The following is a 144179-nucleotide window of genomic DNA, read 5'->3' as shown; positions in this document are numbered from 1 at the left end:
GGTTAGCCATGACTCTTCGGACAAGCCTGGCCTCGGCACGGGAGGAAACTTTCAAAGGCTGTCCAGGCCGTGGAAGGCTAACAGTAGTTCCATAAGCCTTCCACTTCCGGATGATGCTCCCAACAGTGGAGACAGGTAGGCCCAACTCCTTGGAAAGGGTTTTGTACCCCTTGCCAGCCTTGTGACCCTCCACGATCTTGTCTCTGATGGCCTTGGAATGCTCCTTTGTCTTTCCCATGTTGACCATGTATGAGTGCTGTTCACAAGTTTGGGGAGGGTCTTAAATAGTCAGAAAAGGCTGGAAAAAGAGATAATTAATCCAAACATGTGAAGCTCATTGTTCTTTGTGCCTGAACTACTTCTTAATACTTAAGGGGAACCAAACAGAATTCTGGTGGGTCGAGGGGTTGAATAATAAATGACCCTCTGAAAAAACTTTTCACAATTTAAAAAAAAAATAAACAGAGAAATAACATTCTTTTTCGCTGCAGTGCATTTCACACTTCCAGGCTGATCTACAGTCCAAATGTCACAATGCCAAGTTAATTCCAAATGTGTAAACCTGCTAAGTCTGCAGGGGGTTGAATACTACTTGTAGGCATTGTGTATATATATATATATTATATATATATATATATATATATATATATATATATATATATATATATATATATATATATATATATATATATATATATATATATATATATATATATACTGGTAGTCTGTAGGGAAAGATAGAATGTTCCAGACAGTAGTCCGAGGTGGACAGAGGGTCCAAGGAGCTGTGCATGCCCTCAGAGCTGCAGCTCACAGTAAGAGACATTCAGAAGGCAGAACTGTATTGCAGCGAGCGTGAAGGAAGTCAGAGCAAAGGAGAGGATACCAGAAGGGGACCAGCCCTGCACAGGCTGCCTCCTTCTGAGGTGCAGAATCCCGGTGGCCGGAACACCGAGGGAGTAAGGACCTTTATGCTTTACTTCAGAGACCAGCAGGACAGCTAATTGCAAGTTACCTGTCCGCACCTACACCCAGGAGGCACGGTGGCACACCTCAGAGGCCGGGGTGTGCTAGAGTCCCTATAAACAGCCTCAAGCCACTAGTCATACGGGTTTTGTCCTATCCGACTACGGGGGACAGAGAGAGAAACACCACATCTGTGAGACCCTTATGTGAAGCCATAGGCAGTAAGGGACTACACCACTGCAGCGCCAGGGAAGGCTACTGATTTCCACCTGGAGAAGGGGACTCTGGACTTGCCTCCAAACCGGCCGGCTCTTCCTGCCCTGTGATCTGGTGCCCTGAACTGTGGATGCTGAAATCTTCAGTAAAGGTAAAGAGACTGCAACCTTGTTGTGTCCTCCTTCTTCCCTGTGCCTCTCACCATCCACCATCTACACACCGGGAAGCCCTGGGGACATACTTCACCTGTGGGAAGGTATACCATCTAGCTGCCATAACATCACCCCAGCTTACTACTTAAAGCAGCGTCGGTCACCCTGACCGAATACCACAGGTGGCGTCACGAACACAAATTTTATCCCTTTAAAGACCTTTCCCTTTTACACAGATGTCCCAGGGCCACGGACCGGGTCAGCCACCGTAACATCCCCCTGTAAAGTACTGGACCCTGTACCGAGTACCCCACGGCCCTGACGGGGCGATCCACAGTCCTCTATGGTCCAATCCTTATGGTCTTTGGCAAACTTCAGCCTGGCTCTCCTTTGCTTCTCTTTGATGAAAGGCTTTTTTCTAGCTTTACATGACTTGAGTCCTGCCTCTAGGAGCCTTTTACAAACTGTTCTTACCGTGCACTTCACCCCAGCTGCCATCTGCCATTCCTTTTGTATGTCACTTGATGTCTTCCTGCAGTTCCTGATTGACATTTGAATAAGATGATGGTCATCCCGGTCAGTGGAGAGTGGTTTTTGCCCTCTGCCGGTCTGTAGCTTTGTTGTCCCCAATGTCTGCTGCTTGACCTTGTTGTAATGGACTGCCGTCTTAGAAATTTCAAGTGTAGAGGCAACATGACACTCACTGTGTCCCTCTGCTAGTAAAGCTAGAACTGAGCCCTTTTCCTCACTCAAGACTTTTCTTTTCAACTCCTTTGGCATAGTTAAAAGTTATTTTTTCATTCCTATTACTTTTGGGCTATTCCTAGCACTTGTTTTGCTATCCAGCTGGTCCTATTGCAAGAGGATTGTGAACACCACAGCAGTGTTTTTTATACTTTCCTTCATTAAATAAGATTTGGTTCAGGTGATCACCTAATCAGAAGCACATTAAGTAGAATGAGGTGTACTCTGGTTGGAATTCAACTGACGCTGGAATGGAATGGTTGTCAGACAAAACTGTGCAGTGGTCTCTTAATTTGTGCCAGAGCTGTATTATAATGTATGTATCATATATATACTGTATATTATATATATATATATATATATATATATATATATATATATATATATACAGTACAGACCAAAAGTTTGTAAAAATTCACACAGAAGGAATCAAAACTATGAATTAACACATGTGGAATTATATACTTAACAAAAAAGTGTTAAACAACTGAAAATATGTCTTATATTCTAGGTTCTTCAAAGTAGCCACCTTTTGCTTTGATGACTGCTTTGCACACTCTTGGCATTCTCTTGTTGAGCTTCAAGAGGTAACACTGGAAATGGTCTTCCAACAATCTTGAAGGAGTTCCCAGAGATTCTTAGCACTTGTTGGCCCTTTTGCCTTCACTCTGCGGTCCAGCTCACCCCAAACCATCTCGATTGGGTTCAGGTCTGGTGACTGTGGAGAACAGGTCATCTGGCGTAGCACCCCATCACTCTCATTCTTGGTCAAATAGCCCTTACACAGCCTGGAGGTGTGTTTGGGGTCATTGTCCTGTTGAAAAATAAATGATGGTCCAACTAAACGCAAACCGGATGGAATAGCATGCCACTGCTAGATGCTGTGGTAGCCATGCTGGTTCAGTATGCCTTCAATTTTGAATAAATCCCCAACAGTGTCACCAGCAAAGCACCCCCACACCATCACACTTCCTCCTCCATGCTTCACGTTGGGAACCAGGCATGTAGAGTCCATCCGCTCACCTTTTCTGCATTGCACAAAGACACGGTGGTTGGAACCAAAGATCTCAAATTCAAATTTGGACTTATCAGACAAAAGCACAGATTTCCACTGGTCTAATGTCCATTCCTTGTGTTCTTTAGCCCAAACAAGTCTCTTCTGCTTGTTGCCTGTCCTTAGCAGTGGTTTCCTAGCTGCTATTTTACCATGAAGGCCTTCTGCACAAAGTCTCCTCTTAACAGTTGTTGTGGAGATGTGTCTGCTGCTAGAACTCTGTGTGGCGTTGACCTGGTCTCTAATCTGAGCTGCTGTTAACCTGCGATTTCTGAGGCTGGTGATTCGGATAAACTTATCCTCAGAAGCAGAGGTGACTCTTGGTCTTCCTTTCCTGGGGCGGTCCTCATGTGAGCCAGTTTCTTTGTAGCTCTTGATGGTTTTTGCAACTGCACTTGGGGACACAATGAAAGTTTTCCCAATTTTCCGGACTGACTGACCTTCATTTCTTAAAGTAATGATGGCCACTCGTTTTTCTTTACTTAGCTGCTTTTTTCTTACTATAACACAAATTCTAACAATCTATTCAGTAGGACTATCAGCTGTGTATCCACCAGACTTCTGCTCAACACAACTGATGGTCCCAACCCCATTTATAAGGCAAGAAATCCCACTTATTAAACCTGACAGGGCACACCTGTGAAGTGAAAACCTTCCCGGTGACTACCTCTTGAAGCTCATCAAGAGAATGCCAAGAGTGTGCAAAGCAGTCATCAAAGCAAGAGGTGGCTACTTGGAAGAACCTAGAATATAAGACATATTTTCAGTTGTTTCACACTTTTTTGTTAAAGGGAACCTGTCACCCTCAAAATCGAAGATGAGCTAAGCCCACCGGCATCAGTGGCTTATCTACAGCATTCTGTAATGCTGTAGATAAGCCCCTGATGTATCCTGAAAGATGAGAAAAAGAGGTTAAATTATACTCACCCAGGGGCGGTCCCGCTGCGGTCCGGTCCGATAGGTGTCGTGGTCCAGTCCGGGGCCTCCCACCTTCTTACTATGCAAAGTACTGCAGTGCGCAGGCGCCGAGAAAGGTCAGAGAGGTCCACTGTAGTACTTTGCTCTGCCCTCAACAGGGCAGACAAAGTACACCTGCGCCGGAGCCGCAGCGTGAAGACAAGAAGAGGACGTTATCCTATGAAGATGGGAGGCCCCGGACCAGACCGCGACGCCCATCTGAGCGGACCAAGGTGAGTATAATCTAACCTCTTCTCATCTTTCAGGATACATCAGGGGCTTATTTACAGCATTACATAATGCTGTAGATAAGCCCCTGATGCCGGTAGGCTTAGCTCATCTTCGATTTTGGGGGTGACAGGTTCCCTTTAAGTATATAATTCCACGTGTTAATGCATAGTTTTGATGCCTTCAGTGTGAATTTACAATTTTCATAGTCATGAAAATACAGAAAAATCTTTAAATGAGAAGGTGTGTCCAAACTTTTGGTCTGTACTGTAAAACCTAAATAAAATATTCAATATATATATATATACAGTTAGGTCCATATATATTTGGACAGAGACAACATTTTTCAAATTTTGGTTATAGACATTACCACGATGAATTTTAAACAAAACAATTCAGATGCAGTTGAAGTTCAGACTTTCAGCTTTCATTTGAGGGAATCCACATTAAAATTGGATGAAGGGTTTAGGAGTTTCAGCTCCTTAACATGTGCCACCCTGTTGTTAAAGGGACCAAAAGTAATTGGACAGATTCATTAATTTTAACTATAATGTTCATTTTCAGTACTTGGTTGAAAACCCTTTGTTGGCAATGACTTCCTGAAGTCTTGAACTCATGGACATCACCAGACGTTGTGTTTCCTCCTTTTTGATTCTCTGCCAGGCCTTCACTGCGGTGGTTTTCAGTTGCTGTTTGTTTGTGGGCCTTTCTGTCTGAAGTTTAGACTTTAACAAGTGAAATGCATGCTCAATTGGGTTGAGATCAGGTGACTGACTTGGCCATTCGAGAATATTCCACTTCATTGCTTTAATAAACTCCTGGGTTGCTTTGGCTTTTTGTTTTGGGTCATTGTCCATCTGTAGTATGAAACGATGACCAATCAGTTTGGCTGCATTTGGCTGGATCTGAGCACACAGTAGGTCTCTGAATACCTCAGAATTAATTTGGCTGCTTCTGTCCTGTGTCACATCATCAATAAACACTAGTGACCCAGTGCCACTGGCAGCCATGCATGCCCAAGCCATCACACTGCCTCCACCATGTTTTACAGATGATGTGGTATGCTTTGGATCATGAGCTGTACCACGCCTTCGCCATACTTTTCTCTTTCCATCATTCTGGTAGAGGTTGATCTTGGTTACATCTGTCCAAAGAATGTTCTTCCAGAACTGTGCTGGCTTTTTTAGATGTTTTTTAGCAAAGTCCAGTCTAGCCTTTTTATTCTTGATGCTTATGAGTGGCTTGCACCGTGCAGTGAACCCTCTCTGTAGTTACTTTCATGCAGTCTTCTCTTTATGGTAGATTTGGATATTGATACGCCGACCTCCTGGAGAGTGTTGTTCACTTGGTTGGCTGTTGTGAAGGGGTTTCTCTTCACCATGGAGATTATTCTGCGATCATCCACCACTGTTGTCTTCCGTGGGCGTCCAGGTCTTTTTGCATTGATGAGTTCACCAGTGCTTTCTTTCTTTCTCAGGATGTACCAAACTGTAGATTTTGCCACTCCTAATATTGTAGCAATTTCTCGGATGTTTTTTTTTCTGTTTTCGCAGCTTAAGGATGGCTTGTTTCACCTGCATGGAGAGCTCCTTTGACCGCATGTTTACTTCACAGCAAAATCTTCCAAATGCAAGCACCACACTTCAAATCAACTCCAGGCCTTTTATCTGCTTAATTGAGAATGACATAACAAAGGGATTGCCCACACCTGTCCATGAAAGAGCCTTGGAGTCAATTGTCCAATTACTTTTGGTCCCTTTAAAAACAGGGTGGCACATGTTAAGGAGCTGAAACTCCTAAACCCTTCATCCAATTTTAATGTGGATACCATCACATGAAAGCTGAAAGTCTGAACTTCAACTGCATCTGAATTGTTTTGTTCAAAATTCATTGTGGTAAAGTCTATAACCAAAATTAGAAACATGTTGTCTCTGTCCAAATATATATGGACCTAACTGTATAAATATATATATATTTTGAATATTTTATTTAGATTTTTGCCTCAGACAGCAAATAAATGAGAATCAGTCCTGTTTGTCTCAGATGACTAGTCTGGTACAATCCTACTGGCTTCTCCATTCCCAGCTCCTCTAAACTGACCGGTCACTCATAATATCTGTGTATAGCGGAGACTTGTCAGTCTGAGGATTGTAGTTCCCTTTAAATGACTACCGTCAATTCTAGTGCTGATTTTGGCTGTTGCTTCAGTGTTAGCAGTAACATACAGCCAGCACCCTCTGCTGATGGAATGATTCTACTACTGATACATGCCTCTGCAAACCTGAGATTTGTATAAAAAATTATTGGATTTTTTGTAGGGGTCAAAACTAGAGATGAGTGAATATGTTCGAAAAACAATCACCAAAACTAAATTTGGGACGAATATGGCACATTCGGATTCGTCATCAGAAACACGAGCAAATTTTTAAAAATGAGAAAAAAAAATCGTTAACATTCATTAAAATGTGCTGGGAAATATTTTCATTTCCACTAAAGTATTTTAAACACTTTGGCTAGGAGAGTGGTGGTGTATGATGAGCGTGGGGCACATGTTTGATGAGGGGAAAGGTGGGGAGAGTCTGGGGGTGCGGCGTGCTTGTAAATTTTATTTATGTTTTTCTAGCTTTATGTGTGCACATTGTGGCTAGCCAATCAGGGCGCAGCAAACATCCTACAATGTCATAACATAACGTCTTCTGTGATTGGCTGCTGAAATCACATGTCCCTCTCTATATAAAGGGTGGACATCTTGTTTTAGCGCCATTTTGTCAATATAATTGCGCAGAGAGGCTGCTCCTGACTCTGGGTCTAGTTAGCTAGGCGGTTGTTTGTAAGTCAGATAGTTTAGATAGTAGGTGTCCTGTGTGCCTGTGAAATCGATCTTCCAGCAGATTTTTTTTGTATTTTGTGCCACTACTGAGATCCACAGACAAAGCTAGCAGGGCATATTTCATAGTAGTGTGTTGTGCACTGCTTCTATTGTGCTCCATGCACAAGTAGACCTTTCTAAATCTTATTTTTTCAGTTGCTAAATGTGATACAGAAAGGATGTGATACAGAAGCACACTTCCCCTGATGAAGACGCTCTAGCGGCGTCGATGCGCGTGGGGTCCTGATCCCCCCAGGAGTTTTTTTGGTAACCTTGCCATGCACCTTGGGTCCTGATCTTTACAGGATTCTTGGTAACCCTGCCATGCACTTTAGTTATTTGAATGCAGGATCTTGCACCTGCTGTCCTTGGGACGCTTTAGGGGATTGTTGACATATTTTCTCTTACTTTATCACTAATGGTATAGTGCTCCGCAGGCTTTTACTATCTGGTTGCCTACTCTATACTATAGGTTTATTGGCTGAGGCAGGATTATGGTAATCGTGCATTAGTCTAAAGGGACCTTCACATTAAGCGACGCTGCAGCGATAGCGACAACGATGCCGATCGCTGCAGCGTCGCTGTTTGATCGCTGGAGAGCTGTCACACAGACCGCTCTCCAGCGACCAATGATGCCGAGGCGCCCGGGTAACCAGGGTAAACATCGGGTTGCTAAGCGCAGGGCCGCGCTTAGTAACCCGATGTTTACCCTGGTTACCAGCGTAAAATGTAAAAAAAACAAACAGTACATACTTACATTCGCGTCCCCCGGCGTCCGCTTCCTGCACTGACTGAGCGCCGGCCCTAACAGCAGAGTGGTGATGTCACCGCTGTGCTGTACTTTCACTTTCACTTTACGGCGCTCAGTCAGTGTGGGAAGCGGATGCCGGGGGATGCGAAGGTGAGTATGTACTGTTTGTTTTTTTTACATTTTACACTGGTAACCAGGGTAAACATCGGGTTACTAAGCGTGGCCCTGCGCTTAGTAACCCGATGTTTACCCTGGTTACCAGTGTAAAACATCGCTGGTATCGTTGCTTTTGGTGTCAAACACGACGATACACGCCGGTCTGACGACCAAATAAAGTTCTGAACTTTGTTCAACGACCAGCGATATCACAGCAGGATCCTGATCGCTGCTGCGTGTCAAACTAAACGATATCGCTAGCCAGGACGCTGCAACGTCACGGATCGCTAGCGATATCATTTAGTGTGAAGGTACCTTAAGAATTGGTACTGTGATATTCTGTTTATCCCTACAAGATACATATGGGAAACCAACCTACATATGGACTGATGGCACTTGCTTGGGGTCAGCTTGCAGCAGAGGTTATTGGTGTGTGTGATGCAGAACTATTTACCATCTTTGTGTGTGTTATTTAATGATACACAGTTATGTGTTTGTAAAAACTGCTATATTTATTGCCAGATTTGATTGTACCTATACAAATGCATGATTAATTGTATGCATATTATCTCTTGGGGGATCTTGGTCATTGCACTTGGCCTTTTGGCCTTTTTAAATGTTTTTAAATTGTGTGTCCTTTTCTTTTGCTCCTGTTTTTGCTATGTTTATTAAGTAAAAAAAAAATCTGTAGCTTAACATGATACAGCTCACTATATCCCATCTTGTCATTTTGTGGCATTGAAATTGTTCTGTGTGCAGTGCTGTTGCACAGTAAAAAAAAATATATCAGTTGCTAACGTGGTTCAGCAAGCCATATCTCATCTTGTCATTTAGTGGCGGTGAAATTCAGCTTTGTGCAGATCTCATGCAGAGTAAAAAAATGTTTTGCAGTTACAAATGTGATACAGAATGCCATATCCCACCTTGTCATTTAGTGGTGGTGAAATTGTTCTGTGATTTGATCTGTTGCACAGTAAAAAAAATTGACGGGCAGTTTCTAACTTGATTCAGCATGCCATACCTCACCCTGTCATTTAGTGGGCACGAAATTCATCTTTCTGTACCACTGTTGCACAGGAAAAAAATAAAAATTTATGTAAGTACACATGATACAACCCGCCATATCCCACTTTATCATTTAGTAGCGGTGAAATTGTTCTGTGTGCAGAGCTGTTGCACAGTAATACAAAATATTTTTTTCTGTGTCAAACATCATACAGCAGGCTAAATCAGAGTTTGAAATTATTTGAAGGATATCTTCTAGGTTATACTGGCCTCATCCACACTAAATACTTTTTTTCTCTTACTAACGTGATACCGTAGGAGAGATAATAATAATCTTTTTTATATAGTGCCAACATATTCTGCAGCACTTTACAGTATGCACACATTATCATCGCTGTCCCCAATGGGGCTCACAATCTAGATTCTCTATCAGTATGTCTTTGGAGTGTGGGAGGAAACCCACGCAAAGACGTGGAGAACATACAAACTCCTTGCAGATGTTGTCCTTGGTGGAGTTTGAACCCAGGACTCCAGTGCTGCAAGGCTGCAGTGCTAACCACTGAACCACCGTGCTGCCCACGATCTCTGTTTGAAATTGTTTGGAGCATATCTTCTTTGTAATAAAGTCCTCTTCCACACTGAAATAATTATTTCTTCTGTTACTAAAGTGATACAGCAGGGGAGATCTCAGTTTGAAATTGTTTGGAGCATCTTATCTATGTTATACAGGCCTCATCCACACACACAAAAAATTATTCTGTTACTTACGTTCTACAGTAGGGGTCATCTCAGTTTGAAATTGTTTGGAGCGCATATCTTCTTTGTCATAAAGGCTTCATCCACACCAAAACAATTATTTATTTTGTTACTAACATCATACAGTAGAGGAGATCTCATTTTGAAATTGTTTGAAGCATATAGTCTATGTTACACAGGCCTCATCCACGCAAAAAAAATATTCTGTTAATAATGTGATACAGTAGGGTTGATCTCAGTTTGAAATTGTTTGAAGCATATCTTCTTTGCCATACAGGCCTCATCCACACTGAAACAATTCTTTCTTCATTTACTAACGTCATACAGTAGGGGAAATCTCAGTTTGAAATTGTTTGGAGCATCTAGTCTATGTGGCCTCATCCATACACAAAAAAATTATTCCATTACTCACGTCATACAGTAGGGGAGATCTCCGTTTGAAATAGTTTGGAGCATCTAGTCTATGTTATACAGGCTTCATCCACACACACAAACAAATTTCTTCTGTTACTAATGTGATACAGTAGGGGAGATCTCAATTTGAAATTGTTTGGAGCATATAGGCTATGTTATACAGGCCTCATTCACACACACAAAATCAATCATTCTGTTACTAACATTCTACAGTAGGGGTGATCTCAGTTGGAAATTGTTTCGAGCATATCTTCTTTGCCATACAGGCCTCATCCACACTGAAACAATTCTATCTTCTGCTACTAATGTCATACAGTAGGGGAGATCTCAGTTTTAAATTGTTTGGAGCATATCGTCAATGTTATACAGGCCTAATCCACACAAAAGAGGTCTTCAGTTACTAACATTATACAGTAGGGTAGATCTCAGTTTGACATTTTTTGGAGCATTTCTTCTTTGTCATACAGGCCTCTTCCACACTGAAACAATTCTTTCTTCCGTGACTAACACAATTCAGCATGCCGGAATACCAAAATGAACAATGGCTATAGGGATTAAAATAAAAAACAACAATAAGACACACAACACATACAATAGGATTTATTGTCTCCTTATATGCAGCAATTTAGGCATAGTTAAACAACAGGTGAAAAGTATGTACCACAAGGTAGCTTTTATCCACTATAATACCAGAAGGGCAATATGTCCCCAAAACTATTGCACAAGTATTTATGACTCAAGCTGACTGTTAGCATAGGTCATCTATAGTCATACTGATTAAAGTGTCAAAAAATAATGCAGGTAGGCCCATGTGATAGATACAGTAAAACAATGTAGTGGTATATAGCTACAATTACAACCAGAGTGAGTAGATGTTACCTTATCCTATATATAACCATTGTAAAGTAAATTAAACTCTGACTCAAGGTTTAGCAGATGTCCTGGCTGATATGTATCACCCCTATTTTGAGCCTATCAGGACATAGAGGCAGTTGTATATCTCCATTACATGTATATCTCCATTACATGTCCATTTTAAAGGGCAACAAGAGAGATAGCAATACTGTAGGACAGAATACCACCTCCCGACGCTTTTCTTTCTACTCAGGGATTCATCAGGGGATCCAGTAGCCTAGTTAGGAGGTTTGTACTCTCACCTCCTGTAAAGAACCTAATTCCTGGGCTCATTTTTAAATCATAATGGAGTACCCGGCTCCCAGACAATGAAGACGTCACTTCCGTCTAACACTGCGCATGTTCGGACCGGTGACTGACAGCGAACTGCGCCCATCCTCTGTCACCGTGAGGTGTGTTCTGCACACTACTTCCTCCCGTTGGAATGCAATCACTTGGAACACAATCACTTCCGGTAACCCTGCTCCAGCTCCCAGAAGTGCATTTACAACGTCACTTCCTCTCATTGGAATGCAGGATTTACAACTCCGGAACACTAACCTCATATATGTCATTACACCTCATTTCCGGTAGCCGCGACCAGTGAAAAGATTTTCTCTTGGTATTTACACCCGAAATTTAAAATAAAATGTATATAGTTTCCTCCCCATGAAACGTAGATGAGCCACAAAAAATGCCTCCATAACAGAGGTGCGCGTTACAGTGTGATTCAATCAAGGGGGAAGGAGATCAATATAATTATAGATAAGACGACCTATATCCATAATAAATATCAACTTAGTCTGGCATAAAAGTAACAAGGTGTGTCTCCTCTATTGCCAGAATATATAAATCTCCCAAATCATATTAATAAATTATGAGATCGTGCAATATCCTGGTAACCAAAACTCAAATGAGCTGGTAAGTACTGTAGCAAGATAAGATAAGATTTACGCTGTCTCCACAGGGGTAACAACATCAACCCCCACTCACAGTGAAAAGACATTAAAACTCATAATATTTTAACGTTGATTAGTTGAGAGATGGTTATGATGGGTCACAAGCACTAGCCCCCAGAAACCTAACCGGAGGCATCTAGGGGGAGGTGTAAAAAACGGAGGAAAATACTACCCTGTCCCAAGTTAAGGGAGGATGGAGATTTTATTGGGGACAAAAAGGCCCTACCTGACAATGGAGGTTGGCACCCTAGTTCCTGCGCAAAGGCTTCCCCTCTCAACGTCATCTATCCCTCCCTAATATACCCTACATTAGAAAGTTAGAGAAAACAGGCAGATGTCAGCTGTTTGTTTAGACCCAGCAGAGACACGGTTTTCAGTCGATAGATTCATCTTGCTCCATGTTGCAAGATACATCTATCCCAATCTCCTCCCCGTGAAGACTTCTCGATTTTCTCAATCCCCATGAACTTAACCACAGAAGCGAGTCCACCATGTACTTGATTCACATGTCTTACTAGGAGGTATCTCTTTTTTTTATTAATATCCCTGAGATGTTCTCCTATTCTCCTCCTCATCTCTCTTTTTGTCTTACCAATGTATTACAGGTGCAAGTTGCTTTATAGATTATCTCCTCGCTTCTGCAGTTTATAAAGAATCTGATTTTATATTCTCTTTGGGTGACTTGGCTCTGAAACGTTTTTCCCACCTCAAGAGTAGTACAAGCAATGCAGCCGCTACATCTGTAGCAGACAGTGATATCAAAAGTTAGCCAAGTGGATTTGCATGGGTTGGAGAAATGGCAATGGATCAAAGGGTCCTTCAATGACCTCCCTTTCTTATAGATGATTTGTGGATATGATGTTAATGATTCACTGAAATCACTGTCCATTTTTAACACTTTCCAGTGTTTTTCCAATTTATTTGGATCTTACCCCTGTCGCTCCATTGTTGTACGCAGTAATGAAGCATGTACTAGTGTCTTTCTCGCCGTTTTTTGAAGGTGTTGACAGCAGATCTACTCCTTTGGCTGCTTAGAGATGTTTTAAAGGCCTCTTTTAAAACCTTGCCTGGGTATCCTCTTTCCTGAAACCTCTTCCTCAGTTTGTTTGCTTGATGTTTGAATTTATTTATATCTGTACAATTTCTCCTGATCCTGATGTATTGGCTTTTGGGAATACCTCTTTTTTGCGCAATAGGGTGACTACTTTCCCATCTCAGGAGAGAATTAGTGGAGGTGAGCTTTTTGAAGGTGCTAGTGCCTTCCGGCACCACAATCACCACACTATCTGAGCAACATGACTGGGAAAAAGCGAGGTCGTGGTGGAAGGGGAATTAGGCTTGGTGTTCAAGGTGTACATGGGGTAAGTGGTAATGTTAGTGAAAGCACTAGTGAACCAACAACGTCATGTCCTATACAAACACAACTGACAAATTCTGTTACTGGACTGGCTACTCCACTACCTTTCTTTGGCAGACGCACAGCTGTACGCCTTGTTGATGAGGCCTAGAAAGAGCATGTGCTCCAGTGGATGGTAAGCGCAGCTTCAAGTGACCTTTCCTCCACCTCAGCTTCACTCCCAGTACAGTGCACAGAGGTGGCACCTCAATTACCCTTGCTTCCTCCCACGTCACAACTCTCCAACTGCCCAATTGAATGTAGGGAACCACAGATGGGTGAGTCTGCAGAGCTGCTCACACATTCTATGCCATTGACATCAGAAGTGTACTCCAAAGCTTCACAGAGTGAAGAGGAGGAAATCATCTGCTCCAATGCCCAACATTTTTTAGCTTGGATCCGTTGCAGGATGAAGTAGGGTCTGGTTACGAGGGTGAGCATCCTGACCCTGGTCACCAGACGCTAACCCCCAGGGGGAGGTTATATTGATGAGACTCAGATATCTGAGGCTCATGCGGACTGTACTCTGCTGTCAGGGCAGGAAAAGGAGGAGGATGACTCTCAGGGTGAGGAATGGGATAACACAAAGGATGATAATGAGGTTGTAGATCCCAGTTGGCAGACACATAGTGATGCAGCCATGACGAGCACTGCATCCTCAGCCACAACTGTGGCCAGCAGCGTTCGCGGGTCTTCAGCTCGCAGGGGCAGCAAGGGTTACCTAGCCTTTTTTGAAACTGCAAAGGATGAACCAACTCACATGATCTGTCAACTTTACAAAAAGAAAAAAGGTGAGTAGAGGGAAAAATGCAATAGTTTGACTACTACACACATGAACCTTCACCTGAGCAATCAACATTCATTACTCTGGGAATCCCAATGGGCTAAAATGCAGACCAGCGGACATCAACTACTATCAGCCACCCCATCAATTGCATCTACTGCTTCTTCCTCCTCCTCCATTACTGTGACAAGTATTGTCACGCAGGTCCCTAACCACAGAACCTCTGGTTCTTTATTCGCTCCAGTCAGGCTGAGTGAAAGCCAGTCAGTTGTAATGGAAGCAGACATGCCTGCTGTTTTTGACCGATCTCAGAGAACAAGCACACCACAACTTTATCAATCCACCATAACACCTCTGCCTGCACCTCTCTCATGGTCCAGCAGTTTGTCCTGTTCACCGTACTATTTCTGTCATGATCCGTTCCAGGTTTTAATCTTGTCTTCCATTTTTCCGGGCAGATCATGACAAGTGTTAACTTTGCTCTGCCTCATTCTGGGTTCAGGTTTGCTATTTAGCTCCGATGCATCCTGCTGGCGGTGTCAGCTATAGTTCTGCCTTCTGCGTTTCCTAGGGTTTCCCTGTTTGTTGGTTTGATTCTGTTTTTTGACTTGGCTTGTATTTGGACTTGCTTCTGTGTTGTGAATTTGCGTTTTGCTCCCTCTAGTGGTCATTAGTGATTTGACACTGGAGCTTCTGTCTTCTCCTATATGCTCACCTGGGCCGTTAGTTCAGGGGCGTTGCTATATAAGCTCTCTGGACCTTCAGTTCAATGCCTGGCATCGTTGAAATCAGAGCTAATCTGTTGTGCTCTTGTGTACTGATCCTGGTTCCTGCTTGTTAAAGCTAAGTCTCTTCCTTGCTTTTTGTTTTTGTTTTGTTTTGTATTTTTGTCCAGCTTGTTCCAATCTGTATCTGACCTTTGCTGGAAGCTCTAGGGGGCTGGTGTTCTCCCCCCGGACCGTTAGACGGTTTGGGGGTTCTTGAATCTCCAGCGTGGATTTTTATAGGGTTTTTGTTGACCAAATAAGTTATCTTGCTTTATTCTGCTATTAGTAAGCTGGCCTCTCTTTGCTGAACCTGGTTCATTTCTGTGTTTGTCATTTCCTCTTACCTCACCGTTATTATTTGTGGGGGGCTTGTATCCTGCTTTGGGGTCCCTTTCTCTGGAGGCAAGTGAGGTCTTTGTTTTCTTCTCCTAGGGGTAGTTAGATTCTCCGGCTGGCGCGAGTCATCTAGCGATCACCGAAGGCATGATCCCCGGCTACTACTAGTGTTGGTGTTAGGAGTAGATATTTGGTCAACCCAGTTACCACTGCCCTATGAGCTGGATTTTTGTATCTCGCAGACTTACACGTACCTCTGAGACCCTGTCCACTGAGGTCATAACAGTATGCCAGGCCACTGTTGTGAATTTGCGTTTTGCTCCCTCTAGTGGTCATTAGTGATTTGACACTGGAGCTTCTGTCTTCTCCTATATGCTCACCTGGGCCGTTAGTTCAGGGGCGTTGCTATATAAGCTCTCTGGACCTTCAGTTCAATGCCTGGCATCGTTGAAATCAGAGCTAATCTGTTGTGCTCTTGTGTACTGATCCTGGTTCCTGCTTGTTAAAGCTAAGTCTCTTCCTTGCTTTTTGTTTTTGTTTTGTTTTGTATTTTTGTCCAGCTTGTTCCAATCTGTATCTGACCTTTGCTGGAAGCTCTAGGGGGCTGGTGTTCTCCCCCCGGACCGTTAGACGGTTCGGGGGTTCTTGAATCTCCAGCGTGGATTTTTATAGGGTTTTTGTTGACCAAATAAGTTATCTTGCTTTATTCTGCTATTAGTAAGCTGGCCTCTCTTTGCTGAACCTGGTTCATTTCTGTGTTTGTCATTTCCTCTTACCTCACCGTTATTATTTGTGGGGGGCTTGTATCCTGCTTTGGGGTCCCTTTCTCTGGAGGCAAGTGAGGTCTTTGTTTTCTTCTCCTAGGGGTAGTTAGATTCTCCGGCTGGCGCGAGTCATCTAGCGATCACCGTAGGCATGATCCCCGGCTACTTCTAGTGTTGGTGTTAGGAGTAGATATTTGGTCAACCCAGTTACCACTGCCCTATGAGCTGGATTTATGTATCTCGAGTCTGCTAAACGCCTGAATCCTAGACAGGCCCGCTGGTCATTGTTTTTCTCCCGTTTTGACTTCGTTGTCTCATATTTACCAGGTTCAAAGAATGTGAAGGCCGATGCTCTTTCCAGGAGCTTTGTGCCTGATGCTCCTGGAGTCGCTGAACCTGTTGGTATTCTTAAGGATGGAGTTATCTTGTCAGCTATTTCTCCAGATCTGCGACGTGTGTTGCAGAGATTTCAGGCTGATAGGCCTGATTCTTGTCCACCTGACCGACTGTTTGTGCCTGATAAGTGGACCAGCAGAGTCATTTCCGAGGTTCATTCCTCGGTGTTGGCAGGTCACCCAGGAATTTTTGGCACCAGAGATCTGGTGGCCAGATCCTTTTGGTGGCCTTCCTTGTCAAGGGATGTGCGGTCATTTGTACAGTCCTGTGGGACTTGTGCTCGAGCTAAGCCTTGCTGTTCTCGTGCCAGCGGGTTGCTCTTGCCCTTGCCTGTCCCTAAGAGACCTTGGACACATATCTCCATGGATTTCATTTCTGATCTTCCGGTGTCTCAAGGCATGTCTGTTATCTGGGTGATATGTGATCGCTTCTCCAAGATGGTCCATTTGGTTCCTTTGCCTAAGCTGCCTTCCTCTTCCGATCTGGTTCCTGTGTTTTTCCAGAACGTGGTTCGTTTGCACGGCATCCCTGAGAATATTGTGTCAGACAGAGGATCCCAGTTCGTTTCCAGATTCTGGCGATCCTTTTGTAGTAGGATGGGCATTGATTTGTCGTTTTCGTCTGCTTTCCATCCTCAGACTAATGGACAGACGGAGCGAACTAATCAGACTTTGGAGGCTTATTTGAGGTGTTTTGTCTCTGCTGATCAGGACGATTGGGTGACCTTCTTGCCGTTGGCTGAGTTTGCCCTTAATAATCGGGCTAGTTCCGCCACTTTGGTTTCGCCGTTTTTCTGCAACTCTGGTTTCCACCGTCGTTTTTCTTCGGGTCATGTGGAACCTTCTGACTGTCCTGGGGTGGATTCTGTGGTGGATAGGTTGCAGCGGATCTGGAATCTTGTGGTGGACAACTTGAAGTTGTCACGGGAGAGGGCTCAGCGCTTTGCCAACCGCCGCCGCGGTGTGGGTCCCCGACTACGTGTTGGGGATTTGGTGTGGCTTTCTTCCCGCTTTGTTCCTATGAAGGTTTCCTCTCCCAAATTTAAACCTCGTTTTATTGGTCCTTACAAGATATTGGAAATCCTTAATCCTGTATCCTTTCGTCTGGATCTTCCTGTGTCGTTTGCTATCCACAACGTGTTTCATAGGTCCTTGTTGCGGCGGTACGTTGTGCCTGTAGTTCCTTCTTCTGAGCCTCCTGCTCCGGTGCTGGTTGAGGGCGAGTTGGAGTACGTGGTGGAGAAGATCTTGGATTCTCGTCTCTCCAGGCGGAGGCTTCAGTACCTGGTCAAGTGGAAGGGCTATGGTCAGGAAGATAATTCCTGGGTGGTCGCCTCTGATGTTCATGCGGCCGATTTAGTTCGTGCCTTTCACGCCGCTCATCCTGATCGCCCTGGTGGTCGTGGTGAGGGTTCGGTGACCCCTGACTAAGGGGGGGGTACTGTTGTGAATTTGCGTTTTGCTCCCTCTAGTGGTCATTAGTGATTTGACACTGGAGCTTCTGTCTTCTCCTATATGCTCACCTGGGCCGTTAGTTCAGGGGCGTTGCTATATAAGCTCTCTGGACCTTCAGTTCAATGCCTGGCATCGTTGAAATCAGAGCTAATCTGTTGTGCTCTTGTGTACTGATCCTGGTTCCTGCTTGTTAAAGCTAAGTCTCTTCCTTGCTTTTTGTTTTTGTTTTGTTTTGTATTTTTGTCCAGCTTGTTCCAATCTGTATCTGACCTTTGCTGGAAGCTCTAGGGGGCTGGTGTTCTCCCCCCGGACCGTTAGACGGTTCGGGGGTTCTTGAATCTCCAGCGTGGATTTTTATAGGGTTTTTGTTGACCAAATAAGTTATCTTGCTTTATTCTGCTATTAGTAAGCTGGCCTCTCTTTGCTGAACCTGGTTCATTTCTGTGTTTGTCATTTCCTCTTACCTCACCGTTATTATTTGTGGGGGGCTTGTATCCTGCTTTGGGGTCCCTTTCTCTGGAGGCAAGTGAGGTCTTTGTTTTCTTCTCCTAGGGGTAGTTAGATTCTCCGGCTGGCGCGAGTCATCTAGCGATCATCGTAGGCATGATCCCCGGCTACTTCTAGTGTTGGTGTTAGGAGTAGATATTTGGTCAACCCAGTTACCACTGCCCTATGAGCTGGATTTTTGTATCTCGCAGACTTACACGTACCTCTGAGACCCTGTCCACTGGGGTCATAACACTTCTGCCATCTGTCTTTGTCTCATCCGCTTCTGACCGTTGCTGAACCCCCTGACTTGTTTCTGACCACGTATACTGCTGCTACTATTGGTACTTCTGCTTCTGACGTTTTTTTGACTCAGCTTATCTGACTACTCTCTCGCCACTTGGTGGCGTCTGTGCTGCTGCTCTGTGTGCAGTCCCACTTCCCTCTCAAGCTCCCCCTGGTGGAGGTTGCGCTATACTGCACTGCAGCAGCATGACAATTTCCTCTCGCAGCACTGCAGCCAGCCCACGGTCCCGCAGTTGTGGTCACATAAAAGATTTTTTCCTCCTACACATGACAAAGGTAAGCGGTTGAACTCCACCATTTCCAATCAGTTGGCCACGGAAATGCTGCCTTTCCGTCTGGTAGATACAGATGGTTTCTAAAAGCTGATGGCGGTCGCAGTCCCCCAGTACCAGTTGCCCAGTCACCATTACTTCTCTAAAAAAGCTGTGCCTGTGCTACACTAGCATGTCGCAGACAACATCACCCATTCCTTTACTAAATCTTTGTCTGCCAGGGTGCATTTTACCAGAGACACTTGGATGAGGAAGCATGGCCAAGGGCGTTACATCTCAGTGACTGGGCACTGGATGACTGTGATGGCTGTAGGGGCAGACGGGGAAGGGGCTGCTCCACATATCTTAGATTTCCCAAGGCTTCCAGGACAAACCTCTGTATTTCACACTTCCTCCACTGTTTCTGCCTCCTCCTCTACCTCCTCTAGGGCCTCCACCTGCACCCTCAACCTCCTCCTTAATGACTCACGCGTTCCAACAGTGCAGAGCGAATCCCCACCACCTCCGCACTGTGCAGCTGTGAGGTGGCCAGGGTGGTAGTCATGGGGAGGGGCTGTTGCGTTCCCACAACCTGGCACCCCGCAAAGAAAACATAATGTCCCACACCACACATAAGACGGGAGTATTGTACAAAACTCATGTCTCTGGACGATATCAGACACTCAGAAACAGACACAGTATTCCGCTTTGACAGTGTAACTTTACTTGATAACAAACAATCCATGGCAGTTTCAGTACAGCACAAGTTCATGTTTTCAGCCTGAGCTTTCCCTCTCAATGCTGGCTCCTCTAGCATCAGAGATGCTCTTCCAGGCTCTGCCGACTGCATTCTGCTTTCCCCAAGCTTTTCTGCCTTTCCGTACTGTGTTTTTTGGGAAAAAATGTGGTCAATTTAAGGAGCGCTATGGCTATAGAGCAATAGATTAGTGCAATAGATTAGTGGTGAACAAACCTTTTATTGAACCACTACACATTTCGGTAGCGGACTGCTACCTTCCTCAGGTGGATTTCCATACTGTGTGGCCCTCTGACCTGTTCTGCCTTCTCCGAAATCACTCTCCAGCACTTTCTTAACATTACAACTATAATACACTACTTACACAGCTCCCACTGACTGACTGAGAATCAGGAAGTGCCCCACTGACAAACTCACTCACTCTTATCCTCCCAACTTGGAAATCCCCTACTTTATTCCTATACTGGAAGCCTAGTTTCCTGACTCTATTGCGCCCCACTATACTAAACCCAATCCTATCCTAATTTATAGCTACCCTCTTATCTTATCCTTTACATCTTTCCCTAATCTTGTAACAATCTCAAAACATAAAATTAGATGAAAACAATACAACATAACAACCACATTATTAGTAGTAAGGTACACATAAGCGTCATTTACATTACCACACATTAATTGTATGCACATGAACACTAGGGGGAAATGCGTATGACAGCATCTGTCACACTCTTAGGCTAGTTTCACATTTGTGTTAGAATCCGCAGCGCTTAATCCGCAACCGCAAATTAAGGAAAAACCGAATGGAAACGCGTACTAACGCAGCGTTTTTTAGACGCATACAGTAACGCATGCGGTTTAAAAAACGAGGCGTTTTCATGCTTTTGCATGCGTTTTTTGTGCGCATGGTGGAAAATTTTCCAGGAGAAAAATCTAGATAACCAGACACCGCCAATGGGACTACAGAGAGCATGTATTATGGGATATCTATATATAGACCCAAGGACTGCTGAAATCTTCACAGTTTGCTACTGTATCCTCTGCCATGATGGATCTTCGCATGGAGAGCTTTTATTTCAACCTGGATTTAAGCATCAAGCTGTTTCTTGCCTGTGCGTTTGCTTGGGAGCAACAAAGAAATCGAGAAAGACAGAGAAGGACACGGCGTCGGCGTTTTTGGCAACACCCCATTATCAAGCTGCGGGAGAGCCGTGGAGCCTATCACACGCTATATGGCAAGCTGAATGCCAACCCGGACAAATTCCCAGAATATACCCAGATGTCGCAAGACTCTTTTCGGGATTTGCTTGGTTGTGTCCAAGGAGCCATCCGGAGACAGGACACCCAGCTCTGTAGAGCGATTCCTGCAGAGCAGAGGCGTAGCTAGGGTTTCAACTTAGGGGGGGGCGAAACATCTGAGTGGGCCCCTAACCAGCTAACCCTGATTACAGCTACGGTTGCGCACTCTAATTGTGAATATAGGGAAACCTCAGAATATGACCGCACTGTTATTGAAAATAAATCTATATACAAAAACGAACGTTGACTTTACCGCCATATTGTGACCATATGCTACTTTGATGGTCACAATACTCTGAGTGCCCCTATAACAACGATGCTTAAGTGCCCACTTAACATTTAATAATGTCCCCTAAGTCCCCCCATGTACTGCTCCATTATACACAGTATGGTGAGCTTAAAGCTTCCCTATACACAGTATAAGGCCCCCACTGCTCCCCTATACACAGTATGATGTTCCCACTGCTCCCCTCTACACAGTATGAGCCCAATGCTCCCCTATACACAGTATAATGCTGACAGAACTCCACTATAGAAAGTATAATGCCTCCCAGAGCTCCCCTATATACAGTGTAATGGGCCAACAGCTCCCATATGCACAATATGCCTTCACAGTTCCCTATACACAGTATGATGGGCTTGCAGCTCCCTTATACACAGTATGATTGGCCCGCAGCTCCCTTATACACAGTATGATGGGCTTGCAGCTCCCTTATACACAGTATGATGGGCCTGCAGCTCCCTTATACACAGTATGATGGGCTTGCAGCTCCCTTATACACAGTATGATGGGCCCGCAGCTCCCTTATACACAGTATGATGGGCTTGCAGCTCCCTTATACACAGTATGATGGGCTTGCAGCTCCCTTATACACAGTATGATGGGCCCGCAGCTCCCTTATACACAGTATGATGGGCTTGCAGCTCCCTTATACACAGTATGATGGGCCCGCAGCTCCCTTATACACAGTATGATGGGCTTGCAGCTCCCTTATACACAGTATGATGGGCTTGCAGCTCCCTTATACACAGTATGATGGGCCCGCAGCTCCCTTATACACAGTATGATGGGCCCACAGCTCCCTTATACACAGTATGATGGGCTTGCAGCTCCTTTATACACAGTATGATGGGCTTGCAGCTCCCTTATACACAGTATGATGGGCTTGCAGCTCCCTTATACACAGTATGATGGGCCCACAGCTCCCTTATACACAGTATGATGGGCCCAAAGCTCCCTTATACACAGTATGATGGGCCCACAGCTCCCTTATACACAGTATGATTGGCCTGCAGCTCCCATATACACAGTATGATGAGGTTGCAGCTCCCTTATACACAGTATGATGGACTCAAAGCTCCCTTATACACAGTATGATGGGCCCGCAGCTCCCATATACACAGTATGATGTGTGCACAGCTCCCTTATACACAGTATGATGGGCTTGCAGCCCCATTATACACAGTATGATGGGCCCGCAGCTCCCTTATACACAGTGTGATTGGCCTGCAGCTCCCTTATACACAGTATGATGGGCCCGCAGCTCCCTTATACACAGTATGATGGGCCCGCAGCTCCCTTATACACAGTGTGATTGGCCTGCAGCTCTCTTATACACAGTGTGATGGGCCCGCAGATCTCTTATACATTGTCTGATGAGCCTGCAGCTCCCATACAAACAGTATGATGGAGTTACAGCTCCCGTAAACACTGTCTGATGGACCCGCAGCTCCCTTATACACAGTATGATGGACCCGCAGCTCCCATATACACAGTATGATGGACTCACAGCTCCCTGTCATGATTTGGATGCCCCGGTCATTTACTCCGGCGTAATCACTATTTTGTGGCACTGCTGCAGTCCCACGGCTCAAACTTGTGAGCGCAGCTTCTGACAGGCCAGAAGTTAGAAGCTATGTCACAAGTGCTCAATGTAAGACTATGAGGCTATGTGCACTTGTTGCGGATTTGTGTGCGGATTTACCGTGGATTTCCTGTGTTTTTTGTGCAGATTTCACCTGCGGAATACTATACAGGAGCAGGTGTAAAACGCTGCGGAATCCTCAAAAAGAATTGACATGCTACGGAAAATACAACGCAGTGTTTCCGCGCAGTATTTTCCGCACCATGGGCACTGCGGATTTGGTTTTCCATAGGTTTACATGGTACTGTAAACCAGATGGAAAACTGCTGCAAATCCGCAGCGGCTAATCCGCACCGTGTGCACATAGCCTGAGAGTGAGAAAGAGGCCAGAACGAGGCTCCCACAGACTCACACTGATTAGTGACCTCTGCGCTGCTCCACGAAACACTGGAGCCTCGGACAGGTCACAAACTGCAGGAGATGGAGCCGAGCGGAGACTAAAACAGATGAAGACGCCAGAAGGTGAGTATCAGACAGGGGGCAGGGGATGTGGATTTTCAGCACCGCTCCAGCAGTGAAATAAAAAAAAATGATGCTGGAGTGGTGCTGTAAATGTCATGCAGCTCTTGGTTACTGTATGGGGGCTTCTTATACTAATACTCATAAAAGACCCAGGTGGTACGTATCAAAAGCCCCCTACCCCCCATCTCCAGCCTCCCCAGACAGCAAATATTACATGATGGAGCACATATAATATCAGAACAAAACATTATAATATTCAGCCCCCAGTGACCTGTCCCCCCTCCCCCACTTCAGCCCCAATGCCCCCATCAACTCACCTCCACCCCCTCAGTGCCCTGTCCCACCTCACCCACCTTCTGCCCTCACAGCACCCAAATGGTCTTACATTCACCCCCCAATGTCCTGTCTCCCCTCCCCCACAATACCCCCATGGTCTCACATTCACCCCCCAGTGCCCTGTCCCCCCTCACTCACTTTCCGCCCCCACAATACCCCAACGGTCTCACAGTGACATACCTGAATTGAATAAACCTAATAAGTTCCATCCCCACTTACTGATAAAGTTTGCACTGCAGGCCGGACCAGGAAGTGTCCAGGTGAAATGCATGATGTGGGCACTAGGACCCAGGGTGCCTGAGCCAATCCCAGCGTGCACAGAGTGAAGAAAACTGCAACCAGGAAAAGCTTTATCATCAGGTCAGAGGGGCGAAACCATTCACTGCAGGAGGGAGACTGCAGCCGGCCACTGTGCTAGTAGCCTGCTTGCAGAGTCTCCGTCAGACGGGAGCAGACTGTGAAGAGCAGAACAAAAATGGTTACCTCAATGAACCACAAAAAAGAATTTGTGATAAATATTGACCTGTCCATTCAAGGACATTTTAGCTATAGTATGAAATCCTGTTTTTCTTGTCTGTGGAATTGCCTTTGTACTGTTTGTTGTGAAACTGCCGCCCACGAAACTGTTTTTTCTTTCTTTCCTGTTTTGTCTCTTTGTTTAAACATGCAAAACTTGTATAACCACTGAACCTACCGATACAACTATATAAAGAAGGGATAGCACATTGAAGGCAGGCGTGCTTCAGAGACTTCCCAGTGATACACTATACAAGACGTGTCTTGTGTATTATTTCTGGTGATTCCCCACTTCCAAAGGCTGCTCCGACTGAGTGTGATCCTGACATTTCCTGGTGCCTGAACAGGGACCCGAGGTCTGTGTATTCCTTCAAGAACACCGGCAGAATACGAACGAAAAGAAAATCTGGGATAATGGACGGCAGATGAATAAAAACCTGGCCAGGTAAGAGACACTGTTAGATCTCTTATATCTGCCCTGCACTGTCCGTAAGATTTTCTGTGTCGTGTTCTTTAGCGGGTAGTTCTAGTAGAGGAGGATACCTATAGCTCGGGTTCTTGAACTATTTAGGAATTGATCACCTCACGGAGTACGGCATTGAATGAGAGTGAATGTGAATAAAAGGTGTGTGGAAGTTGGGAATAGCCCTATAAGCCGCCCAGGGTGTTGAAACAGAAGAAGTGACTGTCCCACTGGGCAACGTGGTTGCGTCCTTTCGGGGAGACCTCCGCGCCTATGTTCAATCTCTGATCCTGTCTTTGACAAAAACCTGGTGACGGATAAGTGTATGATAGTATGAGCCCAGGACAGATAAATTAGCCTGGGACAAGAATACGTTGTGTATGATAGTATGAGCCCAGGACAGATAAATTAGCCTGGGACAAGATACGTTGTATGTTCTTTTTCTTTTTCTGTCTGGTTGCATTTGTGTTGTTTGCTATAGGTGTAGGAATCAGGATTTTCTTACATCAACACAGTTTAAACATCCTAGCTCCTTAGGAAGAAGGTAACGAGGTATTCTCATACCCAAACGCCACCTAGGGCAAGAAAAGACATCCTAGCTCCTTAGGAAGAAGGTAACGAGGTATTCTCATACCCAAACGCCACCTAGGGCAAGAAAGCTCAGGATAAGAAAATGGGGGATAAGCAAACAAAGTCGGAACCAGAAGAATTAGATATCTATACTATCATAAAGGAGAGAAGTGGTGAAGATGCCACTAAGGGGCTGAGAAAGATTTTTAGTAAGTTTGGAGTTACTAGGGCAGAAGCTTTTAGTAGAAAACTATGGGAAGGAATTCAGGAAATAATCAGAGACAAGAAATGGATAGATCAGATCCAAGCATTGATCGATGTCTCTAGGGTAGCAGAAATGCTGTGGTCTGCCCTATTGGAACAAGCATGTGGACATGACAGCATGTGCATACAGAAACGGTCGGTCTTGAATAAATCAAGTAAACGACTACAAATGTTAGCTAAACTGATCTGTGTGTATGAGGAATCCCTGTGTAATGCAGATTCCCCAAATTTCCACTGCCAGTGTTGTGTGACTAATGTGCAGAGAGTGTGTGCCTTACAGACACAACTGGCAGAGAATAAACAGTATAATGTGGACAGAGAAAAGCAGATTGCTAGTCTTGAATCACAACTGCTGAAAATGAAAAATCATTGTGTTGATATGAAAGCCCAGCTGATTCAGTCTGGGGCTGAGATCAGAGCTGTGAAGGAAATGGCCGCAGCTAGTGATGCCATTATTACTCAGTGTAGTGTGGAGCTGGATTCTAGTTCCCAACTGATTACTAGTCTGAAAAATATCATCAATGATTTTTCAAATGTGGTGCCGGCCTTCTCTTTGTCTCTGAACACAAGGTCAGATCCCCAACCAATTGTACCCTGTGCAGGGCAAAAAGGGGGGAGTGATGGAATAGGTGAGGGATCAAATATTTTATCAAATTTTGATCCAATAATAAAAAGTAATGACAGGTATGTGCTGTCTAAATTACAAAGAAAGATCAAACGTGTTCCCTACTACTGCCGCCCAACATTTCCTTTGCCAGGATTCAGACTCTTAATCTCGCGTCTTTGCTCCCTTTAGAGTCTGAGGGGGGTACCATCCATACTGAGGAAACTGCACTCTCCAACTCCTTTGACCCATCAAAGTCAATGCATGATTGTGTACAATTAATGGAACAAGAGACTCAGGGCTTATGTAATGTACGTGACAAGCCACTCTGTAATGCTACATTTGAACTTTTCATAGATGGCAGTAGATATGCAGATATGAATGGACAATTTCATACAGGTTATGCGGTAGTAACTCAGCATGAAGTGCTGAAAGCAGAACCTCTCCCTGCTAATCAGTCTGCACAAGAAGCAGAACTTACGGCATTGGTTGAAGCTCTAAAAATAGCCAAAGATCAGACAGCAAACATATACACTGATTCTAGATATGCACATGGCATTATTTTCGATTTTGGCGTAATATGGAGAGCCAGAGGTTATATGACTGCTTCAGGCCAACCTGTTAAACATTCCTCCCTCATTAGACAGATTCTGGAGGCAGCACAAGAAACTAAAGAAATAGCGGTGATAAAGGTAGCTGCACATGTGAGACTCGACACCGAGGAAGCCAGGGGTAACGATAAAGCCGACAAGGCAGCAAAACAGGCAGCACGTAAACCCTTACATCATGCCCACACACTAGATAGCTCTGAAGATGATGAGGAGAGATTGAAGGAAGCTCAGAAACAGGTAGACGACAAAGAACGAGGGCAGTGGCAGAAAAAAGGGGCAGAAGATCAGCAAGGATTATGGAAAAAAGGAACTTTGTTGTGTTTACCCAGAGCCTGGTACCCCGCAGTGGCAAGTGACCTCCACCTACCCACGCATGTGTCGGCAAATGGTATGACGCTCAAGGTAAAAGAAAGGTGGTTGGCTCCAGGCTTTGGTAATTTTGCTCGGAACATGTGTGCTGCATGCGCTATATGCCTGGCACACAATCCAGGTCAGACAATTAAAACCCCAACCAAGCATCATGTAAGACCACTGTATCCCTTTCAAAGACTCCAGATCGACTACATCCAACTTCCTAGGTACAATGGATACGAATATGTGCTTGTGTGTGTGGACATGTTCTCAGGGTGGCCAGAGGCTTATCCAGTTCGTAAAGCCTCAGCAAAAACTACTGCCATTAAAATAGCACATGAACTGATACCCCGTTACGGCATGCCTGAGGTGATCGAGTCAGATAGGGGTACCCATTTTACTGGAGAAATATTCCAGAATGTTATGAAAATGTTGGGAGTAGAAAACCAGTTTCACACTCCGTATCACCCACAGAGTTCAGGTAAAGTGGAAAGATTAAATGGAACAATAAAATTAAAAATCCAGAAGGCCATGGCAGAAACAGGAAAGCCTTGGACCGAGTGTCTACCACTTGCCCTGTATTCCATCCGAAACGCCCCAAGGGGGAAGGCTAAGCTGTCACCACATGAGATTCTTTTTGGTAGAGCAGCAAATTTGGGTTGTTATTTTCCACAACAACTGATGTTGAATACTGAGACTTTAACTGCTTATGTACAAGAATTACAAAAACGTTTAACTAAAGTGCATTCGCAAGTTTTTGCTTCCCTTCCAGATCCAGAAAATCTCGAAGGAGGCCACAAGTTGGAACCTGGTGATCAAATCTACGTGAAAAGACACACCAGAAAGACTCTGGAACCGAGATTTGACGGACCTTTCCAAGTCCTGTTAACAACTCCAACAGCAGTCAAGCTTGAAGGAAAGGCATCATGGATACATGCAAGCCATTGCAAAAAAGCAGTATAAGACTCATGATATTGATGTTAATAATGTTAACCTCAACGGAGGCATGGGAAAGACTGAATTCTCTAGCCCCTTTGAACAATAGATTCGTACAACATCATAGAAAATTAGTGCATGACTTGTTAAATAATACGCAACCCCTGGCAGATTGTTGGATCTGTACCCATTCACCAGTATCAGCCACAAGTATACCTTTTCTAGCAGTTCCCGTGTCAGCTGAAGAAATATTCGCTTGGCCTAATTGTTCAGACAACCTGGCCAACAACCAACCTGGCAATACTAGACTATGGAATACTACAATCGCCATACCAGTTGTGGGATGGGTAGAATTTCCTTGGTGGCAGGGCAATCTTACAGGAAAAATAGGCAACTTACAATATTTAGCATTCAAGGGAGGAAAATGGGTACCTAGGAATAAGACTGGATTAACTGATTTAGGACAGGTCCCCACTGAAAATCTACAGCTCAGTTTCAGTACAACCGTCCCTTCCTCTGATGCTTTCAAACCTACAGTATTGGAAAGATACATACATAATAGAAAATGGGAACATTCCGAGTTGTTCCCCCAAGGTGATGCAAACAGTTGTACAAGTAAGCCGGGGAACCTGGTTTGTAATGAATCCAATGAGTATGTCAACGGAATGCATGTATGTGGGAATCCCGCAGCCGGGTACTGTAGCCCCTTGGGACAAAAACCCTCTTGGTGTATGCTTCAGAATGTATCTAGTTTTGTGGATTTGGCTCACAGATTGGTATTGCAGCACTCAGCTTTGTGGGATCTGCCTGAGGGTACATTTTGGATATGCGGAGAAGGAGCATATAAATGGCTTCCCGTAGGTATAAAGGGTACTTGTACATTAGGACGCCTAACCCCGGCTACTTTCATAATTTCGAACAAACAAGTGAATATGCAAGCCGTGCCCAAGCACACACTGTATAAAAGAGCTGCAGATAACTCACCACGTCCCTCAGGGAGGCCGCATATAGTACAAATGGGAATTCCCAACAAAATTGCTAGTACCATTTTTATTTATCCTATGTTAACACAGATGTGGGATAAAATAGTTAGAGCCACGGATTATCTAGATGACCAGATTTGGGATATATTGGACATATTAAATACTAGTATAGCTGTACAGAATCAGCTTATAATAGTCACTAACCAACATACCCTGGTATTGGATTACCTAACTGCCTCACAAGGGGGTATGTGTCAAATCATCGGACCCACCTGCTGTCATTATATAGACCCAAATAGTACTATGAGTATGAGATTTAAATTAGAAGACGTACAACGACTCAGGGATCAGTATGACAAAGACAATGACCAAAATAAGGATAGCTGGTGGTCAGATACCTTTTCTTTTCTTAACCCGGCCAATTGGTTCAGAGGGATCGGTGGGTGGGTTACCGGGATTATGCAAAGCCTAATACATACAGTTATGGTTATTGTAATTATATATGTATTATTCAAGGTTGTACTCAAGGGTATCTCGGTATGCACAAATAAATTTTGTGTAATGGATGCGAGAATATAAAGTTTTTTTTGTTTGTTTGTTTTTTTTTGTTTGTAATATCACAAAAAGAATGACTAAAATGATCGTCTATATGGCAAGGTTTTGAATGGAATATGTCAAAGGGGGGATTGTGAAGAGCAGAACAAAAATGGTTACCTCAATGAACCACAAAAAAGAATTTGTGATAAATATTGACCTGTCCATTCAAGGACATTTTAGCTATAGTATGAAATCCTGTTTTTCTTGTCTGTGGAATTGCCTTTGTACTGTTTGTTGTGAAACTGCCGCCCACGAAACTGTTTTTTCTTTCTTTCCTGTTTTGTCTCTTTGTTTAAACATGCAAAACTTGTATAACCACTGAACCTACCGATACAACTATATAAAGAAGGGATAGCACATTGAAGGCAGGCGTGCTTCAGAGACTTCCCAGTGATACACTATACAAGACGTGTCTTGTGTATTATTTCTGGTGATTCCCCACTTCCAAAGGCTGCTCCGACTGAGTGTGATCCTGACAAGACATTATACTGCTCTGCTCCTATGCTGTGTTCTGCCTCGTCACAGAAGTGGCCCTGGCTCCCGGTGGGCCCCTTCATGTGACAGGGCCCGGGGCGATGGCCCCCTCTGCCCCCCCCCCAGTAGCTACGCTACTGCTGCAGAGGAATGTCTGCTGGTTACATTAAGGTGCGTAATAATAATAATAATAATTTTTATTTATATAGCACCAACATATTCCACAACACTTTACAATTATGCGGAGACATGTACAAACAATAAATTCAATACAGGTTAAGACAATTTAAACAGTGACATTAGGAGTGAGGTCCCTGCTCGCAAGCTTACAATCTACAAGGAAATGGGGGGACACAATAGGTGAAAAGTGCTCGTTATTTCAGGTCTGGCAATTATAATACATAGGGATTTTCATACAAAGCTGCATGATCCGGTCATCCGCCCGTGTGTTTAAGTGCAATAGTCAAGTATCAAGTGCAGTTATCGTGTGCATGGAGGGTGTGGAGACAGATGAATAGTAGGGTGCAGATTCAGAGTAATATTTGGAAGGAGGGAACAGGGCAAAGTTAGTTTACTGAGTAGTTGCTGTAGTAGGCTTGTTTGAATAGATGGGTTTTTAAAGCTCGCTTGAATAGGTCGGGGCTAGGTATCAGTCTGATCGTCTGGGGAAGTGCATTCCAGAGAGCTGGCGCAGCACGAGAGAAGTCTTGGAGACAGAGGTGTGAGGTTCAGATTATGGGGGATGCGTAATAATTCTAAACAAATGCCAGTTATAATTATTGTTGGTCTGACATGTATTCTTTGTATTTTCCTTTATGTCTTTAGCAGAACAACACCATAAATAGAATTGATTGTAATATATTTTTTATTTATTTTATTACCGATTTCTGGCAACCGGAGAGAGCTCATCATCCCTCCACTTCCAGTACCGGCTTGGAATATCCACCCTGTCTGGAATAGTTGCGGACACCTGCCAGGCTTTGTGGAACGTTCTCCGGGATGAATTTATACCCATACCCACCGAGGACATGTGGATGGGAACTGCAGAGAAATTCTGGAGTGTGTGTGATTTCCCCAACTGTTTGGGTGCGGTGGATGGAAAGCACATACGGATTATCAAACCCGCCAGAACTGGATCGGAGTACTTCAACTACAAAAAATATTTTTCTGTTGTGCTCATGGCAATAGCAGATGCAGACTGTCGCTTCATTGCCATGGACATTGGAGCTTTTGGCCATGGCAACGATTCCCAGACTTTCAAGAACTCGGATATGGGCCGACGTGTGTATGGCAAAAATTTTAATTTTCCACGGCCTCTCCCCAACACTCAAGGCCCACCGATGCCATTTGTTATGGTTGGGGATGAGGCCTTTCAGATGTGTGAAAACCTACTGAAGCCATATTCCAGTCGGGACTTGAACCACACTAAAAGGATCTTTAACTACATCCTGACCAGGGCCCGAAGAACAGTAGAGTGTACTTTTGGGATTCTAGTCTCAAAACGGCGCATTCTTGCAACAGCCATTAATCTAAAAATGGAAACAGTCGATGAGGTGGTCAAAGCCTGTGTGGTTCTCCACAATTACATTATGGCTAAGGAGCGACCCAACATTGAACTGGATGAACCAGTTGCAAACCCATTGCCAGATTACCAGCATCACCCGCTGTGGTCAACTGTTGAAGTTGGCCACATGCGGAACCAATTTGCTGCCTTTTTTTATTCTGATATTGGACGTGTGGCATGGCAGGACAATATTGTGTAAAATGTCCTGTTAGGTTTAAGTCTGTACCAGTTATGTTTTAAATGTTACTAATGTTTGTTGTTCATAAACTACGTGTTTTGTTATCTTGACCGTGTCTCCTATGTATTTCCACTACAAACCACTTAGGTTGTTAGTGGTAAGGTTGTTGACATCATTGCGTCCTGATTCTGTTCTGCAGTATCTATTGGACGCAGACTGAAGAGACGTTGGCTGTTTAATACAAAACAGATCTATACTCATCAAGTCAGGTGTCAGAAATAATGAATTCATGATGCACAAATAACAGCCTCATGAATTCACTATTTCTGACACATGTTCAGGTGAGCATAGATATGCCTTGTATGACCTCCATCATCCCTTCACTTTGTGTGAAATAGATTACGTACACAGAAGAGAAAATAGAGGTTATACAAGGCAGTTCTCTACTCAACAGGTCAGGTGTCATAACTAATGAGTTTTTGGACACATGACCTGTTGAGTATAGTTCTGCTTTGTATTACCACCATTTTCTCTTCAGTCTGCAACACAAAGTCACAGAGTAAGCAGAAGGAAGAGATTATGGAGAAAATACAAGTATTATTTTTTGGGGCAACCCCATATCTGTATACCAAACACACACAAAGCTGCAGTGTTGTATTTACTAACTACTGGAGCTATGAGGTGGCAAAAAAATAAAGTGTGCGGCACAGTGTTTTATTCGGCGCATGGTATGTGTTGCCGGCGGCGAAATACACAATTAGCCAAACATTATTGGGGACAAAAAACATTATTATTTATTTTTACACAAAAAAAATTAACTGCACCTGCTTGGAGTAGAGTGCCGGAAATGGGGGGGTATGTAGCTGTGAAGCTTGACTAACTGTGGACGACGCAGGGGTGGCAGGAGAAGGGGCAATTAAATTACTGGGGTCTGGCAGTTCGGGGATGGGGCTTGACGCATTAGAGAGGGCTGAGACACACTGGAAGGGTGAGACAAACCAGACATTACAGACACATTGGGAGGTGAGGGGGGAGGGATAGCGATAGTCCTCTGTTTCTTCTTTCCTTTCGCTTTTTGGGATCGGCGCTGTGGTACGGGGAGCTTCGTTGGGCTCATATCTAGCGGCCTGGCCGTGGTGGCCAACCTGTCAGGGTCCGTGTGTCACTGCATGGTTGTGGTGGTGGGGAAGGCCATGCCAGGGTCCGTGTGCTGCTGCTGCTGCATGGTTGTGGTGGTGGGGGAGGCCATGCCAGGGTCCGGCTGCTGCTGCTGCATGGTGGTGGTGGGGAAGGCCATGCATACATACATGTAGTGTTTACCGCACCAAACCGCAGACGACGAAACGACGCATGCATCGTCAAACGCAGCAAAACGCAACCGATCGCAGACACATGCGTCCCTAATGTTAAATATAGGAATACACGACGCATGCGGATAATTGCGGAAGAAACGCTGCGTACACAACCGCAAATGTGAAACCAGCCTTACACAGCCAGTGTTAAAATTGATATGCCTTGGATATAGCAGTCATACAGCTGAAGAGTTGTGGACAGCTCTCCAGACCGAGTTTAAGCAATGGCTGTCTCCGCTGAACCTGGATCCAGGTAAGGCTGTGTCCGATAATGGTGTGAACCTGGTGAGAGCCCAACGCCGATGCAAACTCACACATGTGCCTTGCATTGCTCAAGTGCTCAACCTGGTGGTACAGCGTTTTCTCCACCACTATCCTGGCCTGGGTGAGCTGCTGCAGAAAGCACGGAAGCTGTGTGCTCACTTCCGCCGTTTGCACACCTCAGGTCATCGATACAGAGGTCTTTGTCCATGCCAGTTAACAGGTTTATATGTGATGTGTTGACATGGTGAAATTCCATTCTGCACATGTTGCAGCGACTGTGGCAGCAGCAACGAGCCCTGATGCACTATGTCATGTCATATAACTTGGGCCAACGCAGTACGGACGTGGTGCATATCGTGTTTACGGAGTGGGCACAGATTAAAGACCTATGCACCCTTCTGCGCCATTTCAAAATGGCTACTAAGATGGCTAGCACTCACAATGCCATAATCAGCACAACTATTCCGGTTATCTATTTGCTGGGGCAGCCTGCGGGAGGAGATGGTGGCCCCAGAGAAAGAGCAGGAAGCAGAGGTGGATGTGGAAGGGATAACATTGTCTCTAAATTCCGAACTGTTGTCACACAGGCAGGTGCCAAAGGAGGGTGGATTACTGCGATCGAGTGGGGTTGTTGATACAAGGGAAACTTTTAGTGAAGGTGCAAGAGCCGAGGAACAAATGGAGGAGGAAGAGGTGATGGGGGAGAAACTGTCAAGAGATGAAGAGGATAATCCTCCCCTCTCTGTTGTTCATGGTTTGCGGGAGGGAACAGAGGAAACAAGCATCAGTGTTACCCAGTCAACAACACAGCATGGGCTTGGACCTCATGGAAGAGCCTGCATATGAGTGCCTTCTTGCTGCACCATTAGCAACATGATGCCCATATAGTTATGATTCAAAACAATGCTGACTACTTGGTTGCCACTCTTTTAGATCCACGTTATAAGACAACATTTTGCCAGATGCTTCCCGCCCTGAAAAGTGGCCCGCGAATGCTGGAGTATCGAAACATACTTTTACACAACCTTAAGAGAGGTTTTCCCCAAGACAGCTGTGAGGCACACAGTGTGCATCACAGCTCTAGACCTCCAAACTCCGGCATGTCAATTCATCAAGGCCAAAACAGCAGCAGCAGCAGTGTAAGTGGCAGAAGCAATTTCTTTGAGTCCTTTGACACATTTTTTAGACCAGCTCACTTCACACGCCTTGGAGGTTTTATCATGCCCAGCAGCCAGTGTTCTCTCAGAATGTGTCTTCAGTGCTGCTGGTGATGGATAAGTGCAGCTGTCTGTCTACTAAGAGTGTAGACTGGCTAACTTTCATCAAGATGAACAAGTCATGGATCGCCAAGCACATTTGCACCCCAATCACGGACTGTACAGACTAGGCAATGTTGTAATTTTAGTGTGCTGCATCGATCTTTCGTAACTGCACTCTGTGATATCTTTAGTGGGGCTTCTGTGCCTGCTGCTGCTGCAGATGTTAACACTAATTTGTGGAAATGTGAACAGTGCTGGTTGGGTCTCCATCTGCTGGGTTGGCTGTAGTGGAAGAGATGTTACTCCCCATTATACTATTTCTACTCGTGAAATTGATGCCACTTTGTTGGTGCCTACAACTCATTTTTGGAAATGTGGAGAGTTCTTATTGGCTCCCTCCATCTGCTGGGTTGGCTATAGTGGAAGAGATGTCGCTCCCAATTATACTATTTTTACTATAGTGATATTGATGCCACTTTGGTGGTGTCTGCCACTAATTTTTTGAAATGTGTAGACTCCTGGTTGGGTCTCCTTCATGTGGATTGCCTGTAGCAGTAGGCCTCCTAGACCGGCAGACTCCACTACCTTTGAGTCAACTACCCGTGTTACTATCCTTACATTTTTCTGACAATAGCAGTCTACGAAACTGATATTTGTGCCACCTGAGCATAAAAGCAGGTTAAGCTGTTGCATGTGGTATCAGGGCTCCCAGCACAGCAGACCTAAGCCAATCCCTCACCCACCTCGTCTTATTATGACATTCAATTGAAAGCTGTAAATGCTGTCCCTGACCCGATACCTCAATCCTGGCTGATTGCTGCTGTGCCATTCTAAAATTTGTACAGGGGGTGAATTGAGGCCACTTTCCTGGTGCTTTTCCATAATTTGATGTGTTTTGGCAACTTTTGGGCCCGTTTGAAAGTGTTGTGCATGCGTTTGATTTTTTCTCTCATTGACTCCAATGGCGTTCGGGTATGTCTGGCAAATATTTGCCAAATAAATTGGCGAATATTGCAAATTTCACGATCGTAATCCGAACTTAATATTGAAATATTCGCTCATCCCTAGTCAAAACCAACCAGTTTCCTTTAGGAAATGCTCCTTCTTTGAGGAGCGTTTTTTTCCTTAAACAGTTTTTAGGGTATGTACACAGAGAGTTGTTTAAACTCTATAAATATTCCTCCCAAAAAAAACATAAAACTCCAAAAACTCATCTAAAAGACTTTGTGATCACATAGCCATAAGGTTTCTGAAACCAGAAGCCGTTAGAAGTGACGTAAAACTGAAAATGTGCACAGCAGTATTGTTTTGACATTGCTGTGCATTACGTTCGTTTTAAAGGTCACTTTTGTAGCCCAGAATCCGCATGAAAAAGATGCCATGTGCACATACCCCAAATCCTCTTAAAAAAACTTGGAGGTTCTGCTCATTTTGTGCTCCGAAAAGTCTGCAAGAGGTTTCATATGCACAGAGCTTAAGACTCAGTTCCTAAGATGACTATTTGGTGCGATTTTGACATTGCATATTTTCATGTGCAAAAAATGCAGTATATTACAGTTAGAAAAAAGTGGATAGGATTTATGGAAATTTCATGCCCTTTTTTTATAAAATGTAAGCTGTCCTGCGATGCATTTAAGTAAGTTTATCTTGCTGTAAATATGCATTTTATTTGTGGATTTTTGCAAATCATGCAGACGCAGGGACTCGAACATAATATACGAGCACGCCCAGTTGCTCGGACAACACCCGAGCATGCTTGGATAAGACTTTATCCGAGCACGTTCGCTCATCTCTATTAGGCCATGTGCACACGCTGCGGATTCCATTGCGGAATTTTCCGCAGCGGATTTGATAAATCCGCAGTGCAAAACCGCTGCGGTTTTTTATGCGGATTTATCGCGGTTTCTAGTGCAGTTTCCTCTGCGGGTTTTCACCTGCAGATTTCTATTGGAGCAGGTGTAAACCCGCAGCGGAATCCGCACAAAGAATTGACATGCTGCGGAAAATAAACCGCTGCGTTTCCGTGCGTTTTTTTCCGCAGCATGTGCACTGCGGATTTAGTTTCCCATAGGTTTACATTGTACTGTAAACTCATGGGAAACCGCTGCGGACCCGCAGCTGCGGAAACGCTGCGGTTCCGCAGCAAAATCCGCAGCGTGTGCACATACCCTTAGGGTTTTAGTATACATTCAGTTGCTCCGTCAGAGCTTATATCTGAAATCCTCAAAATGGAATTCAGGCATATGCACTGACAGGGCTATTGACTATAATGATACAGACAGAAGCACTGTGTCGGACATACCGTAATTTTCAGCGGTCACCAAGACGTAGTTGGCTGTATCTAGGTGTACGCCTCAATTAGGCGCATATGGACATGTGCACATAGCATTACTTCTTTCAAATGTTTTGCACTTTTTTAAGCTTTTTAGAAGCTCAAAAGCATCAACATATGAACAAGTCGTTATGACAAAGAATTAAATATGTTCATTCTTTTGAGTTTTTTTTTTTCATTCATTGCTGCATTTTCCAGCACCAAAAAAGGCAGAAAAAGACAGTGTGAACACAGTTTGTCCTCACCGTTAATTTTTTTTCTTTTGTCCGCTCTTCTTTCTTTACTTTTACTTGCTTTGCCATGTTTTCCCTTTTTTTAAAAAAAATTACGCTTTTTATTTCTTTACTGTTTCATTACAGACCAGAATGAGATGACCTGTCCTCTGTTTTTTCATGGGTTGACCTTTTCTACTGCCTGAATTAAGAAGTTAGAAGATTAAGTGCTCAGCAAAGCTTTCAGAATAAGAAATTAAGGAATTGTAGGAGGGGTGTGAACGGGTTTCTCAACCGTAAATTGTAAAGAGGTTTTGAAAAAGGTTGGGGAGTTAGAAAAAGATTAACAAATGCTAAGTTCAGCTTCCAGGAAGCAATCCAAGTGCACTCTAAGCTTCTATGTGAAAGGCATTGCCAAACTTCAGGGCGAGCGTGCAGCATGTCTCATCAACTTCTCTCCCGAGCTCTGGTTTCCATAAACTGGCTCTCTGAGGCCTTGAAAACCTGCAAGCCTGGAGCAGCCCTTCGCATCCTGGATGCTTCCTTCTACTACCCACCTATCAGAGATGGACGCAAGGAGTATGAAGAAAAACATATACCAGGAGCTTTATACTTTGACATCGATGAATGCAAAGAGAAGGCATCTCCATATGAAACGATGATCCCCAGCGAATCTTACTTTTCTAAATACGTTGGCAATCTTGGCATCAACAATGATACCCACGTTGTAATTTATGACGCTGATCAAGTGGGTGTTTACTACGCTGCAAGGGCCTGGTGGATGTTTAGGGCTTTTGGGCACAGTAAGGTGTCTATTCTGAATGGGGGCTTCAGAAATTGGGTAAAGCAAGGCCTTCCTGTGACTTCCGAAGTGGAGAAGCCAAAACCTGAGTCTTTTCGAGCAGTTCTGAACCCTTCGTTGGTGAAATCCTATGAGGATATTCAGAGTAACAGGAACACAAAAGAATTCCAGCTAGTAGACTCACGTCCTGAGGGACGATATCTGGGTACGGAGCCAGAACCTGGAGAAGGTGAGACTTAATTATTTAATTTTATTTGTATTTTTTGAAAGAAAGGACGTACTGAGCAGATACAGATAAAAAAAACCAGTAACTGTTGTGGCTCCTTTAATGAGGTTAGTTCAGGACAGTAGATATCGGCATAGTTATCTGTGTTGCTCAATTGACAGACTTTTAGAAAAACGCAGTTAGTAAGCTGTGTATAAGTGATAACTATGTGCATAGCTGCAGGCCAAGATTAACCCCTAAAGGATATGTTCACACGGACGTTATTATGTGCAGATTCCCCCCCCCAAAAAAAAAAAACACATGACAAAAAAAATGTAATATATGCACATGATTCTGCATGAAAAAGCGCCGCAAAAAATGGACATAATGCACAGCAGTGTCAAAACTACATTGTTGTGTACATATTCCATTTAATTTCATTTTTAACCGCTCTAGGGATTTGGAAACCCTGAAAAAGTTGAAGTAACTTGTTCATTCTTCGGGAGACTTCATTTGGAAGCCATGCAGTCTCTATCGTAGAAGATGTAGAAAAAAATGCAGTCTTTTTTCCTGATGTGGCTTTGTTGGAAAAAAAAATCTCCAGAGGCCCCCATGCTGTTAAATTAAAGAAGTTGTGAGCACATACAATTTGGCTTATTCCATGCTGTTTTTCTAAGAGTTTTTGGAGCAGAAACTGAGCTGAAACTTTCTAAATCCTCCTCAAAAACTCCTCAGTCTGTCTGCAACAAGCTTCCCATTGATTTCAATCAGAAAACGCACAACCCATTTTTGGTTAATGTGTCAGATTTTACAATCTTTGCTGCAATTTTTTTTTTTCATATGGAGAAAACAAACTTGTAGCTTTTCCTACCCATTAAATCGTAAAATACAGACGGTACATGGATGACTTCTGTGTCCTTTTTTTTTAATCTTTTATCTTTACCGGGCTATTAACTTGCATTGGCTAGAACACAGAACAAAACAAAACTTGTCTCCATTTTTTTTTAATTGATGGACTTGGACAGTTGGTTTTCAAGAAAAAAAAGTACCTATAAAAAGATACCTTGATTGTAATGGGTCCATGATCTATCTCTAAGAATGACGGACAACACATAGAAGCAGCTCTAATGTTGGGTTACCACTAGTGATGAGCAAATATACTTGGTACTCGAAATTTCCTGAGCATGCTCGGGGGTCCTCTGAGTATTTTTTAGTGCTCGGAGATTTAGTTTTCATCGCCGCAGCTGAATGATTTACATCTGTTAGCCAGCATAAGTACATGTGGGGATTCCCTAGCAACCAGGCAACCCCCACATGTAGTTATGCTGGCTAACAGATGTAAATCATTCAGCTGCGGCAATAAAAACTAAAACTCCGAGCACTAAAAAATACTCAGAGGACCCTCGAGCGTGCTCAGGAAATTTCGAGTACCGAGTATATTCGCTCATCACTAGTTACCACTGGCGTTCTGAAGCTCAGGACACTAATGTCAGCAATTTGCAGCAGGGACTGGCTCCATGTGCTCGTCCTCATCACGGATGTGCGCCGGAGCTGCCTGCTGTTGACATGCACTAGCCTGGACTGTAAAACGATGGTCCATGTGAAAAAAAAGCAGATGTGCATAAGCAGACGGATTATTATTATCAGATCAGCGTGTTAGGCCGGGATCACACATACATGAGATACGGCCGAGTCTCGCAGGTGAAAACCCAGCTCTGGCGCTGACACTCCGGAGCGGAGCGTGCAGCCGTACAGCAATACATGGAGCTGCACACTCCGCTCCTGAGTGCCGGCGCCAGAGCTGGGTTTTCACCTGCGAGACTCGGCCGTATCTCGCGTATGTGTGATCCCGGCCTTATGCGTCGAGTACACTGCCAGAAAATACAGCCTAAGGGCAGAATTTTATTTTTCGAAGTGCATTGAACAGCAAGGTGGATTGCTGCTGAGGGGAAAAAAAAAAAAAAAGAATCTCTTTAAATCTCCAGCTTAGCGAGTGTGACCTGAGCGTAAGTGTGAACGGCGGTAAGTGTGACTTGTGATTCAGTGACTTTGGAATCAGGGAGTTTCCAAGGGAGGAATTGCTGAATTGCTGTCTGTTTTTTATTAATACTTTGTATTTATTTTTATTTAACGTTTCTGTCTGGTACAATCCCCATTAGGAAATGTGCTCCACTATTGTTAATGCCATCCAGTGCACATCTTGCCACATGTTTGCAGTCCTTGATCAGCCGGTCGAGGGTGCATACTGCTGTGCGAGATGTGAGCACGTTGTGCATTTGGAAGCCCAGATTCTGGATCTAAATGTGCAGCTGGCAACACTGAGATCCATAGACAATATGGAGAGGAGTCTTCTGCTCACTGAGCAGACGCTCAATGGGATAGATGAGGGGGGGATGGTAGGATGGAGCTGCAGGACAGTGGAGTAGCAAGCTGGGTGACAGTTAGAAAGCGGGGTAGAGGGAAGAGTGCCAGGGAGGCTAGTCCTGATCTGGCACACCCCAATAAGTTTGCTAAGTTGGCAGATGAGGGGGGTGCCAGTACAGGGGTAGCACTGCTGCAGCCAGGCATGTCCTCTGAAAGCCGGAGGAGTGACTGCTACAGTAAGGGGGGGAATAGGAGAGCAGGGCAGGCCAGACAGGTGCTGGTAGTGGGGGGCTCAATTATTAGGGGAACAGATAGGGCAATCTGTCACAAAGACAGGGATCGTCGGACGGTGTGCTGCCTACCTGGCGCTCGAGTCCGACACATCGCTGATCGGGTGGACAGATTACTGGGAGGGGCTGGTGAGGACCCAGCGGTCATGGTACACATTGGCACAAATGACAAAGCTACAGATAGGTGTAAGGTCCTTAAAGATGATTTCAGGGAATTAGGCTGCAAGCTGAAAGCAAGGACCTCCAACGTGGTATTTTCCGAAATACTGCCTGTACCACGTGCCACGCCAGAGAGGCAACGGGAGATTAGGGAGGTTAATAAGAGGCTCAAGAATTGGTGTAGGAAGGAGGGGTTTGGGTTCCTGCAGAACTGGGCCGACTTCTCAGTTGGCTACAGGCTCCACGCTAGGGACGGGCTGCACCTCAATGGGGAGTGTGCAGCTGTGCTGGGGGAGAAAATGGTTAGAAGGTTGGAGGAGTGTTTAAACTAGGGATTGGGGGGAAGGTATTCATTTTATAGGATGGGAAGATAGTGCAGATAGAGACCTGGGCACAAATAAGGAAGTTGGGGGGGGTGGTGGCATGGGGGTGGGGTTAGAACAGTTAGTAATTTAAGAAAGAATAGAGGTACAGAGAGTAACATAAAGTGCATGTATACTAATGCCAGAAGCCTCACCAACAAAATGGACGAATTAGAATTAATGTTGTTGGAGCATAATTATGACATGGTGGGGATATCTGAGACGTGGCTGGATGAGAGCCATAACTGGGCTGTTAACTTGCAGGGCTATAGTCTGTTCAGAAATGACCGAACGGATAAGCGAGGGGGAGGGGTGTGTCTGTATGTAAAATAATCCTTAAAACCCATCCTGCGTGATAATATAGGTGAATCTAATGAAAATGTAGAGTCCCTGTGGGTGGAGATAAGGGGAGGGGGAAAAAATAATAAATTACTGATAGGGGTTTGTTATAAATCTCCAAAAATAATGGAAGCAATGGAGAATATCCTCGTAAAGCAAATAGATGAAGCTGCGACTCAAGGAGAAGTCATTATTATGGGGGACTTCAACTACCCTGAAATAGATTGGGGAACAGAAACCTGCAGTTCCAGCAAAGGTAATCGGGTTTTGACAACTATGAGAGACAATTACCTTTCACAACTGGTTCAGGACCCAACAAGAAGGGGGGCACTGCTAGACCTAATATTAACCAACAGGCCAGACCGCATAGAAATATAAGGGTTGGGGGTCACTTGGGCAATATTGATCACAAAATAATAAGTTTTCATGTATCCTTTAATAAGATGTGTAGTAGGGGGGTGACAAGGACACTAAACTTCAGGAGGGCAAATTTCCAATGGATGAGAGATGATCTTGGTGCAATTAACTGGGACGATATCCTGAGACATAAAAATACACAAAGAAAATGGGAGACGTTTATTAGCATCCTGGATAGGACCTGTGCACAGTATATACCGTATGGGAATAAACATACTAGAAAAAGGAAGAAACCAATATGGTTAAATAGAGCTGTAAGGGGCGCAATAAGTGACAAAAAGAAAGCATTTAGAGAATTAAAGGAAGTAGGTAGTGAGGAGGCATTAAATAAATACAGAAAATTAAATAAATTCTGTAAAAAGCAAATCAAGGCAGCAAAGATTGAGACAGAGAGACTCATTGCCAGAGAGAGTAAAAATAATCCCAAAATGTTCTTTAACTGCGTAAATAGTAAGAAACTAAAAAATGATAGTGTTGGCCCCCTTGAAATAGTCTGGGTGAAATGGTGTATGAGGAAAAAGCCAATATGCTAAACGACTTTTTTCATCAGTATTTACTCAAGAAAATCCCATGGCAGACAATATGACTAGTGATAAAAATTCCCCATTAAGTGTCACCTGCTTAACCCAGCAGGAAGTACAGCGGCGTCTAAAAATCACAAAAATTGACAAATCTCCGGGCCCGGATGAGATCTACCCCCGAGTACTGCAGGAATTAAGTACAGTCATTGATAGACCATCATTTTTAATCTTTAAAGACTCCATAATAACAGGGTCTGTACCACAGGACTGGCGTATAGCAAATGTGGTGCCAATATTCAAAAAGGGGACAAAAACTGAACTCGGAAATTATAGGCCAGTAAGCTTAACCTCTACTGTGGGTAAAATCCTGGAGGGCATTCTAAGGGATGCTATACTGGAGTATCTGAAGAGGAATAACCTCATGACCCAGTATCAGCATGGGTTTACTAGGGACCGTTCATGTCAGACTAATTTGAACAGCTTCTATGAAGAGGTAAGTTCCGGACTGGACCAAGGGAGCCCAGTAGATGTAGTGTATATGGACTTTTCAAAAGCTTTTGATACAGTGCCACACAAAAGGTTGATACATAAAATGAGAATAATGGGGATAGGGGAAAATATGTGTAAGTGGGTTGAGAGCTGGCTCAGGGATAGAAAACAAAGGGTGGTTATTAATGGAGCACACTCGGACTGGGTCGCGGTTAGCAGTGGGGTACCATAGGGGCCAGTATTGGGCCCTCTTCTTTTTAACATATTTATTAATGACCTTTTAGGGGGCATTCAGAGCAGAATTTCAATATTCGCAGATGACACTAAACTCTGCAGGGTAATCAATACAGGGGAGGACAATTTTATATTACAGGATGATTTATGTAAACTAGAAGCGTGGGCTGATAAATGGCAAATGAGCTTTAATGGGGATAAATGTAAGGTCATGCACTTGGGTAGAAGTAATAAGATGTATAACTATGTGCTTAATTCTAAAACTCTGGGCAAAACCGTCAATGAAAAAGACCTGGGTGTATGGGTGGATGACAAACTCATATTCAGTGGCCAGTGTCAGGCAGCTGCTACAAAGGCAAATAAAATAATGGGATGCATTAAAAGAGGCATAGATGCTCATGAGGAGAACATAATTTTACCTCTATACAAGTCACTAGTGCGACCACACTTAGAATACTGTGCACCAGGGCCGGCTCCAGGTTTTAGAGGGCCCCGGGCGAAAGAGTCTCAGTGGGCCCCCCCTTTAACACATAGCACGATTCATGATGCACAGATACAGCAGAGAAATATAGCATAGCCACATAGCATATAACACAGCCCACGTAGCATATAGCACAGCCACGTAGTGGATAACACAGCCCACGCAGTATATAACACAGCCCACGTAGCGTATAGCACAGCCATGTAGTGGATAACACAGCCCACGCAGTATATAACACAGCCCATGTAGCGTATAGCACAGCCATGTAGTATATAACACAGCCACGTAGTATATTGCACAGCCCACATAGCATATAACACAGCCACGTAGTATATAACACAGCCATGTAGTATATTGCACAGCCCACGTAGCATATTGCCCAGCCACGTAGTATATTGACCAGCCACGTAGTATATTGGCCAGCCACATAGTATATTGGCCAGCTACGTAGTATATTGCCCAGTCACGTAGTATATTGCCCAGCAACATAGTATATTGCCCAGCCACGTAGTATATTGCCCAGCCACGTAGTATATTGCCCAGCCACGTAGTATATTGCCCAGCCACGTAGTATATTGCCCAGTGACGGAGTATACAGCACAGAGTCACGTAGTATACAGACTTAAAATAAAAAATAAACATATACTCACCCTCCGATGAAGTTCTGGCCCTGTACCGCACGCGGCAGCTTCCGGTCCCAGGGCTGGTATGAGCGCAGGACCTGTGATGATGTGATGAGCACAAATCCCACAGGACTGCACAAAGGAACGCACATCCCGCGACAAGGAAGGCCACCAGAAGGACCTAGCCACCAAATCTCTGGTACCAAAAATCCCAGGATGACCTGCCAACACCGAAGAATGAACCTCGGAAATAACTCTGCTGGTCCATCTATCTGGGACAAACAGTCTCTCTGGTGGGCAATGGTCAGGTCTATCAGCCTGAAATTTCTGCAGCACTCGTCGCAAATCTGGGGAAATGGCAGACAAAATCACTCCCTCTTTGAGGATACCAGCCGGCTCTGAAACTCCCGGAGAGTCAGGCACAAAACTCCTAGAAAGGGCATCAGCCTTCACGTTCTTCGAACCAGGCAGGTACAAGACCACGAAATCGAAACGGGAGAAAAACAACGACCAACGAGCCTGTCTAGGATTCAGGCGCTTGGCAGACTCGAGATAAATCAGATTTTTGTGATCAGTCAAGACCACCACACGATGCCTAGCTCCCTCGAGCCAATGTCGCCACTCCTCAAATGCCCACTTCATAGCCAACAACTCCCGATTACCAACATCATAATTCCGCTCGGCAGGCGAAAACTTTCTTGAAAAGAAGGCACAAGGCTTCATCACAGAGCCATCAGAGCTTCTCTGCGACAAAACAGCCCCTGCTCCAATCTCAGAAGCATCCACCTCAACCTGGAAAGGAAGAGAGACATCAGGCTGACATAAGACTGGAGCTAAAGAAAACCGGCGCTTCAGCTCCCGAAAGGCTTCCACTGCCGCAGGAGACCAATTAGTCACATCAGAACCTTTCTTGGTCAAATCCGTCAAGGGCTTAACCACGCCAGAAAAATTAGTGATGAAGCGACGGTAAAAATTAGCAAAACCCAAGAACTTCTGAAGACTCTTAACAGATGTAGGCTGAGTCCAGTCATGAATAGCCTGGACCTTGACTGGGTCCATCTCAATAGTAGAAGGAGAAAAAATAAAACCCAAAAAGGAAACCTTCTGTACTCCGAAGAGACATTTTGAGCCCTTCACAAATAAAGCATTAGCACGCAGGACCTGAAACACCATCCTGACCTGCTTCACATGGGACTCCCAATCATTAGAAAAGACCAAAATATCATCCAGATACACAATCATAAATTTATCCAGATATTCTCGGAAAATGTCATGCATAAAGGACTGAAACACAGAAGGAGCATTAGAGAGTCCAAAAGGCATCACCAAGTACTCAAAATGGCCTTCGGGCGTATTAAATGCTGTTTTCCATTCGTCCCTCTGCTTGATACGCACAAGGTTATACGCACCACGAAGATCTATCTTGGTGAACCAACTGGATCCCTTAATCCGAGCAAACAGATCAGACAATAATGGCAAAGGATACTGAAATTTGACCTTGATTTTATTTAGAAGACGATAATCTATACAAGGTCTCAGAGAACCATCCTTCTTGGCCACAAAAAAGAATCCTGCACCAAGAGGGGAGGAGGATGGGCGAATATGTCCCTTCGCCAAAGACTCCTTTATATAACTCCGCATCGCGGCATGTTCTGGTATAGACAAATTAAAAAGTCGTCCCTTAGGGAACTTACTGCCAGGAATCAAATTTATAGCACAATCACAATGCCTATGAGGAGGCAGGGCACCGGATCTGGGCTCATCAAATACATCCTGGTAGTCCGACAAAAACTCAGGGACCTCAGAAGGAGTGGAAGAAGCAATTGACACCAAAGGGACATCGCCATGAATCCCCTGACAACCCCAACTTGACACAGACATAGCTTTCCAATCCAGAACTGGATTATGGGCCTGCAGCCATGGCAGACCCAAAACTACAACATCATGCAAATTATGCAGCACAAGAAAGCGAATCACCTCCTGATGTACAGGAGTCATGCACATGGTCACTTGAGTCCAATACTGAGGCTTATTCTCAGCCAATGGCATAGCATCTATTCCCCTCAGTGGAATAGGAAATTCCAAAGGCTCCAGAACAAAACCACAGCGCTTGGCAAACGACAAATCCATAAGATTCAGGGCAGCACCTGAATCCACAAAAGCCATAACCGAGTAGGATGACAAAGAACAGATTAAAGTAACAGACAAAATGAACTTAGGCTGTATAGTACCAATGGTGACAGGTTTAGCGATTTTTTTTTTAAGCGCTTAGAGCATGCTGAGATAACATGAGTAGAATCACCACAGTAAAAGCACAACCCATTTTGACGTCTATGACTTTGTCGCTCAATTCTAGTCAGAATTCTGTCACATTGCATTGACTCAGGTCTCTGTTCAGAGAACACCGCCAGAGGATGCGCAGATTTGCACTCCCGCAAACGCCGATCAATCTGAATGACCAAAGCCATTGAATCACTCAGACTTGCAGGCGTGGGGAACCCCACCATAACATTCTTAATGGCTTCAGAAAGACCCTCTCTGAAATTTGCAGCCAGGGCACACTCATTCCATTGAGTAAGCACTGACCATTTCTGAAATTTTTGACAGTACACCTCCGCTTCATCCTGACCTTGAGAGATAGCCAGCAAAGCCTTTTCTGCCTGGTTCTCAAGATTAGGTTCCTCATAAAGCAGTCCAAGCGCCAGAAAAAAATGCATCCACATTCAGCAATGCAGGATCTCCTGGCGCCAGAGAGAAAGCCCAATCTTGAGGGTCGCCGCGTAACAAGGAGATAACAATTTTAACTTGCTGAGCGGAATCACCAGAGGAACGAGGTCTCAAAGATAGAAACAGTTTACAATTATTCCTAAAATTCAGAAACCTAGATCTATCTCCAGAAAACAACTCAGGAATAGGTATCTTTGGCTCAGACATAGGGCTATGAACAACAAAATCCTGAATATTTTGCACCTTTGCAGCAAGATGATCCACACTAGAAGTCAGACTCTGAATATCCATGTCTGCAGCTGAGCTAAAAACCACCCAGAGATTAAGGGGATGAGAGAAGCTAGACAGACTGCAGCAAAGGAGAAAAAAAAAAAAATTGTACTCAGGACTTCTTTTATCCCACTTCATGCGATGCATAAAACACTTTTTTGGCCTGCTGTACTGTTATGATCCCAGTGGCTGGGGATCACATGAAATACTAGCTAAGTAACTAAACATAGACACGAGCTCTAGGGAGGTGGCAACTGGACTGACCGCAAAACCTGATCCTATCCAAACACACTAACGATAGCCGGTGAACGTGCCTAAAATCCTGGACGTCTCGACGCAGCCTGAGAAACTGACTACCCCTAAAGAGAAAGCAAGACCTCACTTGCCTCAAGAGAAATAATCCCAAAGATATAGGAAGCCCCCAACAAATAATAACGGTGAGGTAAGGAGAAAAGACACACGTAGGAATGAAAACAGATTCAGCAAATGAGGCCCGCTAATACTAGATAGCAGAAGACAGATAGCGAACTGTGCGGTCAGTAAAAAACCCTACCAAAATATCCACGCTGAGAATTCAAGAACCCCCACACCAACTAACGGTGTGGGGGGAGAAAGTCAGCCCCCCAGAGCTACCAGCAAGCTGGGAAATCACATATTAGCAAGCTGGACAAGAAACATATAGAACACTGATGATCAAAAAATGAACAAAACGGAAACTTAGCTTCTCTTGAAGAGACTGGGAGCAAGGTAGTCAGAAGGAATCAGAATAGCACTGAATACATTGACAGCAGGCATAGACTGAGAGTCTAAGTGAGCTTAAATAGAAAACCAGCCCACAGATAATGAGACAGCTGATGCCAGTCACAAACCTGCAGAAAGACAGCACTCACACAGTACCACTTGTGACCACAAGAGGGAGCCCAGAAATAGAGTTCACAACAGGCTCCACCCCCGACATTTAGTCCCGCCCCTCCATGGCTCTTCACAGTGTGAGAGCTGTGACGCTGCTGGAGGGGAGGGATCCGATGCTTCTGCTGCTGACTGCAGGTGCGGTGAGTAGTGTCACAGCGTGTGTGACTGTGTGCCCCTGCTACACTGCAGCCAGCAACTCTCTGCACTGCCAGCGCTCTGCTCCAGTCCTCACTATGCAGAGAGGAAGGAGCAGAGAATGAGTGCACGCAGATTCTGATACCCGGTGTTCCAGCATGCCGGCTGTACCAGGAGTGGAGAGCAGAAGTGAGGGGCTGCTCGGGCCCCTCTCTGCTCACCGGGCGGGCACCATATGCCAGTAAGGATAGGGATGTAATGCCCTGATGGCGGCCCTGCAGGGAGGGATGAAGTCCGGCTTCGGGGCCCCCCCAGGAGCGCATGATGCGCATTAGTGTCAGCAGCAGTGTCTTACCGTTATGGGCCCCCTCCGTCTCGTCAGGGCCCCGGCACTTGCCCGGGTACGCCGGGTGCTGACGCCGGCCCTGCTGTGCACAGTTCTGGTCTCCGGTGTATAAGAAAGACATAGCTGAACTAGAGCGGGTGCAGAGAAGAGCGACCAAGGTTATTAGAGGACTGGGGGGTCTGCAATACCAAGATAGGTTATTACACTTGGGGCTGTTTAGTTTGGAAAAACGAAGACTAAGGGGTGATCTTATTTTAATGTATAAATATATGAGGGGACAGTACAAAGACCTTTCTGATGATCTTTTTAATCATAGACCTGAGACAGGGACAAGGGGGCATCCTCTATGTCTGGAGGAAAGAAGGTTTAAGCATAATAACAGACGCGGATTCTTTACTGTAAAAGCAGTGAGACTATGGAACTCTCTGCCGTATGATGTTGTAATGAGTGATTCATTACTTAAATTTAAGAGGGGACTGGATGCCTTTCTGGAAAAGTATAATGTTACAGGGCATATACACTAGATTCCTTGATAGGGCGTTGATCCAGGGAACTAGTCTGATTGCCGTATGTGGAGTTGGGAAGGAATTTTTTGCCCCAATGTGGAGCTTACTCTTTGCCACATGTTTTTTTTTTTTCCTTCCTCTGGATCAGCATGTTAGGGCATGTTAGGTTAGGAAAGGACTAAACAAAGAACAAAGATATGCACAAAAGTGGGATCAACCATCAATATTAAATTTTATTACATATTCAAAAAAAGGGGACAACAACAAGGACACATAGTATAAAAACATTTAAAAGAGAAAGACCAACCCAAATCCCCCCTAAATAGTCCTGTAAGGTATACTGGCATGCAAAGTGAATATAAATATAAATAGGCGATACATGAAATCAAATAATTAACAGCCTATACTGCCAGCCAACCCCAGCCTTAAACTACCAATTTGCCTGGATACTAGTAAACCACAAACATGTTAAACATATGGAACAAGAGCAGACCATATAAGAAGTGGTAAATAGAAGGGGAGGGGGAAAAATAAACATCCTGAACCCTATGATATATTGCTGGTATGCCCTAGTAACAGTATATTCAATAGCCTAAGATGTTTGCCCTAAGCCTTGTGCATATAAGCATGGCCAGGAAGGTATCCAAGTTGTGCAAATGGCAAAGATAAGGTGCATGTAGATATTACCAAGAAAGGTCCATGAGGGGGGGAGAGCCGAGGCCCCACGCGTATCGACGCTGCTAGAGCGTCTTCTTCAGGGGAAGGTTGTAAAGGATATATCCAAAGTGTGCCCCTTATATATACATATAAACAAGAAACATAAATCACCTGTGAAGAGGCCGTGGCGTGTACAATCAATCCACCATTCAATGGATCATGTGAACTTCCGGGTGTGTGTTGGGGTCATATGGGAAGTGCGCAACTGCACACAAAAGCTGATGGGGCAGAAAGACGATATTACGCAGGCGCAAGAGTCACCATGGTGACATGAACGCTTGAAGTTGTAGCGGCGTACCAATTGCGCATGCGTCCTAACACAAGAATGACCGATGAGGCAGCAGCGAAAGTGTGCGCAGGCGCAAGAAATCACCCCAGTAACAAGGACGCCTAAGGTTTTACTGCGCTTCAGTTGCGCATGCGTACTGGCAAAAGAGACTAACAAAACAAAGATGAAGCTATGCGCAAGCGTAAGAATCACAGTAATATAACGAATACTTGAAATTTTTTGAAGTTTTACGGCACACCAATTGCGCATGCATGCTGATGAGTTATGGAGGCATAAAAGCCCGACAGGTAAATAATAAATATGTGTACAACACAAACAGACATGCATCACATTTTAATGCACCAACATGGGGGTTTTTGTTGAAGGGCATACGCACATGCTATTCTGATATTGTAAAATGCACTATTAACCCATATAACCAAGGGAGTAGTGCTGATAAACAGCTACCTTTTTATTTCCTTTCTATTTCTTCTTTCTATTTAAAAGAAAGGAAAATACAGAATAAATGGATGACGGCGCAAAGTATATACACTGTCAGACGGATATATTTAGATGGAGTAAACGCCTATTAAAAAATTGCCATAGGGATATGTATGGTATAAAGTACACCATACATGCATACGCATCAGTTCAATATGGACTTATAAGTATCCGACGAATGGAAGTAAGTCAATATGTTGTTCAAAAGCCCCCATAAAGGTATGCAAGCACCCAATGACTAGGGGCGCATAAAGATGCCCAGCAAGTCCAGCACTATCTGACATGTGGGTGTGGGGATTGCCGAATCGACGCACTTGCTCAATAATTTAAGGTGCATATTGGAGCACATATATCTAAAGAGGCGGTATTAATAGACTCGTAACCTGAACCCTAAGGAGCAGCATATCCCAGATGAAAGGAAGGAGATGCTGGAGATTAGCAACTCAAATACATGTGCCAGCAGGCAAAAAAAATTTTTGAAAGAATGTCGCCGCTTATATAATGATAAGATAGCCAAACCATTCATGCCACTAAAAGCCCCAAAGAAGTGAGCCTTTACCATGTTGGAGAGCTGTGTTAGGGGGATACCTAGGTGTATCCACAATTGCACACAACATGTTATAAACCACATACCGAGAGACTGCAATATATACTGTGTTTTATTAGAAAAAGGTAATGGTCCAAAGTGTGAGCAACCGGGTAATGGATCAGTTTACCCATGAATCAAACTCCCATTTGCAACACCCAATTTCCAGGAAAAAGGGCCCAAATTCAAAGGAAAAGGTAAAAGATGATATACAAAAAATGTGAAACAACATTTAGGGAAAGCAGAGGATTGGGAGCATTAGGGGAAGGAAGAGGATATAGAATACCGGGGCCAAACCTAGAGGACAAAGACGGATAGTGACCTCAAATAGTAGGGGCAAAGCTAATTCTAGGTAGAGGCTGGGTTAGGCTGGCAGGAAAATAAGATCTAGCACATAAGAGAAGATGCTTCTTGTCAGTCCATAAGTCCACAGAGTACTTGTCTTCTTCCAGCTACATTTTCACGATATAGATAATTGGCCCATCCAGCTTCGAACACCTGTAAAGACAAATGCTGTAAATACCATTAATTTACAATAGGGACTACCTTCACGTCTGTTTATAGAACCCTGTAAAAAGAAGTTCCTCATTAATGCCCACCGGAGCCCGGCTATTTAAGTTATAGATCCACTTCGCTTCCCTCCTTAATAGATCTAAGGTAATGTTGCCACCCCTAATGTCAGGTTTTACCCCTTCTAAACCCATAACCCTGATGCCCTCCATAGAACCATGATGTATTTGCAAAAAGTGTGTTGCTACAGATGAAAGTTTCTTACCCTTTTCCCAATCTTTTGGGGCCGTCCTGATATTGGAAAGATGCTGCTGTACCCGGCGTCTTAGTTCTTGTGTGGTGTATCCCACATACAGTTTTGGACAGCTGCAGATCAAGGCATACACAAGGTTTTTAGTACGACAATTGAAATATGCAGATGGCTGAATCCTCCTTGGTATCTGTGGAAGAGAGCATCCTTGTTCCGAAAGCATGAGGAACTTCTTTTTACAGGGTTCTATAAACAGACGTGAAGGTAGTCCCTATTGTAAATTAATGGTATTTACAGCATTTGTCTTTACAGGTGTTCGAAGCTGGATGGGCCAATTATCTATATCGTGAAAATGTAGCTGGAAGAAGACAAGTACTCTGTGGACTTATGGACTGACAAGAAGCATCTTCTCTTATGTGCTAGATCTTATTTTCCTGCCAGCCTAACCCAGCCTCTACCTAGAATTAGCTTTGCCCCTACTATTTGAGGTCACTATCCGTCTTTGTCCTCTAGGTTTGGCCCCGGTATTCTATATCCTCTTCCTTCCCCTAATGCTCCCAATCCTCTGCTTTCCCTAAATGTTGTTTCACATTTTTTGTATATCATCTTTTACCTTTTCCTTTGAATTTGGGCCCTTTTTCCTGGAAATTGGGTGTTGCAAATGGGAGTTTGATTCATGGGTAAACTGATCCATTACCCGGTTGCTCACACTTTGGACCATTACCTTTTTCTAATAAAACACAGTATATATTGCAGTCTCTCGGTATGTGGTTTATAACATGTTGTGTGCAATTGTGGATACACCTAGGTATCCCCCTAACACAGCTCTCCAACATGGTAAAGGCTCACTTCTTTGGGGCTTTTAGTGGCATGAATGGTTTGGCTATCTTATCATTATATAAGCGGCGACATTCTTTCATCAATTTTTTTTGCCTGCTGGCACATGTATTTGAGTTGCTAATCTCCAGCATCTCCTTCCTTTCATCTGGGATATGCTGCTCCTTAGGGTTCAGGTTACGAGTCTATTAATACCGCCTCTTTAGATATATGTGCTCCAATATGCACCTTAAATTATTGAGCAAGTGCGTCGATTCGGCAATCCCCACACCCACATGTCAGATAGTGCTGGACTTGCTGGGCATCTTTATGCGCCCCTAGTCATTGGGTGCTTGCATACCTTTATGGGGGCTTTTGAACAACATATTGACTTACTTCCATTCGTCGGATACTTATAAGTCCATATTGAACTGATGCGTATGCATGTATGGTGTACTTTATACCATACATATCCCTATGGCAATTTTTTAATAGGCGTTTACTCCATCTAAATATATCCGTCTGACAGTGTATATACTTTGCGCCGTCATCCATTTATTCTGTATTTTCCTTTCTTTTAAATAGAAAGAAGAAATAGAAAGGAAATAAAAAGGTAGCTGTTTATCAGCACTACTCCCTTGGTTATATGGGTTAATAGTGCATTTTACAATATCAGAATAGCATGTGCGTATGCCCTTCAACAAAAACCCCCATGTTGGTGCATTAAAATGTGATGCATGTCTGTTTGTGTTGTACACATATTTATTATTTACCTGTCGGGCTTTTATGCCTCCATAACTCATCAGCATGCATGCGCAATTGGTGTGCCGTAAAACTTCAAAAAATTTCAAGTATTCGTTATATTACTGTGATTCTTACGCTTGCGCATAGCTTCATCTTTGTTTTGTTAGTCTCTTTTGCCAGTACGCATGCGCAACTGAAGCGCAGTAAAACCTTAGGCGTCCTTGTTACTGGGGTGATTTCTTGCGCCTGCGCACACTTTCGCTGCTGCCTCATCGGTCATTCTTGTGTTAGGACGCATGCGCAATTGGTACGCCGCTACAACTTCAAGCGTTCATGTCACCATGGTGACTCTTGCGCCTGCGTAATATCGTCTTTCTGCCCCATCAGCTTTTGTGTGCAGTTGCGCACTTCCCATATGACCCCAACACACACCCGGAAGTTCACATGATCCATTGAATGGTGGATTGATTGTACACGCCACGGCCTCTTCACAGGTGATTTATGTTTCTTGTTTATATGTATATATAAGGGGCACACTTTGGATATATCCTTTACAACCTTCCCCTGAAGAAGACGCTCTAGCAGCGTCGATACGCGTGGGGCCTCGGCTCTCCCCCCCTCATGGACCTTTCTTGGTAATATCTACATGCACCTTATCTTTGCCATTTGCACAACTTGGATACCTTCCTGGCCATGCTTATATGCACAAGGCTTAGGGCAAACATCTTAGGCTATTGAATATACTGTTACTAGGGCATACCAGCAATATATCATAGGGTTCAGGATGTTTATTTTTCCCCCTCCCCTTCTATTTACCACTTCTTATATGGTCTGCTCTTGTTCCATATGTTTAACATGTTTGTGGTTTACTAGTATCCAGGCAAATTGGTAGTTTAAGGCTGGGGTTGGCTGGCAGTATAGGCTGTTAATTATTTGATTTCATGTATCGCCTATTTATATTTATATTCACTTTGCATGCCAGTATACCTTACAGGACTATTTAGGGGGGATTTGGGTTGGTCTTTCTCTTTTAAATGTTTTTATACTATGTGTCCTTGTTGTTGTCCCCTTTTTTTGAATATGTAATAAAATTTAATATTGATGGTTGATCCCACTTTTGTGCATATCTTTGTTCTTTGTTTAGTCCTTTCATGATTATTATATGCACGTGGTTGATCCCTCACTTATTATTGTTGTGTGGTGCCCGCCTCTTTCTTTGTTGTTCATTCGGCATGTTAGGTTAGGCTATGGGTTGAACTAGATGGACTTAATAACTATGTTACTATGATTGTACTAATCACACTCTGATCAGAGTGTGATCATAGTGTGATCCAATATTCTCAGATAACAAGAAGATGGAGAAAAAAAATTATCCATCTTCTCCATTCTGTCAGTCCGTGTAGATCGGACTGCACTCAGATGTCATCCAAGTGCAGTCCAATGTTTTCCACACACTCATTGACTTGCATAACCAAGCACGATCTGAGTATCAGATCAAACTCTGGCGTGCTGCAAATTTTTTTTCCCATGGGCAGAGTAAAAAATCAGACTTGTGTACTGCCCGATAGAATAACATTAGTCTGTGTTTTGTCGGATCGCACTCGGACCGAAAATACAACCATATGCCCGAGCCCTCCACCACTTTGATAAGTGGTGCCTTTGCCTTGGAAAACCCACAAAAAATATAATTCAAGTGGATGTGAGTTTAGAAAGTCAATGGATTTCTCATGTACAGCATCATGGAATCAATGGTGCTATGTAAATAAATAAATAATAATAATAATAATTGGATAAAAACGTATTTTTAGCTTAAAAAAATGTGGTCATAAATATGGTGGATTTTTATTTATTCAGTTTCTTTCATGTGCTGGCACACTTGCAATCTATAGGGCAGTTCCCTTGTTCAAAGATGTTGATCTGCCGCACCCTGAAGTTTTTGGCAGCAAAATTTCAATTAACTCTTTTAGTCAGAGTTAGAATTTTTTTCCCGTTAGCTTCTTAAAGGGAACCTGTCACCAGGTTTTTCTCATATAAAGTAGGGCCAGCAGCTGTAAGTCCTAGGTCACCGCATTCTAGAGTGCAATGCTGTGTATATGCCCCCAATGTGCTCTGCATAGCACAAAAATGAGCTGTTATTATACTCTCCTATGGTCCGGTCCCATGGGCGTCGCTGGTCTTGGTCTGGTGCATCCTCTCTTCTTGCGATGTCGTCCTCCTTCTGTGCTTCGTATTGATGCATCCACACAGTGTCCTCCATCTCTCTCTGTATAGGCGCGCTTCTCTGTGCCGGGGCGAGGACAGAGCAAATTACTGTAGTGCGCATGCGCCTGGAAAAGCCAAAGAGCGCCGGCGCATGCGCACTGCAATATATTTCTCTGTCCTCGACAGGTCAGAGAGAAGAACGCCTGCGCAAGAGCGCGATGGAGGACACTGTGTGGATGACGTAGGGCGTCAAGAAGAGAGGAGGCACCGGATCAAGATCAGAGACGCCCATTGGCTGGACCGCCCCATAGGGGAGTATAATAAAAGCTCTTTTTTTACTATGCAGAGCATATTGGGGATTTATACAGTATTCTACAATGCTACGTATATGAGGGCATACAGGTGCTGGCTACACTTTATATGGGGAAAACCCACTGACAGATTCACTTTAAGGAACCTGATATATAACTAAAAAAAAAAAATTCTAAATATCTACATTAAATTGTCAGAATATCACGCATTGCACTCGCTGTTCTGCAATCTCAATTTGTTTAGGAAGAGCAAACAGTCTGTGCATGCTTAGCAGTGGCCGGATTCCCACGCCTGCTGGATTGTAGTAGACTTGTCGATACTAGTCATGACTTTAAACAGTGTTGAGCTATTATTTTGCATTTCCCTGGCTGTGATACGCCCTACAATTAATATTAGTCATATAGTGGGAGGTGTGGGTGTATAATATATATACAGTACAGTGCAAAAGTTTTAGGCTGGGGTAGGATAAATGCTGCAAAAATGCTTTAAAAAATAAAAGTACTACCGTATATACTCGAGTATAAGCCGAGATTTTCAGCACAAAAAAATGGGCTGAAAGTGACTCCACCAGCTGTGATGTGCCAGGAAACATGGAGCCGCATCACTATGGAGCTGATTCACAGCATCATTTAACAAGTTAACAGCCATGGGTAGATCGTGATTCCACCCGCGGCTGTTAAAAGCATATGACAGCTGAAAAGATCAGCTGTGATGTGCCAGGAAACACGGGGGCTCAGCGCCGGAGCCTGCGCCACAGGCAGATTGTATAGTTCTCCAATCTCACAATCTCTTTATTCTTTACAGTAATATTGCCCGGTCACATTCCTGGATCCTTGAACCTCCCATTTACAAGATTCTTGACAGAAGAAGGATTTGAGAAGACCCCAGAAGAAATGAAGCAACTTTTTAAAGAAAAAGGAATTGACCTGACAAAGCCATTGACTATAACTTGCCGGCGCGGTGTCACTGCTTGCCAGCTGGTATTGGCTTCATTTATTTTGGGCAAGGAAGATACTGCTGTGTATGATGGGTCATGGTTTGAATGGTTCCATCGGGCTAAACCAGAAGACAGAGTTACGCAATGGAAGGATGACAAGTGACACTCTAATAATGTACTATTACCATGACTATCATCATGGTCTTCGGGTACAAATCATTAAAGTAATGGTAAATTGTAGTAAGCCGTTAGGGGAGTTTTGTCTTGTCAGCATATTTTTCTATGTAATCTGAGAGCAGCATGATGCAGGGGCAGAGAGCCTGATTGCAGCAATGTGTCACTTTCTAGCCTGTGTTTCTGTTTCAAAAAAGCAATGATTTCATCAGTAAGAGATTATCACTAGAGGTCTACTGTAGGTATCTTGTTCCTCCTAGTCAACTGCTCTGTGTAACCCCACCCCCACCACTGATTGGCAGCTTTCTGCCTATGCACAGTGTACACAGAAAGCTACCAATCAGTGGTGAGGGCAGAGTTATAGAGAGCTCCACATTCTGAGCACTACTAGATCACAGAAAACAGTGATCGTATCAGAATGTCAGCACACAGCCCAGCAAGTGACACATCACTGGAATCAGGGTCTCAGTCCCTACATTATGCAGCTCTGAGATTCCATGGCAAAAACTTTGCGCAGATTCCCTTTAAAGAAGATTTCTAACCAAATCTTTAGTAAATCAAAACTTAGAGAATTTGACAAGGTTCAACCACAGGAGGCTTTTGACTGTTAAATGAAAAATTACAATTTGGGTGGGGATCTTTAAATCAGTACATTGGTCAGTAGGGGAAGGCTTTTAAGTAATGGTCTCTGGTCCTGGAGATATTTGAGGTGCTTCATACCTACGTGTATCTGTCCTTGAATGCTTGGAAGTGGTATGAATAAATACATGCTAATTATTTAAGAGCCTGAGTGTTTTCATATATTATACAATGTGGTTGGATTTAGGTAATAATATTAATATTGTACGGACAGGGCACTGACTCGGCACAGTACTGGGGAAGGGTGACGAAGCCACTTACAGTAATTAAAAGGCTTGTCCCCTGAAGATGGCCCCGTTCTACGCTCCCTATGAGCATATGGCTCCATAGACGGGGGGGACGTAGAGCCGGGAACCTCTAACAAAGCATGGATCTCTTCTGGCAGGCCCGGCCTGTATTCCATGGTTAGCTATTTAGTTGTTGGCTCTCGTTTTAATGAAAATTAAATGGAGCATAACTTAGCAAGATGTCCATTTTCTCAATATAGTTTGCTGCATATTCCCTATACAATGTACACACAACGTCTACTCTGTCTCCTATATTCCAAAACATTTCTGTAAGATTTCATCATCTTTTTTTTTTTCTTAAATATCTTTGCTGTTATAATGAAAAAGGATAGAAAATTGTTTATTTTTATTTGTCCTCCATTTAATATAAACTTACAAATGCTTACCAATGCTTTTATGACATATGTTATGGCTGTATTCATTGTCACTTTACTGTATATACAGAGCTACTAGTTGAATATAAGCTTTAAAAATGTAAAGTACTTAGCACTTTTTTATCAAAGAGAGCAAAAGCTATACAACCACGTCAAGGTGACCTTTTACGGATACGGATACAATTTCTGTCCCTGTATAGAGTACCATCGTGCAGTACAGCTCTCCTCCAAAGCCCCATTCTGCAGTGTCCTCTGTTCAGCCCCCCTCTACAGAGCACTATCCTGAAATATATTTCTATTTTCTGTTGTCTATGTACAGCCCATCCTGCATGATATCTATCCTCTCAGCCCCTATACACAGAGCCCCATCCTGCAGTCTAGCACTTTTCTCAGCCCCATGGTGTAGACCCTCTATACCAAACCCAGTCCTGCATTTTGTCGCTCCTCTTACCAGATCACTGCTTTGTATGAGCTCTACACTATAAGGCTATGTTCACACGTTGCTGCTTTTTTATGCAAATTTTAAGGTGCGCAAAACAGATTTAAAAAATCTCATGCACACATTTTTGTTTTTTTCCTGTATGAATTGGAAAACTACTGCGTTTTTGCCAACTGCAGCATGTCACTTCTTTCAGCATTTTCTTCACCCATAAAAAGAAGATTTTTCTGTATTTTCATGACTATGAAAATTATACATTCACACTGAAGGCATCAAAACTATGAATTAACACATGTGGAATTATATACTTAACAAAAAAGTGTGAAACAACTGAAATTATGTCTTATATTCTAGGTTCTTCAAAGTAGCCACCTTTTGCTTTGATGACTGCTTTGCCCACTCTTGGCATTCTCTTGATGAGCTTCAAGAGGTAGTCACCGGGAATGGTCTTCCAACAATCTTGAAGGAGTTCCCAGAGATGCTTAGCACTTGTTGGCCCTTTTGCCTTCGCTCTGCGGTCCAGCTCACCCCAAACCATCTCGATTGGGTTCAGGTCTGGTGACTGTGGAGGCCAGGTCATCTGGCGCAGCACCCCATCACTCTCCTCCTTGGTCAAATAGCCCTTACACAGCCTGGAGGTGTGTTTGGGGTCATTGTCCTGCTGAAAAATAAATGATGGTCCAACTAAACGCAAACCGGTTGGAATAGCATGCCGCTGCAAGATGCTGTGGTAGCCATGCTGGTTCAGTATGCCTTCAATTTTGAATAAATCCCCAACAGTGTCACCAGCAAAGCACCCCCACACCATCACACCACCTCCTCCATGCTTCACGGTGGGAACCAGGCATGTAGCGTCCATCTGTTCACCTTTTCTGCATCGCACAAAGACACGGTGGTTGGAACCAAAGATCTCAAATTTGGACTCATCAGACCAAAGCACAGATTTCCACTGGTCTAATGTCCATTCCTTGTGTTCTTTAGCCCAAACAAGTCTCTTCTGCTTGTTGCCTGTCCTTAGCAGTGGTTTCCTAGCAGCTATTTTACCATAAAGGCCTGCTGCACAAAGTCTCCTCTTAACAGTTGTTGTAGAGATGTGTCTGCTGCTAGAACTCTGTGTGGCATTGACCTGGTCTCTAATCTGAGCTGCTGTTAACCTGTGATTTCTGCGGCTGGTGACTCGGATAAACTTATCCTCAGAAGCAGAGGTGACTCTTGGTCTTCCTTTCCTGGGGCGGTCCTCATGTGAGCCAGTTTCTTTGTAGCACTTGATGGTTTTTGCCTCTGCACTTGAGGACACTTTCAGAGTTTTCCCAATTTTTCGGACTGACTGACCTTCATATCTTAAAGTAATGATGTCCACTCATTCTTTACTTAGCTGCTTTTTTCTTGCCATAATACAAATTCTAACAGTCTATTCAGTAGGACTATCAGCTGTGTATCCACCAGACTTCTGCTCAACACAACTGATGGTCCCAACCCCATTTATAAGGCAAGAAATCCCACTTATTAAACCTGACAGGGCACACCTGTGAAGTGAAAACCATTCCCGGTGACTACCTCTTGAAGCTCATCAAGAGAATGCCAAGAGTGTGCAAAGCAGTCATCAAAGCAAAAGGTGGCTACTTTGAAGAACCTAGAATATAAGACATAATTTCAGTTGTTTCACTGTTATGCTAAGTATATAATTCCACATGTGTTAATTCATAGTTTTGATCTCTTCCGTGTGAATGTACAATTTTCATAGTCATGAAAATACAGAAAAATCTTTAAATAAGAAGGTGTGTCCAAACTTTTGGTCTGTACTGTATTTTTTTAATATATGATTAATCAAAATGGTGTTTTAGTTACAAATAAATAAAAAATGCATATTTGATATCACCACAACAGTAAAATTTCTATCTATAGGATCAATGGAAAGTAGAAAAACAATAATTCCAGAATTGCTGTTTTTGGTCACCAACCTTCCCCTAAAAATGCAATATTTAGGGCCTGATTTTATGAAGGTATTCATGCCAGTTCTCTGTTGTAACACACCTTTATATGTTAGCAAAATTTTGCTACATTTTTATGCCAGTCATGGCCAGCTTTGCCAAAACAGATGAAGCATGGGCAGGACAGGGAATAGATAAGCCCTTTTAATTCATTATGGTATCATACATTTTTCTAATAATGAACTCCAGTCCTCGACTGGAGTACACTGCTGGCGGTGGATTATGCCAGTCAAGAGATGTGCCTAATTCATTTGTTTTTTCTTATTTATTTATTTTACTCACTCATACAGCGCCATTAATGCCACAGCGCTTTACAGAAATTATCTGTACTGTCCCCATTGGGATCGCAATCTAGATTTCCTATCAGTATGGTTTTGGAGTGAGGGAAGAAATCCACACAAACATGGGGAGGACATACAAACTCCTCGCAGATGTGTTCCTTGGTGGGATTTGAGCCCAGGACTCCATCGCTGCAAAGCAACAGTGCTAACCGCTGAGCCACCATGCAGTGCTAACCACTGAGCCACCTTGCAGTGCTAACCACTGAGCCACGTTGCAGTGCTAACCACTGACCCACCATGCAGTGCTAACCACTGATCCACAGTGCTGCCCACGGCTTGTGCTTTTAAATGAATTAGGTGCATCATACTCCAGCGAGCCCACTTATTAAAACTGCTGTTCATATTGCCAGGCTTAATGAATTGGGACCTAAATGATCAAGCATCATAAGGTATGTCCCCCAAAATTGTATCAATAAAAGCTACAGTTTAACACATAGAGCAAGCATTCATACAGCTCAATCCCATTGACAACATTTTTTTTTCCAGTCTCAGAAAATTACATCACAAAACACAATTACTTATTATTTTTCAGAGTTCTTTTTTTTTTAAATTCAAGTCTATAGTTTGTGAATTTTTTTTTCAGCATTTTACACCACTTTAAATTTTTATAAGGCCCAAATCTTGTATAAGTGATTAATGTCTAAAATCCTCCTTTTTACAGGGCATCTGTTACTAGGTTGCTCTTTAATCTGAGAGCAGCATAATGTGGAGGCAGAGAGCCTGATTGCAGGGATATATCTCTTAGTAAGCTGTGTTATAGTTTTAATACAATCAGTGTTTTATCAGCAGGAGATTATCACTGCGGGACTATTTATCATGTGCATGCTAGTCAGGCTAATCTTATAACCCTGTTCCCACCACTGATTGGCTGGCTGTTTGATGACAATGTAATGTACACAGAAATCTGCCAATCAGGGATGTGAGCAGGGTTAGACACAGCCCAGATGACTTAGCTCTGCTGCATCTATATCTGACCAAACAGGGATCCTATCAAAACTACAGCAAGCAGCCCACTAAGTGACACATGCCTGGAATTGGGATCTCTGTCTTTATATTAATTCTTTAGCAAAAACTTAGTGATAGATTGCTCTGAAAATTATTTTTTTCAATCTTTAATATTAAATCTAACATGTCTAATATTTATAGGCATCCACTGTTTTACTATTGATAAAGTGATAGAATATGGGAGTCATTTTATTGCTAGAAGAGGTGAAGAGAGCGACACGTCCCGCGGATAGGATAAAGGCGTTTACCGTACATTATTTCATAAGTCATAAAACCTGACACCAGACCACCAACATACATTAACTCCATTTTCAGCTCTCCATGTACAAGAAACCATCATAAACTGCAAGAGAATGATGCAAATTAAGACATGCACTGTGTTATTAGTAAACTTTGAGATTTTTCTCCAAGGCAGGCAAATGTTAAAATCGACAAAAAAAAAAAAGCCAGTTTAAGTAAATGTGGCACAATGACCTTCTGTACTGGTGACCACACAATCTATACATGTTACAGACACTATAGTTGTCATCATCTCCGATAGTCTCCACAATAAAGTGCATTATCACTGATATCATCAGGGTGTAGAAAGCGACAATAGCGACAGGATTAGAAGAAAGAAAAACGCAAGTATGTGGCATAGCCCAAAGGGTTCCTAATTCTACAGGAAGAACTCAGGGTCTAAATATTTCGCACCTCTGGTAATTGGGAGAATTTTCACACTTCTGTCTAAGTAAGTTGTAAATTAGGTTCTATTGACACCACAAAAAAGTATACAAATCTAAATTCAACCGTTCTCACAGGTTTCTATGCATGGAACAAGAAATACACTACAGTCCGCTTTCGCATTGACTCTATTTTTCTATCTACCTATTATCTACCTATTATCTATCTATTTATTATCTATCTATTATCTATCATCTATCTGTCTATTATCTATCTGCCTATTATCTACCTATCTATATTTATCTGTCTGTCTATCTATTATCTATTTATTATCTATCTATCTATTATTATTTATCATCTATCTATCATCTATTTATTATCTATTTATTATCTATCTGTCTATTTATTATCTATCTATTATCTATCTATTATTATTTATCATCTATCCTCTATCTATTATCCATCTATTATCTGTCTATCTATCTATTATCTGTCTATCTAGGAATCCAAAAAACAGGGGTGAAACCGCTTTTTACACCCTTTCCAAGCCTCATAAACACCTCTAGATCGATCAATAGATGCCTCCTCTCCTCTTTGTCCATTTAATTAGAAAAGATTATTTCCCATGTAGTCAATACCCACAAAATACTTCCTAATAGACACATGGGCTTTTCTGAAATGTATTACTGATCTCTGACAGGTCATGAAAGATACCACACTAGCCTTTTTTATGTCAATAGTCTACAAACATCCATCCAACAAATAAGACAGATGAAAGCTGTTGAGGAACTGTCTTTTTAAATCAGAGCTGGACATTGCAACAATTCAGGTTTAAATTGACTTTTTGGAATTTGTACTCACTAAGAATTTCTTCCTATTCCTGGATACTTTCTATATCCAGACCCAAGGGACCGCAATGGGGTCCAATGTTGTGCCCCCATATGCAAACTGCTTTAATTTACATTAGGGATCAGAAGACACTGCAGAATTTTTCAGATAGGTTAATCAGTACTTCATGAGTTTCGTGAGCCTTTCTTGCCTTGTTTTCATCAATCCTTTAGGAACAAATTAGCTTGAGCAAACTTACATTTATTTACACTTTTTATCCTTTTACATACTAGATGCGTAATGGTACCTTCACACATAACGATTTCGTTAACGATATCGTTGCAACGTCACGCTTTTTTGTGACGTAGCAACGATCCCGCTAACGATCTCGTTATGTGTGACAGCGACCAACGATCAGGCCCCTGCTGGGAGATCGTTGGTCATAGGGAATGGTCAGGACCTTTTTTTGGTCGCTGATCACCCGCTGTCATCGCTGGATCGTCGTGTGTGACGCCGATCCAGCGATGTGTTCACTTGTAACCAGGGTAAATATCGGGTTACTAAGCGCAGGGCCGCGCTTAGTAACCCGATATTTACCCTGGTTACCATTGTAAAAGTAAAAAAAAAAAACACTACATACTCACATTCCGATGTCTGTCACGTCCCCCGCCATCAGCTTCCCGCACTGACTGTCACCGCTGTGCTCTGCTTTACGGCCGGCGCTGACACAGTCAGTGCGGGAAGCTGACGGCGGGGGACATGAGAGACATCGGAATGTGAGTATGTAGTGTGTTTTTTTTTTTAACTTTTACAATGGTAACCAGGGTAAATATCGGGTTACTAAGCGCGGCCCTGCACTTAGTAACCCGATGTTTACCCTGGTTACCCGGGTGCTGCAGGGGGACTTCGGCATCATTGAAGACAGTTTCAACGATGCCGAAGTCGTTCCCCTGATCGTTGGTCGCTGGAGAGAGCTGTCTGTGTGACAGCTCCCCAGCGACCACACAACGACTTACCAACGATCACGGCCAGGTCGTATCGCTGGTCGTGATCGTTGGTAAGTCGTTTAGTGTAACGGTACCTTAAGACTTGCAAAAGACTGTGGTATTTTACAAAAAGGTTACTCAATTGGTTAATGAGTTTTGTGAACCTTTCTTGCCATGTTTTAGTAATCCGTCTAACATAAGGACGAATTGGTTTAAGCATAAAAAACTACTGAAACAGCAATTTCTCTGAACTCCCAAACAAGACACATACCAATGTTTACAATGCTATCAGTGCAGTAACATACAGAAAGAAGATAAGGTCATTGGTGGTTGTTATTGGAGAAGGCGTTTGGTGGATTTAGTACTGTTGCTAGTTTTTGAGTGTGTGATAATCCCCCTTTTACTCCTACTTGGGTTTAACCCCATCCTCCACTCCTCCTTGCTTACCTCTGTTGTTTATGTTTATATATTTTTAGGATTTATATTTTCCTTTATCCCTGTTCGTATTACCTTGTTAGTCTGGTTGGTGTATTACGGTTCACTCCTACACCCCTCTTCCCTGGGTGGGGGAAAGGTAAAGACTGAGGGTGGATTCAGGAGCTAATTCAAGGCACGTTGCCCCGGAATCTCTCCTTTCTAACTGCTCAATGCATCTTCTTGAAGTTCAGTACCGACCTATTACATGTACACTGTGAGTTATGCCATGTGATATTGTGTAACTGTAGACTCACTACTGTTCTTTATATGGATATTTATAAACACATGTTAACTGGATACTACTTTGCCTACGCTACATGGACATAACAGGAAATTGTTTTCAGCTTATATATCTCAATAATAACAAAGCTATATATGCAGTGAGTACGGAATGTATTCAGACCCCTTTAAATTTTTCACTCTGATTCATTGCAGCCATTTGGTAAATTCAAAAAAGTTCATTTTTTCTCATTAATGTACACTCTACACCCCATCTTGACTGAAAAAAAGAAATGTAGAATTTTTTGGCATATTTATAAAAAAAAAAAAAACTGAAAAAACACCGATGCGCCTTTTCTGGGCAGCTGTGGGCTGCTTTTTTTTAGGCTGGGGGGCCCATATCCATGGCCCCTTACCAGCCTGAGAATAGCAGCCTGCACCTGTGAGTTTTGCCGGGTTAGTTTTAAAATATAGGGGGGACCCCACACCGTGTTTTTCTTTGATTCATTCTCCCCTGCTCGCGCTGCTTGCCGGCAGAGCAGGGGACAATGGATGAAAGCCGCGTTCAGCACCACACACACAGGGGAATAGCGCTTACTGTAGCGCTTCCCCAGTGGCTGTCTGTGTGGTACTGATGTGGCACATGGTTGCCACACGGATGTTTCATATGGACACATGGACACGGATATCTCCGGAACCGTGATTACCGGTACTTGAAATATCAGGATGTGTGAAACCGGCCTCACTGTGCTTGATTGGCCAGCAAACCTGCCTGACCTTAACCCTATAGAGAATCTATGGGATATTGTCAAGAGGAAGATGAGAGACACCAGATCCAACAATGCAGACGAGCTGACGGCTGCTATCAAAGCAACCTGGGCTTCCATAACACCTCAGCAGTGCCACAGACTGATCACCTCCATGCCACACCACATTGATGCAGTAATTGATGCAAAAGGAGCCCCGACCAAGTATTGAGGGCATTTACTGAACATACGTTTCAGTAGGCCAACATTTCTAATTTACTGACATAATGACTTTTGGGTTTTCATTGGCTGTAACCTATAATCATCAACATTAATGGAAATAAACACTTGAAATACATCACTCTGTTTGTAATGACTCTATATAATATATGAGTTTCACTTTTTGCATTGAAGAACTGAAATAAATTAACTTTTTAATGATATTCTAATTTTGTGAGCTGCACCAGTAAGTGACGTGATTCAGATGAAACTCCCCAAGGAATCCAATCACTATGCAGCAGAGTTACTTTGGTTTGCATCTGGCCTCTATTCAGCTAAGTACTTCTTTTCACAAGTGCAAAAAACTGTTGCCGACCACACTTTTATGCACTCCTAAAAAGACGGTTATTGCCGGATCATAGTCCAGACGGCATCCACAGTGCCTCCATTCGCCTCATTCTAGGGAATTTTCCACTGGGGGTTCCATCTGAATCACGCATTTCAGAGAATTACTTGGAAACCCCGGTGTATGTGCTCAGCGTAGAGCGCAGGATAAATGTGAGCCGAGCCTTACTGCGATCTTTGGGAGGCAGAATAAACAAATCAATTGCAGATCAAAATTTGACTTTATTTTTTACACCTCTCCTCATGCAGTATAAGTGATTAGATGACTTTATCCTTCAGATTGCTGCAATTACAGCGATTTATATTTATTTTTATTTTTGGCTGCTGTCACACACTAAAAGACGCTTTTTTTTTGCAAAAAAATAAGTTTTTGCATTGCCATATTTTGAGAGCTATAATTTTTCAATACTTCTGCAGACAGACTCATGTGAGGTCTTGTTTTTTGCGAGACAAGTTGACATTTTTATTGGTACCATTTTTGGCCACAAGACCTTTTATAATAGCTTTCTATTCCGATTTTTGGGAGATAGAATGAATTTAAAAAAAAGCAATTCAGGATTTTTTTGTTATTGTTTTCTTTAATGCTGTTCCTCATGTGGTAAAATTCATAAGGCATCTTTATTCTTTGGGTCAGTACAATTACAGTGATACCACATTTATATCATTATTTTATGTTTTGGCACTTTTACACAATAAAAACTATTTTAAAGAAAAAAATATTTTTGCATCGCTTTATTCTGAGAGCTATAACTTTTTTTTTTATTTTTCCACTGATGGAGCTTTATAATTTGTAAAAAAAAAAAATTTTACATTTTTTTTAAACTTTTCTTTTTACTGGGAGTCATCCTATGAATAGTGTTTTATACACCTTAAATGCATCTGGTTCTGAGGTTTCTATTTTTATGTTTTTAATCATTTTTTTCCAATAAAGAATTCATTTTATTATATCCTGGATGGTTGTGCCAGGGAACTTCCTTTTTCTACTATTTTGCCTGTGATCACCAGTGGGTGCGCACCCTCCGGAGAAACTCCAGCTTGATATTCGTCTGCTCATTCACAATGTGACAAGCTCCACAATCCCTCTCCCTCCTCCCAGACTTTCCCATTATTGAGATAGAAAATGACAGTTGCAGAGTCCAAGTAGAGCTAGAGGCAGAGCTCCTTCCTCAACCCCTCTCCCACCATCTACATAGAAACTTATCAGCACCAACTGTCACCTCTTATCTCAGTAATGCAATAATCTGTCTTCACTGAATACAGATTTTACCCGGGAATTGAGAATTTTTAGAATTAATAATCCATCCTGATGGAGAAAGAAACAGATCTCTCTGATAAGATATATTACAAAGATTCCTATTTTCATGTGTATTATTGATTTATGAAATGTAAACGGCTGTTACACTTTAAAGTCTATTGTCTAGTGCTGCGCTAACAAGCAGAAAATCATTATAGCACTTTCTATGTCCCCTCGGTAAGACCTGCCAGTATATGCAGTTTGGGGAAGGGTGAGTGATATACACAGCCGTGTTTTCTAGATGGATCCTGACACAGACATTGCAGTTACATCGCGCATCATCCTCTGTTAGGCCCTTCAGTACTTAGTGAACATCGGCAGCGCTGATTGGTGGATCAGCAGTGGCTGTTGGCTGCTCCACCAATCAGAGTGTTGCATAGTGACCGAAACGCCACTGATAAACCAGGAGGGGTCTCACGCCGTCCACTTGTCGGAGTCACACAGGCTGCCGTACACCAACTCTGCAAGTGAGTAAGTAGTATACGGACACTGTGTGCTAAAAGTGACCCTCCATCCTGGACATGAAACGTGAGTGCACTATACACTCTGCCCCCCTCTGCTGAGATGAGGAGATCTGTTCCTCCTGCCTCCATTTGTGGCGCCTGTGGCTGCCATTTTGGAAACAGTAGGAAAGGAATGCCAATCTCAACAGAGGCAGCCGGAGGTAAAAAGATGAATACTGTGAGGACGGAGGCCAGAAGTGTCCAAAGTGACTACATCGGTTTCTTTGAAGTGATTGGCTAGGTCATGTTTCCCATCGAAATCCTGTTTTCTGGAGATTCTGGAAGAAACTTAGATGTAATATTCAGCAGAGAGCAGTGTATGTGTCTGAACTTAGTCTTATACAGAGCTTTATATACAAACCCTATGGAGCGGACAAATCTCATTGGATGGACCTTAAAGTCGCCAATTCACATTAGATGGCTGTCGGCCAAAAGACCGTTTAGCTGACATCCATGTGAGCCGTCTCTTCCGTACACAGGAGGTGAGCTCCTGTATTCTCTATGAGAAAGCTGCTGACTGACACATTGGCCGGGGGCTTATATCAGGGAGAACAAAGTGATCGGCAGTCCAAAATCAGACATGCCTGATCCACATCTCTCCCACCCATCATTTGGCCGGCAGCCCCATACACATTAGACCTTTTGCCAAACCAGCGCGTTCAGCCGAGATAGGTCTGTGTGTGGCCAGCTAAACATTACTGACTCACCTCTCTATGTGCCTACCAGGCCTCATATAAATTGGGCAAGTGATAGGTGTTAACTAGAGCTAAGCTAGATCCTATCTGGAAAAGATGAGAGCATAAGGGTGCACGGCTACTGAGTTGTGTGGTTTGGCTCTGTACACTGTTTACATCCGAACAGCACTGGAGCCGAATATAGCTGATTGGTGGGGTGTGCTGGACCCTCTCTGATCTGAAACCAATTACCTTTCCTTTGGCTGCATTCACACATTGCACCACAGTAGGATTTTTTTTACGCAATTTCAGTAAAACTGTAGAAGAAAATTATGTTAAAATGGTGCGTTTTTGGTGACTACACACAAAAAAGACGTCATTACTGCAACGTGCGCCTGCAGCCTACATATTATCATTATCATTGAGTCTATTAACACCTGTACCCCTTTCAGCCATTTTGGCCACAGTAGCTCATCTGTAGGATTGTACTACGTGGGCTAGCTTTTGCTCCCCACGTCTATCAACAAGCCTTTGCCACCTAGGACCCTGTTATCGATTTAACAGTTGTCTTTGCTTGAACAACTTTTGTTAGTTAATAATAATAAACACTTCAGACTGAGAACACCCTGCAACACCTGTCGTTCTACAAATGCTTTTACCAAGTCGTCTAGTTATCACAATTTGCCCATTGTAAAAGTTTTTTAGAACCTTGCACTCTCCCATTAAATTGCTGCAGTACATGCAGTCTCTTCAACTTTGTACAAACCACTCGGTCTGACAAAAAAAATGGATATGAATAGCACCATAGACTATATCATAGGTATATGTTCTATTTGTGAAAAAACATGAATTGTACTTGTTTGACCTCCAGTCGCTGCCGTCGGCTGATGGGACTACTGCTCCCATCAGCCTATGCCTGCTGCCGCTAATAACAGCAAGAATAGTCGACGGCTGATGGAAGTATTTATCAGCCGGCGCCTGTGCTGTAAATAAATAATTTAAACAAAAAGACGGCGTGGTTTCCCCTGTGTTTTTGATAGCCAGCCGGGCAAAACTCACAACTGGAGGCTGCCACCCTCAGCTGTCAGCTTCAGCAAGGCTGGTTATCAAGAATAGAGGCTGAAAACTGTATATCCTCCAGACATGGATTACAGCGTCGGACAGAACGACTGACAGGTGAGGGATATTATTGTTCTTTATTTTTTTTCTACTACATAAGGGATTCAATGGCATGGGCGTTAGGTGAGTATAACTGTGTTTGTTATTTTAAAATAAAAAAGTGAAAGTGTGTTTTGTTTTATTTCAAATAAAAGACTTTATATATACTGCGTGTTTATTTACAATACAACTATAGGATTAGTAATGGATAGGTGTCTTACTGGGCTTGATGTCACCTGACAATACAAAGGAAACATCAACCCCACAAATATGAACCAGGGCAAGCGAGAAGAGCCTGGCAAAGCACCAGAATTGGTGCATCTAATACATGCGCCTTTTCTGGGCGGCTGCGGGCTGCTATTTTTAGGTTGAGGAGGCCAATATTCATGGCCCCTTACCAGCCTGTGAATACCAGCCCCCAGCTGTCTGCTTTAGCTTGGCTGTTTGTCAAAAATGGGGGGACCCAATGCCTTTTTTTACATTATTTATTTAAATAATTTAAAAAATTGGAGTGTGGACCCCTCTATTCTTAATAACCAGCCTTGCTGAAGCTGACAGCTGAGGGTTGCAGACCCCAGCTGTGAGTTTTGCCTGGTTTGTTATCAAAAATACAGGGGAACCTACACCGTTTTTCCTTAATGATTTATTTACAGCGCAGGCACTGGCTGATCAATGCTCCCATCAGCCACCGCCTGCTCTTGCTGTTATTAGTGGCGGCAGGCGTAGGCTGATGGGAGCAGTAGTCCCGTCAGCCGACGCCAATGACGGGAGGTAAACTTTTTACCTCCAGTCACTGCTGTGGGCTCATGCTGTCATTCGTGGTGCCGAACCCGAACAGTAACACGGACTTCCTGGTGAAGTCCGTGTTTGGTGTCTGTACCCGAACAGTAGGTGTTCGGTACAGATGCCGAACTTTACTGTTCAGATTCGCCCATCTGTAGTTGAGACTGGACACGGCAGCTTTGTTTCAAAGTTGTGCGGGCATTGACTTGCTGCGGTTGGGTGGATCTTCAGCGGCCACTGGGCATCACGGTGGACAGATTTTCAGATGCGTGCAACATGTGCAATCGCTTAATATACCATGGCTAGAGTTGATCCAAATTGCTTCACACATCCCAGACCATTGGTGTCACGCACAGTGTAGGAAGGACTAAATGCAACACAAAGGGAAGGGAGCCGAACAGTAGGAAAGCTGGGAGTGGAGACCCCTAGGCAGATCTAACGTCACTCTGTCTGCCCTAAGCGTCCCTATATAGGGTCTGCACCTATCGCCGAGCAGGATACCTAATCCCTGCCTGACCCTAGCAGTAAGCCCTGCTTAGGGAAGGGCAGGGTGAGCGCTTGTTGATCCCCACTATAACCAACGACAGAGGGGATACACAAACAAGTGGAGCACTTACCTTGAGTTGACTCAGAGAGAAACACAGATGTCCTTCAAACACCAAAGAGGAAGATAGTCGACTGCAATAGCTCCAAGCCTCAACAGTGGGAAATAGAAATATCACCGGCAACTCCCAGCAGCAAGCTGGGAGTTATAAATACCCAGGTCCTGGTGTGTCCAATAGAGTTGGAGGAAGGTTGTCATTGGGTCATAAAGACTGAAGGACCAGGAAGAAGTCTGCAAAGCAAACTGCTGGGATCTTATTCAGCCAGATGCAGTGCGACGGTCTGCAGCCTCGGAGACACGCATGACAATTGGCCACAACAGTGACCCCTGGATGGGAGTGGGAGGACCACCTCTTACCTGATGGCATCCATGGCTCTTCTTTTAAGCAGCCAGGCTGGCGTGATGTTGAATTTGTCACACCGCAATGTTCACGTCGTGTCAGGCCGGCCAATCAAAAGAAGAGCAATGGACACCTTAAAGGAGGATCTCCTGCTCCTGTCCAGCACCAACAGATTACTGTCAGGGCCGATGGACTGTGATGTGCCAATTGATTTGCACCAACTCTAATTATGACTGATCAGTGTTCTGGTCATGAAAGAATTAATATCCAAGTCCTCTGCATGGCTATGAATCCCCGCTATGAACGGCAATAGGGTTAATTCATCTACTGCGTTGGATTATTGCCTGATGACTCAGGATGTTCTATCTGCAGACGGCTTGCAGTAGTGCAGATTAATAAATTGCAGAATTAAATGATGGCTTCTGCCAGTAACATCCACTTCTGTGGAAAATCAATACTGCAATGCAAAAAATAAATGAGGCAGGTTTATCAATGTACGTCCGTGGGTTAATTCCATTCACATGAAGCTCCTGCACCACTTTTCCATATATGTCTGGAAATTTAGCAGCCATTTGATCTTGGTAGATAAAAACAGTGCTCATTACAGACAGATTTTGCCAAAATAGTCTGCCTTTAATCGAATTGCATCTTTGCCCTGAGTGAAGCATCCGGACACAACCTACATCACTGAACTGCAATCGTTTATATTGGATTCAGATGTATTTTCAGACCTGTGGGGAAGTAATTGTAGCTTAGAATTTTTTTTTCCCCTTAAAATTTCTGACTTTTTGTCGAATAACAAATAAAGAAAATGGTAACTTTTATTAAAAGCGACTTAACTTTTAATAAACTTTGGGGTTGCAATTCCCAGAACAATTTTCTAGAGATGTCAGAAGGGTTGATGAATTACTGCGCTTTCTACTGCTATGACGCAGCGCCATCTAGAGGTAAGAGGGAGAATTGTGCTGACTGACATTCTGGCCTCTTCTTTCCATTCCTTCTCCATAACGACGACAACAAAATAGTTTCTTAGCAACCGGTGTAATGGGTGAAAGAGAATGAGCATTGTGAGATTCGCTTCTGTGCTGAATGTCTGTGGACGTCGTAAATGGAGGCTAAAAGCTCAGGTGAGATGATACAGACCCTTTCCTCTTGTCTTCATAGCAAAATTACGCATGACCTCTAAATCAAATGATTCGTAACTCTACAGTCACTAACAAGTATACTGAGCGCACGCACACAACAAGTATTTCCGAGTATGCTAGTGAACTAGATGTGCAGAACGTCCCGATGTCTGGATTTTTTGGTCATTTATATACGACCAAGAATTTTTATATCAGTTTTTATCTCTAGGAGCCTTCCAGATGTTCCTGGAGAAATGGCAAATATCAATCTAAAGGCCCCAAAACACACTGGACAAAAATAGGCTGAGTATCTAATATCTAAGGGGGCCTCCCGGATGTCCAACAATGGACTACATCGAGGGAAAGAAGGATCTGGCCACTGGAATATCAACAGCCGATCCCTTCTTTAGCGGAGAGATAAGCCATTGCCGGAAAAGTCTGCCCCGGCTCTGCCATAGAGAACACGGGAGAGCTCAGTCAGCATGGAGGAATCGGGAGAGATAGCTGTCTAATGTGTTTTGGGGGCTTAAAGAAGTTGGCCACTACTCTTTATTGCTGGTCTATCAGTAGGATAGGTCATTAATGTCTGATCAGTGGGAGTTCTGTCATGATTCTCAATGGCGAGAGAACATAGCCCAGCATATATGAGAACTAGCTCTTGGAAGATGGAAACTATACTGACCATGAACTAAACCTGCCGCACAACTAGAAGTGGCCGGGTAGCATGCCTACGTTTTTTTTATCCCTAGATGCCCAGCGCCAGCCGGAGAACTACCTAATCCTAGCAGAGGAAAAGACAGTCCTGGCTCACCTCTAGAGAAATTTTCCCAAAAGGCAGACAGAGGCCCCCACATATATTGGCGGTGATTTTAGATGAAATGACAAACGTAGTATGAAAATAGGTTTAGCAAAAATCGAGGTCCGCTTACTAGATAGAAAGAAGACAGAAAGGGCACTTTCATGGTCAGCAAAAAACCCTATCAAAACACCATCCAGAAATTACTTTAAGACTCTAGCATTAACTCATAACACCAGAGTGGCAATTTCCGCTCACAAGAGCTTTCCAGACACAGTAACGAAACAGCAGCTGTGAACAGGAACAAAATGCAAAAACACACAAGGACAAAAGTCCAACTTAGCTGGGAGTTGTCTAGTAGCAGGAACATGCACAGAAAGGCTTCTGATTACATTGTTGACCGGCATGAAACTGACAGAGGAGCAAGGTTATATAGCGACTCCCACATCCTGATAGGAGCAGGTGAACAGAGGGGATGATGCACACAAGTACAATTCCACAAGTGGCCACCGGGGGAGCCCAGAATCCAATTTCACAACAGTACCCCCCCCTCAAGGAGGGGGCACCGAACCCTCACCAGAACCACCAGGGCGATCAGGATGAGCCCTATGAAAGGCACGGACAAGATCGGAGGCATGAACATCAGAGGCAGTGACCCAAGAATTATCCTCCTGACCGTATCCCTTCCATTTGACCAGATACTGGAGTTTCCGTCTGGAAACACGAGAGTCCAAGATCTTTTCCACAACGTACTCCAACTCACCCTCAACCAACACCGGAGCAGGAGGCTCAACGGAAGGCACAGCCGGTACCTCATACCTGCGCAACAATGACCGATGAAAAACATTATGAATCGAAAAGGATGCAGGGAGGTCCAAACGGAAGGACACAGGGTTAAGAATCTCCAATATCTTGTACGGGCCGATGAACCGAGGCTTAAACTTAGGAGAAGAAACCCTCATAGGGACAAAACGAGAAGACAACCACACCAAGTCCCCAACACAAAGCCGAGGACCAACACGACGACGGCGGTTGGCAAAAAGCTGAGTCTTCTCCTGGGACAACTTCAAATTGTCCACCACCTGCCCCCAAATCTGATGCAACCTCTCCACCACAGCATCCACTCCAGGACAATCCGAAGATTCCACTTGACCGGAGGAAAATCGAGGATGAAACCCCGAATTACAGAAAAACGGGGACACCAAGGTGGCAGAGCTGGCCCGATTATTGAGGGCGAACTCCGCCAAAGGCAAAAAAGCAACCCAATCATCCTGATCCGCAGACACAAAACACCTCAAATATGTCTCCAAGGTCTGATTAGTCCGCTCGGTCTGGCCATTAGTCTGAGGATGGAAAGCAGACGAAAAAGACAAATCTATGCCCATCCTAGCACAGAATGCCCGCCAAAATCTAGACACGAATTGGGTCCCTCTGTCAGAAACGATATTCTCTGGAATACCATGCAAACGAACAACATTTTGAAAAAACAGAGGAACCAACTCGGAAATAGAAGGCAACTTAGGCAAGGGAACCAGATGGACCATCTTAGAGAAACGGTCACACACCACCCAGATGACAGACATCTTATGAGAAACAGGCAGATCCGAAATAAAATCCATCGAGATGTGCGTCCAAGGCCTCTTCGGGATAGGCAAGGGTAACAACAATCCACTAGCCCGAGAACAACAAGGCTTGGCCCGAGCACAAACGTCACAAGACTGCACAAAGCCTCGCACATCTCGTGACAGGGAAGGCCACCAGAAGGACCTTGCCACCAAATCCCTGGTACCAAAGATTCCAGGATGACCTGCCAACGCAGAAGAATGAACCTCAGAGATGACTCTACTGGTCCAATCATCAGGAACAAACAGTCTACCAGGTGGGCAACGATCAGGTCTATCCGCCTGAAACTCCTGCAAGGCCCGCCGCAGGTCTGGAGAAACGGCAGACAATATCACTCCATCTTTAAGGATACCTGTGGGCTCAGAATTACCAGGGGAGTCAGGCTCAAAACTCCTAGAAAGGGCATCCGCCTTAACATTCTTAGAACCCGGTAGGTAAGACACTACAAAATTAAACCGAGAGAAAAACAACGACCAGCGCGCCTGTCTAGGATTCAGGCGCCTGGCAGACTCAAGGTAAATTAAATTTTTGTGGTCAGTCAATACCACCACCTGATGTCTGGCCCCCTCAAGCCAGTGACGCCACTCCTCAAAAGCCCACTTCATGGCCAAAAGCTCCCGATTCCCAATATCATAATTCCGCTCGGCGGGCGAAAATTTACGGGAAAAAAAAGCACAAGGTCTCATCACGGAGCAGTCGGAACTTCTCTGCGACAACACCGCCCCAGCTCCGATTTCAGAAGCGTCGACCTCAACCTGAAAAGGAAGAGCAACATCAGGCTGACGCAACACTGGGGCGGAAGAAAAGCGGCGCTTGAGCTCCCGAAAGGCCTCCACAGCATCAGGGGACCAATCAGCAACATCAGCACCCTTCTTAGTCAAATCAGTCAATGGTTTTACAACATCAGAAAAACCAGCAATAAATCGACGATAAAAGTTAGCAAAGCCCAAAAATTTCTGAAGACTCTTAAGAGAAGAGGGTTGCGTCCAATCACCAATAGCCTGAACCTTGACAGGATCCATCTCGATGGAAGAGGGGGAAAAAATGTATCCCAAGAAGGAAATCTTTTGAACCCCAAAAACACACTTAGAACCCTTCACACACAAGGAATTAGACCGCAAAACCTGAAAAACCCTCCTGACCTGCTGGACATGAGAGTCCCAGTCATCCGAAAAAATCAGAATATCATCCAGATACACAATCATAAATTTGTCCAAATAATCGCGGAAAATGTCATGCATAAAGGACTGGAAGACTGAAGGGGCATTTGAAAGACCAAAAGGCATCACCAAATACTCAAAATGGCCCTCGGGCGTATTAAATGCAGTTTTCCACTCATCCCCCTGCTTGATTCGCACCAAATTATACGCCCCACGGAGATCAATCTTAGAGAACCACTTGGCCCCCTTTATACGAGCAAACAAATCAGTAAGCAGTGGTAACGGATATTGATATTTAACCGTGATTTTATTCAAAAGTCGATAATCAATACACGGCCTCAAAGAGCCGTCTTTCTTAGACACAAAGAAAAAACCGGCTCCTAAGGGAGATGACGAAGGACGAATATGTCCCTTTTCCAAGGACTCCTTTATATATTCTTGCATAGCCGCGTGTTCAGGCACAGACAGATTAAATAAACGACCCTTAGGGTATTTACTACCCGGGATCAAGTCTATGGCACAATCGCACTCCCGGTGCGGAGGTAGTGAACCAACCTTGGGTTCTTCAAAAACGTCACGAAAGTCAGACAAGAATTCAGGAATCTCAGAGGGAATAGATGATGAAATGGAAACCAAAGGTACGTCCCCATGAGTTCCTTTACATCCCCAGCTTAACACAGACATAGCTCTCCAGTCGAGGACTGGGTTATGAGATTGCAGCCATGGCAATCCCAGCACCAAAACATCATGTAGATTATACAGCACCAGAAAGCGAATAACCTCCTGGTGATCCGGATTGACACGCATAGTCACTTGTGTCCAGTATTGTGGTTTATTACTAGCCAATGGGGTGGAGTCAATCCCTTTCAGAGGTATCGGAGCCTCCAATGGCTCCAAATCATACCCACAGCGTTTGGCAAAGGACCAATCCATAAGACTCAAAGCAGCGCCAGAGTCGACATAGGCGTCCGCGGTAATAGATGACAAAGAACAAATCAGGGTCACAGATAGAATAAACTTAGACTGTAAAGTGCTAATTGAAACAGACTTGTCAGGCTTCTTAGTACGCTTAAAGCATGCTGATATAACATGAGTTGAATCACCACAATAGAAGCACAACCCATTTTTTCGTCTAAAATTCTGCCGCTCGCTTCTGGACAGAATTCTATCACATTGCATATTTTCTGGCGTTTTCTCAGTAGACACCGCCAAATGGTGCACAGGTTTGCGCTCCCGCAGACGCCTATCGATCTGAATAGCCATCGTCATGGACTCATTCAGACTCGCAGGCACAGGGAACCCCACCATAACATCCTTAATGGCATCAGAGAGACCTTCTCTGAAAATCGCCGCCAGGGCGCACTCATTCCACTGAGTAAGCACAGACCATTTGCGGAATTTTTGGCAGTATATTTCAGCTTCATCTTGCCCCTGAGACAAGGACATCAAGGCCTTTTCCGCCTGAAGCTCTAAATGAGGTTCCTCATAAAGCAACCCCAAGGCCAGAAAAAACGCATCCACATTGAGCAACGCAGGATCCCCTGGTGCCAATGCAAAAGCCCAGTCCTGAGGGTCGCCCCGGAGCAAGGAAATTACAATCCTGACCTGCTGTGCAGGGTCTCCGGCAGAGCGAGACTTCAGGGACAAAAACAATTTGCAATTATTTTTAAAATTTTGAAAGTGAGATCTATTCCCCGAGAAGAATTCAGGCAAAGGAATTCTAGGCTCAGACATAGGTGCATGAACAACGAAATCTTGCAAATTTTGTACCTTTGTGGCGAGATTATTCAAACCTGTAGCTACACTCTGAAGATCCATTTGAAACAGGTGAACACAGAGCCATTCAAGGATAAGAAGGAGAGAAAGAGAGGAAGGCTGCAGTATAGGCAGACTAGCAAGTGATTCAATTAAGAGCACACTCAGAACTAGAGGAAAAAAAAAAAAAAAAAAAAAAAAAAAAAATTGTAGCAGACTTCTTTTTTCTCTCCTTTCTCAGCCAGTAATTTAACCCTTTTATTTTGGGCCGGTCAAACTGTCATGATTCTCAATGGCGAGAGAACATAGCCCAGCATATATGAGAACTAGCTCTTGGAAGATGGAAACTATACTGACCATGAACTAAACCTGCCGCACAACTAGAAGTGGCCGGGTAGCATGCCTACGTTTTTTTATCCCTAGATGCCCAGCGCCAGCCGGAGAACTACCTAATCCTAGCAGAGGAAAAGACAGTCCTGGCTCACCTCTAGAGAAATTTTCCCAAAAGGCAGACAGAGGCCCCCACATATATTGGCGGTGATTTTAGATGAAATGACAAACGTAGTATGAAAATAGGTTTAGCAAAAATCGAGGTCCGCTTACTAGATAGAAAGAAGACAGAAAGGGCACTTTCATGGTCAGCAAAAAACCCTATCAAAACACCATCCAGAAATTACTTTAAGACTCTAGCATTAACTCATAACACCAGAGTGGCAATTTCCGCTCACAAGAGCTTTCCAGACACAGTAACGAAACAGCAGCTGTGAACAGGAACAAAATGCAAAAACACACAAGGACAAAAGTCCAACTTAGCTGGGAGTTGTCTAGTAGCAGGAACATGCACAGAAAGGCTTCTGATTACATTGTTGACCGGCATGAAACTGACAGAGGAGCAAGGTTATATAGCGACTCCCACATCCTGATAGGAGCAGGTGAACAGAGGGGATGATGCACACAAGTACAATTCCACAAGTGGCCACCGGGGGAGCCCAGAATCCAATTTCACAACAGAGTTCGACACGCAGCACTCCCACCGATCAACTGTTGCCAGCAGCGGTCAGAAGTTGGGAAACAGCAGATAGGAGCCAGAAATCAGAGCATGCTCTCTTTGACACTGTTTGCACCGGTGGGCTTCTCCAGTGTCAGTGTGCACATACATGACAAGGGGTATTGGATAGTCATATGTTATGGCACCCCTGTCCTACCCCACACCCCTTTTTCCTTTCCCGAAATAAATAGGCTGAGCACCAGAGTGGATTAAATAGGCCACAACAACCTTTTTTGTTATAACAAACAACAAATGTAACGCATTAATCCTATTAACATTGGATGGTCCCCAAAGTTCCTTACCTGCAACCAGCAGTATATATAAATAAATATATATATATATATTTATATATATATATATATATATATATATATATATATATATACAGTACAGACCAGAAGTTTGGACACACCTTCTCATTTAAAGATTTTTCTGTATTTTCATGACTATGAAAATTGTGCATTCACACTGAAGGCATCAAAACTATGAATTAACACATGTGGAATTTTATGCTTAACAAAAAAGTGTGAAACTGAAATTATGTCTTATATTCTAGGTTCTTCAAAGTAGCCACCGTTTGCTTTGATGACTGCTTTGCACGCTCTTGGCATTCTCTTGATGAGCTTCAAGAGGTAGTCAGCGGGAATGGTCTTCCAACAATCTTGAAGGAGTTCCCAGAGATGCTTGGCACTTGTTGGCCCTTTTGCCTTCACTCTGCGGTCCAGCTCACCCCAAACCATCTCGATTGGGTTCAGGTCTGGTGACTGTGGAGGCCAGGTCATCTGGCGTAGCACCCCATCACTCTCCTTCTTGGTCAAATAGCCCTTACACAGCCTGGAGGTGTGTTTGGGGTCATTGTCCTGTTGGAAAATAAATGATGGTCCAACTAAACGCAAACCGGATGGAATAGCATGCCGCTGCAAGATGCTGTGGTAGCCATGCTGGTTCAGTATGCCTTCAATTTTGAATAAATCCCCAACAGTGTCACCAGAAAAGCACCCCCACACCATCACACCTCTTCCTCCATGCTTCACGGTGGGAACCAGGCATGTAGAGTCCATCCATTCACCTTTTCTGCGTCGCACAAAGACACGGTGGTTGGAACCAAAGATCTCAAATTTGGACTCATCAGACCAAAGCACAGATTTCCACTGGTCTAATGTCCATTCCTTGTGTTCTTTAGCCCAAACAAGTCTTTTCTGCTTGTGGCCTGTCCTTAGCAGTGGTTTCCTAGCAGGTATTTCACCATGAAGGCCTGTTGCACAAAGTCTCCTCTTAACAGTTGTTGTAGAGATGTGTCTGCTGATAGAACTCTGTGTGGCATTGACCTGGTCTCTAATCTGAGCTGCTGTTAACCTGCGATTTATGAGGCTGGTGACTCAGATAAACTTATCCTCAGAAGCAGAGGTGACTCTTGGTCTTCCTTTCCTGGGGCGGTCCTCATGTGAGCCAGTTTCTTTGTAGCGCTTGATGGTTTTTGCCACTGCACTTGTGGACACTTTCAAAGTTTTCCCAATTTTTCGGACTGACTGACCATCATTTCTTAAAGTAATGATGGCCACTCGTTTTTCTTTACTTAGCTGCTTTTTTCTTGCCATAATACAAATTCTAACAGTCTATATCAGCTGTGTATCCACCAGACTTCTGCACAACACAACTGATGGTCCCAACCCCATTTATAAGGCAAGAAATCCCACTTATTAAACCTGACAGGGCACACCTGTGAAGTGAAAACCATTCCCGGTGACTACCTCTTGAAGCTCATCAAGAGAATGCCAAGAGTGTGCAAAGCAGTCATCAAAGCAAAAGGTGGCTACTTTGAAGAACCTAGAATATAAGACATAATTTCAGTTGTTTCACACTTTTTTGTTAAGTATATAATTCCACGTGTTAATTCATAGTTTTGATGCCTTCAGTGTGAATGTACAATTTTCATAGCCATGAAAATACAGAAAAATCTTTAAATGAGAAGGTGTGTCCAAACTTTTGGTCTGTACTGTATATAAAACCACAATTGCTCAGAGGCACCTGATAAACGACATGGCGTTCCCGACCATAACCTAATAATGCGGGCCCTTCCAGCCTTAACACGGGAGTTCCACTACCCGCCACCACTTAATTGAGTCCACTTGGGTGGTCCAGAACCTTATGTTTTTCCCCCCCTTCGTTCTGCCAGTGTAAGCAGGTTGTGAGATGCAGTGACGGACAGGAGGCAAAGCAAGGGTTAACAAGTTTACTTAACAGGGGAATACTCCACGCAGGGAGGCAAACAGTTAAAGGGAGAGTAAAAACAATTCAGATGCAAGAAGATGTGCAGAGTCCATGAAAACAAGGTAACAGATAGTGGTAGTTCCTGTTAGATCAACTTAGCCTGTCAGTCGTTTTCCAGGCCTTGGCATTTACGGAGCAGGCGATAACGCCAACAATGGCTGGCACGGTGCTGTTCCAGTGGAGTCCTGCAAACAACGGTCCATCTTCTGGCGGCAGTGGTCGGTGTCCGGTACCTTCCACTGAGCTCCTAGTACATGAACATATGTAGCCAGAGCAAACAAGGCCGCAGCACAATCAGGGTCTCCCATGGGTGGGAAAGTATATGCTGGTAAAGTGGGTTACAAAAGTCTGTCCAGTACTCGGTCTCTCTTTGCGGCACGTGCGCTGTACTGTGCTCTCTCAGTTACGGGGCGCGCTGCACTTTTCTCTCTATGCTGCACGCTGTCTGTTTCCGCTAAGACTGAAGTGCCGACAACCACTGGCTGCTGCTTCTCCAGTGTGGTCCTGCAGACCACGGTCTGGTGAGACCGGGCCAGCAGATTTGTTTTAAAATGGAAATGGTAAATCAGTATGAATCCCTATCTAAGGAATCAATTTGCTTGCAAAATACTAAAATGATAACTGTTTGTAGACTAACCTTCTCAGCATCGGCATTCAATGCGTTTTACTCCCCTCTTCCAATATATCCATAAAAAGTTGTAACATACTGTACGTGCACAATCCATTAAACTACGGTACTCTCTGCACAATAGAATTTTATTATTCCAGACATGTTTATCATTGCTCCACTTTCCGTCAAGAAAAGTTGCATCACTCACTGGAAAATGTGCTGCCGCTATGTACGCCATTACTCATTACATGACTTTTAGATCTCGATGCTTTTAACACATTGCATTCACAGTTTTGTTAAATGGCACAGAATTGTCATATTTCTATTGTACCTTAAGTGATACATTAGGGCCTCTTTCTCGCATACTTTTTCAGCTTATTTTGTTTCTGCGTGTATAAAATGGTTATGAATTTCAGGCTTTTTCATTTTTTTTTAAAGATTTTTATTCGTTTTTTTATATTTACAACAAGGGCAATGCATATTTTTCAAGTCTTAGGAAGGGAAAGTGCAAGAAAAAAATGTCTGTGCTCTAAAAAAAACGAAAACAAAAAGAAATGACTCAAACAACATACTAAAAGATCAGAAAATAAACGTTGTTTTCATTTTATATCTCACTATAACCTTTCGTGTAACATCTGGCTGCTGGTTTTTGTAAAAAAAAAATGGCATGAAAAAACATTTTGTTTTTCGTAAAAATGAAACCACCCAATATGTTTATGCAAAACTTTTTATCTTTAATTTTGAAGCAGATTCTGCTCAATAATGTAGATGAGAAACCACTTCAAATACTCGTTAAATAAGCTTTGTATTCATTTCAGTAGGAAAACACAGCTATAGTGCATAAGGTTCTGTTTTTTTCCAAGTGGAAAAAGACGCATCATGTCAATTCTTGAGTCACTTCTGCTTGAAAAACTCTCCGAATTTGACTTATGAGGCAGAAAAAACACCCCATAAGCTAAAAAAACACAAAAATTTGCTAAAAAATTCAGCCATACAATTCCTTGTCATAAAACTCCTTGTAAACATAACCCAAATAAATTCAGCATCTCCTATTATCTTTTGATTCCAGTCATCAAGTGTGACCCATCTTTACTTCCCTCAAGATCCGCACCCTCTCACACAGTCCATCATCATAAGAAGAAGCTTCAAATGAGTTCAGCAAATTCGTTCCATGTGAACCAACAGACTACAAGCAGCCAACATGGAAATTTAGGTAATCGAAGTAATACATCTCCAGCACATAAAACAAATTGTCAAGAACTTATCAGGAACCTGGTCCCAGCTAACATCAGACATAAGTATGGCAACCATGTGGTTGACCAACTCATCTCTCCAGAGCAGGTAAGATGTGTTGTGTAGGACATTTTTCGTTCTTCTGCCCCAAACTCATTCCATGAAGCTTTTCTCGTTGTCCCACGTAGGTAAGAAGCTCTCTGAGTAAGGCGAGAACACAGTGCCACCAAGACTACTACATACCCAGACTGAAAATGGAGACCTGTTTCATGGAGGATTATCCACACAAGATCTACTATGAGCTGGGACATTGTCTCCGTAGTAATCTATTTCCAGGTCTTGCTCCATCTCTTATTGCCTACTTAAACCTTCTCTACTTTTGAGCCATCTTCTAAAAATGTCCTATCCTGGATTGATTTCTATGTAGAATGCAAGAGACCTACTTTTAGGAAACCCAAGGCTATAGAAATTTCACTATAAGCAAAATAGGACAATGTTGATACCAAGAGTAGGCTAAACTAAAGGTGGCCATACACATTGGATAGACGTTATACAAGGGTTCAACAACCGTTGACATAAACCAGGCCATACACATTAGATAACTGTTGACTGGACTGTGGTTTGGCTGACCGCTATCTCTCCCGACTCCCTATCAGCTATCCAATTCCAACTGCTTGATTCTCTTCTCTCTAGGGTATAGTGTACATGATGATCTCTCTATAAAGTCCAGCCAATTTGTGATCATGCTGCGAGGGGGCCGATGGGAACTGCTGCACGCGCATCTGTGATCACTGAGTTTAAATGCCGATGACAGTCATGGACAGGGACAACTAAATGGTTAACAACAGCAATCGAAACTAGCTCCGGTCTTTGTTGTTACAGGCAGATTCTGGTTGTGTAACAACGGTCCTGTGCCCAATCCACACTTGAAAAAAAAGTGCCATAGAGATGAGGGGTTAATGTTTGCTTTTCCACTGCTGGGTACACAGGCAACTCAGTAAACCGTTTTAAAAGGAATCTGTCAGCAGGTTTTTGCTACTACATCTGAGAGCAGTCTGATGTAGGGATAGAGAAGCTGGATCCAACGATGTATCACTTAGTTTACTGAGTGCAGTGGTTCTGACACAATCAGAGCTTTTAGATTTAGCTTGAAGCAGAGCTGAGAAAGCTAACTCCGCCCACACTGCAGCTGACCCCACCCACATCAGCCTCTGTATATACAATGTCCATAAACAGTGAGCTGCTTATCACAGGAGTGGGCGTGTTGGACCAAGGCTCAGAGACCAGCTAGCCATAGCAATGATAAGCTCCTGGTGCTAAAACAATCATCAACAAAAGCACAGAGCTTGATAAGAGAGACAGCGCTGAAATCTGTGTTTTAAGCCCTGCAACATGTTGTTTTCAGATTACTTAGCAAAAACCTGCTGACAGATTCCCTTTAAATAAGGAATTGGGATTTTGCAGATGTAAGCAACAGTAAGAAGTCAAATTATCAATACCAGGAGTGAATCGTCTCCCCCAGAACTCTTGGTTTCCATAGCAAACTCTGTAGTCTATGATGTGCTCTTTATGATAATGGTGTATTCTTACAGTATGTTCCGCTGAGGGTTTTGGACTTTCTCAGGCACTAGGGTTAAGGTGCAACAGCAGGACGGTCAGTCTCCTTATAAGTCTGGGTAACAGGCTATGCCCAGTGAGTGACTGATGGAGCGTCGATGCCTGCTATGAGTTATTGCTTTCCATTGCTCAGTTATCGCTTTTTTATGTTGCAATGTTATTTATTTTCTCAGCCAATATATGAGACGCGGTCACTTGTCAGCCAGCGTCTGAGAATCTGCCACTTGTCAGCCGGTGTTTGAGCTGCCGTCTCTTGTCTGATGTTCTAAATCAGTCTCTGTTCCCACTTTCCAATTTGCTCACCGTGAGCGATCAGTTCTCCACTCTTGTAATATATCTGATCTCTTACCCGTCTTGCAGGGGCGCCTATAAAACAGAACAGCTTGGTGCATGACTGCTATACCGCAGAAGTGAATGAAAAGGGAAGGCTGGAAAAAAACAATAATCATCACTGGCACGGAAGGAAAACCGATGAGTTAGGTAATTATCATTTTATTTAGTATCCATTACAGAATTTGTTTGCATGGCCAGAGGAATAAATTGAAGTTCCTGGTACCAAAAAGTGTCATGGGCCATGATAATACAATATATAGTATGTACTTGACTGCACCTCTGCACCCGCTAGAGTTACACCCTTACGTGCCTCTTTTATGCTCTCTTATGTTTTTTAAATACATATTTCTATAACTGGCTACTTTGTAGAACAAAATAAATGAACTTGCAAGTCTCACCCCTACTAGAGATAGCTAGTGTTCGGGCTGTTCCCGAAAGCCAGCGGCTCCCAGGAGGAAATAAGTTCATTTTCTTCTGGTAGCCACACTTTCAGCAGCCAGACAGCATTGTAACACTATTTACCTGCAGATTAACCCTACAGTTGTTCTCAAAAGTTTACATACCCCGGCAGAATATTTGCTTTCTTGGCCTTTTTTACAGAGAATATGAATGATAACACCAAAACTTTTTCTCCACTCATGGTTAGTGGTTGGTTGAAGCCATTTATTGTCAAACTATTGTGTTGTCTCTTTTTAAATCATAATGACAACCCAAAATAATCAAATGAGTATTAATCAAAAGTTTACATACCCCATTTCTTAATACTGCGTGTTGCCCCCTCTATCATCAATGACAGCTTGAAGTCTTATGTGGTATTTGTGGATGAGGTTCTTTATTTTCTCAGATGGTAAAGATGCCCACTCTTCTTGGCAAAAGCCTAAAGATTCCTGTAAATTCCTGGGCTGTCTAGCATGAACTGCGCGCTTGAGATCTCCCCAGAGTGGTTCAATGATATTGAGGTCAGGAGACTGAGATGGCCTCTCCAGAACCTTCACTTTGTTCTGCTGTAGCCAATGACAGGTCGACTTGGCCTTGTGTTTGGATCATTGTCATGTTGGAACATCCAAGTACGTCCCATGAGCAGCTTCCGGGCTTATGAGTGCAAATTTGCCTCCAGTATTTGCTGATAATGTGCTGCATTCATCTTTCCTTCAACTTTGACCGAGTTTCCTGTGCCTTTGTAGCTCACACATCCCCAAAACATCAGTGATCCACCTCCGTGCTTTACAGTAGGAATGGTATTCCTTTCATCATAGGCCTTGTTGACCTCTCTCCAAATGTAACGTTTATGGATGTGGCCAAAAAGTTAAATTTTGGCCTCATCACTCCAAATGACATTGTTCTACAAGTTTTGAGGCTTGTGTCTGTGCTGTTTTGCGTATTGTAGGCGAGATCCTTAGTGGCATTTGCGTAGTAATGGCTTTCTTCTGGCTTTCTTCTCAGCTTTTATGCACACACACTGATTACAAGCAAACAGGTCGCAGGTGAGGATGTTACCTTTAGTAGCCATTGAAACCCATTTATGTCAACTTCTGTGCATGTTATCAAGCCAAAATCACCAGGGTATGTGAACTTTTGATGAGGGTCATTTGGACGTTTTGGGTTGTCATTATGATTTAAAAAGAGAAAACACAGTAGTTTGACAATAAATGGCTTCGCCCAACCACTAACCATGAGTGGAGAAAAAGTTTTGGTGTTATCATTCATATTCTCTGAAAAAAGGCCAAGAAAGCAAAAATTCATCCGGGGTATGTAAACTTTTGATCACAACTGTATATCTGCAGGTAAATAGCATTTTTCAAGGTGACAGGTTCCCTTTAACGTGAAAGTAGATATTTTTCATACTGTATATTGTAATCCTTCTAATACACTATCGTCGATGGGGTCAGGGCCTTAGACCCCCATTAATTGCTTAAACCAACAAACTACATTTGGGTCACCATGTTCTTTCTTAAAGCGTCACTCCTCCTCCCATCAAAGTTTTTATCCTCTTAATATATAGCAGTCATCATATTATATAGCACTGTGTACTTACAATTGCTCATTTTGTCTTTCTACCCAGTTAATTCTTCTCTTTTCTATTAAGTCGATGATATCATGTGATTAAACACTGACTAGCCGAATCTTTCTATGTTCTCTGTGGAAACAGGAGGTCAATTTTCCCTGTATGACAGTCATGAGTCATCACTAGAGTTGAGCGAATTTCTTTGGGTCCCCTCTTATTCTGCAAGCTATAGCGCTTGCCGAATAAGCTGCAGAGGGAACCCGGCTTCCTGGATTGCGCCGGCCGATCAGCTGTTCAGCGCCTGTTCATTCTCTCAACTCTAGTCATCACTGCAAAAGTCCCTGAAGGGGGAGGAGAAGCTGAGTCAGGAGTTGAAGAAGGGAATGATTTTTGCAGAAGAAAGAGACTTTCTGTTTCTACATAGAGCAGAGAAAAAAGGAGAATTAGCAAAATGAGCAATTGTAAGTACACAGTGCTATATAATATGATGATTGCAATATAATAAGAGGATAAAAAACTTTCATGGAAGGAGGAGGGCTTCTTCATAAAACAAAATTTGGTGGCTTGCAATTTTCAAAGAAGCCACTGTGGTTTTTTTAGTCTCCCACTTCTTGTCCTTTTTAGTAAGCATTTTGAGTAGGCTTCTCATCATTAGAGGCAGGATTACAATGACAGGTAACACCTCTAGAAACAACTGATAAAAAAAAAATCCACCAATCACAATCCTTTTACAATGACCTTAGCACATGCTCATTAGATCAAGGTCTGACCATTGTGACTATGTACACATGTTGTTTCCTGAAACAACAAGAAGTTAGAGTCTAAAAAAGCCCCAGTGGCCAGTGTGAAATTTGCAACATTCCTATTTTTTAATTTTTAACACAGATTGTTATGCAGAAAAACAAACATTGCCAAAAATATACATTTAACAGAAAAGCCAGATATAAACAATAGATCACTTACTGCTGATTGCTTTCCTACAGGCAGCTTCAGAAAATAGTGGATTGAAAGGAGACACAATGACTTATCGCGCTACTTGTACAAAGAAGTAATCACACTACGCATACAAATGAATGATTCATGTTTATAAAAAATGTACCGTGAATACGGCCGCTCATGGCATCATAGGCAGTAAAGCAGTCGGCTGACGGGATCCAAGCTACACCTCTGAATACCATTACTATTGTACTATTACCAATTACTGTTTACTCGCTGTAGGGTATATGCTCATTAATTTGTATTTATTTTATTTTTTTCCTTAACAATTATGTGAATAGGGGCATAGAAAAATTACTGAAAAAGTGCTTCTGCCCTTTACGATTGCATAAAATCTGGTATCTGAACTAATATTATTACTATTCAGCCATGGGAGCCATGATGCCAGTAATGATGCTATGGCTTCTGATTGGCTGCAGCGGTCATAAACTGGCCACAAATAAAGGCAAGAAGCACCGTTGCAGGGTCAGTGCTTGTTCATCTGGAAAAAAGAGTAAGTACCCTGTCTTTTGCTTTTTTTTTTTTTTTTTTTTTACCTTTTATTATATTACCGGTTGTTTTTATAAAGTTGGATATCCTCTTTAAGTTTATGTGAATAGATGCAAAGAAAAGGTACTGGAAAATTACTTCTGTCCTTTAGCATAACGGAAAACCTGGCTTCTGAACTTCGTTGCCATCTTAAAGTATTTGCACCTGGTTTATTGAATACTCTATGTTATTTACATGTACTACTTACTAATTTACTTGCTGTAGGGTTTATGCTCATTTTTCTTTTTTCTTTTTTATTTCTTTTTTTCTTGGGTTTTGTCTATGACATGGCCACAGTGTGAACTCGCTCTTACATTTTGCACATATACCAGTTTATAGTCCAGCTCAGTTTTAAGATTTTACATGAGCTCAGGATTTTATACAAAATAAAAAAAGCAAAATACAGGGTACTCACTTATTCTTTCCTCCACCGAACAGGCAGCTGAATCTGCAGTGGGGCTTCTTGTCTTTGTTTACTTGTGGCCAGCTTGTGACCGCTGCAGCCAATCAGGTGCTGCAGCAGTAATTTGCCTTATTACTTGCATCAAGTCTTGCATCACTGAGTGGTAATTCCGTTAATACTGAAAATGACTGTAGCTGTTTTCAAAAGGAAATTGTCAGCTATGTAATCTGAAAGCAGCATGATGTAGGAACAGAGACCCTGATTCACACAATGTGTGACTTTCTAAGGCTATGTTCACACGATCCTTTTTTCACTGCGGATTTTTCAGGTCCTTTTTCGGGAAAATCCGCAGTGAAAAACGGCGGTGCTTCTCCCTGCGGATTTGTGTCCTTTTTCTACTGCGGATTCTACTGCGGGTTTCCAACTGCAGTTTCCTATTGGTCCTGTTGGAAACCCGCAGCGGAATCCGCAGAAAGAATTGACATGGTACTTCTTTTTTCTGCAGGCAAATCCGCGCGGATTTGCCTGTGAAAAAAAGGATCGTCGGCACAGCGGTTTTCGTTTTCCATTGGGTTACATTGTACTGTAACCTGCATTGAAAAAGGATGCGGATCCGCAGCTGCAATTCCGCTGCGGATCCGCACCAAAAACCGCACCATGTGAACATGGCCTAAGCAACTTGCTATAGTTTCAATACAATCAGTGTTTTATCAGCAGGAGATTATCACTGCCAGACTAGGACTCAGATGCAGGTCAGTCAGGCTAATCTGTGTAACCCCGCCCCCATCACTGATTGGAAGCTGCCAATCAGGGGTGTGGGCGGAGTTATGCACTACTCAGTATATTGAGCACTGCTACATCTACAGCAGAGGAAACAGAGATTCTATCAAAACTACAGCAAGCAGCCCAGTAAGTGATACGTCGCTGGAATCAGGGTCTCGGGCCCTAGATCATTCTGCTCTCAGATTACATAACAAAACCTACTGATAGATTCCCCTTAATCAATATCCATAAGTTGGATCTTCAGGGAGAACTATATTAAAGCCACAGACAGGGATAGTGACCTCTCACATATCACAACTGTCTTTCTGCATGGAGCTTACATAAATTGGAAATAGTCGACAATATGGCGACCATACAGGTCTAGTATGGCTGGTGATTCTGCATATGGCAGTGAAGCTGAGGCTGACCAGTGTCCTCTACTTTTCCAGGCCGGTGGCATGAGAAGAACTTTACTCACCTGAACACACAGAAGGCTGTAGAGCAGAGAACCAGGGAATCGCAGAAGTGATAAATAACAATAAAGCTGATTTAGTCGCAGCCTGGCTCTTCTATTTCCTATTGTCTAGGACATTTATCTGCCTTTAAAGTTTGTTTTTCATTTTTTGCCTGTTAGGACTGATCTCGCAGTACATGGGTGTCACTGTCAACCTAATAGCTCTCCTACACAATAGCTTTGGGCCATGTGGGATGCCCATCGAGCTGTAATTTCAGGTCAGGAGAGCCTAGGTCAGTACTGGCATTACGGTACTGGCTGTTTGAACTCGGCCTTCGTGTGTCATGCATATGTGAACCTATGGCAATATTGCATTGACAGACTTCACCCAAACGACATTTTGAAAAGGAGAAGATCAACTAAATTCAGAACTTTTAATTTAAAGGGAATCCATGAGCAGGTCACTGCTATGTAATCTGAGAACAGCATAATGTGAGGTCTGAGAAGCCGATTCCAGCAATATATCACTTACTGGGCTTTTTTTTAAATAAAATCAGTGTTTTATCAGCAGGAGATTATCACTGCTAGACTAGGTGTCTCGTGCCTCCTGGTCCAATCACACCCTCACCACTGATTGGCAGTTTTCTGTGTGTACACTGTACATTGACAGAAAACTGCCAATCAGAGGTGTGGGCGGGGTTATACAGAGCTCAGCATTTAGAGCTCTGCTAGATCTGCAGCAGAGAAAACAGTGATTGTATCAAAATGACAGCAAGCAGTCCAGTAAGTGGCACATGGCTGGAATCAGGATTTCGGACCCTACATTATGCTGCTCGCAGATTAAATAGTGAAAACCTGTTCACAGATTCCCTGGCAATGCCAAATATGATAGTCAATATTTTTTGTCAAGATATTTTGAATGACCAGTTCATCAGTCCATGCATTCAAAGTTCCCCAGTGTCTTCAGAAATTGTGAGCAAGATATATTACATCTCCAGTTGTACACATGGGATCTAAATTTTACCTGCTATATGTTGAGCTTCTACATGAAAAATTGAGGCACCAAAAACTGCTAAGCGCATTATTCAGCCCTTAGGTTTTGCCGGTGGTTCTGCCGGTTGAGATTGGTTGGCAGATTGGTTTCTCCAAAAATTATCTTTTCGCATTCCCTACATATTTGGTTTTATGATTCTTTGACTCTTTAGTGATATTTTTTTCATTTTCCATCTAATCTAATCCATCTTATTCTTGTTGTATAAGCCAATTGGTCTGCAATGTTACTGAAAACTGAAGCCATAGCCAAGATCCTGCAAAATCAGCCTAAACCAACCTGTACCTTCTTACTCCCCACTCGGACTAACGTTCCTAAAGACGTTCCTCCTCCACCACCACCAGTGCAACCACCAAAGAAGCCAAGAAAACAGAGGCACCAGGCTGAGGTGCAGCCTCCTCCAGTCTCACCACCCAAAGAAGAAGATGACTTTTGGGACTTCTATGATAAATCCATTTAGTAATGTCAGACAGCAAATTTGGAAGAATTTCATAATTACCGGTTGGCAGTCATAATGTTACAGCATTGGTAAATGTTAGTGCTCCCTAAATTTACCCTGTAAAAAAAAGACCGGTGTAGTAAATGTTCCTCTTTAGTGTCAGATGGCCATATAACTTGGACGAGGATCGCAACGTAATGCTCGGACTGGCCATCAGGTTCTCCTGACCCAAGCCTGATAGCATGCATCTCCATGCAGCTGTCACGGTTGGGTCAGGAGAGCTGCCGGCCAGTCCGAGCATTACGTCGTGATCCCCGTCCAAGTTATACGGCCGCCTGACTCTTCCCTTACAAGCACCACTTGAGCATTCACAGATCGCAGGGTGTCCCACTGCTGGGATCCCATATGCTCAATAATTGATGACAGTCTTAATTAGGCGGCAACTTTTATTAATGCAAAATTAAAATAGGTAATTAGAGGGTTGTTAGTTTTTTTAACCAGACAATTTCTTTGTATATAGACCGATTGTCGCATTATTAATGTGAATTATTGCATTTTCCAGTGCAAGCTATACGTCGGATATTTCATGGGTGTTTTTGCTGACATTCATTCTTTCTGACATGTGCTTATTTTTCTGTTCATTAAGTCTCCCATGTAGAAAATTAGTAGAATTAGACCCATTTCATAACATGCATTGCTATTATTTGCTGGCTCTGAACATATGGCACATCACATTGGCATAACGGTACTTGCCTAATTTTGCGGCAACGCGAGGTAATCTCCCTGCATCATTTTGAATACTTGCACGGCAGGAAGGGCGGAATCTTTTGACGCCTGCGGAGGCATTTTTGCATTTGCCGGCACCACCTTTTTTTCTAAATTCTCTTGACTTCCACGAACTCCAGGGAAGAAGCAATAATCTCCCACCTGCTTTAACACAAGTGGACCAGTTCCATCAGGATTAATGATCATCAAAGGTCCTTCTTGGGAGACTTGGACATCGGCCGGTGGTGGAATAGTAAAATAACCACTTTTCTTAGACTCGTGTTCATAACTATTGACTTTCGGGGGTGTCTGTAGAGGAGGTTGTGTTTCCATATTCAATACGTAACTCATTTCAGTCCCAGGGGATAAAGTCTGGCAAGACGGGATGAATTCCTTGGGAAGACTGAACCTCTCACTCTGACATTTAGGCAGCGTAGAATTATGTGACGACTCGGATTCTTTTCCAATAAAATCTGACATTGGCTGTGCATGAGTGAAAATGAAGTACAAGCTGTTGTGTCCCATCCTGGAAAGATTTACAGAAGGCTGTGATATTGGCGCTCCTATTAAGTCTATAGTTCCTTCAGTTTCTGGTAATTTGCAAGAGTCTTGGAGATCCTGGACTTTCTCTATCATAGGTGGAGCCAACGAGTATGAGCCCAGTGGAGAAATGCTCGACTCTGATGGCATCTCCACTACTAACTCTTCTACAACACGACACATGGATTGTGGTGATTCGATTGGACTGTAAAAATAAACAAGTAAAAGACAAGTTTTTTTTAAAAAAAAAAATGTCAATGCAAGTTCATAATAATAAGTATAGAAATTAGGCACAATAATTAATATATCAAAGCTAATCTCATATCATATCCACTCAGCCCTTTTAAGTATTTTAATATTTTTTGTATATTTTTAGCAGCATTTTTTTTTTACAGAAGTGGTTATTTTATACATTATTTGCTTATAAAAATACGCAGGCCAGAAAATGGTACTAATAAAAGCTAAACATAACCAGAATGTGTCACTATGAGACAGTGCCCACAGAACATCATGTTGGTGATTGCTACTATCACAGCCATGATTGTCCTCTGTCCATGAAATCTTGGCAGGGGTGCTCTAACATTTGTGGAAGTTCCTTCTGTTTACCCGAGACCCCGTGTGCCCTGTGTTTGTGTTCTATGTGCAGGACATGTGTAGTTGGCGTTCTTCAGCCGGGACTTCAGCCAACAACAGGCAATCTGCTCAACCATCTAAAGTATAAGCACGAAGGCTTCATGAAAACTGACACCTACAACAATGGCTTAATTTCTAACAGATGTTCATTAATGAATGTGCGTAGAGAGTGCATCTTTTTCCAAGGATTCATCCAAAGCTCTTAATAGCTATTCATAGACATATCCTACATCTAGTCCATAAAGCCACCTGTTCAGAAAAGAGGCCAGAAAGCAGATCATTTTCTTGGCAAAATCATTTTGCCTCAGGTCGTTTAGAACCTGTTTACCGTGAACATACTTATGCGGTGCATACTTTTACAACCTTTTATTGCTCTAAGACAGGGGTGGGCAATTAATTTTCCCGAGGGGCCTAATGAAAGACAGTGACTGTTGTGGAGGGCAGAATCAATAGGCTGAAATTAATTTGTCCCAATATTAATATTAAAATATTCATTATAATTATTTATATTAATATTAATTTTATCACTTAATATTGAGCAGAATTAAGTATGCTGACATCCCTCTATATACCGTAGGAACCCACACACAGCCCCCCTATATACCATAACAGCCCACAGACAGCTCCCTATGTACAGTATGAGCCCACACACAGCCTCCTTTATACAGTTTTTGCCCCAGCATAGCCCCTTATATACAGTATGAACCCTAACATAGCCTGCTATATAAAGTATGAGCCTCCCATAGACTCTTATATACTGCATATGCTCCATATAGCCTCAATATATACAGTATGGGCCCCCCTCATATCCTTCAAAATATAGTATGAACCCCCCACATAGTCTCCATTACACAGTGTGAACCCACATAGCCTCACTATATACAATGTGAGTCCCACATAGCTTCCATATATACACTGAGAGCCCCACATAGTCTCCATATATACCATATTTTTCGGACTATAAGACGCATTTTTTTCCTCCCAAAATGTGGAGGAAAATAGGGGGGGTGGGGTGCGCATTATAGTGCGGATATATTGGCTCTGGCTGTGGTGGGGGAGCGGTATCAGAGGAGCAGCGGGTCACAGAGGCAGGAGCCAGCGGCTCTGGCTAACTCCTGTGTCCGCTGCTAAAGAGAAATGAATATGCACTGCATTCCATGCCCATGGGCGTGGAGGGCAATGGATATTCATTTCTTCCTGGCATCCTGGTATGATTGATTGGCCCCATCCCCTTGCTGGTATGATTGGCCCGTCCCAGTCCTGGTATCCATGGCCCCATCAGAAAAGATTAAAAAAACAAACCTTTACTCTTACCTTCCTCCGCTCCCTTGCAGTCGCAGCGTACTGTTCCAGTGCCAGCAGCTGCTTAATGCTTGTAAGCAGAGCATGGCAGGGACATTCTAGGCATTCAGGATTTGAAAATTACGTCACGGCTTGTGATTGGTCGCGTGCCGCCCATGTGACCGCGACACGACCAATCACAAGCCGTGACGTAATTTTCAAATCCTGAATGCCTAGAATTAGGCATTCAGGACCTGAAAATTACGTCACGGCTTGTTGTGATTGGTCGCGTCGCGGTCACATGGGCGGCACGCGACCAATCACAAGCCGTGACGTAATTTTCAAATCCTGAATGCCTAGAATTAGGCATTCAGGACCTGAAAATTACGTCACGGCTTTTTGTGATTGGTCGCGTCGCGGTCACATGGGCGGCACGCGACCAATCAGAAGCCGTGATGTCATGGAAGGCAGTAAACGCGCGCATTTTAAGCAAAGAAGGCTGCCGGTTCCCTCGGTAAGGTGCAGGCTGCGTCGGAGAGGTGAGTATATCAATATTTTTTATTTTAATTCTTTATTTTACACAGTAATATGGATCCCAGGGCCTGAAGGAGAGTTTCCTCTCCTTCAGACCCTGGGAACCATCAGGGATACCGTCCGATACTTGAGTCCCATTGACTTGTATTGGTATCGGGTATCGGTATCGGATTAGATCCGATACTTTGCCGGTATCGGCCGATACTTTCCGATACCGATACTTTCAAGCATCGGACGGTATCGCTCAACACAACTCACCGGGTGTTCAGAGATTGTGGTGAGTATCCATTCCTATTCAGTTGTACGAACTGTCAGCCACCTGCTTCCTGCTGCTGCCGGGTGTCACGTGTGCTGATACCTAAGAGAAATGAATATTCTGAATATTCATTTCTATTAAGTATCGGCACACGTGACCGCCGGCAGTAGCAGGAAGCAGGTGGCTGACAATGCGCGCTACTGAAGAGGAATGGATACTCACCACTCTCTGTGATGAACATTCCGGTGAGTATTCTGGCAGCTGTGCTCTGCTTGTGAGCAGTGCATGAGGTCCCTGCCATGCGCTGCTTACAAGCATTAAAGTAGCTGCTGGCACCGGAGCAGGACACTGTGACTGTGAGGTTGCGGAGGAAGGTAAAAGTAAAGGTTTGTTTTTAATAATCTTTTCTGATGGGGCCATGGATACCAGGACTGGGATGGGGCCAATCAATCATGCCAGGAACTGGATGGGGCCAGTCAATCATACCAGGAACTGGATGGGGCCAGTCAATCATACAGGAACTGGATGGGGCGAGTCAGTCATACCAGGAACTGGATGGGGCCAATCAATCACACCAGGAACAGGATGGGGCCAATCAATCATACCAGGAACAGGATGGGGCCAATCAATCATATCAGAATAAGAATGGGACCGTGCATACCAGGACTGGGATGGGGCCAATCATACCAGAATAAGGATGGGGCCATACATACCAGGATGGGGATGAGGGCCATGCATACCAGGATAGGGATGAGGGGACCATATTTACCAGGATAGGTGATCTTAAGTACAGAATTGACCACATTTTTTGCTTCATTTTTTTTCCCCTAATTTCCTCCTCTAAAACCTTGGTGCGTCTTATGGTCCGGTGCGTCTTATAGTCCGAAAAATACGGTACACTGTGACCCCAACATAGCCTCCATGTATACAGTGTGAGCCCCAAATAGACCCCTATATACAGCATGAGCTCCACATAGCCTCCATATACACAGTGTGAGCCCCTCATAGCCTTCGTATTTACAATGTGAGCCCCACATAACCTCCATACACACATTGTGAGCCCCTCATAGCCTCCATAAATACACTGTGAGACCCACATAGTCTCCATATGTACATTCTGAGCCCCACATAGCCTCAATATATACAATGTGAGCCTCACGTAGCCTCCATATATACGGTGTGAACCCCACATAGCCTCCATATATACAGTATGAACCCCACATAGCTTCAGTGTATACACTGTGAGACCCACACAGTCTCCATATATATGGTGTGAACCCCACATAGCCCCCATATACAGCATGAGCCCCAAATAGCCTCCATATACACAGTGTGGGCCCCTCATAGCCTCCATATACGCAGTGTGAGCCCCCCCATAGCCTCCAAATACACAGTGTGAGCCCCACATAGCCTCCATATATACACTGTAAACCCCAAATAGCCTAAATATATGGTATGAGTCCCACATGCCCCCCATATACAGCATGAGCCCCAAATAGCCTCCATATACACAGTGTGAGCCCCTCATAGCCTCCATATACACAGTGTAAGCCCCACATAGCCTCCATATATACACTGTAAACCCAACATAGCTTCAATATATACACTGTGAGCCCCACATAGCGTCCATATATATAGTAGGAGACCCATAGCATCCTATATATAGCCTTCATATACACAGTGTGAGACCCTATATAGCTTCCTATATACATACAAATATACCATAAACAAGAAAAAAAAAACACCACATGCTCATCTTGCTCCCGTTCCTCTGGCGTTCTGCTCTGGTCTTCTGTGCACTGACTCTCAGCAGAAGCACCATGAAAATGACATAATATTAATGACATAATTATGACTGCTGACTCACACGCTGATTGGTGGAAGATGGTCCCGGTGGCCCAACCTTCACCAATATAGTCAATGCTGTTTGAATCCTGAAGATGCAGATAGCAGTGACAGTGGGCAGCGGTGGATGGCCGGCAGGATGGAGATGGCATGGTGCGGCCCGTGGGCCACTGTTTCAGCTCTTTGGATGTCTCAGTGTGAGGGCTGGACTGGAACAGCGAGAGGGCCAAATGTGGCCCACAGGCTGCAGTTTTCCCAAGTCTACTCTAAGGCTATGTTCACATGCATCATTTTTTATGCAATTTTAAATCTACTTTTTAAAGTAGCAGCAAAATCTATGCGATGTCAGAATTCTCCTGCACACGCTTGTTGTTTTTTTATCACTGAATTTGAGAAGTGTAGCATTTTTTTAAATCAATTCTTTTAGCATTTTTGCAGCATTTTTTTCAATTATAGAAAGCAACGAGAATGTGAAAAAATGCTGCAAAAATAAAGGCAACAAAAGTTTTTTGCAATGTTTTTGGTGCATAAAACTAACTATATTAAAGGGTTTGTCCAGTACAAGGCTGTAATCTCTCTTTGTGACTGTAGACTTGTGAGCCCTTACATCATGTCAACTGGGCGCTGTGCGGATTCTATGGTGCCAGGAGCGGGCGATTTTGTGACCGCATTTATGCCATTTACATACATCCGGCCACATTCCATCTAGACTGTATCCAGCCTCGCTCAATACACTTCCATTGCATCTAATCTGTGTCTTCTCGTGTTTCCATGTGCAAATGAGAATAAGGATGATCCCTCTACACTGTGACAGCCCTTCAGATATTTGTAGACAGCTATTAAGTCTCCGCTTAGCCTTCTTTTTTGCAAGCTAAAGATTCCCAGATCCTTTAATCGTTCCTCGTAGGACATACTTTGCAGTCCGCTCACCATCCTGGTAGCTCTTCTCTGAACTTACTCTTGAACTTAACAGATCTCATTAAAAAGAACCTGTCATCAAGATTTTATACCCCCAATTAACAGCATTGATGTATAGGCACCCTAATGCAGATTAATTCCTTACCTTTCTTATGCAAAACTGGTTTACTATTTTAGAGAAGTCCATAGTAGAAATTATCTGCTAATGAGATGCAAGTGCAGCGGGCGGGCACTGCACTTACAGCTCACCTGCCTCTCTCCCTATTCCCTGTCTACTGCCGGCCTCCTGTCTCTGATTGACAGATGACTCATGTATAGAGATGAGCGAAACCGAACTGTAAAGTTTGGGTTTCGTACCGGACACCTGGTGTCCGGTGCTGAACTTCAAACATGGACTTCTCCCTGAAGTCCATTTTAGTGTTGGGAATTCGGATGGAGAGAGAGCCTTTGGCAGCCCCCTAGCCCTTACTATGACCATTTTACATCACCAAAGTTTCGGTCACCATTGACTTCATGGTCGGATTCAAGTTCAGGTAGAGTGCCCGAACAGAACTTTGGACTAAAATTCAGTTGAACCAAACGAACCCAAACATTCATGGGTCCGCCAATCCCTACTCATGTGTCAGTGACCTATAAGTCAGAGACAAAAGGCAGGCAGTGGGTGGGAGAAAAGGCAGAGAGGCAGTAGGGCTGTAAGTGCAGTGCCCGCCCCCTGCACCTGAACCTCATTAGCATAAAGTTTTAACTATAGATTTCTCTAAAACACCTAAATGGATTTCTACAAGAAAGGTAAAAATTTACGCAAGGTTAAAGTGCGTGTACATACATGCCATTAATTGGGGTATAAAATCACATATATATTTTTCACGTGCTTTGGTTCATTAATTTTTACACAGCAAAGTCATATGCATGGAACTGCACAAAGGCTCAAGTGATAACGTGCCCTAAGCTTTCCGTGTGCCACTGCATGATGTCTCCACAGCTAGGCATATGAGTGGGCAACCTACAGATGTCAACATGTAATAGTGAAGACACATGATGGCATATTAAGCTATGTCCTATTAGGTATCTGTGTAATTATTACACACCTGTCCCGGCTATCCCATGTTCCCCTTCCATCACCTCAATCTGCTGCCGTCTGTTGTGCTCCACGATTTTACAGGTTGCCCAACATGGCTCAGTGATGTCATCTCCCTTATCCTATTTAAGGCCTATTTAGTCACACCCCTGTGTCTTGGGATTGAAACTCTAGAGTTCCATTTTTGGTTTGCTCCATTACCTGTACTTGCATCCATCCCTGCTGGTTTCACCTCCATCTGTCTGACTGCTTCTGAGATTGCAGATAGTTTAAGTTCTCGACTCCATGTGTCCTATGGGAAGCTGCACCAACACCAGGGAAACCCAGGACAGGCAATAATATGGGTCCGTAACATGGTTTAGAGCATGGGCCCTAAGTCATTGCTATCAGACTATGCACCTTACTCTGCAGACGTACTATAGACCCAGTCACGCATAACTCTGCACAGTGAGAAGAGAGGCAGACTTTTTCTTAGTGACTGATATAAAGACCCCAGAAGTCAAGACAAAATAAAGTAAAACTAGGACTGATAGAGAGAGTAGCGGTTGGCTCTACACAAATTACGTTACTAATTTTCTGGGGAATCTATAATGCAGCGATCCGTGGTCATATTCTGTGGCTTTATCAATGGTGCTCAGTGCATAGGAAGTTTTACTCCAACTATTCAACAAAGAGAAGAGAAGGAAGTCAATGGCGCTTACCCCCTGAAGTATCAGAAACAGGCGAAACCACCGTAGTTCTACCATTATAGCAAACATTCTAGCAACAGTTCTACAATAAAGGATTGGTGCTGATTTTATGTGGTAAATGCCGTGACCTTCCTTGTGTTCTCGTTGGTATATAACTAGGATATATTTACAGATTTCATAAATAAAGTCAATTAAATATATAAGACCTGAAAAATCACCACCAGTATGGAAACTGTATCTGGTATTCAGCCTGTATTCATCTACACTGCACCGTGGGGTATTTAGGTGAGCCGTATGACAACCTAAGTTCTGCATATTGTGTAACTGAACATTTTTCTAAATGACTCGGTTTGTAATAGGTCATGCACTGCTGAGTACGAGCTTTCGCCTGAGACTAGCAAAAAGAGTACAAAATGTCATGCGAGGAATAGATTTCAGGCCAAAAAAAGAGGGAACTTTTATACATTTCTTAAAATGAATCTGAGCTTAACAAGTCCCTAATGAAATGAACGTCAAGTTTCTGCCAAGTCAAGTTTGCTTTTCTTTATTACATTATTACCCAGGAAGAGATACATGGAGAACTTTGAAAACAGGTGCAGATGAGATATTTTCTATTTTCATTAAAAAAAGATCCAAGTTCAATGTGACACTCCACTTACCCCTATGTGATCATATATTAAGGCGTTATCTATGTAGTGGCAATCTCTCAATATATTATTATTAATAACTAGATGGTGGCCCGATTCTAACGCATTGGGTATTCTACAATATGTATGTATATAGCAGCCACATAGTATATAGCACAGCCCACGTAGTATATAGGAGCCATGTAGTATATAGCAAATAGTATGTGGCCTGTGCTGTATAGTATGTGGCTGCTATATACATACATACATATTGTAGAATACCCAATGCGTTAATACAGGCCATGCAATATATAACACAGCCCAAACAGTATATAACACAGCCCACGTACTATATAACACAGGCCACGCAGTATATAGCAGCCATGTAGTATATAACACAGGCGACGTAGTATATAACACAGGCCACGCAATATATAGCACAGCCCACGCAGTACAAAACACAGGCCACATAGTATGTAACACTGGCCACGTAGTATATAGCAGCTATGTAGTATATAACGCAGCCCACGCAGTATCTAACACTGCCCACGTAGTATATAGCAGCCATGTAGTATATAGTACTGCCCACGTAGTATATAGCAGCCATGTAGTATATAGTACTGCCCACGTAGTATATAGCAGCCATGTAGTACTGTATATAGTACTGCCCACGTAGTATATAGCAGCCATGTAGTACTGTATATAGTACTGTCCACGTAGTATATAGCAGCCATGTAGTATATAGTACTGCCCACGTAGTACATAGCAGCCATGTAGTATATAGTACTGTCCACGTAGTATATAGCAGCCATGTAGTATATAGTACTGCCCACATAGTACATAGCAGCCATGTAGTATATAGTACTGCCCACGTAGTATATAGCAGCCATGTAGTATATAGTACTGCCCACGTAGTACATAGCAGCCATGTAGTATATAGTACTGCCCACGTAGTACATAGCAGCCATGTAGTATATAGTACTGCCCACGTAGTATATAGCAGCCATGTAGTATATAGTACTGCCCACGTAGTATATAGCAGCTATGTAGTATATAGTACTGCCCACGTAGTATATAGCAGCCATGTAGTACTGTATATAGTACTGTCCACGTAGTATATAGCAGCCATGTAGTATATAGTACTGCCCACGTAGTATATAGCATCCATGTAGTATATAACACAGCCCACGCAGTATTTAGCAGTGTAGGCACCATATCCCTGTTAAAAAAAAGAATTAAAATAAAAAATAGTTACATACTCACCTCCTGGGATCCAACGGCGCGCTGGCGATGTGGGTGCGGCTGCCACCATCTTCCGTTCCCAGGATGCATTGCGAAATTACCCAGAAGACTTAGCGGTCTCGTGAGACCGCTAAGTCTTCTGGGTAATTTCGCAATGCATCTCTGGGACCGGAAGCTGGCGGAAGGCACGAGCGCATCCTCGGACTACGGAGGGTGAGTATAGCAGGTTTTTTTTTTTTTATTATTATTTTTAACATTAGATTTTTTTACTATTGATGCTGCATAGGCAGCATCAATAGTAAAATGTTGGGGACACACAGGGTTAATAGCAGCGGTAACGGAGTGCGTAACCCGCGGCATAACGCGGTCCGTCACCGCTGGCATTAATCCTGTGTGAGCGGTGACCGGAGGGGATTATGGAGAGAGCGGGCGCCGGGCACTGACTGCAGGGGAGTAGGGAGGGAATAATCGGACTGTGCCCGTCCCTGATTGGTCGCGGCAGCCATGACAGGCAGCTGGCAAGACCAATCAGTGACGTGGGATTTCCGTGACGGAAGTTGCAGACAGAAAGACGGAAGTACCCCTTAGACAATTATATATATAGATTATTGATCTATAGTGCCGACACTTAAAGTTTCAAAATTACAGTATGGAGTCCGCTGATGGTACAATAAAAGGGTCTGAAAGGGAACCCAAGGGAATATACAATTCACCCCTATTTCCAGGTCACTCTTGGATAAACCTTTGCCTAAAAAATTCCAGAGACACTGCTATGTGTTGCAAATGGTGCAGTTGGGCAAGTCTGGCTGTGAGGCCTGGAGTAAACGAGACTTGCATCATCATTACAAAAATCAGATTTTTCTTTTGTCGGTAAGGGTAAGGTCACATGCCTGTTTTCTCCACATTCGAGAAAACAAGTGGGGTTCGTTTTTCTGGAACGTAGAGAGAAAAAAAAGTTTCTCCACCTTCTCCATTCTGTCAGTCTGTGAACATTGGACTGCAATCGGATACCATCTGCGTGCGGTCTGATTTTTTTTCACTACTTGCATTTCCAATTTTGGATCCAAATTAGACGCGTATCCGATTTGTTTCCACAGACCTGTGGAAAGAATCGGACATGTGCACAGACTCATAGAATATCATGGGTACGAGGGTTATCTGTGAAAACCACGGATAGCTCTTGTATGAGAAAATCGGTCCTGTGCACAAGCTCTAAGAGTGAATTTTGTCTAATGGAGGTTCCTGTAGTAGGGTAATCAGTCCTCAACACAAGGCTTACAATTCAACGAGAAGATAAAAATTGCCTAATTATTATTCCATCCATTCCATTTAGTTTAGGATGGAGAGCGCACCTCATTTACATTTCCAAAACATGAAGGATACAAAAATACGAATAATGAAATTTTTGGTATCAGGCTCTAATGCTGGTTTAAATTATTTTGCAAAACATGAGCATCACGCCCTTCTTTAAGTTTAATATCTGGGTGCATCACCGTAAGTTAAAATAGTTACCCTTTAGTTTGGATTTATACTAGTGTTGGTGCAAATCGAATCATACGATCCTTCAGTAATCTGTGGCCACTGGACGGGAGCCATGAGTGCTGCACTTACCTGAGAGCATCCACAATTTTACCTTTGATTAGCTGACTCCATCGTTGCTTTCTGACTTCGGGCCAGGCTGAATAATCAAAAGAAGAGCCAAGGATGCCGTCAGGTAAGGGGCAGTACTCATGGCTCCTCTCGAGTGGCCACCGATCACTAGTGTGGTTGCTAGACTTGGTTGTGCGAATTGATTTGCACCAACTCTACTGTGAATGCCAGAGAGTTGGTAATAATGTTGGCTTCTTACCTGATTTGGAGAGTTACCAATGGCCGTTCTACCTCTACGCAGAAATCTGAACTTATGAATTGAGGAACATGTGGATCTTGGTATCTCTAAAAATGTAGAAAGAACTGTCACCGGGGCATGAAGTCCACACTGTGCTCATTATTAGATTTTTCTGTAGCATTAGCATTTCCATATTCATAACTTCCTGATTACACTTCCTCACATAATCTATGCTTCCATAAAAACATCCTTTCCAAATATCATCAGCGTGTTCATGGAAATATATAATACAAAGGCGTTTACGCCATATTACACCCCATATTGCACCCCATACTACACCCCATATTAGTTGAGACAATATTGTGTTAATTGAGGGGAAACAGTTGAACACAATCTCAGAAATCTTTAGCTATCACGTTTCATCATATGTTAATAATAGTAGTCTCAATAAATATTCGATAGATGTGTAATATCTATTATTCTGATTCTTATTGCTCTATTGTAATACCTTGCAGGGCCATCTTATATTTAAAAGGGTTGTCCACTATTTTTCCTTTAATGACTTATTCTTAGGTGTGTTGTCCATATATAAATGGTCTACAAAGTGGAGCATTACAGATGCCTACACTACTACTAGTTATTACAGATCAGTTCCTGTTCTCTTCAATAGGAGCTGATCTGCGGTTCTCGGCAATTGCCACCAGCGCATGGAGCATTGTTTGGCAGCATCTGTTTGGTGGCACGTAATGCAAACCCCAGGAGATCTGGAGCCAAAAAAAAGGGGTTGGGCAGGTATTCAATTAATAGGAAGTATCACCAAGGACCTAAAGAGGATCTAACAGCTTTGTTGTCTGTTTTAGTAATTATTATCATTCCATTCCTGTTATTTCCCTTATAAATTCTGAAATGTCAACTGTTTGTTAGCATTTCCATTATTAAAGGGGTTGTACCATGGACAAAGTACTTCTAATCAATCTTGGAATAAGAATAAGTTCCATAAATGACATGTGTAAAAAAAACTCCTGTTCTGAGATGACCTTATAAATACCCAAGTGATTTGCAAAGTTTCATAACTTTCCATACTGGACAAAATTATTTTAAAAAATGAGAAAGATTAGTTACGTCATAAATATTTGCTCAGAATTTGCTTTTGGTCTCCACATTCCTGTGATTGATGGGGATCACAGCAGTCAATGCCTCACTAATTAGATGCTCTATTACTCTCAGTATCTTCATATGCTTACCAGTGGTGATTTGCCAAGCTTACTTTTCCTGGGATCAGGGATGGAATTCTCCCACTGCTGCTTTAATCTAAAGAAAATAAAACACAGTTGAAGAGGTTATCCAGGACTGTTATTATTTTTGTGTAGGGACTAAGAACTAACAGGTAATTAGCTGTTACCTGCCCGCTTTAGTAGGGACCATCTCTGCCGGCAATTCTGCTGCTTCATTTCGCCTCTCATTAACAAAGCAGCTCTTCCTCTTCCAGGCTACTTTGTCGACAGGGTGTGACTGAAGACGTCATGCTGATTGACAGCCAGCTCCCTGCAATTAGGCAGTCAATCAGTATGACATCAGCAGTCACGTCCGTCAACAGAGCAGAAGAGAAGCAGCTGCTCTGTCGACATGACATCAGAGGAAGCCGTGGAATTTCCAACAGGAGCAGTTTGTTACTATTTTGAGCTGGAACCACAGAGACCATGGCTCTGATTAATGAAATGAAATATGTGACGCTATCTATTTTGATCACATTCTCAGATAATTTAAGTTACAAACCATCCCAGTCATGCATCATTATGACGAAGAAACACCACTCGAGACATGTCTTATCTGTGAGGCTGAGGTGTAGCAGCATGAACAAATATTACTGATCTTTGCACTTAGACATGGAGCAGGTCTGTAACAGGAGCTAAATAAATTTCTCCTCTGCTCACAGAGCAGAACAGGCTTTTTTTCTCCAGCCTCAGCCCTGTTTTGTGTTCTGCTGAGTCAGTCTGAGAGCTTTACAGCAGGGCATGGCATCTGACTGAGTATGGAGCAGGACCGAAGCAGGATAAAAAAAGCCCGTTCTGCTCCGTTAGACAGAGTTTTTTCTTTTTCCCCTGCTACAGTGCTGCTCTGTCATCAGCGGATCAGTTATGTTTGCTCCTGATGCTGCTCCTCAGCATCACAGATAAGACATACAGTACAGACCAAAAGTTTGGACACACCTTCTCATTTAAAGATTTTTCTGTATTTTCATGACTATGAAAATTGTAAATTCACACTGAAGGCATCAAAACTATGAATTAACACATGTGGAATTATATACTTAAAGGGAACCTGTCACCACGTTTTTGGAAGATGGGATAAAAATAGCGTTAAATAGGGGCAGAGGTGGGCGTTACATTAGTGTGTGTGTTATGCGTTTATTACCCACCTAAGTTGCCGAAATAACTTTGCAAAGTCTCCGTTTTCGCCTGTCAATCAGGCTGGTCAGGTCACATGGGCGTGGTGTCTTCACCCAGATTTGGCGTAGTTTTCCGTTGGTGGCGTAGTGGTGTGCGCATGCCCAAAGTCCGGAATCCTCTTCCAGGGGATTTAAAATAGCGCGGTGTTCGTTATTGCATTGGTGATCGGTGGGCGCGGCCATCTTCCTTTGGCCGCGCGTGCGCAGAAGCGGCGCTCTGCTGGCCGCGGCTTCAGGAAAATGGCCGCGGGATGCCGCGCGTGCGCAGATGGATATCGCGGCGGCCATTTTCCTGAAGCCGCGGCCAGCAGAGCGCCGCTTCTGCGCACGCGCGGCCAAAGGAAGATGGCCGCGCCCACCGATCACCAATGCAATAACGAACACCGCGCTATTTTAAATCCCCTGGAAGAGGATTCCGGACTTTGGGCATGCGCACACCACTACGCCACCAACGGAAAACTACGCCAAATCTGGGGGAAGACAACGCCCATGCGACCTGACCAGCCTGATTGACAGGCGAAAACGGAGACTTTGCAAAGTTATTTCGGCAACTTAGGTGGGTAATAAACGCATAACACACACACTAATGTAACGCCCACCTCTGCCCCTATTTAACGCTATTTTTATCCCATCTTCCAAAAACGTGGTGACAGGTTCCCTTTAACAAAAAAGTGTGAAACAACTGAAAATATGTCTTATATTCTAGGTTCTTCAAAGTAGCCACCTTTTGCTTTGATGACTGCTTTGCACACTCTTGGCATTCTCTTGATGAGCTTCAAGAGGTAGTCACCAGAAATGGTCTTCCAACAATCTTGAAGGAGTTCCCAGAGATGCTTAGCAGCTCACCCCAAACCATCTCGATTGGGTTCAGGTCTGGTGACTGTGGAGGCCAGGTCATCTGGTGTAGCACCCCTTCACTCTCCTTCTTGGTCAAATAGCCCTTACACAGCCTGGAGGTGTGTTTGTGGTCATTGTCCTATTGAAAAGTAAATGATGGTCCAACTAAACGCAAACCGGATGGAATAGCATGCCGCTGCAAGATGCTGTGGTAGCCATGCTGGTTCAGTATGCCTTCAATTTTGAATAAATCCCCAACAGTGTCACCAGCAAAGCAGCCCCACACCATCACACCTCCTCCTCCATGCTTCACGGTGGGAAACAAGCATGTAGAGTCCATCCATTCACCTTTTCTGCATCTCACAAAGACACCGTGGTTGGAACCAAAGATCTCAAATTTGGACTCATCAGACCAAAACACAGATTTCCACTGGTCTAATGTCCATTCCTTGTGTTCTTTAGCCCAAACAAGTCTCTTTTGCTTGTTGCCTGTCCTTAGCAGTGGTTTCCTAGCAGCTAATTTACCATGAAGGCCTGCTGCACAAAGTCTCCTCTTAACAGTTGTTGTAGAGATGTGTCTGCTGCTAGAACCATGTCTGGCATTGACCTGGTCTCTAATCTGAGCTGCTGTTAACCTGCGATTTCTGAGGCTGGTAACTCAGATAAACTTATCCTCAGAAGCAGAGGTGACTCTTGGTCTTCCTTTCCTGGGGCGGTCCTCATGTGAGCCAGTTTCTTTGTAGCGCTTGATGGTTTTTGCCACTGCACTTGGGGACACTTTCAAAGTTTTCCCAATTTTTTGGACTGACTGACCTTCATTTCTTAAAGTAATGATGCCCACTCGTTTTTCTTTACTTAGCTGCTTTTTTCTTGCAATAATACAAATTCTAACAGTCTATTCAGTAGGACTATCAGCTGTGTATCCACCAGACTTCTGCTCAACACAACTGATGGTCCCAACCCCATTTATAAGGCAAGAAATCCCACTTATTAAACCTGACAGGGCACACCTGTGAAGTGAAAACCATTTCCGGTGACTACCTCTTGAAGCTCATCAAGAGAATGCCAAGAGTGTGCAAAGCAGTCATCAAAGCAAAAAGTGGCTACTTTGAAGAACCTAGAATATAAGAAATATTTTCAGTTGTTTCACACTTTTTTGTTAAGTACCGTATATAATTCCACATGTGTTAATTCATAGTTTTGATGCCTTCAGTGTGAATTTACAATTTTCATAGTCATGAAAATACAGAAAAATCTTTAAATGACAAGGTGTGTCCAGATTTTTGGTCTGTACTGTATATCTGGAGCGGTGTTTCATCAGGCTGCAACCCATCCTGACACGTAACTAGGTTGGACTGCAGTTTGAAATATGTGAGGTTGGTTATTTTCATCACAATTTGAGCCCGTTCTAAGCTATTGTGGGGTAGTGTTATTTTTTTCCCCGTGTGTTGATGCCTGTTTATGATTGGTAAACATCAAACATAGGAAAAGGTACATGCCTCCAGTGAAATCCTTATGGAAATGACACTTGAAATTTAAAGAAATTAACTGTTTAAGTGCCAAAAACTTTAATCACTAATTTCTCCACAATTGAGAATTGAAAGAAAAAGCTATTACATTGTGTATCCAATTCAACATGAAAAATTTAGTGAAACGTCTTCTTTAACCCCTTCCTGACATGCGCCATATAATTATGGCACTGCGGGAGCTGGGTTTCCGCAATCTCTGTATAGGTACATCACCATAATCGCGTGGGCTCACGCTGAGCAACGCCGCGATCGGGTGCGAGTGTCAGTTTTATGTGAGAGCTGACATCCGGCAGCAACGCCCATGATCAATGCTAGCAGCGATTGTGGACGTGTAACCCCTCTGATGCCACTGTTAATAGTGACAGCAACATCGAGGAGCATCGCAGAGGGAGTGAGCTCCCTCTCTGCTTCCATTGGCACAACGATGGTCGATGGTCTCCATGGTGACCCCCAAGCCGCAAGATGGCTGCGGGGTCCTTCAGGGTCCTGTAGGGAAAGTTGCCTGTGAGTGCCTGCTAAGAGCAGAATGCTTCCTCCCCCGCCAGCCAAACGCTGTTCTGATGCCTTGTAGTGCAGAAGCATTGCCGAGTATCAGATCAGTGATCTGTCATTTATACAGTGATGTCCTATCCTGGGCCAATGTAAAAAAAGTTTTTAAAAAATTATGAAAAAGTGTAAAAATATATATTTTTAAAAAATCTCTAAATAAAGAACAAGAAAAAGCCAATAAACATATTTATTTAGGTAAAAAAAAAATAAATTAAAAATTAAAGGCACATATTTGGTATCAGCGCATCCGGATCGCCCAACCTATAAAACTGTCCCACTAGTTAACCCCTTCAGTGAACAACATAAAAAAAGGCAAAAAACTATGCTTTATCATCATACAAACAAAAGTGCAATAAAACGCGATCAAAAAGACGAATGTAACTAAAAATGGTACTGCTGAAAACATAACCTTGTCCCATAAAAAATAAGCCACCATAAAGCTCCATCAGCAGGTAAATAAAAAGATATAGCTATCAAAATAAAGCGATGCAAAAATAATTATTTTTTCTGTAAAATAGTTTTATTGTGTAGAAAAAAGGAATAAATGTGGTTTAACTGTAATTGCACTGACCCGAAGAATAAAACTGCTTTATCAATTTTACCACATGCGGAACTGTATTAAAAAAAACCCCTCAAAATACAATTCTTGAGTTGCTGTTTTTTCTTCATTCTACCTCCCAAAATTCAGAATAGAAAGAGATTTAAAAAAGTCACGTGCCTGAAAATGGTATCAATAAGAACGTCAACTCGTCCCACAAAAAAGAAGCCCTCACATGATTCTGTCCGCCAAAATATGGAAAAATTATAGCTGTGTAACTGTGGCAATGCAAGTTTTTGCAATAAAAAGCATCTTTTAGTGTGTGACAGCTGCCAAATATAAAAACCTGATATAAATTTGGTATAACTGTAATGTCACTGAGGTTTCCATGTAAATCTCTGAAATATTGATTCAATCAGAACCCCCAGTGGAAGACTCCCTATAATGAGGCAGATGGAGGCACTGTGGATGCCGTAGGACCTGTGATCCGGATGTGTCCATCTTTTTAGGCGTGTAGGATAGCTGCGGAGACACCATCACGTGTTTCTCGACGCAAGCAGTGAATAGCCAGACCTTTCCCTGGGAGGGAACAACCACGGGAAGGGCAGCATCCAATAAAGGAAAACATCCAATACAGGAAAACCACCTATGCCAAGCATGGTATCCATCCACAGACAGCTGTTTCGGGGTGTTTGCCCCTCATCAGTGTGGAGTAGGAATCTGGCTATTAGGAGCAGTGCCTAGTAAAAGGCTGTGAAGGAACAGATGATTGGCCTCGGGGAGACCAAAACATCCAACACCGCGGAGACACCATCACGTGTTTCTCAACGCAGTGATCCAGAACACTGCCCCCATCCCTTATGGGAAATATGCAAATGCATGCAGGATAGCTGCGGAGACACCATCACGTGTTTCTCGACGCAAGCAGTGAATAGCAGACCTTTCCCCGGGAAGGAACAACCACGGGAAGGGCAGCATCCAATAAAGGAAAACATCCAATACAGGAAAACCACCTATGCCAAGCATGGTATCCATCCACAGACAGCTGTTTCGGGGTGTTTGCCCCTCATCAGTGTGGAGTAGGAATCTGGCTATTCTGGATCACTGCGTTGAGAAACACGTGATGGTGTCTCCGCGGTGTTGGATGTTTTGGTCTCCCCGAGGCCAATCATCTGTTCCTTCACAGCCTTTTACTAGGCACTGCTCCTAATAGCCAGATTCCTACTCCACACTGATATGCATTTGCATATTTCCCATAAGGGATGGGTGCAGTGTTCTGGATCACTGCGTTGAGAAACACGTGATGGTGTCTCCGCGGTGTTGGATGTTTTGGTCTCCCCGAGGCCAATCATCTGTTCCTTCACATCTTTTTAGGCGAGCATAAAAGTGCGGTCTGCCACAGCTTTGTGCACTTCTGAAAGGAAGGACACCGCTAAACAGAGGCCAGACAAAGTCAAGAGTAACTCTGCTGCCTAATTATAGTAACTGGATCCCTCGGGGGTTTATTCTGTCATGTCACTCGAAGATTTAGATTGAAACCCCAAAGTGCTCAGCATAGAGCGCAGGATAAATGTGATCCTAAATGTTATGCAAAGTGTTCTCAATAAATGCTTCAACTCATCCACAAAAAAAAGCAAATCCCCTCTCAGGTCTGTCATCTGTCAATGTAAATATAGAGGGCTTCCAATTTACTGGTAGTACAAAGGCCCTGGAAAACCGAAATAGCTCTTCGCCCCTGAAAAGAAATTTAGCAAATTCTGCGCTCCCAAATCCAAATGCCCCCCTAAATTCTGAACCCCACTGTGTCTAAGCCACATTTAGCTCCTACATGTTTTGCATTTCTGTAGTGACGAGAGCCCACCTAATTTACGGGTGCGTGTCTCCAGAAGCATGAGCTGGTCATAATGTACTGGTCACTACAATGTACTGGTCACTATAATGGCAGCTTGCAATTTTTACTCAGCAACAACCACTGCTGCTTGTTTCTGGAAAACACCCATGGAGTCAAAATCATCACTACACCTGTAGATAAATTCTGGGGATTCTGCTTTTCTAGCACTTAGGTGCTCTGTATAGGGAGTTTGCAAACTATTCTAGGAAAATCTGTGTTCCAGGAGGCAAATCCTAAGTCTCGCCGTGTGGCTCAGCAATGCTGTACAGCCACATAAGAGGTATTTCTACATTCAGCAGAAACTGTGGGACATATTTTGGTGCTATTATTACCCTTTTTGCTGTATGAAAATTTTAATTTGGGGCTATCGCACAATCTTGGTGGTAAAAATGTAAATAATTTTTTCTTCACTGCCCAATGGTATAAAATACTGTGATACACCTGTGATGTCAATACGATCACTGCACCCCTAGATGAATTCATTGAGATGTATAGTTTGTAAAATAGGATTACTTATGGGGGATTCTGCTGTTCTGGCACTTCAATGTGACATGGCACCCTCAAATCAGTGCTGCAAAATCTGAACTGTAATATGGCACTCCTCCCCTTCTGAGCTTTGCACTGTGCCTCAAAAGTAGTTTTCACCGACATATGGGGTATCAGTGTACTCAGGAGAAATTTCACAACACTTTCTTCCAGTCCATTTTCTCCTGTTACCCTTGTGAAAATGCAAAATTTGGGGCTAAAAAAACTTTTGGGTAGGAAAAATTAGATTTTTTTTAGTTTACGGGTTAACGTTATAAATTTCTGTGAATCAACTGGGGTTTTATCATGCTCACCACACATCTAGATACGTTCCCCGAGGGGTTTAGTTTACAAAATGGTGTCACTTGTGGCTTTTTTCACTGTGTAGGCACATCAGGGACTCTCCAAACGTGATGTGGCGTCTGCCAATTATTCCAGCAAATTTTACATTCAAAAAGTTAAATGGTGCTCCTTCCCTTCCGAGCCCTACCGTGTGCCTATACAGTAGTTTTCCTTCACATTTTGGGTATTGGCATACTCATGAGAAATTGCAAATTTTCCTGTTACCCTTTTGAAATGCAAAATTTGGGCTAAAAAACCATTTTTTTTGTGGGAAAAATGTGATTTTTTTATTTTCACAGCTCAATGTTATAAACCTCAGTAAATCATCTGAGGGTTCAAGGTGCTCAATACACATCTATATAAGTTCCCTGAGCAGTCTAGTTTCCAAAATGGTGTCACTTGTGGGGTTTTTCAACTTTTTAAGCACATCAAGGGCTCTGCAAAACGCGACATGGCATACGCCAATTAATCCAGCAAATTTCGCATTTAAAAAGTCAAATGACTCTCCTTCCCTTCCAAGCCCTGCTGTGCACCCAAACAGTAGTTTTCCTCCACATACTAGGTATCAGCGTACTAAGGAGAAATTGCACTCCAAATTGTATAGTGCAATTTCTCCTGGTACCCTTATGAAAATGCAAAATTTGGAGCTAAAAATACATTTTGTAGGGAAAATTTAATTTTTTTATTTTCACGGCTCAATGTTATAAACTTCTGTGAATCACCTGGGGTTTCAAGGTGCTCACCACAAATCTAGATAAGTTCCCTAAGGTTTATAGTTTCCAAAATTGTGTCACTTGTGGGTGGTTTCCACTGTTTAGGCACATCAGGGGCTCTCTAAACACGGCATGGCTTTTGCTAATTATGCCAGCAAATTTTACATTCAAAAAGTCAAATGGCCCTTCTTCCCTTCCGTGCCCTGCCATACGCCCAAACAGTGTTTTCCCCTCACATATGGGGTATCGGCATGCTCAGGGGAAATTCCATAACATATTTTGGGGTCCATTTTTTCCTGTTACCCTTGTAAAAAATAAAGACATTAAAGTCTAAAGTAAATTTTTTTGTGAAGAAAAGGGTTAATAAACTTGAATGTGGTTTTGAGCACTTTGAGGGGTACAGTTTCTAGAATTTATTGGTAAGCTCAGACAAAATTTTACAACAAATTGTATGGTCCTGTTCAAATCCCACCAAGGACAACATCTGCAAGAAGTTTGTATGGTCTCCCCGTGTTTGCGTGGGTTTCCTCTGGGTTCCCCGGTTTCCTCCCACATTCCAAAGACATACTGATAGGGAATTTAGATTGTGAGCCCCATTGGGGACAGCAATGATAATGTCTGCAAACTGTAAAGCGCTGCAGAATATGTTGGCGCTATATAAAAAAAGAGATTATTATTATGGGTTATTAAACTTCTTGAATGTGGTTTGGAGTACCTTGAGGGGTGCAGTTTTTAGAATGGTGTCACTTTTTGGGTATAGGCCCCCCAAAGTTACTTCAAATGCAATGTGGTCCCTAAAAAAAATGGTTTCATAAATTTTGTTGCAACAATGAGAAATCGCTGGTCAACTTTTAACCCTTATAACTTCCTAACAAAAAAATTATGTTTCAAAAATTGTGCTGATGTAAACTAGACATGTGGGAACTGTTATTTATTAACTATTTTGTGTGATATGACTCTCTGATTTGCACCTTATTCCTTTTTGTTTGGGTCAATTTTAATATGTACTTAATAAAAGTTACTTTTTATAAGGGTTATTTCAAGTAAGCATCTGACATGACTCTAATTTAAGGGCATAAAAATTAAAAGTTTCAAAAATTGCTGAATTTTAAATGTTGTCTTATATGTAGATTTTTAATATATTCCATCCATACAGATTGGATACCACATGTGATTATACTAATATCTAGAATACTAATGTGACTCACCTTTTGAAATAAATAAAGAAAAGGTATGCAGAAATGAAGAGTCCCACAGATGTAAAAAACATAGAAACAATTATGGCCACTGAATCCACAGCTGGAAGAAAAGAAAAATCATGTCAAGTGAGCAGCACACTGTCCCCAATGCGTCATTGTTTATTATCCACTTTTCTGGAGTAATTTGCTCTTTTTTAGTGACTTTAACTTTTTTCTCCTTATTGTTTATTATCAAGGAGAAAGCCACAGGTGAAACGTAATTCGGAGTGCTGGGGTCTTTTCTTCTGTGTTGATATCTCTTACCTATGATATGGTTAATTACTGTAGATACTTAATAATCCTGCTGTTTGGTGTATTTATACAGTCATTTTTAATACTATACATTTTTGCTGTATCCTTTTTATAAAGACTATTACGGTACTTTTAGACCAGGGTCTCTCACATCAATACCCGGTGCTGCCGCCGGCACTCGGGACCGGAGCGTTCAGCTACATAGAAATACATGCAACCGCACACTCCGGTCCCGAGTGCAGGCGGCTGTGCCGGGTATTGATGTGAGAGACTCGCGCAAGTTTCTCGCATCACACTCGCAAGTGTGACCCCGGCCTTATTCTTAGAGAACACAACACCACTAACTATATAATAGCCATTTCTGATGTGTTTGTTGTGAACTTATTTTGCATGTATCAATACAATTATATATTTTAATATGCATATATTATTCACACCTTTTGTAGTTTTTTTTTCCTGCCAAGTATGTATATGATTATTTTTCTACTGTATTATTTTAGTATGCTGAGATGCATAAGCATTGAAGTAGTGTCCAGGGCTATGATATTGATAACTTTTCCATGGGATTGGTCATCAACTTCAGAATGTTAGAGATCCAGCACTTGCACCAACCAGCTGTTATCAGCTCCGGGTGCAGCCAGACGTAAACAGTGTATGGAGCAGCAATGGCCGTTAGCCGGTTTTGCAGCTCGGCACCTATTCACTTCACTAGGAGCTGAGCAATAGTACCCTGGAGCTTCCGCTACACAATGTACAGAGCTGTGCTGTTTTGGCTCCAAAGATAATAAACAGGCAGGGCTGCTTTGTGGGGGTGCTCTGTGTCAGACTTCCACCAATCTGATATTGACCACTAGTGATGAGCGAACGTGCTAGGATAAGGTGTTATCGGAGCATGCTCGGGTGCTAACCGAGTGTCTTCAGTGTGTTCGAATAATATGTTTGAGTCCCTGTGGCTGCATGTCACGCGGCTGTTAGACAGCCACAACACATGCGGGGATTTCCTGTTTGTTAGCGAATCCGTGCATGCGTTGCGGCTGTCGAACAGCCACTAGGGCTCGATCATATTTTTTGAGCACACCGAAGACACTCAGTTAGTACCCGGGTATGATCGGATAACACCTTATCAGAGCACTTTCACTCACACTATTGATGACCTATCCTATTAATAATCATTATCACAGTCCTAACATCTCCTTTAAATAGAGGTCTAGATCATTTACTGTCGATATCATGTCCTCACCTTTGTCTGTTTTCCACGAATAGCTTTGACTCCAGTCACTCCATGGCCCATTGAATCCAGACCCATTTTCCGGTTTTGCTCGCACCTTCGCTGTGTAATTAGTAGAACTCGAGAGTTTAGAACTCGATATGTAATACTCAGGCACATTACCGGACACATTAACCAGTAAGAGATCAGAACATTCTTCATCACCCTACAGGGGTAAAGACAATAGATAGAATCACCCTAAAGGTATAATGAGAACGACTGGATAACACTGCAGATAGAAAGTCACCGTTCAGCTAGCTTTAATAACAATGACTAGAGTCATACTATAGATATAAAGAGACACTGTACAGGTATAATGACAGTGAATAGAGTAACGCTATAGGTATAAAACATCACTCTACAGGTATAATAATCATAACTAGAATAATACTACAACTATAAACCACCACTCTACATGTATAACCATAACTACAATAACACTACAGGTATAAAGAGACACTCTCCAGGTATAATGACAATGACTAGTCATATTACAGGTATGAAGAATCACCCTACATGTATAATGGCCATAGCTAACCCTACAGTTATAAATATTCACTCTGCAGGTATGGTATTATAAGAACAACTAGAGTCATACTAAAGAATCACAAATCAGGTACAGTCATGATCGAAAGTGTTAGAACCCTTAAAATTGTTCCAGAAAATGAAGTATTTCTCCCAGAAAATGATTGCAATTACACATGTTTTGTTATACACAGACAGTCCTCAGACAGTTCTCTTTTCCTCTTTCTGTTCTCCATGCTTAGTGTGGCATAGACAGATAGGCAATGCAAAGATTGAATCAACATCTCCCCATTTGATCTGGTTTCAGATATGATTGTCCACACCTGTTTCTTGCCACAGGTGAGTTTGAATGAGCATCAAATGCCAGAAACAAAGTTGTTTACCCACCATTTTCGAAAGGTGGCAACAATTTGGTTTGACCCAGTTTGGGGGTTTTGTGAGAAATTATTTCCAATTTGCCTTTTTTTCTCTGCTTTCTTTTGTGTTGTTCCAATACATATAAAGTAAATAAACATGTATATACCAAAACATGTGTCATTGCAATAATTTTCTGGGAAAAATACTTCATTTTATGGAACAATTTCAAGGGTGCCATCACTTTCTCCCATGACTGTATAAGAACAATAAGTAGTGTCACACTAAAGGAAAAAGGACATTGACCGCGTCAAAATCTTCAGTTGGAAAGGGATAGAGAATATAATAAATATCTGTAGGATTACTTGCTTCCAGAAGCACAACTGGTATGTCAGCTTGATTGCGGGATATGCAACCACTGGTGGAATCCATCCCAACTTGTATTTGTAGTTTACCGGGTCCTTCATTTTGAGATCTGTGGGGGGATCAGTCTGGACTGGAACACAGGAAAATACTCTGATGTGTTACACTAATGATAAGGATTGAAAATGTATAAAATACAAGCCACAAGAGTACTAAATTCTATCACCGGAAAACCAAGCTTTTACTCTATGACTTATTTTCAATGAAAGCCAATAATATTTTGATGTACGGTGATTCAGATAGAGTTAAAATTAGTGTAGCAAACATCTTCATCCATACATCAATATGTATGGCCATGAGGGCCACAAGATATGTCCTGATGGACCTTATGTGGCCATTCTCCAAGTGACACTCTCTAACATTTCTAGATTGACACATATTTCTTTTCAGATAAGGATGATGTCAATTGTATCTATTCTTCACAATCCATTTTGACTGATAATGTTTTGTCTCACCTTATGTTTTCAGTAAAGAATGCTCTCTTCACCCTGGAGAACCTTCTTCCTTAAAATACTAAGGGTACTGTCACACAGTGCAATTACGATCGCTACGACGGTACGATTCGTGACGTTCTAGCGATATCGTTACGATATCGCAGTGTCTGACACGCAGCAGCGATCAGGGACCCTGCTGAGAATCGTACGTCGTAGCAGATCGTTTGAAACTTTCTTTCGTCGCTGGATCTCCCGCTGTCATCGCTGGATCGTTGTGTGTGACAGCGATCCAGCGATGCGTTCGCTGGTAACCAGGGTAAACATCGGGTTACTAAGCGCAGGGCCGCGCTTAGTAACCCGATGTTTACCGTGGTTACCAGCGTAAAAGTAAAAAAAAACAAACCGTACATACTCACCATCTGATGTCCGTCAGGTCCCTTGCAGTCTGCTTCCCGCTCTGACTGTGAGCGCTGGCCGGAAAGTGAGAGCAGATCACAGCGGTGACGTCACCGCTGCGCTCTGCTCTCACTGTACGGCTGCACTCAGTCAGAGCGGGAAGCAGACTGCAAGGGACCTGACGGACATCAGATGGTGAGTATGTACGGTTTTTTTTTTTTTACTTTTACGCTGGTAACCACGGTAAACATCGGGTTACTAAGCGCGGCCCTGCGCTTAGTAACCCGATGTTTACCCTGGTTACCAGCGAACCTCGGCATCGCTCCAGCGCCGTGATTGCAAAGTGTGACCGCAGTCTACGACGCTGGAGCGATACTCATACGACGCTGCGACGTCATGGATCATGCCGTCGTAGCGACGAAAATTGCACGGTGTGACGGTACCCTAACGCGAATTTAGTTGATGCTGGAGAAATTAACATCAACATTCCTAACCCTGAGTCCTATCTTTCTGAATCTTGTGCCCCAACACTTGAAACCTTTCAGGTTTTCGTTGAAAAAGAGCTAATAGCCCTGGCTTTTAACACCACAGTTTTGTCAAAGAAACATAATAATTTAACATGACATGAATTTAAAGCTGTCCATAATCTAAAAAATAATACTAACATAGCGATTAAAAAATCAGAGAAAGCTGGCTGTATAGTGTTTATGGATACTGGTCTTTACGAGAAACAAGCCTATGATATCCTTAATGATGCGGAGACATACAGACGCATTTCCTCCGATCCCTCAGGTGCTTGCAAAAACACTCGATCTATTAGGTCAAGAGGGTATCGAAATAGGATTATTTAATCAGAAAGTGAAAAGATTATTAATTATTATTTTTCCCACAATATCTATATTTCATGGCCTCCCTAAAACCCACAAACATATTTTTCCATCTCCCCTTCTTCCAATCATCTCTGGTATTGACTCCCTTAATGAAGGTTTCAGTATTTGGGTTGATAGACATTTGCAACCTGTTGTTGCCAAAATACCAGTTATTTTGAAGGACAGAACTTCTGTCCTCAAAATTATGGACAAGATTGTTGGGTCTCATAGTTTTTCCTTTCTTTCCTGTGACATCATTAACCTTTACTCATGTATCCCCCAGAGTAGAGAATTGGAAGCCGCCATTTTCCTTCTAGATAGATACAGTAAATACAGTTTAGAACTGAAAGAATTTATTTTTAGGGGCATTGAATATCTATTAAAACACAATTTTTTATATTAAATTTTGAGCCCTTTTTTCAAATTAAAGAAGCGCCGATGGGATTGTGTTTTTCCCCTCCGTTAGCTATACTTTATGTTGCGTGGTGGGAGGATATTTGTGTTGTTTTCTGCCAAAATCCATTTAATTCATACATTGCATGGTATGGACGTTATGTCGATGATATACTTATAATTTGGTCCAATGATGTTAGTATTTAAATGACAATTATGTGAATCTTGAATTTACTTTTGCTGGCCCTCACAATAATATAATTTTTGGGGATTTAACACTTATTGATAACAAAACAATTGTACTAAAAGGATTGACTGTTCCGTACATCGCAAACCTGTCATTCTAAGAGCTGACAGCTGCCATACCAATCAAAGCATTAAATCTCTCCCCATGGAGATTTCATTCGGGCAAGAAGAATATGCTCCAATGATAAGGAGTTCATCAAGGAAAACCGAGTTCTTAAACTCGGTCATCAGTTTTGAACTAATGCTGCGTTCTTAAACTCGGTCATGAGCAGCAGTCATTCGAAACACGTCCGGTTTCACCTCCTTGCATCCATTACCCCCAATCTTGCCTATGCCTAGGCATATTTTAGTGTTACCATATCTATTTTAATCATGAACTAAACGATTTGATTTTATGGATTGAAGCTGGTTTCACTTTCCTTCCTATTCTATAACCCAGTTTACACAATAGAACACTCAGAAACAACACTTGTTTATCTGTCAAAGGTTTTTTTAATTGCGCAGGCAATAAATGTAACGTGCAGATATACCAGAAAAGCAAAAGATATTTCTGACTGTATCAAAATAAATTCTTTCATAAATTGCAATACGCAATATGTTGTTTATTGTATAGGCTGTGATATCTGTGATGTTATATATATTGGATTCACGAGCCGCAAACTGAAAAAGATAATTTCTGAACACATAACGAACCTTAACAATGGCAACAGAATGTGTTCAAGTGCTACAAAGCACTTCATTGATACATATAATGGTAATATTAACAGTTTTTTCTTTTTCGGTTTGGAAAATGTTTTTTTTAACCAGCAGAGGAGGGAACTAGAAAAAGAAACTATTTCTCAGAGAAACCTTTTGGATCATTAAGTTAGATACACAATTCCCTAAAGTTATGAATTATAGGAACGACACTATGTTACCATAATTTATTGATGCATTTCCACATGCCTTGTATTTTTGCATTTTTACATTTTTTTTTTGTTTTTCTTGTATGTTTGGCTTTTATCCTAAGTCATATTGCATGACTTGTTAAAGGGTTGATTGTGACTTGTAGGATCGCTACTTCCAACAGGTGGCGCTATAGAGTTTAAGTCCTCTTTTTCTCTGAAGAGGCAATTTGCATATAGCCTTTAATAGTGCATCCAAATATTAACATACTCTTGTGACGACACAACCTTTTATATTTATTAACCAAACGTCTATTTTCAGTAAGCCAGAAGTCATTGACTGTTGGCTATATATTGACTTTTGAATGTATGTATTTCTTTCTGATTGGTCAAGAAAATATAGACTTTTGTTTGTATAAGCCTGTAATATTGACTTGTAAGTTGACATTGGGTGTAACATATTGTGCTGTTATCCTGGATGATTAGAGATGCAGGATAATTGAAAAATGATGTTTGCTGATATGTTGATTACGCATTGTCCAGGCCAGCTAGCTTGTTAACTTGCAATACAGAGGAGGAAAAACTATGCAAATAGATGAAATAATTAAACAATGTGAGTTAATCTCATCGCTATTCTTCACCTTTACCTCTGGATGGTGGCTTGAAGGACAGTTGTTAACTATAAAAAGAGCTTCTGTAAGATATACCTCCAGATACAGAGATTTAGCCAGGACATCTAGACAGCCAAGAGATCAAAAGACCCAGAGACTCTTTACAAGACAGCAACTAAGACATCATGGCTCCATTACTAGGTACACAGCTTTGACATTCTACAGGATGCCAGCTTATGGGACCACAGCCCGTGCTGAAAAAATATAGATCTGCTCCATTGGCCATCGCTGAACCATGGATATGCTTGGGGTAGTCAGGATTTGGACCCATCAGTCGCCTAAGGCCCATATGTTTGTGAAAGCCAGGAATGGGACCCACCGGTCACCTAGCTCCAAGGAGATGTTCAGAGAAGCCAGCTTGTGACCCTCCAGTCAACTGGCCTTGTACCCCAATCAACTGTCATCTTCCTAAGATTGCCATTACCTCCTCTCTGTGTACATGCTACAGGTGGGTTAATCGGCCCTGGATGCTCTGAAGTCGCACCTGCCCTTATCCCAGCAAGTCAGCGGAAGAGTGGGACTCTGTAATTTTGCACAATCTTGGGTATTCTGCTGGGACTGTTCTATGTGTTATTTATCTGTTTTGTGGTTCAATAAAATATTTCCACATTGTTTTACCCCCCCATGTGTTGTTTGAGTAGTGTTCTGCCCACAGAAAGAGAGAGCCGGCGTTCGATGGGGTGATTCCTGGTCTATGCGGTTTAGGGCACCTGCTGATACCCTGTATCTTCACAACTTTTATTAGAGAGAGGGGGTCATCCAGGGGTCGAAGCTTTCCATAGCGAAACGCGCGTCGGGTGTGGTGGGTCCCTGGCTCTTGGCTCTTACTAGGTAAGCATATGCTATATATTTCACATATGGGCTTTACTGGTGATATATGTTAAATACGGCGGGCAGTTGCATTCTGGCATATTTTACTTATGCTCTTATTCTACTGATTGTAGTTTTACTACATATACTATGATAATGCACTTTATATTTATTATTTGCTTGATGGCTGCTGCCCGCAATTTGAATTGATACAATTTATATATATTTGTGTGAACAATTAATTGTATAGTCCCGTTATGTATTTGATATGAATTAAGCCATTTTTTGTAGCCATACCCACCAGTCTTGTTCCTGTATTTGATTTCTGTTTTAAGTTTAAGTTTAAGTTTATATTATTTAAACCAGCATTGTGGGCAATAGTTTTGGTGGATTTTTAATGGATGAAGTAAAATGAAGTTTTATTTATTCAAGTACCGATCCTTATCCTACTTTTTTGCTCATTGCACTCTGTTTGTCAGCAGTACAAATTACAGTACCTGTGACTGAAGCAGCGACAATCCACTGTGAGGCTCCTCACATTCCCATATTTTCTATAGAGTTTAAATAATATTTTATTGGACAAACGTCCCTAGGATAACAATTTTTTTTCAAAACTAAAAAAACTCAAATTGAACTGCTCAAAATTATTATGCAAAACTTTTTCCAAACATTTCATAGGTTGCAAAGAACTGAAAGTGGTAATTTTTTTCAATTTGCATCATTAAGATGTCCCATTTACTGAAATCTAAATCTTTTTCAATCTAAAACCTCTTAACTAGAGATGAGCAAACTTGTTCGGAAAATGTTTACCAATCTCAAATTCGACACGAACGTTACACATTCGGATTCCTGTTTGGATTCCCGAGCTTTTTACCTAAAAATTACAAAAGTCGGCCAAAGTTTGGAAAATGACCGAGTTCAATAAGGGCTCTCTCAGACGTCAGTGTTTTTGGTAGCAGCACAGGCCATAAAATGTCTCGCACATGTGTACACTGATGACACACGAATGACATCCCTGTATCATCAGTGTGACACATATCGGCCCCTGGGAATCAGCAGTACTGTTCGTGCTGTTCCCCAGAACCTGGTGCTCAAGTGACAACAGCTCACATCACTGTCCTCTGCTTCACAAGGAGAAATGTTCCTCCTTACAGCCCCAGTCAGAGGCCTTTTGCTAGCCAAATCAGATCTCCTGCTTTGCACTGAGGAGGGGCAACATCCTGAAACACATGTCTGCAAATGGAGTCTCTGGTTTGGCTTCTTGCCCTAAGGCTCATTAAAAGGTCAATATTGACTTTTTAGGATTACTACATCCAGCAGATAGCCTCCTCTCACTTGCAATTTTGGCCTAGACATAGAGATTGGGTAAAAAGAATCACCACAAAACACAAGAAAAAAGTAATAAAAAGAAAATAAAATAAAGCAATGTATATACTTTAATTTTTAAAAATTGATGCCAAATTTTAGCAAAGAAAAAAACAAAAAATGAAACAACTAGAGACAATGGCCAAACTATAATTATGTAAGTATTTTCTTGTTCTTGGGGGATGAGGTGTTCATTAATGGACTGGTGGAATCGATTCAGGGAGTACTAATTAGCATACACCTTGCCTCCGGGTGCCGGCAACCTACACTACTCCAATGTTTGGCGTAGCATAAGCGATGAAGTATGGCTATAAAAGATATAGGATTCTATAAAAAATCAAACATATAATATTTCCCAGATTTTCTGTAACTACAACACTTTTGTATAAGAAGATTATTACTCACTGTGTTTGAAGGGTTTGAAAATTTTCAGCTCTTCTTGTGGTCGAACTTGAATGTGAAAAGAGCTATGGGCTTGAGAAGAAGGGATATGGAATGAGCAGCTGTACAATACATATGGCGTCCCATATTTCATTTGTCTTGAAGGATTATTGCATGGCTTTTCTCTGCAAAAGAAAATTCACATTCTCTATTAAAAGGAAACATATCAGGAGCTTGAGGGTTCCAAAAGAAATAACATTGCTGAATAGCAAAGTAAAAGACAACGCACGCACTGCACACTGTGAGGATTTGCTGGTGCCGGGAGCGGGTGGTCATCTGATCACAAGTAAGTATGAGATTTGCATACTTCCGGCCACTTTTCAACTAGACTGTGTCTGAATGATCACAGCCATCTAGTGGATGTGTGACCGCATGTATGCAAATCTCACAGTTGTGGTCACGCGCCAGCCACTTCCTCACTCCCAGCGCTGACATCAGAGTATCCACATAGCACGCAGTGCACGCGTTGTGAGGATTCACAAGTCTGCACTCACATAAAGTGACTACAGATTTGTAGCTTTAGACCAGACAACCCCTTTCTGACCATGAACGAATAGATCATAATTGAGAGAATCAACTTTCAGTCTTTCTGTACAGTAAATGTGGCTGCAAGTGCAGTAAGGGAGGGAAGAATCCCATCTAGAGCATGAGTCATTTTTATTTTTACCTGCTTAGTGCCACCAACATGAGCTTGATTGATGTTTATGAAGCTGAGGGTTACAGTATATTTCTATACAACTGTCAGGGATGGGTCAGGAGTAGTGATGAGCGAGTATACTCGTTGCTCGGCCTTTCCCGAGCACACTCGGGTGCTCTGCGAGTATTTGTGAGTGCTCGGAGATTTAGTTTTTCATCACAGCAGCTGCATGATTTACAGCAGCTAGACAGCTTGAATACATAGCAACCAGGCAACCCCCACATGTACTCAAGCTGGCTAGCAGCTGTAAATCATGCAGCTGCGTCAACAAAAACTAAATCTCTGAGCAGTCATAAATACTCAGAGGTCACCCGAGCGTGCTCTGGAAACCCCGAGCAACGAGTATACTCGCTTTTCACTCGTCAGGAGTACCACCGGCCTGACCGAGCATTGCTTTCTGATCTCGGTCGTATTTATATGGCCGTCTGACTGCGCCCTAACAGTGATGTAGGGGTGCTTATCAAAAGTCAATCAAGCCCACTGACATAGGATTGTGGAGAAAAGGCCCCACCCTGGATGCACTTACAGCCTCATTTACATAAAGATTGACAGCTGGTTTGCTAAGTGAGGTAAAATCAAGGAGGCTTTGCTTGAAATTGCCTTTTTCCTAACCAGCCTGGTAATGTAATTTCTTTGTTAATCTTAAAGCACTTGACAGGTTTCCTTTACAGGGAACCTATCACCAGAAAAAAACACTATTAATCAGCAGATATGGGGTTAATCTGCAGGTTAATAGCTTTGTTACCTTGGCCGACGCCTGCACGTAGCCTAACGGTGTGAGGAGAAAATGAACTTTTTCTCCCTGGCAACATTCCCGCTTCAGTTACGGGGGTGACACCGTCGCTGTTTCAGTCACTGCTCTGAGAATACAGAGTGGGGGCTGTAATGCCGGGGGTGCGGTTATAGCCGATGCTCTGTATTCTCAGAATGGTGACTGAACCAGAGCCTGCGTCGCTCTCGTGACTGAGGCCGTGCCCCGGCCCTGACTGGTGCTGACTCTGCATTGGGGCCGGCCGTCTATCAGGGTCGGGGGTGCGGTTTTAATCATGGAGCGGCTCCAGCACTGGTTCAGTCACTGCTCTGAGAGAACACAGCATCGGCTATAACTGCGCACCGGCATTAGGGAGGCTGTAAGTCAAGGGTGGAGGTGTGGTTACAGCCGTCGCTCTGTATACTTAGAGCGGTGGCTGATCCCACGCCGGTGACGTCCCGTGACTGAAACGGGAACCCTGCCACAGAGAATAAAGCTACTTTTCTCCCTGCAGTGTTAGGCTACGTGCAGGCGTCGGTCAGCATTATAACGCTATTAAACTGCAGATTAACCCCTTTTTTTGCTAAGCCTCTGAATGAATTCTGCAACCCCCTATAGAAACTTACCCATGGGTAGATGTCTTGGTTGTCCCATTTCTGGCACCATCTTTGTAGTACAACATGTAGGACATGGAACTTAGCTCTTTTCTCACTTCCCAGCTGCACTTCATCTGTGTAAACCCATCATATTCGCAGTGCAGGTTTTGAGGGACAGCCCTGTCCACTGAAGAAGAGGATTTCAAAAAATCAACCAGTGAGATATTTTGTGCCTTTTTTTCATTTTCTACATTACTATGTTCCTCTTTTATTTGTCCTGGAAATTAATTAATGCATTGACAACTGGGTGTTACCAGTCTCTTTGAACTGTAACCAGTACTTTCATGTAATAAGCTGATCTGTGCGTGTACATGAGAAACAAGACTATATCTGGCCTTTATATCTCTAGTATCCTGCATTTTCACTAGTTTTCTTCTCTGCAGTTTTTTTTTCTTAATTTACAAATAACTCTCAGTTGATTCAGAGAAGAGGAGCTGCTAATATGTCTATCATACACTACACAGCACACAGAGAGCGATTCCAGCTCTTCATTTCTTTCTTAGTACAGACAGAAGCAGCAACAGCATTGAGGAAATTATTCTGCAGCACTGATCAGTGTGGATGTGAATCCAGCTCAAGGGTGAGGTAAAAATATGATCTTTCTGTGTCTCCCTCTACCAGTTTATAACAGCAGAGAACATGTTGCTGTTTGCAGTAGGCTGTTCATATGCTCAAAATCTAAGATGCAGAGTGTTAATCTGCTGTAAATCCACAACATTCCTATACCAAGATCCACACAATTTGGTTCTGGTTTCGCTATGGATTTTTCAAGTGTGACATATTCAAGAGGTTGGTAATGGTAAACTGACTGAACAGAGAGTTAGTCTGAACTGGTGCATAACCAAAAACAACTTACATAGCAAATAGATAAATGGCTGCACTCAATTGTACTAAAGCAAATGAATGTGCGATACATGAAATGTGATTAGCGTAATGGCTTGTGAAATCTCTTGAAAAACACATGAGATGCTTAGCACAAAATTTGACCAAAAATTGTGAGCCCATCCACCAACGTCAAGGTAATCTCATGAATCGGATGGGTCTCTGACCTAACTGCCTTGTGTGAACACTTACCTCTAGCTAATGTCATGGTAAAGCCTGTATTTATAGGAAGGTCAGAACCAACTGTGTTTGGATGTAATTAAAATCACAGCATGGTGAAGGGCGGGGCATTCAAGTCAGAAACAATAGCACATAGCAAGTAATGGTAAACTGACTGAACAGAGAACTACACTGTGTGCAGAATTATTAGGCAAGTTGTATTTTACAGGATTATTTTTATTATTGATCAACAACTATGTTCTCAATCAACACAAAAGACTCATAAATATCAAGGCTTAATATTTTTGGAAGTTGGAGTGTTTTGTTTTTTTTAGATTTGGCTATCTTAGGAGGTTATCTGTTTGTGCAGGTAACTATTACTGTGCAGAATTACTAGGCAACTTAATAAAAACCAATTGTATTCTCCTCTCACTTGTTTATTTTCACCAGGTAAACCAATATCACTGCACAAAATTTAGAAATAAACATTTCTGACATGCAAAAACAAAACCCCAAAAAATTAGTGACCAATATAGCCACCTTTCTTTATGATGACACCCAGCAACCTTCCATCCATAGATTCTGTCAGTTGCTTGATCTGTTTACGACCAACATTGCGTGCAGCAGCCACCACAGCCTCCCAGACACTGTTCCGAGAGGTGGACTGTTTTTCCTCCCTGTAGATCTCACATTTTATGAGGGACCACAGGTTCTCTATGGGGTTCAGATCAGGTGAACAAGGGGGCCATGTCATTATTTTTCTTCTTTGAGACCTTTACTGGCCAACCACGCTGTGGAGTAGTTGGAGGCATGTGATGGAGCATTGTCCTGCATGAAAATCAGGTTTTTCTTGAACGATACCGTCTTCTTCCTGTACCACTGCTTGAAGAAGTTGTCTTCCAGAAACTGGCAGTAGGTCTGGGAGTTGAGCTTCACTCCATCCTCAACCCGAAAAGGTCCCACAAGTTCATCTTTGATGATACCAGCCCATACCAGTCCCCCACCTCCACCTTGCTGGCGTCTGAGTCGGAGTGGAGCTCTCTGCCCTTTACTGATCCAGCCTCTGGCCCATCCATCTGGCCCATCAAGAGTCACTCTCATTTTATCAGTCCATAAAACCTTTGAAAAGTCAGTCTTAAGATATTTCTTGGCCCAGTCTTGACGTTTTATCTTATATTTCTTGATCAAAGGTGGTCGTTTTTCAGCCTTCCTTACCTTGGCCATGTCCCTGAGTATCGCACACCTTGTGCTTTTTGTTACTCCAGTAACATTGCAGCTCTGAAATATGGCGAAACTGGTGGCAAATGGCATCTTGGCAGCTTCACGCTTGATTTTCCTCAATTCATGGGCAGTTATTTTGCTCCTTTTTTGCCCAACACGCTTCTTGTGACCCTGTTGGCTATTTGTCATGAAACGCTTGATTGCTCGGTGATCACGCTTCAAAAGTTTGGCAATTTCAAGACTGCTGCATCCCTCTGCAAGACATCTCGCAATTTTGGACTTTTCAGAGCCCATCAAATCTCTCTTCTGACCCATTTTGCCAAAGGAAAGGAAGTTGCCTAATAATTAAAGGGAACCTGTCACCCCGTTTTTTCCGTATGAGATAAAAATACTGTTAAATAGGGCCTGAGCTGTGCATTACAATAGTGTATTTTGTGGACCCCGATTCCCCACCTATGCTGCCGAAATACGTTACCAAAGTAGCCGTTTTCACCTGTCAATCAGGCTGGTCTGGTCAGATAAGCATAGTGTCTTCCCCCAGATCTTGCTTAGTTTTCCGTTGGTGGCGTAGTGGTGTGCGCATGCCCAAGTCCAGAATCCACTGCACAGGGGAGGGAAAAGAGCGCGATCTGCGCTATTCCCCTGGTGATCGGTGGGGGCGGCCATCTTCCTGTGGCCGCGCGTGCGCAGATCGAGCGCTCTGCTGCCTGGGGCTTCAGGAAAATGGCCGCGGGATGCCGCGCGTGCGCAGATGGAGATAAATACCTTCTTCAGGCATCGTCCATGCTATATCGTCACTCCAGGCACTACGGTACAATTGGTCTTTGTCTGGGACACAGCGGACTCTGAAGAGGTACGTGCTCCCTGGGACGAACTGCTGAGGACTGAAACTGAGTTCTGTCTTTCCCATAACATTGAGTAAAGCAGCATCCTGACGAGTGAAAAATAAAATTATATATATATACACAAAAGGACACAGCTACAGCTCATGAGATAGCTAATCAGAAAAGCAGTGGGAGTTCATACAGGAGGAAAAACAAAATCAATGAGAAGACTACACAACCTCCTTTCCCCTATGTAAAGCTACTAGAAGCAAGAAGGTTCTCAGGTATGATCTCTTCCCCAGCTTATCCCATTTTGGCAGAGCTGCTCCAAACTAGCTTGAAATCGCCAAAAGTTGCACCATTTTTGTGCAAAAATTTAGTGACTATTCAAAGTGTTTTATGCCAGTATTTACACATTTTAATATATTGGTTCCACTATATTTATACAGTATGGTGCATACTTATGAATACTGTCTAATTTTTCTGGCCCCGATACATTGCACTAAACCCAGCTGAACCTGATGATATTGGCGGAATTATCCAACAGTCTAATGTGTGAGTATGAGAGTCTTCTGACTCACCCCCGAAAGTTCGTGTTGGGCGAGAAAAGGATCTGGTCTGCAGAATTTCAGGGGTCAATCTTTTTTTTTTACTGGTGATAAGCAACTGCTGATGGAGTCTGTCAGCGGCTGTATCTTAGAGAACACAAGCGAGCTCGGCTGTGTCCATCTTTCGGGAATCGAGACAGATACGTGTCGGTGAAGGATCATTTGGACAACTACTATCTTATGTATTTAGGGACCTTTACACAGTGAACACCTTGACTGCAAAGTCTTAAAATGCTCCTAGATTTATTCATTTCTGGTTCTTTTAGCTTGATTAATATGCCCGTGTCTAGTAATATTATCGAAACTATGCAATATGTACTATTACTGTATATGTGTCTGCTATTATCACACAATCTATACACTATAAAAAAACAAAGGTATGAACTGGGATATAAATTGGTGTGCATGCAGCATGTAGGCACATGTTCACACAAGTCACTAAACAAAAAAAACAAAGACAGAAACATAATGATTAAATACTGTGCAGTAAATAAATAGCATAGTGCATGAAAATAATATACGGTATTTTGTTAACTTGTTTTTTGATTAAAAAAAAAAAAATGCGAAAGTCATCCCACCTCTTCACGGTGACCGTAATTGGGATAGTCCTAACTCTAATATTAAAAACCTTACCGTCTGTCAAGTGACTTGCATGTGGATAAGGGCTGAGAACGACTGGGCCCAACTAGTGGACACACAGCTGAGGGAGACTACATCAATAATGCCCAGATCATAAGAAAGGCAGGCCACACCTTTATAAATATATAATAGAGTTAGGACTGTCCCAACTATGGTCGCCGTGACGTGGCGGGATGGATTTCAAATTTTTTGTAATAAAAACATGTTAACTAAATACCGTATATTATTTACATGCACTATGCTATTTATTTATTTACTGGGGGGGTATTTTATCATTATATTTCTGTCTTTGGTTTAGTCTGTACACTATGTCTGGAGACTGGAGTTACTAAACCGTGTCTGGTCCTATTATGATGTCTGTGCTTTGTACTATTACTAATACAGGATGTATTCACTATGGTTGATACTTGTGTAGTTCTGTGTCACCCCCCGACCCAACTCCCAGTCCCTTATAGTAAATATAGTGATACCTCCCAAGACTCCCATTTCTTTCTATAGTATGTGACTTGGTAGAGCAGATTTTCAGAGTAGACATTTTCAGGCATCCTCCAGCGTAGAATTAAAGAACCATTATTTGAACCAGACGTTTGGACCATTAGCTCTTTTGGTGGTGGCATCCGAACTGCAAATTAAAAATTATTTATCGTTAACGGACAAAATGTAAAGTATGACTCCTTGATTCTACAACGCTCATCTATCTTTTCAAGAGCAAGAAGAAGAGGTACAATTGCATCAGTCTTCTTTCCAATTCGGTTCAAAATGTGGTCATTTGCTAAGCATCGATGGTATCAAGATCAGATACACAATTAATGTCCAATTAATGTGGTTCTATAGTCGGTAGCCAACCATGTGGCCTCTTGAACAAGCTGAACAAAGCCTACAGGATATGAAATGGCATAGAGCTTCTCTAGCAACTCGGTGGAGGTAAGTATAGTCAGAACCTTACAGATTGAACATTGATCACATATCCTAATGTTTGTATTCAGAAAAGTTATTTAAAATGAAACTGTCACATATGAAAACGCTATTTACTTGCAGATATAGGGTTAATCTGCAGATAAATACCATTACAATGTTGCCTGAATGCCTTAATGAAAATGTGGCTACAGGGAGAAAATTAATTTATTTCCTCCCAGGAGCCACTGGCTTTCAGTCAAGGGTGGCGCACACAGAGTGGCTGCAGTCACTGCTCACAGCACCTCTAACCCTCATGAAGACCATTTGTCAGTCGAATTTCATCTCAAAGTGGTGTCACTGTACGGTTAGAGGTCGGTTTCTGCAGTACGGACCTCCACTTGTGCTTGGCTCGCTGCTGTTATCATTTTTTCCAGCTCTCCATAGATTATTGGTCTATTCACTTACCATTAGAATTTGGGATTATGTAAGTATCTCTATTCACATCCCGCTTTGGTTCAAAGTGGTATGTAGTATTCATTGCGTAGATGAACCATTCATTTATTTGACAGGACATATATACTTCTCCATCTTTTACCTTGACAGAGTTTTCTGGTTCACATTGTCGATTCCCACCGCTACAATTGAGGATAAAGAAACCCGTAATTATGATCGCATTTCATATAACCTCTCTGCTCAACAAACTGTATATGTTTGCCTAACCTGTATGTCTTGCTGTATGCTTATAAATATAGAAATGGTAAGTTGATTTTCTATTAAATGTTTTATGCAAATTGTCTCTTCAAAACAGAAGAGAACTAGAATTCTGGTGCCACCAACTGGAAGGAGCAATCCTAATAGTCAATATCTACCTTTCAATGAGTCTTGACACATGATGTAGGGTAAAAGCCAGACAAGAAACTATACTGCTCAAAAAAATAAAGGGAACACTTAAACAACAGAATCTAACTCCAAGTAAATCAAACTTCTGTGAAATCAAACTGTCCACTTAGGAAGCAACACTGATTGACAATCAATTTCACATGCTGTTGTGCAAATGGAATAGACAACAGATGGGAATTATTGGCAATTATCAAGACACCTTCAATAAACGAGTGGTTCTGCAGGTGGGGACCACAAACCATCTCAGTACCAATGCTTTCTGGCTGATGTTTTGGTCACTTTTCAATGTTGGTCGTGCTTTCACACTCGTGGTAGCATGAGACGGACTCTACAACCCACACAAGTGGCTCAGGTAGTGCAGCTCATCAAGGATGCCACAACAATGCAAGCTGTGGCAAGAAGGTTTGCTGTGTCTGTCAGCATAGTGTCCAGAGGCTGGAGGCGCTACCAGGAGACAGGCCAGTACACCAGGAGACGTGGAGGGGGCCATAGGAGGGCAACAACCCAGCAGCAGGACCGCTACCTCAGCCTTTGTGCAAGGAGGAACAGGAGGAGCACTGTCAGAGCCCTGCAAAATGTCCTCTAGCAGGCCACAAATGTGCATGTGTCTGCATAAACAGTTAGAAACCAACTCCTTGAGGATGGTCTGAGGGCCCGATGTCCACAGATGGGGGTTGTGTTCACAGCCCACCACTGTGGAGGACGCTTGGCATTTGCCACAGAACACCATTATTGGCAAATTGGCCACTGTCAGATGAAAGCAGGTTCACACTGAGCACATGTGACAGACGTGACAGAGTCTGGAGATGCCGTGGAGAGCGATCTGCTGCCTGCAACATCCTTCAGCATGACCAGTTTGGCAGTGGGTCAGTAATGGTGTGGGGTGGCATTTCTTAGGAGGGCCGCACAGCCCTCCATGTGCTCGCCAGAGGTAGCCTGAATGCCATTAGGTACCGAGATGAGATCGTCAGACCCCTTGTGAGACCATATGCTGGTGCGGTTGGCCCTGAGTTCCTCCTAATGCAGGATAATGCCAGACCTCATGTGGCTGGAGTGTGTCAGCAGTTCCTGCAAGATGAAGGCATTGAAGCTAGGGACTGGCCCACCTGTTCTCCAGACCTGAATCCGATTGACACATCTGGGACATCATGTCTCGTTCCATCCACCAACGTCACGTTGCACTACAGACTGTCCAGGAGTTGGCAGATGCTTTAGTCCAGGTCTGGGAGGAAATTCTTCAGGAGACCATCTGCCGCCTCATCAGGAGCATGCCCAGGCACTGTATGGAGGTCATACAGCCACGTGGAGGACACACACACACTACTGAGCATCATTTCCTTGTTTTGAGGCATTTCCACTGAAGTTGGACCAGCCTTTTATTTGAGTTTCCACTTTGATTTCGAGTATCATTCCAAATCCAGGCCTCCATTGGTTAATAATTTTGATTTCCATTGATGATTTTTGTGTGATTTTGTTGTCAGCACATTCAACTTTGTACAGAACAAAGTGTTCAATGAGAATATTTCATTCATTCACATCTAGGATGTGTTATTTCAGTGTTCCCTTTATTTTTTTGAGCAGTGTATATTTGCAGACACATGTTTTGGGGTGTTTTCCCATCTTCCCAATGCCTCTGACTGGGATCTACGGTGTAACATCTCTCCTTTCCTTGTGAAATGTAACATGCCTATTGACTTTTAGGATTGCTACATCCGGTAGGTGGCACTAAAGTTATAATACTTTTCCTCTCTGAAGAGGCAATTGTTATATTTAATTTCCCAAAGGAGCTTTTCTTGGCCTATAAGTACTGGCACGTCACTCTCCACAAAGAGAGATGTTACCCCTTACACTCTATTGAAATGTATTTTTGTGTCTCACTAATATTACCGTAATTTAAAATAGGTATACATATTAGTCCATAAACATATGAAAATAACACATTCAGATATGATAAACACACAAGGACCTCTCAAAAGAATATAAAGACAGGTCACGAGAATGTAAAGTTAAAAAACATGCTTTATTTATATTACAAAGGATAAAAGACTCAACCTCTAATACACAATCCAATCAAGATGTAAAAAGTACCTCCGATCTACAGCAGATCTCGTGAAAACAGTTACTGATATCTAAAAGTCGATAACAATATCATGACTATTTTTGGCAAACCACTAAGTGGCTATGTGCCATGTAAATCAACATAAATGATAATAGCAAATATGTCTGAGAAAACATAGTTCAAAATAAACATGCAAGATGCATAAGGCTGGGGTCACACTTGGCGTAAGACAATACGCCACGTATTATACGTCCGTACTACGGCCGTAATACGGAGAAATGTTCCCAAAATATTGATCCGTAGTCAGGTTGTGTCAGCGTATTTTGCGCATGGCATCCTCCGTATGTAATCCGTATGGCATCCGTACTGCGAGATCTTCGCGCAGGCTTGCAAAACCGACATCTAATGGATTTATGTGCTCAAATGTTCATTAAAACATATATACAGTATATATATATATATATATATATATATATATATATATATATATATGTCATTGAGACACATATATATATATTCTGTATTTAGATGTCATTCAGCGCGATATATAAGGTGACATTAAGCCAGATTAATAATGGAGAGGCGTCAATTATGACACCTATCCATTATTAATCCAATTGTTTGAAAGGGTTAAAAAACACACACACACACATGATTTAAAAGTATTTTAATGAAATAAACACAGCGGTTGTTTTAATATTTTATTGCTCTCTCAATCCATCAGCAACACCCTCGCTTGGCAAAATAATAAACGCACAAGATATATACCCTCAGCTGAACTGTCACGTCCAACGAGGTAATCCATCTGAAGGGGTTAACTAATATTACAGGCACGAGCTAAGATAAACCACTCGCTCGTGCCTGTAATCCCCGGGTGCTGAAAGGAAAGCAGAGTGATCTATACTTACATTGAGTCGCGGTGATGCGCCCCTGCTGGATGTTCTCATGTACTGCAGCCTGGGAACTTTTTCCCACGCTCCAGGTCATATGAGAACATCCACCAGGGGGCGCATCACCGCGACTGAAGGAAATGTAGGTCAATGACCTACATTTCATTCATTCGCCGGGGATTACAGGCACGGAGCACAGCTGCATTTGCAGGGCTCCTGCCTGTAAAATATTTTAACCCCTTCAGATGGATTACTTCGTGGGACGTGACGGTTCAGCTGAGGGTATGTATCTTGTGCGTTTATTATTTTGCCAAGCGAGGGTGTTGCTGATGGATTGAGAGAGCAATAAATTATTAAAACAACCGCTGTGTTTATTTCATTAAAATACTTTTAAATCGTATGTGTGTGTTTTTTAACCCTTTCATACAATTGGATTAATAATGGATAGGTGTCATAATTGACGCCTCTCCATTATTAATCTGGCTTAATGTCACCTTACAATAGCAAAGTGGCATTAACCCTTCATTACCCCATATCCCACCGCTACACGGGAGTGGGAAGAGAGTGGCCAAGTGCCAGAATAGGCGCATCTTCCAGATGTGCCTTTTCTGGGGTGGCTGGGGGCAGATGTTTGTAGCCACGGGAGGGCCAATAACCATGGACCCTCTCCTGGCTATTAATATCTGCCCTCAGTCACTGGCTTTACCATTCTGGCGGAGAAAATTGCGCGGGAGCCCACGCCAATTTTTTCCGCCATTTAACCCTTTATTTTAGCAGCTACAGCGCTGAAATTTTGCACATACACACTACTAACATTAGTAGTGTGGAATATGCAAAAAAAATGGGGATATGAGATGGTTTACTATATGTAAACCATGTCTCATATCCTGTCGGGTTTAGGCAGGAGAAATGAAAAGCCGGCAATTGAATTATCGGATTATTACGGATCCGTAATATACGGCTGATAGGAGCAGCCCCATTGAGAATAATTGTGCAGTATGTAATGCGAGTTTTAGGGACGTAGTTTCTGCGCTCTTACGTCCGTAAAACACGCATGTGTGACCCCGGCCTAAGTGTAAATGTAAACAACCTACCAAGCAAAAAGGGGGTATTTGGAGGGCCACTGGTGAGAAGTACCAAGGGTGTAACCCTAACACCAGATACTACATGCTACACCAAGACACAGACTCAGGTCTTGTGTCTTCCTACTGTGGTAATTATGTTTTGAGGTCTCATCCCATGGTTATTAAGCAACCTGCTACGTTAGGGTATTTTTTTTAGGTGTTCTTGGTGTAGCATGTAGTATCTGGTGTTAGGGTTATGTTTTCAAGCTGATCTTGATGGAGGGCAGGGTGGACCTTATTCATTAAGAGGCAGAATCCTCTTAATGAATCAGGATATGCATAACGTGGAGTGCACTTTTGTGTGTGGGACTGGAGTTAGATTTGTGATGTAAGTCACCGCTCATCATAAATTTGCCACTTTGCCAGAGCTGAGTGAAAATGGCATGAAAATGCCAAAAGTCTCAACATTTTTGCGCAGCCTAATGTTGCTCTAAAATTTTTGGACTTTCAACGTTTTTTAAGCCAGCTTTATGGCATAAAAGCTTTGATGAATCAGGGCCAGTGTTTTACAATTGGAGGAGACTGATGGACATGCCTGGTCAGATGACCGTCCAGAAATGGCAGACTGCTGCACCAAGTGGGCAAAGCGTAACAAAGTCGGAGAACCTGTAATATTTATATATTGGTGCCACAAAATCATGTGCCCAACAAGAGAACCAAAAGTAGACAACCCTTTTAATACTAACATTGACGTCTGCAGCTGTGAATCTCCTTGATCCCAGACAAAACAAGGTGAATTTTGCTTTCTCAAAGTTTTAGATTGTCAAGTCCATCACAGAAGTACAGTACCTGTTTAAATCACTGCGATAAATAAGGTTCATGGGGAGAAGTTCATGAGCTTCTATGCTTAGTTTCCAATTACATGTCCAGTGTGTTTTGTAGTTGTTCACACAAGTAAGAGAATCTAGAAGTGCAGAACCTAAAAGAGAAGCATATGTTAGACATCTACAGTAAATCAGGCTTGTAGTTATCAAGCATCATGTCCATGACTGACTAGACAAAGTGATTGAGATATGGCAACTGGCTCAATTGTGTTCGTCTAATGCTCCTATAACATAATTTAACTGACATTACTATTAGGCTATGTTCACACAACCGTATTTTCAGTCCTAGTGTTGACCATGATGGAAAAAATTTCTCGGACCAATGTTATTCAAGAGGGTTGTTCCAAATGTTCGCTTGAAAAAAAAAATGGCAGCATGCTCTATGCTATTTATAACAGTGTGGGCATTTTTGAGGATGTCCATTGTTTGGCCATGATGATAGCTTGCTAATGTTAGGACTGCTTTTTCCTCTCCAATTTTGTGGACAAAATGGACAAATAATTGAAAAGGAAACTGAATTCCAGTTCTTAGACCCTTCTAGAGAGTAGATGTCTGGTGGTGCTCAACTGTGCCTAAGCAGACATTTGCTATGTATTACTTCCCAGTGAGAAGCTTAGATATTCAATGTATATTGAAAGAGTGATTTTGGAGAGAAGTCTGAAAGACATTTTAAACCATTACTGTTCACATCCCCATTCATGGCTTGGTTAGGAGATTCCATCTTCATCTCTGAAAAAAATAAGATTTGGATATGTCCCTGATGGAGCCATTGACTTGAATGAGGAAAACAGAGTCTAAATATGAAACTTTGAACTTTGTTTCAGCTCATTTATGGTGGTGTCTGACTCTTCAACTGAACACACTAGTGTAGTCTGCTCATTGAAGTCAATGACTCCATTAAGGGCATATCGTAATCCCCCGATGGAGTTATGAATGGGGACACAGACGTGATCTGAACCCAACTTCAGCCAAGCAATTCTTTGACCAGCAGCTATTTCCCACATCTTTTTGATCAACATTCTCATTTAGTGCCACCAAGTATTTGTGTTAATTCCAGTGGGTGGAGGGGACAAGGATCTGTAAGACACTCTGGAGCTCAAGGTGCATTAACACCTGTTGACCACGGCCATTAAATGACCATTGATTGGCTATATACAAACTGGTGCTCATTTAATGGTCTGTGTAGACAGACTGGCCACGGTTTTATTCAAGTTGAACGATCATTAATGTGATCGTTCTGTGCTTTTAATACAAAATTGGTATTGGTAGAACATATGCTAAGGACGCAGGAAGATGGGCTGCTGATGTTGATTTTAGTGCTGGAACAAGTCCAATCATTCGATGTTATTCATAAACAGGATTCTAATGAACTCTCAGTCCTGATTATTGGTTCATCTCAGAGGGCCTTAATTTAAAAGCAAAATGAAATAACATGAATGAGGAAAACCAATAGACCAATCCATGGTTAACAAATCATCTGCTAACAGTGTACAATCTGGGCCGTACACGTTAGATTGTCGGAGTCATTAAATTAATATAAGTAGGCAGCTATAATCTTTCTGATCAGGTTTAAATCAGCTTCATAACCATGGTCAGTATAGAGAAACACCATACATACCTTGCATTCCCTGTAGGAATTGTAGGGTGCAGAGTAGGACATATAGACCCTGTGTTCCCATTTTCACCTCATCCTTGAAAGTATAGAAAAGGCAAATGTCACAACATAATCAGATCTTAATGTCTTTAACCATCTCCTCTAGACTTGCATAAAATGATCTTCTTGTTTATAGGGATTTCTCATGGAAAATTAAGTAAAACAAAATAAGAATAAAGTTCTGACACATAAAGCATTTTTTTGTATCCTATGGAGAGAGGAGTCCACTAAGTCACATTCTCTTACCCCTTAAAAGAAATGGGAACCCAGCTCAAAGTTGTGAACTATGGACAGATGAACCTCACAATAAACATGTGTTCTCCACTAAACATGACTGTTCTTTCAATGGAAGAAGGGACTGAAGGCCCCTATAGACTTGAAATAGCCATCTCTTGACTTCCCCAAACACACGAGTGCTCTACTCCTCTGACCATGACTAGTCTCCAGGGGGTTGCAAAGGATAGGCCATTAAATCCAACAACATGCTGAATCTTTCTCTACCCCCTGCAATAAATCTGTCGAGGAAGAGTCGTAAGGCCTCCAAACACATTAAAACATTGGCCGATCCCAGCAATATGGGAAGGTTTAGACAACTTTAGTCTGATGTGTATGGATATCTTAGTTTTCGGCAGGAATAAAAGAATTGAAAGTGCCCAACTTCCATTGAGAGAGTGTCGTAGAACACCCTAAAAATTAGATTGTCTTGGATCCTGACAAAATCTCTATGTTTGGCAGAATTTTCTCTAATATCAACTTAAATGGTACCTGGTATTTAAAAAAAATTGCTTACCATGTCATCATGACATGTGACAAGCTTTGATTGATTGGGATCTGGCTGCTTTAATGATCATTAACACAATCGGGCTGCTGTGCCCCTTAGTTTCTCATCAGCTTTGCTTGTCCTCAGAGCACGAGTGAAAGGTCTATACTTTATATGGATCTGAAGAGAACTGAGCAAAGACAATGAGAAATAAAAGCACATGGTTCATCTAAGCACTTGTTCTGTATTTTCTTTTATTGCAAGAAGTCTTAAAACCAAGACCCCCCCCCCCCCCCGCCCTCCAAATCAAAACTTAGTTCTGACAAGTCACCAAAACTTGTGAAAAGTTTTCATAAATCATAATTGGCACCCTTCAAGGATCAAATCTCCTGTTCCTTCTGTGTGTAAGGTATCATCTGGATTTTCATTCTTAATGTCTGCCTGGTACATTACAGTAATGTTTATAAAATGGAAGGTACTTTAGAGCAACATTTTTATGCAAGGTTCTTCTGGCTCCTATGTTGGCATTATAACTTTGGTTTTCCTCATTGACCTTTTGTCATTAGACTAGTGATCTGAGTAATGAGAAATAACAGTGTCCAATTTCTACAAAGTCAGGTAATTGCAGGTAAGCGGCACTGTAAGGGTACCGTCACACAGTGCCATTTTCATCGCTACGACGGCACGATTCGTGACGTTGCAGCGTCGTATGATTATCGCTCCAGCGTCGTATACTGCGGTCACACGTTGCAATACACGGCGCTGGAGCGATAATTTCATGACGTATTTGCGATGTAGAAGCCGTTGGTTACTGTGCGCACATCGTATACAACCTGTGTCACACGATGCAATCATGCCGCCACAGCGGGACACTAGACGACGAAAGAAAGTTTCAAACGATCTGCTACGACGTACGATTCTCAGCGGGGATCCGGATCGCAGTAGCGTGTCAGACACACCGATATCGTAACGATATCGCTAGAACGTCACGAATCGTGCCGTCGTAGCGATGAAAATGGCACTGTGTGACGGTACCCTAAGATTTGTTAGGCTGAGTTGGCATCTAGGTTAAGGTCACAGGGTTACGTGTCTCCTTTTCTTTCAGATGCTTTGTACAAAACAGGCAATAAATAAGGTATTTGAACACTTTTTTCATCTAGAATTAGGAACAATTGGAACTTAGCGAGCAGTCGATTTACATCTCTGAAGCTTTTATACCTAGACTGTGCACCTACTCTACATCCATTAGTTAGGCCACAACCAGGAGTTTAACTATAATGTGTGCAGGGATTGGCGTCGCACCCAGACCCTGGAGTCTCAGGGGTCCCATATTAGAGGAGCAATACTATTAACGACCATTGATAGTAGGGCACCCCGTTGGAGGTTTCGCATTGGGAACAATAAGTTTCAAATTACTCCACTGGCCATAATAATAGCCATGCACTTTAACTTTCACGATGGGTGTCCTACATATCTTATCTTTTAAAACTCATCAGGAAAATTCCCTGCATTTACATCCTATCAAGGACCTTTCTTGTCCATAAAGCCAACGTCATAAAATGCAGAATGGGAGGAAAACAACTTATATCACTCGGATTTCTCGATCTAAAACATTTCTGATGCTAGTTATAATGGCCTGAAGTTTTATTATGTGTTTCCATGTTTCCTTGTTATGCCTCTGCTTTAAGTGTTACAAAATGAGACTCCGACCCATGCTAAATTATAACGACAAATAAATACATTTACCATCTTTGATTCATCCCAACATCCTATATTCACGCTACAATTTCTGCGCATAAACAATCCCACCACCATAACATATGCCCTCTACAGCTTCCCTAGATTTATGATAAAACACAATGGATGGCAAATTACTGTCGGATGTGACTTATTTTCTATATTTTATGCATATACTGGTACATCATAATTTCAAACATCTCACAAAATAGTAAATATAACACAAGTCATAGGAGTGATACAAATAACTAGAAAGATGGTGACATCCTATGCATAATAATATAAGTAGTCCCATATGCGATCAGTTAACAGATATATTCTCAGCCCATGTTGTAGGTAATATCATGTTTTCCACTATCTGTTCCCTTAGCCTTCCTCTTACCTGTGCTCATCTCATGGCCATAGTTCCACAGTCACACAAGTCTATACACAAACGTGCACCGTCTTGTGAGACTACCCAGTGTCCAGTCTGTGAGTAAGAGAGAGATGTGGTTGACTGTTTTCCTGTTTGTTGCAACCTCTTCTAGGAATGGGGAAGTGGCTTTATGTCACAGTCGCGAATAGGTGGGAAATAAACAATCTCTGAAATGGGAGATTCCCAGTGGTACAATCCTACAGAAAGGGGTTGTCTCATGACTTTAATAGAGCATGTGGGATGGAGGCTTGGGACCCTCCTGTATGAATGCACAGCAGCTATGTCATGCTCCTGGATTCGATCCCTTGTGCTTCTGATCTGTGGTCGGCTTCTCTTTCTGCCGAGCCACAGGATTCACACCTTTTCTAAGGGTGTTCGGGTTCTGCTATTCTGGCTGACGTCTGTGTAGCTTAACACAGGTAACTTAATTTGCCTGCCTATCACCTTTTGGGTGCAGCTTTATGTTCTGTCCCCCAGCTGGCGTTTCCTGCTGGTGGTAGCTTCTTTTGGATATACTGACATTTTATTGATATTTGCAGCCAGTCTGTGAGATTCCAGCTAGGAATTTTCACTGTTTTTCTGCTATAACTTGTACCTTTCTTCCGTTTATCGTTAATGAGTAGGCAGTATATTTGCTAGCAGTATTTGCTTTATTCTTCTGTTGGGTGTTTTGTTATTTACTTTACTCACTCTGATCTTTCCTTTTTGCAGCACACTTTTCCTTTAGTAGGTATTCACACACTGTTCTGCCTGTCATGATCTCCATGGCCAGAGAACTAGCATAAGCCTCAATAGGAACAAGCTCTTGGAAGATGTAACTATACTGACCATGAACTAAACCTACCGCATCATCTAGAAGTAGCCAGGTAGCATGTCCTACTTTTTATCCCTATATGCCCAGCGCCGGCCGGAGAACTAAATAATGCTAGCAGAGGGAAATATAAGACCTGACTCACCTCTAGAGAAATGCCCAAAAAGGAGACAGAGGCCCCCCACATATATTGGCGGTGATATGAGATGAAACAACAAACGCAGCAGGAAAATAGTTTTAGCAAATTTGAGGTCCGCTTTCTAGATAGCAGAAGACAGAAAGCATACTTTCATGGTCAGTAGAAAACCCTAACAAAACACATCCAGAAATTACTTTAGGACTCTGGCATTAACTCATAATACCAGAGTGGCAATTCCTGATCAACAAGAGCTTTCCAGACACAGTAACGAAACTGCAGCTGTGAACTGGAACCAAAATACAAAAACAAAACATGGACGAATGTCCAACTTATCTAGTAGATGTCTGGGAGCAGGAACAAGCACAGAGAGGCTTCTGATAACATTGTTGACCGGCAAGCATCTAACAGAGAAGCCAGGTTATATAGCGACACCCAGATCTAATCAGAACAGGTGAACAGGGAAGATGATGTCACAAGTTCAATTCCACCAGTAGCCACCGGGGGAGCCCAGAATCCAAATTCACAACAGTACCCCCCCCTCAAGGAGGGGGCACCGAACCCTCACCAGAACCACCAGGGCGATCAGGATGGGCCCTATGAAAGGCAC

General features: G+C 42.9%; 3 protein-coding genes across 4 annotated transcripts; 2 read left to right on the top strand and 1 right to left on the bottom strand.

Moving 5' to 3' along the window:
- Nucleotides 1-37680: 37680 nt before the first annotated feature.
- TST (thiosulfate sulfurtransferase) lies at nt 37681-58346 on the top strand. The gene is made up of 2 exons (XM_077278804.1): nt 37681-38398; nt 57260-58346. Exons 1-2 carry the CDS (start codon nt 37807-37809, stop codon nt 57553-57555), a joined length of 888 nt encoding a protein of 295 aa, XP_077134919.1. The 5' UTR covers nt 37681-37806; the 3' UTR covers nt 57556-58346.
- Nucleotides 58347-73552: 15206 nt separating this feature from the next.
- CIMIP4 (ciliary microtubule inner protein 4) lies at nt 73553-92925 on the top strand. The gene is made up of 5 exons (XM_077278552.1): nt 73553-73668; nt 83998-84269; nt 84350-84497; nt 86139-86258; nt 92520-92925. Exons 1-5 carry the CDS (start codon nt 73650-73652, stop codon nt 92768-92770), a joined length of 810 nt encoding a protein of 269 aa, XP_077134667.1. The 5' UTR covers nt 73553-73649; the 3' UTR covers nt 92771-92925.
- A 258-nt stretch (nt 92926-93183) lies between these two features.
- CSF2RB (colony stimulating factor 2 receptor subunit beta) lies at nt 93184-142714 on the bottom strand. Of its 2 annotated transcripts, none has more exons than XM_077278340.1 (14): nt 142590-142714; nt 139675-139747; nt 138022-138151; nt 132725-132894; nt 131833-131984; nt 130057-130222; nt 127000-127156; nt 124890-125050; nt 118359-118489; nt 117088-117280; nt 115566-115656; nt 106229-106295; nt 105006-105091; nt 93184-94259 (listed from the first exon to the last, which is right to left on the bottom strand). In XM_077278340.1, the coding sequence occupies exons 2-14, from the start codon at nt 139733-139735 to the stop codon at nt 93503-93505; spliced, it is 2322 nt and encodes a 773-aa protein (XP_077134455.1). In that variant the 5' UTR covers nt 139736-139747; nt 142590-142714; the 3' UTR covers nt 93184-93502. The 2 variants fall into 2 exon arrangements, with proteins under 2 accessions (XP_077134455.1, XP_077134454.1); XM_077278339.1 differs by lacking the exon at nt 142590-142714 and adding an exon at nt 140501-140547 and having other exon boundaries at nt 93365-94259.
- Nucleotides 142715-144179: the final 1465 nt, after the last annotated feature.

The sequence above is a fragment of the Ranitomeya variabilis genome, chromosome 8, assembly GCF_051348905.1.
Source record: "Ranitomeya variabilis isolate aRanVar5 chromosome 8, aRanVar5.hap1, whole genome shotgun sequence".
Taxonomy (NCBI): Eukaryota; Metazoa; Chordata; class Amphibia; order Anura; family Dendrobatidae; genus Ranitomeya; species Ranitomeya variabilis.
Note: the sequence above shows the minus strand (reverse complement) of the source record. Positions and strands in the feature narration are given on the sequence as shown.

Bases quoted from the DNA above. Each gene is read 5' to 3' on its own strand.
- TST (XM_077278804.1), top strand. From the start codon at position 37,807: ATGTCTCATCAACTTCTCTCCCGAGCTCTGGTTTCCATAAACTGGCTC. The intron at 38,399-57,259 runs GTGAGACTTAAT...TATTCTTTACAG, and splicing joins GGAGCCAGAACCTGGAGAAG to TAATATTGCCCGGTCACATT.
- CIMIP4 (XM_077278552.1), top strand. The intron at 84,270-84,349 runs GTAAGATGTGTT...TGTCCCACGTAG, and splicing joins AACTCATCTCTCCAGAGCAG to GTAAGAAGCTCTCTGAGTAA. The intron at 86,259-92,519 runs GTAATTATCATT...TTGTTGTATAAG, and splicing joins AAGGAAAACCGATGAGTTAG to CCAATTGGTCTGCAATGTTA.
- CSF2RB (XM_077278339.1), bottom strand. The intron at 131,985-132,724 runs GTAAGTGAATAG...TTTAATTTGCAG, and splicing joins CATAATCCCAAATTCTAATG to TTCGGATGCCACCACCAAAA. The intron at 130,223-131,832 runs GTATCACTATAT...TTCACTCGTCAG, and splicing joins AGAAATGGGAGTCTTGGGAG to GATGCTGCTTTACTCAATGT.